Here is a 144,179-nt window from a genome sequence, read left to right on the forward strand (position 1 = left end):
TATGGTCGTCTGACGTGACCTGAAGCAAGAGCTGTAATGTTTTTGACTAAACCGTCATAAGTTTCTGATTTGAATGCACCAGATGTTTTCATGGCCTGAGAGAGTGCTCTCACAAGAATGAGATGTGTATATGAATGTCACCGTGTTTTGCAGATAAATATCAATGTGACCTTTACCAATGACTGAAATATGTTCTGAAGGGGGTTTTTCCACCGATAAAGAAATGTATAAAAGGGAGCTGGTTTCACCATTTGTCAGCTTCGGCTCACCAGCTCTGTGTAAATATGTAGTGTTTAGCAATAAACACTGGACCCGGACTCAGCTGCCATCTGTCTGAATTTTTTGATCTTTGTCTGAGACTTTTTCTGCTTTTTAAGAACTTTGAATTTTTATAAAACTTAGCTTCAATTTTAAGTCGTCAAGAAGAGAATTATAGGACGACAGAGGTGAACAAATCCTGATTTATAAACCATATAGGTTAACAAATCTGGATTTATAAACCATACTGATGTACAAATTCTGATAAACCACAGAGGTGAACAAATCCTGATTTATAAACCATGGAAAAGCACAAATGCGGATTTACAAACCATGCTGATGCACAGATCTTGATTTATAAACCACTGAGGTGAACAAATCCGGATATATAAACCATAGAGGTGAACAAATTTGATTTATAAACCACTGAGGTGAACAAATCTGGATTTATAAACCATGCTAATGCACAAATTCTGATAAACCACGGAGGTAAACAAATCCTGATTTATAAACCATGGAAAAGCACAAATCCTGATTTATAAACAATGGAAAAGCACAAATCCTGATTTATAAACCATGCTGATGCACAGATCCTGATTTATAAAAAATTCTGACTCACAAATCCTGATTTATAAACCATGCTGATGCACAAATGTGGATTTATAAACCATGCTGATGCACAGGTCCTGATTTTTAAAGCACGGAGGTGAACAAATCCTGATTTATAAACCATGGAGGTGAATATGCCTAAATATGCCTTTATTTACCCCATCTAGACCTCAGTTTGGGTCCAAGGCTGCTCCTCACATCCAGCCATAAATAGTCCATCAAAGCAATGCATGAATGTTATTGGGTATATAAATGAGACAGCCGATCGTTGTTTTGTGGTTACTATGGCAACCACATCCAATTGGAGCAGAATAGGCTCGGTGTAACTGAGCTGTCGGTGTGAGTGATGTAAATGAAAGGAAGTATTATTAATGAGATCTTCAGAGTCTGATTGACAGAATGATCAGATTATCTCATCTCAGATTTATAAATTCACCCATAAATATTATCAATTCTCAGAATTATTTTCACTTCAGTAAATTAAAATAAGAAAAATACACTTATATACTTATAACAAATGACTAACTTAGTCATTTAAGTAAATAAGTGTCAGAAAATTTGGCAAGGGAATAAAATAAATAACATTTAATTTAAAGGCTTTAATCTACGCCATGAAGAGGGATGGTATAGTTCTAATGGGTCGGTCTGTCTGATACAGGACCACTGATCTCTAGTTATTCACTGGATTACTGATAGTAGTACGGGATGAAGTGAAGCCGCCATATTGGTACTCCCTAATTAGACCGGTTGCAATGTAAAAACTGCATGATGTTGAACATTGATGTCATTTTCAGGGGGATTTAAGACTTTTAAAATAAAGATAAATTCATCACTTTGACACTCTGGCTGTTTCATAGCATCAGTAGATTAATTTAACTTCACATTGCTTTGTCATTATGAAGTCAATTAAATCTCTAAATCATGTATTATAACATATTAAACAAATCCATCACAAGTAAATTAATGTATTAATGGAGCATAATAATAATACAGATGTTTCAAAAATGATAAACTGATGATGTACATGTAATATACATGTATTTATTACATTGTTATGGTAATTATATCTTACACATGATTTCAAGATTTTACATCAAGACTGAATTAAAAGCACATCTGTTAATTCTATAGTATTTTTACATTGGCAAATTATGCTTGTATGATGCCAGATACTTTATTGCTGAGTCTGTGCATTAGCCTTTAAAAATCTTTGAGTTTTTTTCATCAATATAAGATCCGATATATGACTTTTTCAAATGAGAAACACAACAAACTCTACAAAAACTACAGCATCACCCACTTAATAATGAATTAATACTTTGCCATTTCATGGTAAATTACTTTCTATTTATTCTACTTTCTATTTTCTAACATTAGACGCAATCTTGATGGCTAATTTAGTCAATATCTTCCAGTCAGTCAGAGATAGCCAGACTAATGTTACACTACATACTATACTATAGAATACATTGGTGTATATATTAATTTTCTTAGTAAGTTCATCCCCTGACTGTCTTCCCACAGGCGGTAAACTGCTTGTTTTTGCAGCCCAATGCTACACAGGAAGGCATTTTTACTGCAAAACTCTGTGAGAGTGGGGAGTACCAACATGGCAGCTGGTGGATTCACTTTTTTAGGCCAATCAGCAATCCAGTGAATAGAGATCAGTTTACTGGACCCGTTCAGCACACAGATCCAAAGCAAAGCTCTGTGGTTCCTGATCAGCTGAGAACTGCTCATCATCATGGCTCAGGAAACATGGATCATTCCTGATCATCTCCCCTTTCCATAATCTCATAATTACGAGATAAACTCGCATAACGAGATACTGATCTCGTACTTATGAGATAAGCTGTCTGATTTTATTTTCTTTGGTGAATGCAATACACTTCCGTACTTTATTGATGCTTTTTGCTTTATTTTGCATTTTCTTCTGGGAATGTTTTATATTTTTCAGGGTTCTCCTCAGAGGGTGCTTATTTTTATAAATGTTTTTTTATTGGTTCTTTACTCTAAAAATGATGTGTCAATAACATTTAATTAATGTCCATTACTGACAATAATGTTTCATTAAAGATGTATGTTCTGAAAAATAGAAGCTTTTTTTTTTTATTGAATTTAGAAATGTCCATTTTATTCAGAGTGTGATTTCTAAAAGAGGATCTGTAACATCTGGAAGTTCCCCTGCAGGCCAGCGATGCTCCTGCTGGGATTAATCCAGACGGGAAGAGATTTCTGGATCCAAAGAGCCGAGTGGGCCTGATAAGAACCAGAATTCCTGCAGGGACGCATGTTCTGAACAATCGGGACTTTTTATTCCTCCTCACGTCTTTTCTGATTTTTTTTTTTTTCCCAGTTGTTCCTGGAATTCGACCCAGATTAGGTTCTGAAAAACCGGTTGGATTTCTTCAGAGAAAACTGCCTGAGAGGCCTTTGTGTCTAAAAACAGCAGCGCCACACGTGGAAAAGGAGGAAGAGGTTCTTAAGGACCAGTTCCTGTCCCGCAGGATTTAAGGTGGACTCACAAGGTTTGGCTGGACCCTTCAGAACCTGAGAACCAAGCAAGTCCTGAATCCCCACACAGAAGGATTTTCTTAAGGACTGGTGTTGACATGTCCCCATCAATAATTTACACTTATTTCCATTTATGCTCATTTTCTTTAGCCAAAGGTAACAGAGTTGGGTGCAGCTATCTGTGTTCAGAGCGTTTGGAGTCTTTGTCTCTCCCTTTGCTCCTGTGTCCTGCCTCTCAGTGTAACATCATCAGATCTGTCGCTGTGAGACATCTGATTTGCGGTCGCATTTCACTGGCATACAGAGTCGTTACGTGGGGCGGTGAGGGCCGCCGAAGGCTACACCTGTTTGAATTTACAGCCAAAACTCTTCCAGTATCCTTTTTTGGCCTTCTAGATGAAATTTACCGGCGGAGAAACTGTTTTTAATGGGGACACAGAACAAAAATAATGACGATGAAAACCTGCTTGTATCTTAATATGGCTGAAGTTTTAATGTGATTGCATTTTTTTTTTAGTAAATTATAAACGCGAATCATTAAATTCACCAATTAGCAGCAGTTACATGCTGCAAAGATTTTCCATCTAATCAGAGTCTGGTTTGGAGATGGATACACTAAGCATATTATCATGTCTTATTTTGTATGACAAAGCAAAAAGTGATCTAAAATGTAAAAACTTGTTAAAATGAGCGGATAAATAAAATGATTTCCAAAGAAAATTAAATTTTAGCCGCAAAATAAGATGATTTTTTTTTATTAAATTGAAATCATCTTATTACATTAGGAAATGTCATACCTACCTGCTCAAATTGAGGCAAAATACATCCCTTTTCAAGAAAATACTTTTATTTTATTATTACATTTTTTTTTTTTTGTAGGTTTTAAATACAGGGGCCAGGATCCGTTCTCCGGGGGCTCTGGCCCCTGTTGGCCACGGCCTAGAACCGCCTATGGATACACGTTCGCAGAGGTTGTTCAAAATTTATTTTTTTTTGTAAAAAACTAAAAGGATAAACTAAAGAGATAAATGGGTATTGACTATGGGTATATTCATCTGACAGAGCACCTGTCTGGTCTCCGGAGGAAAATAAACTTTATTTCCGTATGCTTTTGCTTTACTTGAACTCTTAGGATCCGTAGCCGTTGGCTGGAGGTTGAAAGGTCCCCATTCAGTGATGATGAATTTAATATTTATTGGTTTTAAAATATGATTGTGCTCAGTTTGAATGATGGAAAAACTGCAGTTTAAATAGAACAACTCTGACCCCTGCTGGTGAAATGTGACCCTGCAGCATCCCTTAGGAGAAAGAGCAGCTGGTTTATTTCCAGCCACACATTTCAAGATGCCTCCAGCTTTTCAGATAGTTGAGCTGATTAACAGTTGGAACCAGGGGCGGATTTAGGAAATTTGGGGCCCTAGGCAAAGACAGGCAGGGGCCCCTCTGAACTGAGAAATCAATACATAAAACAGACCCATTATACAGATAGAGAAACTTTAATAGAATAGACATACATTATTTATTCTAGGTTTTGTCCCTCTCTTCTTGTCCATTTTCCTCTCTATGTTTTGTACTCAGCTGACTTTTCATGCTGTCTCTAAAGGAATGAAAGATTTTTTCCAAGCACTAAGCTCACTTAGCTGATTGCTCCTTCCTTTGTTTCCAAAAAGGCCAAAGTAAATAACCCAGTCCTTCTTTTCACTGTAGACAAGCCATGATCTGCTTCTCTGTTCTCCATTTTTCATTTGGATGAAATAATAGCTGCATAAATCATGACAGCAGACAAGATAGAGGAGAGCAGGAGGCGGGGTTACCAATCTACTCACTCTGGAGAGCAGAGTTCGCTGCTTTTAGATGTTGTCACCAAATTCTCCAGTAGCAGAAAAAAGTCGCTAGATTTGGCGCTAGGTGCTTTTTTGAAATAAAAGTGCTAGAGGGGTCTGAAAACTCCCTAAATATAGCAACAAAAAACCAGAAGAACAAAAGAGGATTGTCAATGAGGACAATCATGAGGGATCCCTCAGCATGATGCAGCCTCCCCCATGCCAGAGACTGGTTCACAGAATAAAGGACAATAAGTGGAAATCTTGAAGCAGTAAACTAGCAGCAGGAAAAGTCTGGTCAGCAAGGAATAATCAATGGATCATTATTTATACCTAAAACTAATACGTTTGCAGGACTCTGGGAGGAGCCATTTTTACCCAAATATAGTAACCCCTCCCTCCTGCCATCTTCCAGCAGTGACATCACGGTGCGGTAAGCCTAGCTCCATACTCCCCGCTTTACAAGCAAAATCAATGAGAACTACTAGACACATCTGCAATAAACAAATAGGGCACTGACATCATTTTGAGAGCCAAAGGTTTATTCGACTATTGTCACCATATTACATGTTTTTTCTCTGGCCAGAAGTTTGATAGCAAATCCTCCCTCTTCAAAGCCATGATGGCAATTATTTATATCCAAGCAGTAAGCAGATCTTCATATAAACACACACATCAATTTCAAACAGATGGTATCAGCCAATACTGAACAGCCAGGTATTGGGGCCAAAAAATGGCACTGGCGCACTGGATGCCGCCAGTGAAGCACATTCAAATGAAAATTACTCTTAATTAAAAACACATTTATTAAACAGTTTGTAATATTTTCATATTTAAAGTACTTTCAAAAGTTTGTATTCTGAATAAGACCAGACTTTTCCTCTAAAGCTCTGTCACCATCTGGACAGCGACTGTCAGCAACACGCCTGTTTGGACAGTGCCAGGTTCTGGAATGGAGATCACAAAAGTGAACTCAGTCTAGACCTAAAGTGGGCGGGGCTTGAAAGGTTTGGTTAGTTTTCTGTTAGGAGAAATGGGTCAAAACAATAACAACACATGTCTGTTTATGTCCTTAATCTTTAATGAACCCTTCAGTTTACTTTAAAACCAATAAATTCAGATAATTAATAGTAAACATTTTAGGGTCTGATCTGCTGGATGTGGGTTTAAAAGAGAGGCAGTTCAGAATCAAATGTTTGATTAACAATGATTTGAATTTGAACACAGGGGAGAAAAGTTAGGAAGGGCCCTTGATTGAGGTGGGCCCCAAAAGAAGAAGAAAAGATACATTACAATAGATATTTCAAATATAAAAATAAAATCCAGCAGTAAAATGAATAATATATGTGTTCTCCCTTATTTTTCAGCAGTAAACGGTGAAACAAAGGGTGGATAAACTGACCAAGTTTTTATCTACCGGTTTATGCACTTTAACGTTAATGTATATTTCACCTTTTCATGTTCTAAAAATTTTTCTTAGTAGAAATTTTACAATAAGGTGTAAATTTATCATATGGTGGAGGCCCATATGAATGTCGTTCATGGGGCCCCAAATTCCTGGGGGCGCCCCTGTTTTATTGTTAGCGTTTGACTGCTGATGAAGAGGAGGAGGAGGAGGAGGACCTGCGTGTCTGTGCAGCCTCCGGAGCGCAGGGCGGGGCGACGCCGCGCAGCAGCAGCTTCATCCCCGCAGACCAACATCGACCTCCTGCTCGTCTCCAGGCCGCGGGATGGATCCCGGAGCCCGGCCCGCTCCCCCTCTCTCCCAGCAGGTCCGGTCCGGGTGAAGCTGCGCAGGTAGAGGTGCGCGGCAGCCAATCTGCCGCAGAGTGAGTGCGAACAGAGCGCAGCGGAGCGTGGGCCGCTGCGGCAGAAACAGCGCCATTGTTTGGATGCGCAGCAGACCGAGAGGCTGCAGGCCGGGGTGAGAGCCGCTCACAGCCCGGCAGCCAGCATGCCCTCCCCGCTGATCCTCACCCTCCTGCTGGGCTCGGTCCAGGTAAGGAAGCGCTGTTTGGGTCGAATGAAGCCGTGCGCGTGTCTGTGGGTGGATGGTCTCCGTGCAGACAGCCAGCAGCTCGTTGTGTCCCGCAGAAAGTGGGTCAGTCGGCTGCAGCCTGACGGAGGTCTGCATGTCTGTCAGAATCACTTAGACACCATCTGAGGAGGATTCCTGCCTGCAGCTTCCAGGGAACATTTCCACCCCTGAAGAGCTCATGTGTCCCGCTGGGATGGAGGAGGGTAGCTGGATCCACAGGGGGGTTCCTGTCTCCTGGTTCTGGACCTGGATCCAGAGGGGGGGTTCCTGTCTCCTGGTTCTGGACCTGGATCCAGAGGGGGTTCCTGTCTCATGGTTCTGGTCCTGCTGGTTTAGAGGATGCTTCATTCTGGGAAGGTTCTGCTTGCTGGGATGGATGAAGGGATGAGCTCCCTCTCCGCTCTGGGTTTTATCTGATGGTTTGGTTTTAAATTTCCTGTCTCCTATCTCACCCATCTCAGCTGGTTTTCTATGATCCTGAATCAGTTCCAGCTGCTGAACATTCAGTCTCCCAGTTTTCCCCTTTTTTCTTGTTTATTCACTGGGATGAACATTTGTTGAAAACCAGAAGCTTTGGTCTGATCTGCTGGTCCGAAACCAGACCTGAAGCTCATTTTAAAGTCTTCAAATACCCCCTATTTCATCATTCTCCTTCATTCTATCTCTATTCTCCTATTCTGCAGAATCTGTTAGTTCAATTTCTAACGTTCTGCTCTCACTTACTGCTTTTTCTCATAGTAGCTTCATCTGGTCTGTTCTTGTTTGGCTGTGACTCCATCCTGGAGAGAAATATCAGCTGTGCTGCTGCCATCAACACCTTTGTTTATAGATGTTGGAGATCGGTCTGTTTTTCAGTGTAGTCCTGTTTCTCTGACTGTGACTAACTGGATGTGCTCTCTTCACCCTCTGACATGGGAGCTGGCTCGGAGCTCGTCTGCCTGGCTGTGTGTTTCCTGGATGGGGCCGCCTTTTACAGTTGCCTTTTGTATCTCTGCTTCTGTCTCCTTGAACCCCAGTCGGCCTCAGCAGATGGCCGCTCACACTGAGCCTGGTTCTGCTGGAAGTTTCTTTCTGTTAAAAGGGAGTTTTTCCTCTCCACTGTCGCTGCAAGCATGCTTAAGGGCTGGTTATCCTCCCGCAGCAGTGTGCCGCAGTGAGCTTGTTGCAGATATTTTTGATTTATGCCCAATATTGAAGCGTGGTCTGCGCTATGTTATTCCACGCCACAACGCAAGAAGGACGATCAGGAACTAGCTGTGGGTCTAGATCCGGCCGCGGCGGTGAGGAAGTTGGAGCAAGTTTGTGCAACAAAGGAGGGACATGAGGGTGAGAAAGAGCAGGGATCCAGGTGGAAAATGGGTCCCAGCGTTCTCACACACCTCGCTCTTCTAGCTGCTCCATCTTCCCGAGTTGTTTTCCACAATGGCGGTCATAGAAACAAAACAAGCCGGTAAGGTACCAAACAGCAAATACAGATAGAGCGGATGTATATTTGACCAATCAGAGGCCTCCTGTCTGCGGTCACCTACAATTTTGGAGAGGAGCAGCAGAGTGTCTGTGGAAGGGGCGGAGACACATTTGTGTTCATTGCGACACACGCAGACGACATGGTTTCTGAGTATAAATCAGCCTTTAGTGTGAGGGATTGCATTCGAGTCAATGAGTCGATGCAATCAACTGGTTTTCCTTAGATAGAAAACTTTGAATCAATCTGACTGGATGATCTGGTGAACTATAAAGTGCCTTGAGATGCCGTGTGTTGTGAATTGGCGCTATAGAAATAAACTGAATTGAAATTTGTAGAGATGAAGAAGTTAGTATCTGTTTGGGTTGGATTTGTATCTTCTCATGATTCGGAGTCAGAATTAAGTGGTAAATTTGAGGACAGACTGGGTCAGTCCAGCTAATAGACAATAGGGCTCTTTACCAAGGGTGTTGTTGTTTAGGGGCGACTTTAGACCTCAATGAAGAGAGCTGATCTCAAACAAACCTTCTATTGCTGGTAAGTTAGGGAGGCAGTGTGACTTTATCAATGCGGTGTTTTTTCCAAGATGATTTTTTTTCTCCCATAATGTTTACATTTGATAACAGCTGCACTTTAAGAAATGGAAATGTCATGAGAGCTGTACAAAATGAAATTTTGCTTTTTATACACTCTGTGTATACAAAATGACAATAAATGTTTTTACCCTTTTCAGGCCAATTCTCCAGTCATGCGAGAATGTTTCGATCGGGCCGTCTTTCAGCCTGATTGTGAGTCATGTAGTGTACAGCAGGTAACGAGGGGTGATCAGCCTCTCACGACCACCTCCCCATCAGGAATCATAAGCTCTGGAGAAAATTAAAGATGTTTGAAATTCAGTCGTCCGTCGTAAGGTTATATTGAGATGTAGCTGCGTGTAAAGATTGAATATATCGCACAGTGTGTGCCCAGATTAAGTGTCTCTAAGTGTCTAAGTCTAAGGCTTTCATGTAATAACCAGCCTGAGGTCTCAGAGGTCCAACAGTTCTACAGTTCTCCTCCATGAATGGCGTTTCCTCTTCTTCATCAGTGAAGTTGAGAGCAGCCGGTCTGACTGGTTGCTTGCAAATTCCTTTGGTCTCCTAGCAACCAGCACAGCTGGAGGCAGGGTTCTGTCCAGCAGGGGGCGAAGTGTAAACCATGTAACTGCAGAGATGAGCTCAGCTTCAGTTCTCCATCTTCATCCATCTCCGTGGATCTCTCGAATAATTGTCCACCAATCAAATGGAGGCTCCAGAGACCGTGATCTCAGGAGCCTCTGGAACATCTCACCATCTTGTTGGTGACCCATCCACCCCATGGCTGAGGTCACAGGACCACTGAGGGGTCTAAACTTGACCTATTGGGGCTGAGATGTTCTAATGTTTACAGGAAACTCTGTTTGCCGTCTGAGTTCTCCTGATCGCCTCTTCCTCCCTGAGCTTCCGTTAATAATGCACAGATCCAAAGTTGGAGCTCAGGTCACGGATTAAATTTACATTCTGCTAATCTGCCTGAAATGTTGCTATGAGTGTTTTAAAGGCTTCGAGACGTTCAGGGCTAAGCACTGCAGGATACTCAAGCCCACGCCAGTTAAATCCCCTTGCAGTGGGGATAGAAAATCTGATTATGGAGGCATCTATGCTCCTCCTCATCAGGGGAACCTTCGCGAACTACTTTAGATGTGAAGAAGAAGCTCCTCCATCTCTAAGGCAGAAGAATCCCATAGAATTACTTGGATCCTTGATCTGGTTCTGTTGGTCCTTACCATCCTCAGATTAGGAGGCAGATTAGGAGGCTACAGGAACCCGCTCCAGAACCCGCTCCATCCACCTTCATGCGGTGGAGGAGTTTGAAGCTCCCCTGGTGCTGATGATGCGTTGTTCTTTGGACCAAAGGGGAACCACAGGGGCCTGGAGTTAATCCAGGACTAGCCTGAAGCTACTGCAAACCTCCTCCTCATCTACCGTATGTGGAATGAGAGAGATCCAGCTCTGTACTGGTTTAATTTCCATGAACCGGTTCATGGCTCCATAAATGTCTCAGTTCTAAACCCTCCTCGCCAGTTCTGGTCGTTATCAGTGAGCAAGATGAAACCAGCCAGTCTCTGTCTGGTTGTTCCTGCAGCTTCATGGCGAAACGTGCCGAGATGCTCAATGAGCCGTTCAGAAGGATCCCAGTACAGCTCCGTTACAGCCCAGTTTAACCAGTTTAGATACGGGGAGGAGAAACACAGAGCATTCAGAGGGCTGCCAGGAAGAGGGTCACCGTATTTTACAGACATGACGGACTGATGAACCAGCCTGTGGATCTGTGGGTTCTGGTTCTGCTTTAGATTTACTGCGTCAGAACCAAGAACCAGAACCATTTAGTAAGTTCTGAAATGGTCTCATTAATTGGACCAGTTAATCTACTGTCCTTAAAAAAATGTATGTTTGGATCCTCAGAGGCCTGAAGACCCTTTATTCAGTCCAGTTTATGTATGAAGCACAAGGGCTCTTTATAGATCTAGTTCAGTCAGATCATCAAGCCAGATTAAAGGTTTGCTATCTAAGGTAAAACCAGCTGATTGCATCCAGTCACTGACTTTACAGACAGTAGCTATTAGGTTCACTTTACAGCAATCTTTCACAGAGGATGCAGCAGCAGTGGAGTGAAAACAGGAAGAAACCTCCAGCAGAACCAGAACCAGGCTCAGTGTGACCTTTAGAAACTAATTTTGTAGCCTTTGGAACCTTTCAGCATCCTGTAGAACCGTTAAAGGAATAGTACACCCAAAACATGATTAGCCTTCATTTTCTACTCACCCCCATGCTGAACAACACTCTGGAGTACTTTTTTGATATCTCAAATGCATCTGGAGATCTGGGAGGCTTCTTGCTGTCTGCTGACATTCAAATAATGGAGGTCTATGGTGCCCGAGGCAGAAAGGTCCATAAAAGTCAACAAAAAAACGTTTCAATATTCCTCCATACTGCTCGTCCAATGTATTCCAAGTGTCCTGAGTGGGTAGCATCCAGAATTTACTCGAAACAAAGTCATGTAGATTGTTTTTAGAGCATAAACAGTAGTGTATAGGATTTCCTGAAAGCGCGTTCACGAGTCTACGGAAACCGCAGCAGACCAAACCAGACGAAAGTGCGCATTCAGCTCGGCAAAGAACTCATGCTCTTCCTCAACACTGAAGTCCTCAGACATTTTTCTTTCGTTGTTTCTTTCTTTGCACAGGTAAACAGCACATTTCTTCTTCTACGCTTGCATTATTGGCAGAGCAGACGCTGAATGCGCACTTTCATCTGGTTTGGTCTGACGGCTTCCATAGCGTCATGAACGCGCAGGTGCGCGCTTTCAGGAAATCCTATACACTACTGTTTATGCTCAAAAATAATTCTAAATGACTTCGTTTCGAGTAAATTATGGATGCTACCCACTCAGGACACTTGGAATACATTGGACGAGCAGTATGGAGGAATATTGACACGTTTTTTGTTGACTTTTATGGACCTTTCTGCCTCGGGCACCATAGACCTCCATTATTTGAATGTCAGCAGACAGCAAGAAGCCTCCCAGATCTCCAGATGCATTTGAGATATCAAAAAAGTACTCCAGAGTGTTGTTCAGCATGGGGGTGAGTAGAAAATGAAGGCTAATCATGTTTTGGGCGTACTATTCCTTTAACAGCGGCCTGTAGAACCGTTATCAGCATCCTGTAGAACCGTTATCAGCATCCTGTAGAACCGTTATCAGCATCCTGTAGAACCGTTATCAGCATCCTGTAGAACCGTTATCAGCATCCTGTAGAACCGTTGTCAGCATCCCGTAGAACCGTTATCAGCGGCCTGTAGAACCGTTATCTGCATCCTGTAGAACCGTTATCAGTGGCCCGTAGAACCGTTATCAGCATCCTGTAGAACCGTTATCAGCATCCTGTAGAACCGTTATCAGCGGCCCGTAGAACCGTTATCAGCGGCCCGTAGAACTGTTATCAGCATCCTGTAGAACCGTTATTAGCATCCTGTAGAACCATTATCAGTGGCCCGTAGAACCGTTATCAGCATCCTGTAGAACCGTTATTAGCATCCTGTAGAACCATTATCAGTGGCCCGTAGAACCGTTATCAGCATCCTGTAGAACCATTATCAGTGGCCCGTAGAACTGTTATCAGCATCCTGTAGAACCGTTATGAGCATCCTGTAGAACCATTATCAGTGGCCCGTAGAACTGTTATCAGCATCCTGTAGAACCGTTATTAGCATCCTGTAGAACCGTTATCAGCATCCTGTAGAACCGTTATCAGCATCCTGTAGAACCGTTATCAGCATCCTGTAGAACCGTTATCAGCGGCCCGTAGATCTGTTATTAGCGGCCCGTAGATCTGTTATTAGCGGCCTGTAGAACCGTTATCAGCATCCTGTAGAACCGTTATCAGCATCCTGTAGAACCGTTATCAGCATCCTGTAGAACCGTTATCAGCATCCCGTAGAACTGTTATCAGCAGCCTGTAGAACCGTTATCAGCATCCTGTAGAACCGTTATCAGCGGCCTGTAGAACCGTTATCAGCGGCCCGTAGAACCGTTATCAGCATCCTGTAGAACCGTTATCAGCGGCCTGTAGAACCGTTATCAGCATCCTGTAGAACCGTTATCAGCGGCCTGTAGAACCGTTATCAGCATCCTGTAGAACCGTTATCAGCGGCCTGTAGAACCGTTATCAGCATCCTGTAGAACCGTTATCAGCATCCTGTAGAACCGTTATCAGCATCCTGTAGAACCGTTATCAGCATCCTGTAGAACCGTTATCAGCGGCCTGTAGAACCGTTATCAGCATCCTGTAGAACCGTTATCAGCATCCTGTAGAACCGTTATCAGCATCCTGTAGAACCGTTATTAGCATCCTGTAGAACCGTTATCAGCAGCCTGTAGAACCGTTATCAGCATCCTGTAGAACCGTTATCAGCATCCTGTAGAACCGTTATCAGCGGCCTGTAGAACCGTTATCAGCATCCTGTAGAACCGTTATCAGCGGCCTGTAGAACCGTTATCAGCGGCCTGTAGAACCGTTATCAGCATCCTGTAGAACCGTTATCAGCGGCCTGTAGAACCGTTATCAGCATCCTGTAGAACCGTTATCAGCATCCTGTAGAACCGTTATCAGCATCCTGTAGAACCGTTATCAGCGGCCTGTAGAACCGTTATCAGCATCCTGTAGAACCGTTATCAGCATCCTGTAGAACCGTTATCAGCGGCCTGTAGAACTGTTATCAGCGGCCCGTAGAACTGTTATCAGCGGCCTGTAGAACCGTTATCAGCATCCTGTAGAACCGTTATCAGCGGCCTATAGAACCGTTATCAGCGGCCTGTAGAACCGTTATCAGCATCCTGTAGAACCGTTATCAGCATCCTGTAGAACCGTTATCAGCGGCCTGTAGAACCGTTATTAGCATCCAGTAGAACCGTTATCAGCGGCCTGTAGAACCGTTATCAGCATCCTGTAGAACCATTATCAGCGGCCCGTAGAACCGTTATCAGCATCCTGTAGAACCGTTATCAGCATCCTGTAGAACCGTTATCAGCATCCAGTAGAACCGTTATCAGCATCCTGTAGAACCGTTATCAGCATCCAGTAGAACCGTTATCAGCAGCCTGTAGAACCGTTATCAGCATCCTGTAGAACCGTTATCAGCATCCTGTAGAACCGTTATCAGCATCCTGTAGAACCGTTATCAGCATCCTGTAGAACCGTTATCAGCGGCCCGTAGAACCGTTATCAGCGGCCTGTAGAACCGTTATCAGCATCCTGTAGAACCGTTATCAGCATCCTGTAGAACCGTTATCAGCATCCTGTAGAACCGTTATCAGCATCCTGTAGAACCTCACAGCCTATGGATCTTAACAGTATTTGTTCTTTTGATGTATATCTTTCTGTTCATCCCTTTTCCTGTTCGTTGATATCATTTGCTGCACTTTGCTTTAAGCTTTGCTGCTGGCGCATCGGATGTTGGAGAATAAGGGATATTTCTGTTTTGTTCCTGGATAAGAGATCCTGCTGTTCTAGTTTAGATCTTCTCTGATTAGTTGCTGATGTCGTTCACTTTTCTGTTGTTTTGTTTTTCTTTTGTGAGGGTCTCATATTTTCAAACGAACTGATTTATGGTTCCTCTCATGTAACAGAAGAGTCAAAGTTTTAATGAAGGAAGCAGAAGGCGATTAGTGAGCTGCTCTTCCTCCCCCTGCTGCTTTGGCCTTTAGGGAAGGTGACGGCCCCCAGTTTCTGCTACAATGGTTCTGATCCAACCCCCCCAAAGACAGGACAGTGTGTTAACCAATTCGTCAAGGTTTCCTCCATCAGGTGACAGTTTAGTAGGTCTGGAAGTGATGAGGAGGAGACGTTCTGAGGTCCATTCTTCATGTTTATCCATCCCTGGGGTCTGCAGCTTTTCTCCTCAGATTCCTCTGAGGAAGTTTGGACCCCCTCCCTCCCTTTAAGAGTGAAGGACCGTGGGCTCCCCCTCCTCCTCTTCCTCAGAGGGAGAAAACTGGAAGTTTGCATGATAATGTTGGCAGCTGGTGGGTCGCCACCTCCGGACCCAACCCCCACCCTGGGTCAGAGACTGGATCCATTCAGCCCAATGAAAAGCTCCTGTTGGCAGGGAGAGGGACGCTGCTTCCTTTATTCACGATTCTAGACAGTTTGAAATATTGTGGACTTAGCAGAGCAGAACGCAGGACTCCCCTTAAAGATCTTCAGGTCAGATGACCTCCAGAATACTTTTGGAGCTCTTCCTTTGGCTTTACAAGAACTGACTTATGAATCAATTCAGCCACAAAAAGCTTCAAAGCTCAAAGGATGAACCAAGAACCAGTTCTGGACTGGATCTGTCGGCCCGTTGTTCCCAGCAGCTCTGAGAGACGCTTGGTTCCTGTTTTGTTGGATTGATAAATCCTCACAAAGATAAGATGTAGAACAGGGTTTATGCTCTGGGTTAGCTTCAGAGGGCCAGCTGTTGAGGTCTTCAGCTGGAAATGAGACGACATACAGCTGCAACATTGATGGAGACTGTAGAGGGGTGAAGGCACAGAGGTCCAGATAGGAATAAATAATATAAGAGAAGAAAAATGTTAAAAAAATTTCAGATTAAAAGAAAAAAACAATGACAATTGTTCAATGAGCATCAGAGAGTTAAAAAAAACCTCACAGATGTTCTACTGGTGGATCAGAGATGGATGGATGGATGGATGGATGGATGGATGGATGGATGGATGGATGGATGGATGGATGGATGGATGGATGGATGGAATGAACGATGGATGGATGGATGGATGGATGGATGGATGGATGGATGGATGGATGGATGGATGGATGGATGGAGGATGGCTGGAAGGATGGAAGGGACGATGGATGGATGGATAAAGGTTGAATGGTTGGATGTATGGATGGATGGATGGATGGATGGATGGATGGATGGATGGATGGATGGATGGAAGGGACGATGGATGGATGGATGGATGGATGGAAGGATGGAAGAATGGATGGATGGATGATGGATGGATGGATGGATGGATGGATGGAATGAACGATGGATGGATGGATGGATGGAAAGAACGATGGATGGATGGATGGAAGGATGGAAGGATGGATGGATGGATGATGGATGGATGGATGGATGGAAGGATGGAAGGAACGATGGATGGAAGGATGGATGGATGGATGATGGATGGATGGATGGATGGATGGATGATGGATGGATGGATGGAATGAACGATGGATGGATGGATGGATGGATGGATGGAGGATGGATGATGAATGGAAGGGTGGATGGATGGATGGATGGATGGATGGATGGATGGATGAATGGAAGGATGGATGGATGGATGGATGGATGATGAATGGATGGATGGATGGATGGATGGATGGAGGGATGATGAATGGATGGATGGATGGATGGATGGATGGATGAATGGAAGGATGGATGGATGGATGGATGGATGGATGATGAATGTAAGGGTGGATGGATGGATGGATGGATGGATGGATGGATGGATGGATGGATGGAGGGATGATGAATGGATGGATGGATGGATGGATGGATGGATGAATGGAAGGATGGATGGATGGATGGATGGATGGATGGATGATGAATGGAAGGGTGGATGGATGGATGGATGGATGGATCTCCTGAATCAGATCTTTTCCTCTTTTCCTTCTTGGATCAGAACTGAAACATCAGAACCCGATCCTGTCACCAGCCCTCAGCTCCGGCTGCCCCCCGCTCTCCCATGTCTTCCGTTTCCATGGTAATCCCAGAATCAGACATAATGAGCATCCCCTTCTCCTCCTTTTATCTCTGTTGCCACGGTGACGGCCCAGCAGCCTCGACCTGAATGAATGTTTGTATTTTTTTCTCCCACTCAGTATGTTCCTGGTGGCTGAGACGATTGGATGGCGCACAGACTCTAAGCCTTTCACCTCCTTTAACCTGACTTTGGTATCAGAACCAGAACCTGTCAGGATTAAACTGATGAATGACCCAGCATCGGGTCCAGGATGTTGAGGCTCTCTGCTCGTCTGGCTCCAACTCCTTCAGAACTGCTAATGAGGTTCTGGTGTTTAAACCAGAACCTTCCCCTGTTAGCAGGGATTCTGCTAAATGTGAGTCTGTGATTAAAACAGCAGAGAAACAGGAAATGTGAAGCAGAACATGTTGTGCTGATAAATCCCATCGGGCCGCGCCGCAGCACATGCTCATTGATTCTGGGATTCACGCTCGGATCAGGAATGTGGGTCAGGATGGATAATCTGCCACTCGACTGGAAAGCAGCTGATTCTGACTCGGCTGCATCCTGATCCGCTGCAGAAAGAGAGAGGGAGGGGCTGCAGTGGTAGCGGGGAGGTTAGGTCTGCCAACAGAACCTCGGTTAGAGACAGATTCCTGCCGGTCCGGGCTGGATGCAGAAAGCAGCTCTTCATCCAGGCGGGTCGACAAGGAGCCGTTGTTCAGCCTTGTTGGATCTACAGTGGTCTGTTCAGCCCAGTAAAAGGCCCACTGTGGATCCCAGTGACACCCAGTCACCGTCACGGAGCTCCTTCACACTTCAGGAATCTGCTAAATATGGACCAGAACCAGAATAAATTAGGGCTGGGCGATAAGACGATACGTATCGTACGGACCCTTACTTGGTGCTAAGTCTATTCTATCGTTTCTATCGTTTCTAACACACTTGTATCTCGTATTCATGCAAATATTTCCCATGGTAGACTACGACAATCGTATTAGTGTAGCCACGTAGCCTACACACAGCTTATAAGTGATAAACAAGATTTTTTTTTTATCCACAAAGAAGCGGCGTCCTGTGGTTTGTGCAACATGACGCTTCTTTACGGGTTTTTGACTCACACGCGGGTTTGCGACATGCTTTACGTTACTTAACTCATGAGAGATGGAGACGCAGGAGGCTGAAGTATTAAACCCGTGGTCGCAACAAACAGAGACAGCTACGCAGGCAACCCAAGATAAAGAAATTTTACCAAAAAGAGGGGGCACATCTGTGATTTGGTTACATTTTGGATTTAGCAAGTCCAACAAGGAGCAGACAACATTTGCAAACTATGCTACAAGACTGTTCCCTTACCCGACGGAAACACAACAAACCTCTTCTAATACCTAAGGAAGAACCACAGTAATTTAATTTAAATACCCGTAGGATTTGAAAAAATTTGAAGGATACTGTAGCCATACTTCCACCTCATCTTATGCATATATATTGTTGCACTAAAATTTTTTTTTCAAATTTGTGACAGTTCTATAAATGTCACTTCAAAATAAAGTTGAAAAAGTAAGCAATTATATTATTTTGTCACATTTTTCAGAGATTTGCGAAAATGTACTTAATTGGGGCATATTGCGATATATATCATTATTGTGATATAAAATAGTCCATATCATGATATATGATTTTTTCCATATCGCCCAGCACTAGAATAAATGAATATATAGATAAACATTGCAGCCCGTTATGTCTGTACCTTGAGGATGTTTGCATGCAGGTGCATCAAAAGCATTAGTTGATGGAGTCCTGACTGCCACGATTCCTTGCTGTGGTTTCCTAGAGTCTCTGTGGGGCTTAAACCCTTTGGATCCAAATCATTAGAACTGTTTCAGTGCTGCCATGAGTTCTGAAAACTGAACTCTTCAATCTAGAGATAAAGAATGACATTCAGTTCAGTCTGGGATTTCTTCAGAGCTGGGAATCTTTTTGGAAGTTGGAAAAAAGTGTGGAATTCGTTCAGTTAAGAATCTAATAACCTCTAATTTGCTCTTCGAATCCAAACCACAAATCCATTCACTCTGAAATCATTTGGTCAGGACTTTAGGCTCCTCAGAACCAGAGTACGGACTCGTGTCCTCGCCAAGGATGTTCTTGAGGAGAACTCAGGAAAGTCTGGACTCAGGGAGAACAGGAACTTAATAAATATGGGTGAATTGGAACAGAAGCGTACTGATGACATCACCACATGCTCAGCTCGTCTGGAGCTGCATTTCACCTCCTGTTATTAATAGCCTCTAGTTGATAATAAATTCTTACCTTTTTAATTTATTGGTGGAATAATAATGAACACAGTCAGATAAACACAAATCAAATGAACATTTTACCAAATAAAACAAAAAACTCTCCATTAGAGCCAGCGGTACTTCACACACGGCTATGCAGAGAGAGGGCTGCTATAGACCGGCTAACGTTAGCCCTGGCTGCTGTTAGCATTGGAGTGCTGCTGGTTGCTATGATCCTCTCAACTTCTGATTTTTATTTTTTTATTACGCACTAAAACAGTAAATGGGCCATATAGTGACGTTTAAAGGTAAAATATTCTCGCCTCAAATTATCTTAAAACATACTTTTATTGAATAATGGCTCTGTGAGCTCTCCATTGAAAGCTGCTGCTGCAGTGCATGCTGGGACAGCTGTCAATCTCAAGAACGGACAAGTCTGCTCTGATGCATGCTGGGTAAATAGGGAGGGGTGAGGACAACATCCAGGGACTTTGTCAGTTCTCTGTCTTCTTATTCTTGTGAACTGGAACAGTTCTAGGGCTGAGACTGATGACGGTTCAGTTAGTACACGAGCACATGAGAACCAACAAGTGCACATATTGAGAAACAGCCTCTGGCTCAGACTATCAGCATCAGGGAGGTTGTGTCATGATGAGACGTCTCATGGGATGTCTTACCTGATGCAAAGTTTTGTGGGGAAAGTAGTTTTTCTGTTGAAAAATCTAATTATCTGCATGACAGCGGTTTCAGTGACCTCTGTGGTCATTCTGGGTCGTCTCTTCAGATTATTGGAGCGATGAAGGAGTTGGCAGCAGGAGCTGATCACAGGAGTCGACTCTCCTGCTGAGAGATTTAATGAAACTGCAGCATCTGTGTCTTCAGTGGTAGAAGGTCACTCACCGCTGATATTTACTCCTGTTCAGAGGCAGGTTTCACTCAGCCGCGCTGTTAGGAAAGGATTCAAAAACCTGGGGACTAAATCAGGGAGCGGTTTAGATTGGCCTAAACAGATAATCTGAATAACATAATAGCAGAATTAGAGACGCAGCATCATTCTTTAATGGATCATTGATGTTTGAGCTTTAGCTTCAGAGTCCTGGAGAAATCTGACATCATAAAAACAGCAAATTATGCTCTAGCCTCCCTGCACTGAAGCGGCCATTAAAACTTTTCCTCAGAAGTGGAGAATATTGCCAGGTTAACTAGAGCATGAGTTTCCCAGCCTAACTGAAACACTGGTTTCCTTGTTTTCATGTAAAACAGAAATCCCCCCTTTCAATCTGGGTTCTCCAAAAAGCTTCCAGAACCAGCGTGCCCAAAGAGGCAGGCACTGGAACGGCAAAGGAATGAGTCACCAATAATCAATGGATCATAATCTATACCGAAAACTAATACGTTCACTCTGAATTTAGAATTAATCAGTAAGAATAATAATTTTCATTGCAATCACTGAGTCTGAGAGCAGCCATTTTTGCAGAAATATGGTAACAACTCACTCCCGACATCTTCTGGTAGTGACGTCACGGTGCGGTAAGCCTAGCGCCATTCTCCCAGAGCTATAGTGAAACTGACAATGCCCACATGCATGGCAGCTGGATGTTGGAATATATCGGGTAAAAGTGAAAAAAAAATTGAGTTATTCCACCTTTCTGATTCCTGATCCTCCACAGACGGGTTGGTCGTTGGATTGCCAACTTGAAGAGGGAGGATTTGCCATCGAACTTCTTGCCAGAGAAAAAACACGTAATATGTAGCCACATTTGGAAGAAGAATGTTTTCAAGATGACTTGGATAACAGCGCTTTGTGACAAACACCAGATACAGCACTGGGACTTGATCAACAGCCGATACCGCACCGTGACGTCACAAACCAGTAGGTGGCAGTAGTGTTCTTTGACAAACATGGATGCCTCCAGTAAAGCACATTTAAATGAAAATTACTCTTCATTTAAAACACTTATCATTTATTGAATAGTAAGTAATTTTTTCATATTTAAAGTACTTTCAGAAGTTTGAATTCTGAATATGACCAGACTTTTCCTGTTAAAAGGGAGTTTTTCCTCTCCACTGTCGCTACAAGCATGCTTAGTATGAGGAATTCCCTTTGAGTCAATGATGCAATCAGCTGGTTTTCCTTAGATAGAAAACTGTGAACCTCGTTGAATTGTCTCTGTAAAGTACATTGAGATCACGTGTAGTAAATTGACAGTATAAAAATTAATTGAAGTATTATTACTAGTTCCTATAAAACAAATGTATTTAAACCGGGCCAAAGTCCGGTATCTGAACCGGATCACAGCGGTGATGAACCCCCAACCAGGACCCTGGAACGGTACCCTGACCAGTTCTAACTGCTGGTACCACCATCTTCTATCCGGACACTGAAGTAGTTCTCTTGCATTGTAAATGCCAGTCCATCCCAGGAAGAAGAGAGAATCTGACATAGAGCAGCACATTCAAGTAAAGAAGGAAAAAAAGGAAGAGATCGAAATGAAGACAAAATAGCTTCAGTTTGATATAATCCAGTCTGTGAATAGTTCCTTCTGAATGAGTAAGAATAGTTGTTTTAATGGTTATAGAGTCAGATATGTGGTGGTAATGTTTGATTTATCTAAAGGTTTTTATCTGTTACTGTGTAAATGAGTTTGGCTGTAATTTAAGGACAGATTCTAATATATCTGCAGTGTGGGAACTATAAATCTGATAGGATTTAAATTTTTTTATTGCTATTTTGCATAATTTGCTTAACTAAGTATTTTTTGTTGTTGAATATAAGAGATATGGCAGACATATTTTTTATAAATACACTGTTTAGATTTACTTATATCTTTCTAACCCTTTTATAAATTTTAATAGAAAATCTCTTTCATGTCCAACAATGGGAAAATTTACAGCAGAAAAAAGATTATTAAAAAAAATGGATGTTTGTGGACCATAGAAAAATGTTTAAGAATAACATAATAGTAAAGAGTTAAAATATAAACAATAAAATACTGTAAAGTGTTTTAATAATATCAAACTGTGCACCTGGAGAATAAATAACCAATATGCAGCTATGGACATTTTTACAGTAATGGATATTTGAAAATAGCAGCAACATCAGAGATGTGCAAAATGACAGCAGCATGATATTTAACTGACTAAGGTTTATATAATTATATTAGCTTTTATTAGTTCCTGCTCCCGGTGGTTGGAACCTTTATTCCTCTCTGGATTCTCACGAGTGTAGTCTTTGTTTACTTTACTATAAAGAAAAGAAAAAAAGATGAAAAAGAAGCAGTTTTGAAAAGTTTGATATTCATTCATTCACGGTTGCTAAGCGACAGGGCAGGCCGGCAGCCAAAACTCTTCCAGTCTCCTTATTTTCAAGGACTTTGAAGGATCCAGTCCAGGTAGACCGCCTCCTTGGAAGACGCAGCCCATGAAATCGAACAGAGCCGCCAACTAGGAGATGGGCTTTAATCTGCCTGCATTTTAATCAGCACATGTTGGAACACTACTGCCCCTAGAGCTGATCTGTTGCTACTACATGACATTATTTGTTAAAGCCAACTGGGCCAACTGAAACCCCACGGCCTTGGACCCATAGAGTGGACCTTAATCAGTTCAGCCTTCCTATTATCTTCCTGAAGTCTCACTCTCTATGAAAATTTGACATGTTGTAGAAAATTGTTTTCCTTTTATCTTCCTTTGATGCTATTTACTGCTGCGTAGCCTGGTAGCTCTTGGTCTGGTGCTTTTACTGTCCGGCTACAAGATTGGATTTTTTAATATCTAACTGGCTAGGTATCAGTAAGGGCAAAACAAGCTAAAAGCTAGTTCATCTAGTCGCTTGCAGATTGCAGAAACCTTTCTTACTATTAGGTATTAGGAGTATTAGGTTGTGACTTGACCCCTGGATGGAAACTGCAAAAAGTCTGAATCTAATGTTTTAAACCTTCCCTGTTGTGTCACAAGAAACTCACAAGAGAAGCTGATTTGGAGCACAAAGCTTAGGAGTGTTTTAGCAGTCATTGTCTTGGTTTGTTTGGAACTTGTTGAGGTCTCTGTTGTTGTGCATTTAAATGCTGCTGTGACTTATGTCATTTCATCGAATAACTTTGGGACGGTCATTTGTTGTCTATAAACACACTGTGTTAGGACAACCGATTCCAGCTTTAATCAAACAGATAAATCTGCTCACATATGGAATAAATTCACCAACTTATACTGAAAATATAAGAGATAATAAATGAAAATCATTTAATTCCAAGTCAAACATATTTCCATAGAAACTATTGACTAAACCAGGGGTCCTCAATGTTTTCCAGGCCAGGACCCTCAAACTGATGTCCAGATGGAGCGGGACCCGCTAATTATATATATTGTAGGAAATAGTGTTCTATCAAACTGGTCCTATTGTCACTCTATTATTGATGTAGTAATGTAACTAAAGTAATTTCTCCCTGGGATTATTAAATTATTTCTGATTCTGATTCCTGGTTGATGGGACAGGTGTTGTGAATGAAACGGTGCCCAGCTTGAAAGAGCTCCTGTGTGTCGCTGAATGTGTGCATTGATGACTGAAAGACATCTTCTGCCTCCATTTATCTGATTACTACAGTGTGTTGAATTCATGTTAATGTGGATTTAAAGACATTTTAATTAGTGGAAATAATCGCAGGGTGGAATATTAAAAAAAGTCTAATCAACCAAAACTTCCGCAACCCCCATGCAGTACCTCTCCGGACCCCCTAGGGGTCGCGGATCCCCTGTTGAAGTCCTCTGGACTAAACTGGTGGACCTCAACTAAACTATAAGTTGGAAATGTTTGTATTTGTATGACAGAAAGGTTTTAAGGAATATTTTTCAGGTGGAACCACTATTTTAAATGTCACCTTGTCAGATTTATAGGTGATACAATGAAAGATATTTAGCCTCATCAAATTTTTTTTTCAAAATAAACACTGCAAAACACCATGAAGCCCCATTTGAAACTCTAGATGAACCCTCAGACTTTATAGATTCTTTTGTTGTGCATTTTGTTAGCTTGTCTGTCATATTAACCCATATGATGTGTTGAACTAGATCTGCTATTTTTACCGCTTTTTTTATAAAGTAGAGCATTAATTCATAGAAAAGTGCACAGCAGCAATCTATACCCAACAATTGTAGTATCTAGGCTACAGCTGTCAGTCTGGTAAATAATCTGGTTATTTGAAATTATAAAGGTTAACTTTATTTTATAACATGAAACTGACTAAAACGTTTCAGTACCCAGGCGGACCCAGTAAGCTGATTCACTTTTTTTTCTTTTTTCAGGTTTTGTCAGCGTTCCAGGTTTCCACGAACCAGGAAGGATTGATCGTGGCGACACTTGAGCCTGAGGACCTTCAGGAGAACATCACAGCTTACGCGGTACAGATCTCAGGAGAACCTCGCCTGGTCTTGGTTCCTTTCGTCAACACCAGTGAGCCTTTGCTGTTCAACGCTTCGTTCCATGGCCTCTGCTACACAGTGGGGCTGGTGGTCAAACTGGGACAGAGCTGGTCCAGGCCCACAAAGAGTGTTCCTATCCTTACAAGTAAGACAAATCGGGAGGGCTTTTCCTTTAACCTTTAAATTCAATTCCGTTTATTTCTATAGCACCAATTTACAACACATCATCTCAAGGCACTTTACAATTCACCAGATCATAAATCAAATTGATTCAAAGTTTTCTATTTAAGGAAAACCAGTTAATTGCATTGACTCATTGACTTGAAGGCAATCCCTCACACTAAGCATGCTTGTAGCGACAGTGGAGAGGAAAAACTCCCTTTTAACAGGAAGAAACCTCCAGCAGAACCAGGCTCAGTGTGAGCGGCAATCTGCTGAGGCCGACTGGGGTTCAAGGAGACAGAAGCAGAGATACAGAAGGCAACTGTAAAAGGCGCCCAGGAAAGCTCCAAGCCAGCTCCCATGTCAGAGGATGAAGAGAGCACATCCAGTTAGTCACAGTAAGAGAAACAGGAATACACTGAAAAACAGGCCAATCTCTAACTTCTATAAACAAAGGTGTTGATGGCAGCAGCACAGCTGATATTTCTCTCCAGGATGGAGTCACAGCCAAACAGGAACAGACCAGATGAAGCTACTATGAGAAAAAGCAGAGAGAGCAGAACGTTAGAGATTGAATTAACAGATTCTGCAGAGTGGGAGAATATGAAATAGGGGTCCCTATGTCCTCCAGCAGTCTAAGCCTATAGCAGCATAACCATAGAGTGGCTCAGGTTACCCTGACTATAAACTTTATCAAAAAGGAAAGTTTTAAGCCTAGTCTTGAAAGTAGACAGGGTGTCTGCCTCACGGACTAAAACTGGTAGTTGGTTCCACAGGAGAGGAGCCTGATAACTAAAAGATCTGCCTCCCATTCTACTTTTAGAAATTCTAGGAACCACTAGTAAACTGAATTACCATGTTAGGAGTACCTCAGAGGTCTAAAATAACTCGGGATGTTTCCCAGAGTGTAAAAGTCATGAAATCTTTTTTAGAATTTCTGACCATCTTCCTGCTGTTTCGATTGCCTCAGAACCACTTCCTGTCCGCGCTGCTTACATATCGGACTACAAGGAGGCTCCAGAGACTGGCGTGGTGTTCGACATCGACCCGCCGATCAGAACGGTCTTCAGCCGAGTGAACATCAGCTACACTGAAGGACAGGAACGTCGCTACATGCTCTATAAAGGTGAACCTGCATCAGCTTACTGGTTCTTAAAGATGATAAGGGTTGTCTGCTTTAAGAAAATCTAAATTGGGTTAAAAAAATGAATCTGTGTTGTAATTTCCTATCTAACCAGATGATGGCAGTGCTGTCCACTCCCCAGCTCACAGAAACTTGAAGTTTAATTAGCAATAATAGGATATTTACCTGTTGTATGACATCGAGGTAAAAGAGAAGAGACCGTAGAGTCATCCGTGAGGAACTCCGGACTCAGTTGGGTCTATAGTCTGGCCGTTTGCCCAATCTGTTAGGAAATGTTCTGAGATTCATGAAAGTAACAGGAATTAGCTTCCTCATGACCAAACAGCTAAGCTTTTTGGTGCAGTGTTGCTTCAGCTGGTAGTTTTTGTTTATAAAGATAATAGTTATTTTCCTTCAGGTTATTTGAAGTAGTACGGAAATAAGAGATTGATGAATTCAGGACCTCTCCATGTTTCCTGCTTATATATTCTGCTTGATGCAGATTTCTACAAAGGGAAGACGGTGTTCAAACACTGGTTACCGGGAATGTGTTACCGGAACATCACCTTCCAGCTCATCTCTGAGGCCACCGTGTTCCAGACAGCGCTGGTCACCCACAGCGACATCACTCACACACCACTGCATCACCGCACAGGTAAGAAACAGCCATCGGACCCGACCCTGACCCGGTCCCAGGCCAGGACTTATCTGGGTGTTTGTTCGCTGCGAAAAACACGTCCAGAGTCTGCTCCCTCAGAATCACAGCCCTTCTCCTGCTCAGGAAGGGGATCTGCTGCAGACTGATGTGCTGTTAAAGGTCATCGTCTCAGAAACACATTAATGAGGTCGCTCCATCAGGCTCCTCCTGCATTATTGATCTCCTGTAATCACATCAATGCTGCCGCTCCTCATTAGAGAGCAACAGGACTCACATTCTGGAAGATGAGTTTCACCGACCTGCAGTCACAGTTTCCAGGTTGTTTCCTGATTGTTCCCTGACTGTTTCCAGGCTGTTTCATGACTGTTTCCAGGCTGTTTCCTGACTGTTTCCAGGTTGTTTCCTGATTGTTCCCTGACTGTTTCCAGGCTGTTTCATGACTGTTTCCAGGTTGTTTCCTCACTGTTTCCAGGTTGTTTCATGACTGTTTCCAGGCTGTTTCCTGACTGTTTCCAGATTGTTTTCTGACTGTTTCCAGGATTTTTCCTGACTGTTTCTAAGCTGTTTTTCCAGGCAGTTTCTTGACTGTTTCCTGACAGTTTCCAGCATGGGCGTAGGTTTGCATAGGGACCATAGGGACATGTCCCTACCAAAATTTTGAACCGACCTAATTGTCCCTACCAATAATTGGATGTGAGCAACATGTTTATAATTTACAGCAGTAGTTGTTGCAGCAGTGGCTTCTTTTCCTCTCGCAGCTCCTCTGCCTGGTCTCTCCTGTCCCTTTCACGCAGCAGCGCATGGAACTGTGCTGCGCTGTCTAACTCCACTCTCATTGGTTGTTCTGCCTTAGGTCCCGCCTTCTCTCTCTTTAATAGGCTGTTTTCTAGTCCGCCTGTGCTTGGAGCACAAAATTGAAAATGTATTCACACTAGAATGCCGCGGTTACTGCAAGTAATATTAGGCTGCAAAACTAGTCCCAATTAAAAAAAAGGAATATCATGTACACTAAAAAACATTTTTAAAACGAAATATTCTGAGTCAGCCAGGAGTTCTGAAGACTGCTGGAAAGATGGGCAAATAAAGGCTGTAAGCCATCAACATTTCTGATTCTTAGCCACAGCCAACTAAAAAAGAAAATGTGAGGGTTTCCTTTTTACCGATATTTAGTTGCTATTACTGTTTTCATTTTTTGATGACTCTTTCAGGTATAATTATTAGCAGGTGTTATTTCTTTTATAGAGTAGCCTATAACAACAAGAAATGGCGCCTAAACATCTGCTATTTTTTGTTTGAAAAGCATAATTAGGGTTCCACATAATAATAATAATTTAATTGACTACCGTATTTTCACGACCATAAGGCGCACCGGACTAAAAGGCGCACTCTTAGTTATGTGTCCCATTTCTGTATTTAACACACACATAAGGCGCACCGGACTATAGGGCGCGTTTTTTATATACAGGTACATGTCCTCTCAGGTGGATTTTCTCACTTAAAAACATATTAAAACTACTTTATTCCCACTGATCACAGCAAATATAGCTGCAAGATTTAGATTATTTAGATGAAAAAACACCTGCCAGCCACCGCGGTGAAGAGGAGGAGACCCGCCCAGAGGCTGCTGTTGAATTAAGTTTTCAGGTAGAAAAATAGAGCGGGAGCAAAACTGAGTATGATTGTGCTTTATTCAAGTATTTATTACAGAGTATTAATCAAACCCCTCAAAGTCCTCATCCTCTGTTTCTGAATTAAACAGCTGCGCTAAATCCGACATGCCAGTTTCCCCTTCTTCTTCGTTTATTGACGCATAAATTAACTTAAAACATAGGCAGGATAATAATCTGGATGAACTGACTGCAATGATTAAATTTTCAGGTGGGCTTTCTCACTTAAAAAGATTTAGATTATTTAGATGAAAAAACACCTGCGGAGGTGAGTCCGTATGCGCCGTGGACCAGAGCCTGCTGTTGAATTAAGTTTTCAGGTAGAAAAATAGAGCGGGAGCAAAACTGAGTATGATTGTGCTTTATTCATGTATTTATTACAAAGTATTAATCAAACCCCTCAAAGTCCTCATCCTCTGTTTCTGAATTAAACAGCTGCGCTAAATCCGACATGCCAGTTTCCCCTTCTTCTTCGTTTATTGACGCATAAATTAACTTAAAACATAGGCAGGATAATAATCTGGATGAACTGACTGCAATGATTAAATTTTCAGGTGGGCTTTCTCACTTAAAAAGATTTAGATTATTTAGATGAAAAAACACCTGCGGAGGTGAGTCCGTATGCGCCGTGGACCAGAGCCTGCTGTTGAATTAAGTTTTCAGGTAGAAAAATAGAGCGGGAGCAAAACTGAGTATGATTGTGCTTTATTCATGTATTTATTACAAAGTATTAATCAAACCCCTCAAAGTCATCATCCTCTGTTTCTGAATTAAACAGCTGCGCTAAATCCGACATGCCAGTTTCACCTTCTTCTTCGTTTATTGACGCATAAATTAACTTAAAACATAGGCAGGATAATAATCTGGATGAACTGACTGCAATGATTAAATTTTCAGGTGGGCTTTCTCACTTAAAAAGATTTAGATTATTTAGATGAAAAAACACCTGCGGAGGTGAGTCCGTATGCGCCGTGGACCAGAGCCTGCTGTTGAATTAAGTTTTCAGGTAGAAAAATAGAGCGGGAGCAAAACTGAGTATGATTGTGCTTTATTCATGTATTTATTACAAAGTATTAATCAAACCCCTCAAAGTCCTCATCCTCTGTTTCTGAATTAAACAGCTGCGCTAAATCCGACATGCCAGTTTCCCCTTCTTCTTCGTTTATTGACGCATAAATTAACTTAAAACATAGGCAGGATAATAATCTGGATGAACTGACTGCAATGATTAAATTTTCAGGTGGGCTTTCTCACTTAAAAAGATTTAGATTATTTAGATGAAAAAACACCTGCGGAGGTGAGTCCGTATGCGCCGTGGACCAGAGCCTGCTGTTGAATTAAGTTTTCAGGTAGAAAAATAGAGCGGGAGCAAAACTGAGTATGATTGTGCTTTATTCATGTATTTATTACAAAGTATTAATCAAACCCCTCAAAGTCATCATCCTCTGTTTCTGAATTAAACAGCTGCGCTAAATCCGACATGCCAGTTTCACCTTCTTCTTCGTTTATTGACGCATAAATTAACTTAAAACATAGGCAGGATAATAATCTGGATGAACTGACTGCAATGATTAAATTTTCAGGTGGGCTTTCTCACTTAAAAAGATTTAGATTATTTAGATGAAAAAACACCTGCGGAGGTGAGTCCGTATGCGCCGTGGACCAGAGCCTGCTGTTGAATTAAGTTTTCAGGTAGAAAAATAGAGCGGGAGCAAAACTGAGTATGATTGTGCTTTATTCATGTATTTATTACAAAGTATTAATCAAACCCCTCAAAGTCCTCATCCTCTGTTTCTGAATTAAACAGCTGCGCTAAATCAGACATGCCAGTTTCCCCTTCTTCTTCGTTTATTGACGCATAAATTAACTTAAAACATAGGCAGGATAATAATCTGGATGAGCTGACTGCAATGATTAAATTTTCAGGTGGACTTTCTCACTTAAAAAGATTTAGATTATTTAGATGAAAAAACACCTGCGGAGGTGAGTCCCGATGCGCCGCGGCCCACAGGCAGCTGTTGAATTAAGTTTTCAGGTAGAAAAATAGAGCGGGAGCAAAACTGAGTATGATTGTGCTTTATTCATGTATTTATTACAAAGTATTAATCAAACCCCTCAAAGTCCTCATCCTCTGTTTCTGAATTAAACAGCTGCGCTAAATCAGACATGCCAGTTTCCCCTTCTGCGCTGTCAGAGTCACTTTCCGTGCAGCGCGGCTCCTCAGAAATAATGCCTGCTTTTGCAAAAGCTTGAAGAACAGAGCCAGCAGACACGTTATTCCTCGCTGCTTCTGCTGCACCTGCTGGGTCCGGTTCACACCGATGTCGAGCGGTTGAACAGCGAGCACAGGGTTAATTTGTTTCCCCATGTTTTTCACATCAGCTGTGAGATGGGCACGCATGGAGTTACATATTAATGGTGATGAGTGGAAAAAAAACAGCTGGTCTCCTTACATTCAGCCACTCTTTCATCATCTCCTCAATGAGGTGGTCTCAAAAGTCGCAGTTACAACACACATAGGGCGCACCGCACCATAGGGCGCACCGCACATTTTGAGGGGGAAAAAAGACGTTTAAGTGCGCCTTATAGTCGTGAAAATACGGTATTTATACTTCTAGAAATAGGATAAAGACAAGAACAAACAGAGGAAGAATATTAACATTGATTTGATCTTACATAGATTTCCAACAGTCTATAAGTAAACTAGTACAAACATTAATGTCTGGTAAAAATGCTTGAATCTGACTGTTTATTTTGGATATTATTACATTACAGATAAGATAGTGTTATATTGTCTTTTATAATTGTTAAAAGTGATTTTATATTTTAATACACTTAGGCTCATGCTCAGTGTTGTGTAAGCAATATAGGACAATGATAAAAGGTTGTGTTACATTTAATCCTTTACTATTAAAAATGCACTTATACATTATATGATTATAGGAAACACAGATAGCCAGTAATAATGATGCAGGGCAGCTTTTAGGTGAAGCAGCTGGCCCTTCAGTGCTTCAGGTGATGTCTAAATAAACCAGGTGATACTAAAATATTTCCTCTTGATGAGTTCTGGATGAAGAATTTTGACAGACAAAAACATTTTTTTAATCTTATATACTATATATATATATGTTGTATTTTTAAAATTTTCGTATAATTACTGATCTAAGTGGGTTGCTCTGTCGGAGAAAGGCATATTTTAAATTTTTATTATGTTTTAGAGTCTCTATTCTCCAGTTAATGATGAATCACTCACTAAATTAGTTGACGATTATTGAAATAATCAATTAATACGATTAATCTTTTTCAGTCCCAGATAAAATACATGAAATGGGCTACACAGAGTAACTACAGCCCAGATGTTCCACTTTTATAGTGAAGTTAATATTTTAATGAATGTATTATTTTGCTTGATACAGAGAGAGCATAGTAGGTAAAAATATAAGAGTGGGGTTTAACTCTGCACAATTCTATATCTTCAGAAGAAAATACTGTATTTGCCTTCTCTCTTAGTCGTTCAAATGAAACCATTTTCAAAGTGGAAAACAGTCCTAATTCCACATTGATCAGAGCCGCTGATACTTCAAACATTAATAAACAGCATCTAATGAGTGTAGTGCTTATACAATTTTTATTAATGTAGCAAAATGATGCTTTTCTCTTTTAACAATGAATTCCTCTTATCAGTACGGATGCTCACACCGTGCATAAAAAAGGGCATGCATATTGCATAGCACCAATGACAAGCGACTGATAGTGTCCCTACCAAAGTTCAAATCAAACCTACGCCCTTGGTTTCCAGGCTGTTTCTAGACTATCCCCAGACTGTTTCCAGACTGTTTCCAGGTTGTTTCCTGACTGTTTCCAGGCTGTTTCCTGACTGTTTCCAGGTTGTTTCCTGATTGTTCCCTGACTGTTTCCAGGTTGTTTCCTGATTGTTCCCTGACTGTTTCCAGGCTGTTTCCTGACTGTTTCCAGGTTGTTTCCTGATTGTTCCCTGACTGTTTCCAGGCTGTTTCCTGACTGTTTCCAGGTTGTTTCCTAATTGTTCCCTGACTGTTTCCAGGCTGTTTCCAAGCTGTTCCAGGCTTTTTCTTGACTGTTTCCTGACAGTTTCCAGACTGTTTCCAGGTTGTTTCTTGACTGTTTCCTAATTGTTTTCTGACTGTTTCCAGGCTTTTCCCTGACTGTTTCCAGGCTGTTTCTTCACTGTTTCCAAACATTTTCCAGGCTGCTCCCAAGATGTTTTCAGACCTTTTTCAAGATGTTTCCAGGCTGTTTCCAGCCTCTTTTCCCTGTTTGTTTTCAAATTACGACGTATGGTTTCTCTGTTATGACAGCAGATGAGGAATCTGCACACGCTCACCCTCCTCTGTCTCCCCAACAGTGCCCAATCCCCCCCTCAACATCTCCCATAGGATCATCGCCCTGAGCCAGAGGACCTCAGATCAGGTTGGTCACATGGACAGAGGCCAGAGGTCCTCTCGCCAGGCCCGGGACGTCCCGCTGCTGGAGGAGCACCAGGAACTGCTTTTAGAGGAAGAGGAAACAACATCTCAAGTTCCTACCAACACAACTCAAAACCTGGGAGAAAGTGAGCCTGTCAACGTAAACGCGAACCTGACAGAGGAGGCGGAGTCTCCGAGTTACTGGCTCGACCCAACGGAGATATCACCATCTGACAGGGATGAGGAATTCGTTAACGCGGTGGTGTCTGAGTACGAGGACTCCAACGAGCCAGGGTCAGCCATGGCGGTCCCTGTCGAGGTCCCCGTTCTGCCCACCAAGTTGCCTCCCATCTTGCTCGAGCTACGTTGGCTTCCTCCCAGACCTCCAACCTCCTTTGATGGCTTCTTCATCTACATCTACAAAGATGGTAGGAACACAGTAAGGAGGGGTTCTGGATGACACAACGATGGACAAGCTGTTCTTACAGTCGACTGCCACACTGCCTGCTGTCAGATCCTCACCTTCTGGTCTTGTCTCCAGGGAACTCCACAGAGACGGCGTCTGTGGACGAGAACACGCATGAGTTCTTCACCGAGCTGACGGAACCAGGAACGTACCGTGTGCAGGTCACCACGCTGAGTAATTCTGGAGACTGTGAGGCCCGGGAGAGCAGCACCGACACCGGCTTCACCTTCTACCTCAGTGAGTCCTTTGGGAAGTTAAAGGAGGATGTTGTGATTCTAAAATGCCTCGATTGTTCAGTAAAACATCTCCAGGTGATTCACCGGACCATTATTAGCATGTTTAGCTGTGAGCTTTCCTCCTGTGTCATCACAGAGACGTTTAATGTGGCAAAGAATCTGTTTAGATCCTCATTATTTTTTCTGTTTCTATCACTCTATTTAAATCCATTCAGGTCCCAGCGGCGAGTTGCTGGAGGAGCTGCAGGAACGTCCTCAGGGTGTCAGCGTCAGACTGCTGGACTCCAGCACCGCCGCCGTCTCCTGGTCTCCATCCTCTGAGAACCATAATGGCAGCCTGGTGTCAGTGGTTTCAACCACCTGCCTGAAACCCAGCCTCAGCCAGAGGATGGAGAATGCCTACTGCAGCGAGGTACAGATGACATCTAGATGTCGTTCAGAAAGAGTATCGGAGCAGGAGCAAAGATGTTAAGCCTAGTTCATCTTCAGAAACCAGGTCGTCTAAGTATGGCGTCTGGTACCCAAAGCCAAAACACGCAGCGCCACAGCCAGTCTTTCTGGAACAGTCACGGGTGAACTGTGTGTCCGACGTTGGATGAGGGGTTATAGATGGTGAACAAGCTCGTCAAACCGACACACGGATACCAACAGTCCTAGCTGGTTCGCGATTGTCCCTCTCGCTTCAAAGTTGGGAATAAATCAAAAAATACCTGCATCATACCCGCAACAAGCTCACTGCGACACACCGCTGCAGGAGTATAAACAGCTTTTTAGTCACAACCTTTCTGTCTTTTTTCAGCCTAATTCTGGACGGAGGCTGAGGAACCAACCTCAGTCCAGTTAATAGAAAAGAGGCATTTAGCTTTAACAAAGCCTTTCCAACCAACACGTTGTACACTAGAAAACCAACGTTCCTACTCACCTAAAAGCAGCAGAGGAAAGCCTTCACCATGAGCCTGAACCGTTGGTTAGAACAACTGACTGCTGCGTCAGAGAACTGTGATTCTGTGTTTCTTTAAAATCATCTGTTCTAATTGGATTGATTGGCTAGTTCTGAATCAGCAGTGGAACCGGTTTGGTTTGTATTGAATTAGGTGTGAAACCAGTAAAACTGGTTTGGTTGTTATAAATTAGGATATAAGCTGGCTTGCTTGTTCTGTAAAGGAAGTAATACCAGTTTGGTTTGTATTAAATTAAAAGTAAAATAATTTTGGTGTTTGAATCAAAACTAAAACCAGTTTGGAGTCAGAAATGAATCCAGTTCTGTTTGTATTAAATCATGGGTGAAACTGGTTAGGTGTTTATGTATCTAAAGAAAAACCTGCTTGGTTGGCGTTGAATTAGGATTGAAACCGGTTTGGTTGTTCAGAGTCAGAAGTCAAACCAGTTTAGTTTACATTAGGTAAGAATTAAAAGTTGCTTGGTTATTCAGAATTAAGAGAGAAACTGGTTTAGTTGTTCAGTATTAGAAATGAACCCAGCTTCGTTATTCAAAAACTGTAGAGGAACCAGTGTGGTAGGTCATGTCTTCAGGTCGATGATATTTCAGACTTTCAGTTAAACCTTGGCGGTTCTAACTACGGATTTGTTCAACCTTTCTGTTTTCTCAGGAAAACACAACTAGTGACATCATCAGCAACCTGACACCTGGTGCTCAGTACAGAGTGGTCGTTTATCACACCAACGGTCCTCTGATCAGTCCTCCATCCGAACCCGTCATCATCGACATCGGTAAGCATCCCTCACGTCTCCCGGGTCAGATTGAGAGTAAGGAATAGGAGGACTTATTCAGGTGTGTTTTTTGTGTCAGAGCCCACAGGTGTACGAGAGCTGACCGTTTATCCTTTGAGTCCAACAGCTGTGATCCTCAGCTGGCAGCGCCCATACCATGTGGCCTTCAGAAAGTACATCCTGCAGACCTTCTTTTTTAATCCTGTCACACTGGCATCTGAGTGGACAACGTACTACGAGATTGCTGCTACTGCTTCTGTGATCGCCACCGTGGTAACGTGGTGTTTATGGGACCTCAGTCAGGACCTCAGGACACTGGGGACTCCTCAGCTCACTTCGGTTCTCTGTTTGTTCTCAGAGGGTCAGTGACCTGCTGCCCGCCTGGTATTATAACTTCAGAGTCTCCATGGTAACATGGGGGGATCCTCCGCTCACCTGCTGCGATGGCTCAACAGTCAACTTTGTGACAGGTACCACATGGGATCCAGTTTGACCGGTTTTATTCAGAAACATAAGACTCACAGCTTGGTGGTTCAGGATTGCATGTACAGGCTAATGTGCATCTGTTCAAATATGTTAGATCAATGCCAATTCAGACTGCCACCAGTCAGTGTAAACAGAACCAGGAGTGAAATGAGTTAGTGTTAACAGAACCAGGAGCAAAAAGCTGTTTGTGTAAACAGAAACAGGAGCGATACATGTATGTGTAAATAGAACCAGGAATGAAAACTATTTGTGTAAACAGAACCACGGTAAAACTGGTTAATGCAAACAGAACCAGGAGTGAAACTGGTTAGTGTAAACAGATCCAGGAGTAAAACCAGTCAGTGTAAACAGAACCAGGAGTGACACTGGTTAATGCAAACAGAACTAGGATTTAAACAGGCTAGTGTAAACGGAACCAGGAATGAAACCTGTTAGTGTAAACAGAACCAGAAGTAAAAACTGTTTGTGGAAATTAACCAGGAGTGAAACCAGTTAAGATAAACTGAACCATGAGTGAAACCTATTGGTGTAAACAGAACCAGGAGTGAAACATGTTGGTTTAAACACAACCAGGGTGAAACTGGTTAATGCAAACAGAACCAGGATGAAACGAGTTAGTTTAAACTGAACCAGGAATGAAACTGTTTTGTGTAAACAGAACCGGAATTGATACCTGTTTGTGTAAATTGAACTCATTATGAGCAGTCCTTCTCTTTTTGGAACTGCACCAATGACCTGCATGGTCCGATTTTTTAAACCTATATCCATCCATCAGCCACAAAGCTCAGAACGGAGCATTTTCATTGTGTGATTTTTGTCCAACACTGCTTTATCTTTATTTTATTTTTATTTTTTTTGTCGCTTCATCAGAAAACTGGCTAAACAACAGAGGCAAAGCTAATTGCCTGATGATGTCATACCCTGCGCACTGCTCTAACACTGATCAGCACTAATTAAACCAAATGCAGGGCTTTTTCTCTCGAAAATGTAAATTCGCCTTCACACCAGCATGCGTGTTTTGAAAATCGCCTGATAATTTAAAAAATCCTGTCTAAACCAACTGGTCTTTCTACTTTACAGGCGGCATCCTTTCTAGGAAAATAGCGTCCTTCTCAGGTGTGTGATGCTTTATGTAACCTGTCGTTCCTCCTCCAGCTCCTGAAGCTCCTCACATCTCCTCAGTGGATTACCATCAGGGGGTTCTGTTCGTCCGCTGGACGTACGGCGAGCTCTTCATCGACCTGTCTCACTCCAGGATGCTGCACTGGCAGGTGGTGGCTGTGGGAAAGAAGGGACCTGAGAAGATCTACTCTGTGGATGTAATTTCTCCAGTTCGTCTCTGTCTAAGTTCCACCTGTTCAAGTTCCACCAGGAGTGAAACATATTAGTGTAAACAGAACCGGGAGTAAAAACCAGGAGTAAAACCTGTTTGTGTAAATACAACCAGGGTGAAACTGGTTAATGCAAAAAGAACCAGGGGTGAAAATGGTTAGTTTAAACTGAACCAGGAATGAAACTGGTTAGTATAAACAGAACCAGAAGAGAAACATGTTTGTGTAAACAGAACCAGGAGTGAAAGATGTTTGTGTAAACACAACCAGGGTGAAACTGGTTAATGCAAACAGAACCAGGTGTGAAACTAGTTAGTTTAAACTGAACCAGAAATGAAACTGGTTAGTGTCAACAGAACCAGAAGAGAAATATGTTTGTGTAAATTGAACTAGGAGTGAAACCGGTTAATATAAACAGAACCAGGGGTGAAACTGGTTAGTTTAAACTGAACCAAGAATGAAACTGGTTAGTGTAAACAGAACCAGAAGAGAGATATGTTTGTGTAAATTGAACTAGGAGTGAAACCGGTTAATATAAACAGAACCAGGAGTGAAACTGGTTAATTTAAACTGAACCAAGAATGAAACTGGTTAGTGTAAACAGAACCAGAAGAGAAATATGTTTGTGTAAATTGAACTAGGAGTGAAACCGGTTAATATAAACAGAACCAGGAGTGAAACTGGTTAGTTTAAACTGAACAAGAAGAGAAACATGTTTGTGTAAATTGAACCAGGAGTGAAACCTATTGGTGTAAAAAGAACCAGGAGTGAAAGATGTTTGTGTAAACACAACCTGGGTGAAACTGGTTAATGCAAACAAAACCAGCAGTGAAACCACTTGGTGTAAACACAGCCAGGGTGAAACTGGTTAATGCAAACAAAACCAGGAGTGAAACCACTTGGTGTAAACACAGCCAGGAGTGAAACTGGTGACCCAAATCAAATTCCATAGATGCTATGATCTTTAATTTCAAGCATGGCGGCAGCAGTTGATGGTTTTCAGATTCAGCAGGATGTCTCAGGATGAGGCGTCAGATGTTAGATATGCAGGCGCCACTAACAGGACGGAGCTATTCTCAGCTGTCTGCACAGATAACAATGTTTTAGGGCAGCACCTGGGATGGTGATGCCACCTGAAGAAATAGATGCAAAATCTCTAGAAGTTCATGAAATGATGTTGTTTTTTCCACAGTTCCAAGTTAGGGATGCAGTTCTGTTCCTGATTATTATCCTATGTATATCTTAGTTGGATTTTCCATAATGGGATGCTGTCGCTCAGCTGGTTTACACTTAGAACTCAGAAAACCCGCAGGAAGTTTAATTCTTGCAGGTGTTGTAGAAAAACATCCGAATTTGTGCAAAAATATTCTTCTCTGTGGAAAACTCCTCTTAGTTTGGACTTCTGGGCTCCTGTAGCATCTCTCTCTGAACCCAGGTCTGTTTTTTGTCACAGGTGACCCGTAACGCCATGCGGGCCAGCCTCCCGCTGCCTCCAGGAGACATCTACAACCTGACGGTGACGGCGTGCACAGAGCGGAGCAGGAACACGTCTGTTCCTAACATCATCAAGCTGGGTCAGAACTTTGTGCTCTTTTGTCCATTTAATCTATATCCAGCTCTGAATGTTCGGAGAGGAAACACAAACTCTTCGAACTGATCGATGATTTGTCTTTAGAAACTAAGCATGACCATGACTCGTAGAAATAAAAACCAGTGAATCCATAAGGTTCAATCTGAATCACATTCCCCATAGAACCACATTCCTCAAAGAAATTTCCACCATCGATCCGCTGCATTCCTCAAAGAACTTTCCCCCATAGAACCACATTCCTCAAAGAACATCATCGATAGAACCACATTCCTCAAAGAACTCTCCCCCCTAGAACCAAATTCCTCAAAGAACTTTTCCCATAGAACCACATTCCTCAAAGAACATAATCGATAGAACCACATTCCTCAAAGAACTCTCCCCCATAGAACCAAATTCCTCAAAGAACTTTTCCCATAGAACCAAATTCCTCAAAGAACATAATCGATAGAACCACATTCCTCAAAGAACTTTCCCTCATAGAGCCGCATTCCTCAAATAACTTTTCCCATAGAACCACATTCATCAAAGAACTTTCCCAACAGAATGTCAATGCTCAGAGAACATTCCAGATAGAACCATATTCCTCAAAGAACTTTTCCCATAGAGTTGCATTACTCAAAGAACTTTCCATTGAACCGCATTACTCAAAGAACTTTCCCAACAGAACTGTATCTTTCAAAGACCTTTTCTCATAGAACCACATTACTCAAAGAACTTTTTCCATAGCACCACATTCCTCAAAGAACTTTTCCCATAGAACCACATTACACAAATAACTTTTCCCATAAAGCAGGGTTTCCTCAAAGAACTTTCCCCCATAGGACCACATTCCTCAAAGAAGTTTTCCCATAGAACCACATTCCTCAAAGAACGTTCCCAACATAACGTCATTCCTCAGAGAACATTCCAGATAGAGCCATATTCCTCAAAGAACTTTTCCCATAGAACCACATTCCTCAAAGAACTTTTTCCATAGAACAATATTCCTCACAGAACTTTTTACATAGAACATTACAAAAAGAACTTTTCCCATAGAACCGCATTCGTCAAAGAACTTTTCCAACAGAATTTCAGTGCTCAGAGAACATTCCAGATATAACTTTTCCCATTGAGACGCATGACTTAAAGAACTTTCCCAACAGAACTGTATCCCTCAAGGACCTTTTCCCATAGAACCACATTCCTCAAAGAACTTTTTCCATAGAACCACATTCCTCAAATAACTTTTCTCATAGAACCACATTACGCAATGAACTTTTGCCATAGAGCCGATTCCTCAAAGAACTATCCTCCATAGAACCACATTCCTCAAAGAAGTTTTCCCATAGAACCACATTCCTCAAAGAACGTTCCCAACATAACGTCATTCCTCAGAGAACATTCCAGATAGAACTCTTTCCTCAAAGAACTTTTCCCATAGAACCATATTCCTCAAAGAACTTTTCCCATAGAACCATATTCCTCAAAGAACTTTTCCCATGGAACCATATTCCTCAAAGAACTTTTCCCATAGAACCACATTCCTCAAATAACTTTTCCCATAGAACCACATTCCTCAAAGAACTTTCCCAATAGAACATAATTCCTCTGAGAATATGCCAGATAGAAGCATATTCCTCAAAGAACCTTTCCCATAGAACCACATTCCTCAAAGAACTTTCCCAATAGAACATAATTCCTCTGAGAATATGCCAGATAGAAGCATATTCCTCAAAGAAGTTTTCCCATAGAACCACATTCCTCAAAGAACGTTCCCAACATAACGTCATTCCTCAGAGAACATTCCAGATAGAGCCATATTCCTCAAAGAACTTTTCCCATAGAGCCATATTCCTCAAAGAACTTTCTCAACACAATGTCAATGCTCAGAGAACATTCCAGATAGAACCATATTCCTCAAAGAACTTTTCCCATAGAGTTGCATTACTCAAAGAACTTTCCATTGAACCGCATTACTCAAAGAACTTTCCCAACAGAACTGTATCTTTCAAAGACCTTTTCTCATAGAACCACATTACACAAATAACTTTTCCCATAAAGCAGGGTTTCCTCAAAGAACTTTCCCCCATAGGACCACATTCCTCAAAGAAGTTTTCCCATAGAACCACATTCCTCAAAGAACGTTCCCAACATAACGTCATTCCTCAGAGAACATTCCAGATAGAGCCATATTCCTCAAAGAACTTTTCCCATAGAACCATATTCCTCAAAGAACTTTTCCCATAGAACAATATTCCTCACAGAACTTTTTACATAGAACATTACACAAAGAACTTTTCCCATAGAACCGCATTCGTCAAAGAACTTTTCCAACAGAATTTCAGTGCTCAGAGAACATTCCAGATATAACTTTTCCCATTGAGACGCATGACTTAAAGAACTTTCCCAACAGAACTGTATCCCTCAAGGACCTTTTCCCATAGAACCACATTCCTCAAAGAACTTTTTCCATAGAACCACATTCCTCAAAGAACTTTTTCCATAGAACCACATTCCTCAAATAACTTTTCTCATAGAACCACATTACGCAATGCCTTTTGCCATAGAGCTGGATTCCTCAAAGAACTATCCCCCATAGAACCACATTCCTCAAAGAAGTTTTCCCATAGAACCACTTTCCTCAAAGAACTTTTCCCATAGAACCATATTCCTCAAAGAACTTTTCCCATAGAACCATATTCCTCAAAGAACTTTTCCCATAGAACCATATTCCTCAAAGAACTTTTCCCATGGAACCATATTCCTCAAAGAACTTTTCCCATAGAACCACATTCCTCAAATAACTTTTCCCATAGAACCACATTCCTCAAAGAACTTTCCCAATAGAACATAATTCCTCTGAGAATATGCCAGATAGAAGCATATTCCTCAAAGAACTTTTCCCATAGAACCACATTCCTCAAAGAACTTTCCCAATAGAACATCATTCCTCTGAGAATATGCCAGATAGAAGCATATTCCTCAAAGAAGTTTTCCCATAGAACAATATTCCTCACAGAACTTTTTACATAGAACATTACACAAAGAACTTTTCCCATAGAACCGCATTACTCAAAGAACTTTTCCAACAGAATTTCAGTGCTCAGAGAACATTCCAGATATAACTTTTCCCATTGAGACGCATTACTTAAAGAACTTTCCCAACAGAACTGTATCCCTCAAAGACATTTTCCCATAGAACCACATTCTTCAAAGAACTTGTTCCATAGAACCACATTCCTCAAATAACTTTTCTCATAGAACCACATTATGCAATGAACTTTTGCCATAGAGCCAGATTCCTCAAAGAACTATCCCCCATATAACCACATTCCTCAAAGAAGTTTTCCCATAGAACCACATTCCTCAAAGAACGTTCCCAACATAACGTCATTCCTCAGAGAACATTCCAGATAGAACTCTTTCCTCAAAGAACTTTTCCCATAGAACCATATTCCTCAAAGAACTTTTCCCATGGAACCATATTCCTCAAAGAACTTTTCCCATAGAACCACATTCCTCAAATAACTTTTCCCATAGAACCACATTCCTCAAATAACTTTCCCAATAGAACATAATTCCTCTTAGAATATGCCAGATAGAAGCATATTCCTCAAAGAACTTTTCCCATAGAACCACATTCCTCAAAGAACTTTCCCAATAGAACATAATTCCTCTGAGAATATGCCAGATAGAAGCATATTCCTCGAGGAAGTTTTCCCATAGAACCACATTCCTCAAAGAACGTTCCCAACATAACGTCATTCCTCAGAGAACATTCCAGATAGAGCCATATTCCTCAAAGAACTTTTCCCATAGAACCATATTCCTCAAAGAACTTTTCCCATAGAACCATATTCCTCAAAGAACTTTTTCCATAGAACAATATTCCTCACAGAACTTTTTACATATAACATTACACAAATAACTTTTCCCATAGAACCGCATTCGTCAAAGAACTTTTCCAACAGAAATTCAGTGCTCAGAGAACATTCCAGATATAACTTTTCCCATTGAGACGCATTACTTAAAGAACTTTTCCAACAGAACTGTATCCCTCAAAGACCTTTTCCCATAGAACCACATTCCTCAAAGAACTTTTTCCATACAACCACATTCCTCAAAGAACTTTTTCCATAGAACCACATTCCTCAAATAACTTTTCTCATAGAACCACATTACGCAATGAACTTTTGCCATAGAGCCGGATTCCTCAAAGAACTATCCCCCATAGAACCACATTCCTCAAAGAACTTTTTCCATAGAACCACATTCCTCAAATAACTTTTCTCATAGAACCACATTACGCAATGAACTTTTGCCATAGAGCCGGATTCCTCAAAGAACTATCCCCCATAGAACCACATTCCTCAAAGAAGTTTTCCCATAGAACCACATTCCTCAAAGAACGTTCCCAACATAACGTCATTCCTCAGAGAACATTCCAGATAGAAATCTTTCCTCAAAGAACTTTCCCCATAGAACTATATTCCTCAAAGAACTTTTCCCATAGAACCATATTCCTCAAAGAACTTTTCCCATGGAACCATATTCCTCAAAGAACTTTTCCCATAGAACCACATTCCTCAAATAACTTTTCCCATAGAACCACATTCCTCAAAGAACTTTCCGAATAGAACATAATTCCTCTGAGAATATGCCAGATAGAAGCATATTCCTCAAATAACTTTTCCCATAGAACCACATTCCTCAAAGAACTTTCCCAATAGAACATCATTCCTCAAAGAATATGCCAGATAGAACCATATTCCCTTTTCCAAGAAAAAAACCACATTACGCAAAGAACATTCCCTATAGAACCGCATTCCTCACATTCCCAATTGAACCACATTCCTCAAAAAACTTTCTCGATACAAACAAATGCCTACAAGAAATACATTCTTTATAGTGTTATACTCCTTAAATAATTTCAATTTTCAAAAAAATTTGTATTCCTGATAGAATCGCATTCCTAAAAGGTTACTTATGTAACCATATTCCAGATAGAACTTGATTCTTGAAGCAAAAATCCTAAAAGAACCAAATTCCTAACAGAAACTGTCTGCTGCCAACTATGAATTCTCCAGCAGCAGAAACGGCTTCATTTGGACCTGTTTTGGCTCTGAAAGTGAAACTAAAACCTTGCGTGGAGAACTTCCTCTTCTGGACGTCTATAAGTGTTTCTGGCCCGTTCTCCTGTATGAGCTCACGTCAAGCCTTTGCTCCCCACAGAGCCGGCTCCTCCCCGCTCGCTGTTCGCCGTCAACGCCACACACTCGTCTGTGACTCTGCTGTGGACCGAGGAGGGGGTGGTGGACTACTACCAGGTTCTCTGCAGACCCAACGGCCCTGGCAAGGAGTTGAAGGTAAACTAGCCTCACATTTTAGCAAAGCTGCTTCTGAGAACTTTAGAGCTGCAGATAGGAGGATCCGATCAGACCGCTGATCGGACCTCTGACTGGACTGCTGATCGGACCTTCTTTACAGAAATTCAGTCTGGTTTCATTTATAGATGAAAATATTTTTATCTGACAGTTTTTATTAAGAATTTTTTTTATTTACGTTTTTGACTGGATTTTTTTACCCTTCTTATAGTTATGAACTTTTTATAACGTTTATTTTTTTTTATCTAGTTTCTTACGGTTAATATTTTTAAGAGAGGGCCTCCATACTGAAGCTGCTACCCAAGATAAGCAGAAGAGGATAGATGGGTTCTCTCCACTGAGCTTTAAACCATCTGATGCAGATTAATTTGATCCTCACCCAGTTGGTCGGGTACGCTGGGATTCGGGTTAATATTCTGGTTCTAGTTTCCACTGGATGGCAACTATTTAAAATTTCTTTTGTTCTGTGAGAAATATTTTCTGGGAGAAACATTAAGATGATGGAGTTACAAAAACCCAATGGCATTGCAGCCTTATGTCTGATCCAGTCCTGGTCCAAAACAGAAGGTTTTCCTTTTAAGAAAGGGGGATTGGAATTTGGTCTGATGAACGCTGCTCCTGCTTCTACGATCTGAGCAGACATGTTGTAGGAGGATTGTTGGCTCCAACTTATTTAAGGAGAACCTGGAACCTGGATCCAGGGGGGACGATTTCTGAGAAGCCGGGAAGGGAACTGTCCTTCTCAGTCAGACAGCCCAGGTAGAGGACTATATTAATGACGGGCCAGAATATCAATCAGAATTCGGCGGTATTGATTCCCACCCAGAGGGTTGCTGCAATACAACCTGCAGGTCTTCAGAGAGGTTGCAGAGGTTCTGGTTCATAGTGGGTCTGTTCCAAAGTAGAAATCCTAAAGCAGTGGACCAGACGGTCCGTTCCTCTCTGATGGCTTCTCTGGTTTGTTCTCCAGGCCACCGAGCCGATCACGTCCACCTCTCACGTCCTGACGGTCTCTGGTCTGGTTCCGTCGTCCAGCTACAACTGCACCGTGACCAGCTTCAGCTACAGCACGCCGAGTCGCCCGGCTCGGATCACCGTCAGCACTGCGGGTAGGTGGAGACAGAGAGGCAGGAAGTCCACCCAAGGTCTGCGGGTTCCTGTCAGACTGGGAGATCGTCATCCCCCAGTCTGACCGGTTTAAATATCTCACTCCTTAAACCTTTTCTCCAGAGCTGAAAAAAAACCTCTGAAAAGTGCGGCAAGCTTTTGAATTCTGCTTCCTTTCCCTGGTGGCCCTAAATCTACAAGAATCTGCATCCAGAGGTCAACTGGTTCTTAAAACGACTCCAGCTGCCTGAACTGGACTAAATGACTACTTCCTGTCAAATCTTAGTAACTGATCCAATCAGATCACCTTCTGTCTAAACTTTATATTTATAAGGGCGGGGCCTCCTGTACATTTTTCAGATGATAACATCATTAGTTTTAATCTGTTGACTTCAAAGCCATCGTGATGCTTTTATTGTGAAATGTTGAGTAGGTTGGGATGTCTGATATAAAACCAAAGGTGAACAGAGACGATGGTTTGGGGGTAAAAGCAGGGCAGGCTCCGCCCCCAGGTGATGTAACATTGTCTGTTTGTGCGTCCGCAGCCAAAGAGATGAATCCGAGCATGGCGGCCATTTCGGCTCTGGCCATCCTCAGTATCCTCCTCATCAGCCTGCTGGTTCTCTTCCTTTTGGTCCTCCGCAAGAAGCACCTGCAGATGACCAGGTAACACCTGAGCACCGCCGCCGTACTGCTGGCCTGTAGCCATGGTAACTGATGCCCAGGAAGCTACAAGGTCTAAGTGAGCCGAGATGTGCAGCTGGAGATTGTTCCTCAAAGTTTATTCTGAGAACATCTTAAGAACTTCCTGCTTGCAGCAGCAGGAAGTTCCTCAATTCTATTCAGTTTATTTCTGTAGCGCCAATTCACAACTCGTCCTTTCAAGGCACTTTACAGTTTACCAGATCAAACTGATTCAAAGTTTGCTATTTAAGGAAAACCAGTTGATTGTGTTGACTCATTGACTCGAAGGCAATCCCTCACACCAAGCATGCTGGTAGCGACAGTGGAGAGAAAAACCTCCCTTTTAACAGGAAGAAACCTCCAGCAGAACCAGGCTCATAGAAAAAGAATGATCAAATGGGGTCCCTATGTCCTCCAGCAGTCTAAGCCTATAGCAGCATAACTATAGAGATAGCTCAGGATAACCTGAGCCACTCTAACTATAAGCTTTATCAAAAAGGAAAGTTTTAAGCCTAGCCTTAAAAGCAGACAGGGTGTCTGCCTCACAGACTAAAACTGGTAGTTTTTACCACAGGAGAGAAGCCTGATCATTATATCTGACATTACCATCTGATTCTGAGGTGATCTGAGCTTCTTAGTTTGCACCAGTTTTTTTTTTTTGTTTGTTTTAGTTTTTTACTAAGTTTTACAAACTCCTAACGATTTCCTAGGATTTCTTTCTGAACTGAATGGAGGAGACGTTTCAGGGCCAGGAGGTGGTTCTAATGGGGTCTTCAGCTGACCCGATTGTTGGACCGTTTTTAAAGGCTTAGCCACTTCTCTATTGCTAGGATTTAGCTTTGATTACACTATAATTTTATTTGAGTTTTTCAACCGTCTTTTTTTTTATCTTGTCGTGTTTTACTTCCCTTATTCAAATTTTCTCACTTCATGTTATGGCTTTAAACGAGTTGCGTAACCTGAGTAATTTATATCCAGCTCAGATAATTAGGCTGATTTTCTGTTATTTTTTGCCCACATCACTTCCTGTTTTTCCTGTAAACTCATCAAATATCAGTGACTTCCCCAATCCTCACACCCTGAACTGTTTGCTCTGTGTTGCAGAGACTGCGGCGCTGAGACCTTTGTTAACTTCGCGTCGTTTGAGCGAGATGGGAAGCTTCCCTACAACTGGTACGCTGCTCCTCTTCTTCTGCTCATGGGCGCTGCAGCAGCAGGCGGTTTGGTCTGTTTTCACCGTTGGTTTAGCATCACTTCCTTATTTCACAGCTGCACACACCCAACAGGAAGCAGATTAGTGCTTGGAGAGATTGATGAGGCAGATCAGGGTCTGAACAGGCAGCTCTGGTTTAAACTCTCTGGCCCTTTAAGAGTATGATGATGATATCAGAAGCTGTTTGTTGAATATGAACGCTCAGATTTAATCTGCTGCTTTGAGAACCAGCTGGCTTTTAAAAATCTCTGAAAGCAGAATTGAGAGCTGTCCTTTCAAAGTAAAAGAGCAGCGGCTGCTGCAGGTCTCTAAGACGGCGCCGCGGATGAAGGTTCTGGTTCTTGTGGTTAATATAAGAGCTGAAAGACGGTCAGTGAAGGCAGAATCCTCCATGTGCAGACCCCCCATCACTAAACGCACATTTCATCGCCTTATTGTTGCAGCGCAGCCGTGGTTCTGCTTTCTCGTGCTTCTGGCCCGGCTCGCCCTGTGGGTGTGATGAGGAGACCTGCTGACCGCTCTGAGGCAGGATGAAGATGTTAGGGTTTAGTTCCTGTTGAATCCTGGTCCTTTCAGAACTGCCGGAGGATCGGATAGGTTCTGTCAGGTTCAGACATGTCAAACCTTCGCTGGATCCAGTTTGAACAAACTTAACGTCCTGAATTGGGACAAAACTGTTCTGATCGACCCAGTGAACAAAGACTGGGGGTGTTTGAGAAACTGAAGAGCATTACTGTGCAGTTTAGGGTCAAACTGATGTTTATTGGACGACCTGGTAAAGAAGACTTAGTCCCACTAACATCCAAAAAATTATGCGTTTTAACCAGGGGTGGATTTAGGAAATTTGGGGCCCTCTGAATTGAGAATACAACAAATAAAACAGACCCATTATACCGATAGAGATATTTTATTAAAATAGGTATACAGTATTTGTTCTATCTTGTCCTTCTTGCTGTTTTCCTTTTGTCCCTTTTATTATTTTCATATTTGCAATGTGCTCAGCTGACTTTTCATGCTGTCTCTAAAGGAATGAAAGATTTTTTCCAAGCACTAAGCTCACTTAGCTGATTGCTCCTTCCTGTGTTTCCAAAAAGTAAATAACCCAGTCCTTCTTTTCACTGTAGACAAGCCATGATCTGCTTCTCTGTTCTCCATTTTTCATTTGGATGAAATAATAGCTGCATGAATCATGACAGCAGACAAGATAGAGGAGAGCAGGAGGCGGGGTTACCAATCTACTCGCTCTGGAGAGCAGAGTTCGCTGCTTTTAGATGTTGTCGCCAAAGTCTCCAGTAGCAGAAAGAAGTCTCTAGATTTGGCGCTAGGTGCTTTTTAGAAATCAAAGTGCTAGAGGGGTCTGAAAAGTCGCTAAATATAGCAACAAATGCGCTAAGTTGGCAACACTGCTCTTTGCATCGTTTGTTTTCAAATGGTTTGCTGCTGTCTGTTTGGACCTTTCTGATCATGTGCAGCAAATGGACTGATCCAATATGGTGGACATTGGGGGTGGGGTGGGCTGAGACACATTTAATATTGTGTGTCTCAGCCCACTATATTAATATTAAGTGTTCTGATGGCATTTTAGCGAAAGGATTTTTATCAAAAACATAATTAATGTGCAAAACTAAGTAATAGTTGTATTAACCATAGATGCAAACTGAGTTTTATGGGGCCCCCAGGAAGTTGAGGCCGTAGGCACCGCCTAGTTTTACCTAATCGTAAATCCGCTCCTGGTTTTAACAAATATTTAACATCTTTAATTGTTTAATCTAACGAAGCTTCAGGCTGATTCTGAAGGAAAAATCAATGCATCATCACTGATGGTGTCCATGAGGTAATCAGGGACGTGTCAGGAAACAGAAAGCAGTTGGAGTCCCGGCTGTGGGCGGAGCCAGGGCGATGCAATGATGTCACAGGTTGAGGCTGCAGGTTGTTCAGTGAGACGGGCTGCAGACAGACTCCTGTTGTCCTGCAGAGACAACGGGCGTCTCTGAGCGGCGGCTGCGTGATGCATTAACTCTGTGTTCTGCACTAATGTGAAGCTCTGTCCCTCTTTACTAACGGAGCTCCATGTTTTGTCCCCCACCCTGTTGCCCCCCCCATGGTGTCTGTTCTCTTTATTTTCTCTTTTTTTGTGTTTATTTGAACCCCTTCAGGCGAAGAAGCCTCTTTGCCTTCCTTACCCTCCTGCCATCCTGCCTTTGGACTGACTATCTTTTGGCTTTTTATATTAATCCGTGGTAAGTAAGCGCCTGCTGCACTTTAGGGGCATGTTTACGTAGCCGCCACAGTCCGCACCGCTCAGCAGAAACACTTCTAGTTCAAGTAGATCCAGAGCTGACAGATTCATCTGGTTGTTCTCTGCATTTTTCCACAAACATCTTTAAAAACGCATTTTCCTTCAAGACTCCGCCTCTTTGTTTCTATAAAAAAACACAGAAAAAAGTAAAAATCACCATGGTGGTTTCCCTCAACCCGCTGGTTTCGTCACATTAATATCTTGACACTTTGGCCACAAACTGTGGCTTTTATGCAGATCACCCAGCTGGGGGGAAATTTAGTGTTTTATGTTTAAGAAATAGAAAGAAATCCATTGTTTTATATAAATGTGATACTACAGCTTTTGACCATTTACAACACATTTTCAAAGCAACTAGTTTAAACCGTGGCTTAATTTTGCACATTAGAAGCTTCTAAAACAGCATTATAATTTTAATATCTAAAATGTGAATCCAACCAAAGGCAAAAACATTAAAAACTGGAATGGAAAATAAAAAAAATGACGCAAAAAAAACATATTATATTTGGCAGAAATCATACATGGGATCCTTTTTTTTTTCTTTAGCAGATGTCTGCAGTGATTTATTAAGCCTAAATGAAATAAGCAAAGAAGAGGAACATCAGAAACTAGATTTAAATTTTATCAGATAAAAATTCCTGCAGGGATGTGTTCCTGTCGACAAAGCGAATGCGTTTCTGATTGTTTGTGGATAAACAGACGACACCAGAATCTTTATTTTAGTTTATATTGTATCCCTCTTTCTGGAAGTCCTGGATCGACAGAAAGACTCCAGATTTCTGGTTGAACTGTGGCGGATCTCACTAACATGGCGGATGTACGACAGCCTGCACTGGAAAAACAATCTAGAAATTAGAAAAGTTCCTAAATTAAGAGTATTTAACCTTAATTTGAGTAGGTAAATGAGAATGGGATGAGTATTTTTACTCCAAAATTAAGATAATTAGATAAAATGCACTTGAAATAAGACAATGTAGTTGTGTTTTCTTATTTTAGGTGTAAATTGTCTTGCTCCATTGGAAAAATGTCTCTTTTACCTCCTCAATCCAAGAACAAATGCACTTATTTTAAGAAAAAAATGACTTATCTAGATGTTGATTTTTTCCAGTGATGATGCTAACTGTGCTTTGCTGCATGCCGTCAGTCACTCTGTAGCACTGTAGTCTCCGGTTCTGTAGATCTGCATGTTCCTGGTTAGCTGCTTCACATTTCCTCCCAACGATCAGAACAGATTGTGGGAAAAATCTGAGTCCCTTCAAAGCAAAAAAAGCTTGAAGAGTTTAGAGTAAAATCCAGAGTGAGGAAACTGGTGGAGCTCAGCTGTCTGCATGAAGTTGGTCTGATGTTTGGGTTCCTCTCTGGAGGCTGTGGCTGAAGAAACCGTATTTTTTCCTGTAACATGAGACCGAAGAAGAAGTGAAAGGACTATTTTATTTTCTGCAGACTTGAAATAATTGAAAACAAAAAAACTCCAATGATTTTCTTTCTGTAAATAGTTAAAACCAACCAAATCCAGCTTTTCTGGAAGATTTTTTTTTGTTTTTGTTGCATAAAAAAGCAAACGGATGGAAACTTTCAGCCACAGACGTCCAGGCTGGTTATTTGGGTTTAGGAGCTTCTGTTTCCCTCTGAGTCTGAGAAATGTGCTGCAGCACTGTGAGTTTTTATTATTCTTCCATCTGAATACCGTATTTCCTCAGCCAAAGCCTGATGGTAGCAGAACCTTCTGGTACCACTCTCTAGTTTGCTGCCGACCCAAAGAGATGCTGGAAGAATCAGAAAAGAACATAAAATGATGAGCCCTGTTCATTCATTTGATTCAATATTTTATTTGTATAGATTTATATTTATTTATTCTACGCTTTCTTCGGTTCATTATTTCTATTTCACATAAAATTATGAAATTTTGAAAGTGTTGATTTTGTAAAATATTATTTAACTTTGAGGAAATACGGTATTTAAGGCGTTTCTTCAGATGCTGTGACCCAATAGGTTCGTCTGCGCAGCTCCGCCTCCTGATTGGACCAGAACCATCTCACTGCTCATTAAATCATCATTTGTTCTGTAAAAAAAAAAAAAAAATCTGATGAATGATTCTTTACAAAAGTTGATGTGACTGCGAGCGACCAGCAGGGGGCAGTGCTGCTGCACAGACGGTCCTGGGCTGAAGCCGAGGATGATGAAGGTGAAGATCACGCTGTTTGTATTTTATAGGAGCAAGACGGCTTTAAAGAAACGGAAGCTAACAAGGTAACAGATCCAAGCGGCTTCTGGTCCGTTTGTGTTCGTTGCTCGTCGGCCGCAGAACCGAACCAGAACCGAACCAGAACCTTCAACCAACTGCTTCACCATCACACCCACACAGCTCCTCCCATCAGAGGCTCCAGTCGGAGTTCCTGACTTCATTTCTTACTGATCCATTCATCTGACAGGTCCAGAACCGGAATCCCTGGAAGGTTGAATGAGGTTCAGAGAATCTGGAATGTCTGATCCTTCAGAACCATCAGCTGATGGTTTAAACCTTCGGACCAGGGTTCTGGGGAACAGTTAGTGGTTCTGCTTTGCTTTTAGAACAGGACCGGATGAGGTCTAGATCAGCTTTAGGTGTTAGAAGAACGAGACGGCACAACTGGTTCTGTTGGAGCCGCGGAGCAGGAATGGTTCTGATGGTAGAACTTGTTTCTACTTCGATGTCCTGAACCGGACAAAGCTCAGGTTCTGCTCTGCTGATTGGTCAGTACCAATGTCCGGAAAGTCCACTTCCTGAAGCTGGAGATCCGGAACCAGAACCTTCAGTTGATGGTTGTCTGCCCGGCAGCAAGCTTTTTTCAGGCCCAAACCCGGTTCTAATCGTCTCAGACGTGAGCAGAACCGTCCTTCTTCTAGAACCACTGGTGCTGATCAGCCTGTGGTTCTGCTGACCTGTCATGTTAGGATCCGTTTAGTTTTTAGGATGTCAAACTGTCGGTTTGGCTGAACCTCTGGTTCCCAGTAAAGAGAACCCAGAGCCGGTTCTGACTCGGCAGATAGGAGTCCAGAACTTTCCTGCTGGCTCAGTGCGTCTCCATGAACATCAGTAGATCCCTGCATCACCTTTAGGTTCTGCTGCTGCTCCTTGATCCACATCCCTCCCAGATGTTTGTTGTCGTCTCCCCTCCCTGCAGCTGGATGATGATGATGATGATGAAGGTTTGTGTTTCAGCCCTGTGCAGCTGGACGACTTTGAGGCCTTCTACAAGGACATGAGCAAGGACTCGGCCTACAAGTTCTCTCTGCAGTTTGAGGTACGTCAGGAGGAGCTTAGAAACAGGGCGGTTCCGTTCGGACCAGAAGCAGCTCTCAGTCTGTTGGATGTTTTCCAGGAGCTGAAGAGCGTCGGCCTGGACGTGTCCCATGACGCTGCAGACCTGCCCATCAACCGGCCCAAGAACCGGTACACAAACATCCTGCCCTGTGAGTCCAGAAGCGGTTCCCGCTCAATTCTGACACCGTATGTTGCTCCTTAACTGACCTAACCTCTGATCTCAGATGACTTCAGCCGAGTGAAGCTGATCTCCATGCACAACGACGAAGGGGCTGACTACATCAACGCCAACTACATCCCAGTGAGTATCCGTTCAGAACCAGAAACCCCACAGCCTCGGTCCAGATACAGACCCATGGTGCTATTGGTTGATAAGGACTGATCCAGATCAAAGTTTTAAACAATGTTCAAAAAAGGAAAAGTCCGGTCAGCAAGGAATAATCAATGGATCATTATTTATACCTAAAACTACACATTACACTGTACATTTGTGGTGATTTAAAGATAATAAATAATATTTTTTGTCGCGATCAATGAGTCTGGGAGCGGCCATTTTTGCCCAAATATAGTAACCCCTCCCTCCTGCCATCTTCCAGCAGTGACGTCACGGTGCGGTAAGCCTAGCGCCATTCTCCCCGCTTTACAAGCAAAATCAATGGGAACTACTAGACACATCTGCAATCAGCAACAATTATTGAAGATTTCCAGAGGACTTCACCATTGAAATTCACCAGAGCTATAGTGAAACTGACAATGCCCACGTGCATGGCAGCTGGATGCTGGAATACATCCGTTAAAAGTGTAAAAGATTTGTTATTCCACCTTTCTGATTCCTGATCCTCCACGGACGGGTTGGTCGTTGGATTGCCAACTCAAGAGGGAGGATTTGCCATCGAACTTCTGGCCAGAGAAAAAACACGTAATATGTAGCCAACATTTGGAAGAAGAATGTTTTCAAGATGACTTGGATAATAGCGCGTTGTGACAAACACCAGATACAGCACTGGGACTTGATCAACAGCTGATACCGCACCGTGACGTCACAATCCAGTAGGTGGCAGTAGTGTTCTTTGGCAAACATGGATGCCTCCAGTAAAGCACATTCAGATGAAAATTACTCTGAATTAAAAACACTGATCAATTACATGTTCTTGCAGATGTTTGAATTCTGAATATGACCGGACTTTTCCTTTAAAAAAAATAAAAGATCAAAGAAATAAAATGAAAATAAAGGGAAAAATTCACATTTAAGATGACGAGCGATAGCAGGGACAGATTTAGGAAAATTGTGGCCCTAGGCAGAGACAGGCAGGGGGCCCTCTGAACTGAGAAGACAACACATCAAACAGACCATTTATACAGATAGAGAAATGTTAATAGAATAGACATCCATTATTAGTTCTAGGTTTTGTCCCTCTCTTCTTGTCCCTTTTCTTCTTGTTTTCCTTTCTATTTTTTGTACTCAGCTGACTTTTTATTCTGTCTCTAAATGAATGAAAGGTTTTTTCAAGCACTAAGCTCACTTAGCTGATTGCTCCTTCCTGTGTTTCCAAAAAGGCGACGGCTAAAGTAAATGCTGAAACACACTTGATATTATAAGCGTTCTGATGGCAAGGATTTTTATCAAAAAACATAGTTATTGTGCACAAATAAGGTATAGTTGTATTAACCATAAATGTAAAAGGATTTTTATGGGGCCCCCAGGAACTTGAGGCCCTAGGCAACTGCCTAGTTTTGCCTAATGATAAATCCGTCCCTTAGCGACAGACTAAAATAAGCAGCTCTGCTGTGATGATAAATGAGCTGAACATGAAGAGTCTGCTGAGCCTAAAGCTTATATAGATGAAAAAGAAAATGAAAATAAAACCTTGAAAGTTTCCCATCAAAACAATCAAACTTCAACCAAAAAATTTTCAAATATAAAGGAAATGAAACTTAAATTATTTCTGATTAAAGGAACCAGCAGTTTCTGAACATCTCAGGTTCTCAGGCAGAGAAACTCAACACTGCCTCCATTTCTGTGCTTCTGGTTCTGAAAGCACAGAGGAGACGGTTCTGTAAAGACCAGAGGGTTCTGGTTCCGACCCAACCATCGCCTCAAAAAGCCCAATAACTTCCTGTCTAAAGTCAATCCTTTCATGTTCAGGATTTTAGTCCTGGTTCTGCTGGGACCCATGTTCATGGTGCCGGTCCAGACTCTGACAGCAGAGTTCTGGATGATCCGTTCTATAGAGACCAGTAAAGACACTGGTCCTGTGATCCCAATCTACTGGGAGTGAAGGCAGGAAGCAGTGTTTCCTGTTTAGACAGGAAGTCCTCATTCTGCTGATTTATTACACTTTTAATTTAGGAGATGGCGTAAAAAACATAAGTCATCATGAAAGAAAAGCATCAGATAGCAACAGAAACAGGAAGTAGAAATATTTTTAGGTTTCAATAATCCGCCCAGCTGTACGTGAAACAAAGGCAGGGCCGGATTCACCATTAGGCAATACTAGGCGGTTGCCAAGGGCCCCAAGTTCCTGGGGGCCAACAAATATTAATTGTGCACATTAATTATGTTTTTAATAAAAATAATTTTGCTAAAATGCCATCAGTACACTTATATATTAGGCGTGTCTCTGCCTCACATCAACCAAAGCCAAATGACGCCTCTGAGGGAGGCTATTTGACCCGTTACGTTTGGGCTGATTCAGTCGTCCAGATTCCTACGGTTCTGAAATCATCCCTCTGGGTCTCCTGATGCTCAATGTATTTTCTCCTAATGAAGGTCTGTGTCGCATCACTCCTCTGAAGCCATTTCTGCTGTTGCAGGGATACCGACATTCCAAGGAGTACATCGCCACCCAGGGCCCGCTGCCCGAGACCCGCAACGACTTCTGGAAGATGGTTCTGCAGCAGAAATGCCCGATCATCGTCATGCTGACACAATGCAACGAGCGCCGAAGGGTGAGGAGCCGGTCTGGTGGCAATCCGAACGCCGCAAAGCAAAACGTTAAAGGAAATGTTTACTATTAAACACAGCGATTAAAGGTCGTTAGATCAGCTGTCACTGATCTAACGACCTTAACATCCTCACTTTTCTCTGAAATGATTTTCATCCATGGTTCTTTAAATGCTTCTGCTTTATGAACAAACTGAGATAATTCACGACAAAAAGGAGGCGTTATGAAATAATCTCTGAGAAACAGTCTGGCTTGTTATGAGAACCATTGTTTTTATCCCAAACACTTTCTAATGCCGTTTCTCAATATGTGTACTTGTGTGTTCTCGTGTAGTAGTGACACGTATTCACCCTCAGCCCTAGTACTGGTCCAATTCACAAGAACAGCAGACAGAGAACGGAGAAAGTCCCCAGATGTTGTTCTCTCCCCTCCCTATTTACCCAGCATGCATCAGAGCAGACTTGTCCATTCTTGAGATTGACAGCTGTCCCAGAATGCACTGCAGCAGCAGCAGCTTTCAATGGAGCGCTTACTGAGCTCAGAGTATCAAGTTAAAAGTTCTCTTTTCTGTTGCCATTCTTCAGTAAATGTAAGTTTTTAAGATCATATGAGGTGAGAACATTAAACTTTTAATTCAATTCTATTCAATTTATTTCTATAGCGCCAATTCACAACACATGTCATCTCAAGGCACTTTACAGTTCAACCAGATCATCCAGTCACATTGATTCAAAGTTTTCTATCTACTGAAAACCAGTTGACTCATTGACCCTCACACTAAGCATGCTTGTAGAGACAGTGGAGAGGAAAAACTCCTTTTTAACAGGAAGCAACCTCCAGTCTAAGGCTAACGGCAGCCAGGGCTAACGTTAGCCCGTCTGCAGCAGCACACTCTCTGCATAGCCGTGTGTGAAGGACCGCTGGCTATCATGGATAAGTTTTTGTTTTATTGGACAAAATGTTCATTTGATTTTTCTAAGCCTAGGTAGTCCTTTTTAGTAGTGGGATAATACACTTAGAGTCTGTGTTGCCATACAAGCCTTATGTAAGACTTTAACATTTTTGCGGCTCCGAATAGATTTGGTTTTTTTGTTTGTTTTTTTTTTAGTCCAATGTGGCTCTTTGAGCATTTTGGGTTGCCGACTGTAATAGGATAAACAGCTCCTCTGTCTTAGACTCCATGTGGTCTTGCAGCTCTGAGGCCTGGATGAATGAAACGCACTCATGAATCAATATATGGAAAGGTCATTAATAGCAGATTGATCTTTTTTCTGTCGTGTTTCCAGGTGAAATGCGATCATTACTGGCCGTTCACAGACGAGCCGGTGATGTACGGTGACATCAGCGTGGAGATGCTTTCTGAGGAAGGCTCTCCGGAGTGGATCATCCGGAAGTTTCGACTCGGATACGTGAGTTTTCTCCTCTGAAGGGACGTTTTTTTGGAAAACTTTAGATCGAGTCACCCATAGATATTTGTGCCTCCGTCAGGCGGACGAGACTCTGGACGTCCTCCATCTGAACTACACCTCGTGGCCGGATCACGGCGTTCCCACCGTCAACGCCATCGAGAGCATCCTGCAGTTTGTGCACATCGTACGGCAGCAGGCTAACAGGACCAAAGATCCAATAGTCGTCCATTGCAGGTCAGTCAGCGGCTGGTTCTGAAAGGTCCAGTTCTGGAGAGCAGCAGGGAGCTTTGTTCAGGGGCGTATTTAGGAAATTTGGGGCCCTAGGCAAAGACAGGTATTTGGGACCTCTGAATTGAAAAGACAACACATAAAACAGACCCATTATACAGATACAGAAATTTTAATAGCATAGACATCCATTATTTGTTCTAGGTTTGTCCCTTTTCTTGTTGTTTTCCTCTCTATGTTTTGTACTCAGCTGACTTTTCATGCTGTCTCAAAATGAGTGAAAGTGATTTTTTCCAATCACTAAGCTCACTGATTTTTATTTTATTTTTTTTTAGCTTTTATGGCACTAGTGGCTCGCTTTTTCTACAGCAGGCGGACAAGAAACGGGGTATGAAAGAGAGGGGGAGAGATGCGGGAAAGGACAAGCAGACAAGATACCAATCTACTCGCTCTGGAGAGCAGAGTTGCTGCTTTTAGATGTTGTCGCCAAAGTGTCCAGTAGCAGAAAGAAGTCGCTAGATTTGGCGCTAGGTGCTTTTTTGAAATAAAAGCCCTAGAGGGGTTTGAAAAGGCGCTAAATGTAGCGACAAAAGCGCTAATTTGACATCACTGCTCTTTGCATCGTTTGTTTTCAAATGGTTTGCTGCTGTCTGTTTGGACCTTTCTGAACATGTGCAACAAATGGACTGATCCAATATGGTGGACACTGAGGGGGGGGGGCTGAGACACTTAATATTATAAGTGTTCTGATTTTTATCCGAAACCTAATTAATTTGCACAAATGAGGAGTAGTTGTATTATTTATGCAGAGTTTTATGGTCCCCCCAGGAACTCATTTGCACTAGGTAACTGCCTTTTATTGCCCAGTGGTAAATCCCTCCCTGGCTGTGATTAAACAGAGTCTGGGTGAAGCAGAGAGGTCATTTCTTTGTTCATTAATCGTTGGACTTTCCAGAACCTGCCTGAAAAGTATTTAGATTGTCTGAATAATTAAGGAAACCTGATGAAAAGCTGGAGGTTCTGGAGCCAGAACCAAACTGTGAAGATTTGTGTCAATGAGCAGCGAGTCGTCTGATAAACAACCAAGATCCGATTTCTGTGTCTGTTTCAGCGCCGGCGTCGGCAGAACCGGGACCTTCATCGCTATGGATCGCCTCATGCAGCACATCCGAGAGCACGAGTTCGTGGACATCCTGGGCATGGTGTCAGAGATGAGATCCCATCGACTCTCCATGGTCCAGACTGAGGTGAGGAACCTGAGCTCCAGAAAAACACATGAAAAGCAGAAGCTGCTGGAGGAGGCTGCAGGTCTACTGAGACCTTCCCTGTTTGTCTCCAGGAGCAGTACGTCTTCATCCACCAGTGCGTCCTCCTGATGTGGCAGAAGAAGAAACAGCAGTCCATCACCTCTGATGTCATCTACGAAAATGCCAGCAAGACATAATGAGACGCCTCCAGACGTGAGTCTAAGGTTTCCCTTCAGAACCTTAATGATAGATGATCTGCAGTTACGGAATGTCTCCTTTTTTTCCTCCTGCTTTTAGAAAACTTGCTGTTTTTGCCAGTGTTGTATTGTAACGAAGTAAAAATACTTCACTACTGTACTTATGTATATTTTGGAGTACTTTATACTTTCCAAGAGTATACATTTTTTTTGAGAACTTTCACTTTTACTTCAATACATTTACGAACTTAATTGCATACTTTTACTCCGATACATTTTCAATGTTTGGTTTAGTTACTAAGTAAAAAAAATAAATAAAAAAAATCAATAAATACAATTAAAAAACCCACCTACTGACTACAAAGTCGGGTCTTGCCTGGGCTTGTTCATCAACACCAATAGGATACACCTGTTTCGCAACACTTGGTTGTTTATATTATTTTAAGTGAATTTAACCTTCAAAGTTTACCAAAATGTAAAAAAAAATGTTATTCAAACTGCACTACTTTTTACTTTTACTTTTCACTACATTACTTGAGTACATCTATTTTTACAGTAATTCTGATACTTAAGTACAAGCCATTTCAGATACTTTAAGACTTTTACTCAAGTAACATTTCCGTCAGTGACTTAGACTTTTACCAAAGTCATATTTTGGAGAGGTACTTATACTTTTACTTGACTCCGAGATTTCAGTACTTTATACAACACTGGTTTTTGCAGCTGAGCTTTTTCTCCAGAACCTCCCAGCAGACCGTTAGCATGCTACTGTTAGCAGACCTGAGCCTAAAGCCTGGTTTATGCTCAGAAGCCAGGTCGTCTGCATGTGTGTCGCGTTAACGCAGATATTCCTCCCGCCTTCCGCAGACATTCTACAACACCTCCCCAAAATTGTAGTTGACCGCAGACAGGAGGCCTCTGTTTGGTTAATTCTACATCCGCTCTACACTATGCGTATTTCCTGTTTGGTACCTAATGGCAGAAACTCTAGCCGTAGTGCCGTCCTCAACTCCTGGCACGCCTCGGGCGCTATCCCAGACACCGTTCAGGACGCTAGTTTGTAGCTCTGTGTGACAGTCTGTTGGTTTGCACCTGAAGCCAAAACACTCAGCGCTACGGCCAGTCTTTGGGAACACTCACTGGTGAACTGTGTGTCGTCTGCCGTTGGATGAGGGGTTGTAGACGGCGTACAAGCTCGTCAAACCGACAAACGAACACCCACAATCCTAGCTAGTTCGTGACTGTCCTAATTGGCTAAAGGGCTGGTTATATACCCTCTGCAGCAGTGTGTCGCAGATATTTTAGATTTATGCCCAATATTGAAGCGTGGTCTGCGCTGTTATTCCACGCCACAACGCCAGAGGGACAATCACGAACTAGTTGTAGGTCTAGATACGGCCGAGATGGTGAGGAAGTTGGAGCAACTTTTATGCGACAACGCAGGGACATGAAGGTGAAACAGTGCGGGGATCCAGGTGGAAAAAGAGTGCCAGCGTTCTTGCGCACCTCGCTCTTCTGCCGGGTCCAACTTCAATGGCGGTCATAAAAACAAAACAAGCCGGTTAGGTACCAAACAGGAAATACTCATAGTGTAGAGCGGATGTAGATTTGACCAATCAGAGTCCTCCTGTCTGTGGTCACCTACAATTTCGGAGAGGTGCAGCAGTGTCTGCAGAAGGGGCGGGGCATATTAACGTTCACTGAGACACACATGCAGACGACCTGGATTCTGAGTATAAATCGGCCTGTATACACTTAAGCTTTGCCCTGCTTGTTGTCTTGCAGGCTGTGAACTCTTCAGCACCGGCTGTGCTTCAGGCATCCATTCTCTGTAGAAGTCGACCCGCTTCATCATCAGAATCAGCAACACGACAGAGAAAACTTTTCATTTGAGTTGATGGAGTTCTGCCTTAAGGAGCTTTCACTGACTGACCTTCGATGTTGGACTGAAAACCCATCCAGGCTGTTCTGCAGCTACCACCAAACTCCTCTGTGGGTTTCAGGCCGGCGAGTTTTTCCATTAAATCTAGTTTTTTTTTTCTTTTTTCTTTTTTTCTCAGGATTTGCTGGAAAACCAGCGAGCACACTGACCTCTTTGCTTTGGTCCGATTTTGGTTCTGCTTCACTCACTGTTGGCAGAGAGCAGCTTATAGGACATAGAAGGTGTTGATTGTACACTGCCGTTAGAACTGATCCCAGAACCGACTGCCAGGCTCAACAGAACCGACCCGAACCAAGCAGTCAACCAGCAGGAGAACTCATTAGATCAAGCCCAGCCCAGAGATCTGGGCCAGAACCCCCAACAAAGGATCAGCTGTCTGGATGTTTGCTGGGAACTGGAAGGTACCAGTCTGGTTTGTTTCAGACGGTTCAGACGGACCACTGTGGTTTAAATTTGCCCTGAGGCCTCGGAGCGGCTGTTGGGAAGGACCGACACTGGGCCGGACGGCGAGACGCCGAACCAGATGGACATCAGGGAGGAGGAACGTCTGAAGATCAGCTGCTGAAACAACAAACATCCAGAACCACAGATCAGTCCATTTCATCGGAAGTGGCGCAGAAGCAGAAGCTGAAAGGGACGAAGGTTTGATGAGGAGCTGCTGTCGTTTAACAGACTAAAGGTTCAGTCCGGATCCTGCTGCTCCTTATTTACCTGAAAGGAACCGTCTGCCGGGTTTTCCACATCCTGGTTACATGAATTAAATCCCAGCACCAATTAACCGTTCCCTCTTTTAGTTCCACTTACCTGATTCAAATCTCCAAAAGTCATTGAACCTGAAAAAAAAGTCCAACTCAGTGATCGGCTGTTAGCTAACCACACTTCCTTCAACCTTTTTTTTTAGGAATTAGACCTAAAAACCTGTTTGCTCTTTACCACCTTAAGATTCCTGATTTAAGGTGGTCTAGAGGAAAACTTTATGAACATTTGTAGGATTGACGTCTTCAATCCAAAATCTCAAGCTGCTGTTGTCATCCTGAGATCTAGATGGCAGTAAAGGATTTAAATTTGGCTGCATTCATCACTGAAATGTTTGTCTTATAAATTTGCAAAACAAATCAGAAAAATATATATTTTTAAATTCATGGTATAAAAATGAACTTCTTTTTAGAGGATGGTTAAAATGAATGAGGCCCCCTGGTGGCCATTCTGTGAAGCGTCTGCTGCTTCATTCATATCAGCTCCTCTGAGTTTGGATTGTTTTTCTCAGTTGGAGCTGCAGTTTCGCTCCATGACGTTTTTCTGAAGCGCTGCGACCTGCTGAACCCAAAGTTTTACTCCAGAAATACACGGTGTCATCAAAATAAAAGCTCAGCTTCTCCTAGTGTTCATATTTAGGAGCATCAGGGCTTTTTTTAGTTTAAGTTTTATATTTTCTTTCTTAGGAAATTTGGCACCATTTCAACTTTTGTTTTGTTTAAAAAATCTGGATATAAAGGAAAGAGAAGTTGAACAATATCCCAGAGTTATTAATGAATAAAAAAACTAAAGTATTACATTTTAATTTCAGTATTTAACCCTTTTATCTGAGGTCTACCTGTTGATTATGAACCAAGTAGTGATGCCGTATTATCAGCTTCTTGTTGCTATGTAGGTTCTGTCAGTTGTTTAGGTACCAGATCAGTACTTTAACTGGATTTTATGATGTTTATGCATCAGTTTTTTCTGCAGAGCACCATCTAAAGCTTTTATTTTGGCGGGTATTTAACAAACAGAGTATTTTGAGGACACCGTGTGTTTTTGTTGCACGGCTTTTAGTGAATGTGAGCAACAAAAAGCCCAGTTTTTGTTAAACAGCTCGGTGTTGTGGCCTTGTGGTTCCGCATGTGAATCTTGAGACGTTCCTCTGAGCTTCAGTGTTTGGGTTCAGTCGCCTCCATCTAGTTTGGTTCCACTTCACTGTTAGGTATCGGATGTACTGTACATACTGCTGATGAACTGCTCGTCATTGCTGAGGACTTCTTGTGAAACTGTTGCTTTAGGTTTTTGTTTTTTTTCTAAGGTTGTAAATGTAAATCTGGATTCTGAGCCAGAACTGGTTGGGACTCGCCGTTTGAAGGGACAAACCCGCTGACGGTTCTCTGGACTCTCTGAAGACTTTCACGGTTCTTTCTCTTGCTTAGTGTGTCCAGTCGAAACTCGTACGTCATTGGTGCCATTTCTCTTGTGCATTGTGTCACTTAAAGTTTGACCTGAAACTGTCACCGAGTTTTAATGTGTTGGAACAAAGTAAAATGTTGCAGATATTTTTGTTGTCTAATTTTATTACATGTTCACTGAATTTAAAGCAGTTCTGAGGTTTTGCCTTTACTTTAATAATCAAACTCTTTGCAACAGGAAGATGTTTTAGGAGCTGAATCCCAGGAACCGTGTCAAGAAGGTAAATCTAGAAAATGTTGAGGTTTTTTAGATCAATAAAGATTTGTGATCTGTCCACCCACCATAACTTCACTAACACATTATGCTCTAAAGTGGGGGCGCCGGGGGGACTCGGATATATGGGAGAAAAATAAGGCCTTTTCTGTTTTGCTTTAACACACTGATGTGAAACTGACACTTATTTAGTTTTAAATAGAATGATTCTATAGGGTATCTGGTCCTTAAGGTCTCTAATAGGGTGTGTAACATTGGTTGGAAAGAAAATGGCATATTTGCAGTTCTATGAGCACTAATGTTAAAAGCCCTAGAATGAAACAACAGGTTTTCTTCCTTTTATGGTATGATCATGAATATTTAGATGAGCTGTGCTCTGATTGGTTGGTTAAAAACGAGCGAAGCTGCTGAGCAAAGACGCATCATAGCAACAAGCACTCACTCACTGAAACATCGAGATTGTTGATACGGTAGGGTGACCAGATGTCCTCTTTTTCCAGACATATCCTTCTTTTCATACCTAAAAAAATGTCCAGGGGAGGAATCTTAAAATCGTCCGGATTTTCGTGAAATAAAGTGCAGCTGGCCTGAACCAAACAAGGCACCATTCCAGAGTTTACACCAACGCTGTGCTTAATTTGGATTTGCCTGTTTTTTAATGGAAGTTTAGAATTGTGAGATTTGCATAGAAAGGAGGTGTTGATGGGGTTTGAGCTTCTCTGTACGTCCATTTCACCCACTGAACTATCGTTATTTATCTATGACAATGGAAACTCGGTTTTGCATTCTATGACCCCTTTAAAGATCGGACTTAGATGGGTCAGAACCAGATATTTGTGCGGTTCTTACCAGCCCAGCCCTCAGAACCACAATATAAATAGGGGCCGGCTAGCTCAAGTGGTAAGTCACCCATCCTGCAAACAGGAGACCTGGGTTGGTATCCCAGGTGGGGGGGAATGAGCTGTCAGTATGGATCCTTAAGCAAGACTGTTCACACTAGTGGGGCAGTGTGCCTGAGCAAAGACCCTTAAGACCCTTAACCTACATCTGCTCCCTGGTCCCTGTTTTTTTATTTTGACCAAAATCACCTGATATTTACGATAGAAGATTACGGCCACTGTAAAAGTAAAAAAAAAAAAAAAAAAAAAAAAAATGAACATGTTTTCTAAATATTATTTCAGTTAAATATAGGAAAAAAGTCAAAATTCTGACTTTAATCTCAAATTCTTTTTCCTCAGAATTCTGACTGAACCCTGACAGCTAACAAACATGTTAGCATCAAGCTGTAGCCATGTCTGTTTTAGAGACGAAACTAGCTCTGTTGTTTTAATCACCTTCTGCTCTTCCGTTAATGAAATAGCATCACCAGGGACGCCTTGGCCACTTAAAAAGTCGCCTAATTCCCTTATTTTCCACCAATGTGTTACTGGCCCTCCCAAACAACTCACATCTTTGTCAGTGAAGCTGAGTGCTCCACATCTCTTCCTTCATGGTGACCATCTACATTAAGATCCACAATTCTAAGATTAAAGTCAGAATTTTGACTTTTTTCCCCATATTAAACTGAAATAAAATTTAAAAATCAATTAACTTTTTGTATTCTTTCAGTGGCCCTAATCCTCTTCTGTAGATATTGTACCTTTTTGTTATTATTTTATCTTTTAGTCTGCTGTCCACACATCAGTTAGTATTTTACTTTAGACTTAGGCAACTTTTATTGTCATTAGTTATTTTTTTAAATGACAGCTGGTCTAATAAATCCTCTAATGAGGAATAAAGTTAGTACTTGATTTATTTTTTATTTTTCACACAGATACAGTTGTTTCCCCTCCTCACCGGCTGGTGGCGGTGGTGAGCCTTGTTAAACTTTCAGAAGGAGAAGCTATCGTTAGCTTAGCTTAGCTTAGCTGCGTAGTTTCTGGCGGCTGTCATGGCTTCGTTCCGGGACTGGAGGGCCTTCATCCGGCAGCGGCTGGCGGCGGCCGGTGACGAGGTTTTGTCGGCCTGTGAAGACACGGTGGTCCAGTGCGAGGAGGAGAACCGGCTGCAGAAGAAGATGATCGATGGGATGAAGTCCGAGATGGAGGAGCAGCGAGCAGGTAGGGACCCTGAATGCATCACAGCTGATGGTTCTGCCTCCTTCTGTCCCACATCATCCTGTGATTAATGTTTATTATTAACGCCTCATCATCATCTTTGACAATATTCTATTTTTAGGTGATTTGAACAATTAGAAAGAAAATCATCTATTAAAGAAAGAGCCACCAGGCTGCAGATGATGTTCCAATTTTAATCCTGGGAAATGAGGCCCAGTGTTCAGCATGTAGTTTAATCCTGTCAAACCGGTGGTGGCAGCTCATGCTGTGGGACAGGGGAGATGGGCGGAGCCTAATCCAGAAGCATCCTGGAAGAAAAAAGGGATGTGTTCTAATTCATGGGCTGCGTTCACTACCACATATACATCCAGGTGTCCATAAATAATGTAATTATGGTTCTAAAATTACTTATTTCTATCCTTGACTCACTAAATAATGCTAATAAACATCTTTGAAAAATGTTTTATGACTTGTGAGACAATTTTGATGCTTTTTACATTTTTTTTTGTGTGAAACTGCTTCTCTGATGTCCTCATTGGACATGCTCAGAGCAGTCCGACTAAATCTGATTAAACCATGTTTATCTGCATTTTAGTTGTTAAATCCAGAGCCGAAAAAGCTATTTCCCGGAAATAGCGTAGGATCCCATTTCCAGGGCAGATCGGGCACAGAGTGATAAAACAGAAAGGATTTTAAGGCATTTATTTTCTCGGGAAATACATTATTAACTTTTCAAACATATTTTAGTGCGTTTACTGTTTTTGGAGAAGGAAAAACCTTATTTATGTCTTTTTAACAAAATTAAATCGAGGGCGACCTGGATGTATATCTGAGTGCCCAAATGACCTGATGGCGCATGATGGATCATGCTTCCAGGACGGATCGGGTAGTGACAGGCACCCCCCTCTTGGATGTTATGGGCGCCGCCATGTTGATTTGCTTGTTTCCCTCTAGTGGGCAGTAGTACTGTTGGACAAAGCATGCTAGCAAGATATGTAAACAGTCGTAAGGGACCGAGGACAGCACGGTTAACTGATTCGAGCTCGGTCGGAACTCGGCACGGATCGGTTTCAGAGGGGTAGTGGAAATGGTGCTAATGTATCTCCATTTATTGTCAGCCATTGAGGCGAGAAAAACTTTTAACAAAAGCAAACAGCTAGCTTAACTTGACTGTAAACATTTTGATCTAACTGACCAATCAGAAAATTGTGACATTATGCTGAGCCCTCTAGCTTTTCCTGCAGGGCAAATCTGAAATCTGATTGGTTGAAGAAAACGTTCTTAACTAATATTTGCCTCTGGGCAGATTTGATTAGCATAGCAACAAGCTAAGGCTAAAACCTAATGCAGCATTTGTTCACCTGCAAGAAAATCCAGAGTTTAAAGATGTTTTTTTTATATGTCCCTGAATCCAGACCTCCTCCAACAACGTGACATAAAAGAAGAAGAACAGAAAGTTCTGCTTGATGAGCACCTTTCCAGCGAGGAGAGAAGTTCCACCCTGAGAGAGGAGGGTTTTGAGCCTCCTCAGATGAAGACGAAGGAGGAGGATCCAGAGGCGATGCTGATTAAAGAGGAAGAACAGGAGGAGCCCTGCACCAGCTCACAAGCAGAGAAGGTGCAGGAGAAAATGAAGGTTTCCTGTGAGGAAACATCCAGTGGAAGTGAGTCCGCTCCTGAGGTCAGCAGGTCCGCCTCCAGCCAGAGGAATCGCCGTAGGCCCAAAGCCAAACTCTGCGTTTGCGAAATTTGTGGCAAATCTCTCACACAGCAAGGCTTAGCGATCCACATGAGGATTCACACCGGCGAGAAGCCGTTCTCCTGCCAAAGCTGCGGGAAAAGTTTCCGTCACCTCCCCTCCTTGGATCTCCACATGAAAACCCACACCGACGAGAAGGCTCACGCCTGCAGGAAATGCGGGAAAACGTTCAGAAGAAGCGACAAACTCCTGCTGCACGAGAGAACGCACAGCGACCAGAAGCTCTACCTCTGCAACGTCTGCGGAAAGAGCGTCGCCGACCCGTCGGCTTTCAGGAGGCACCTGACCATCCACACGGACGAGAAACCGCACACCTGCAAAATCTGCGGCGAGAAGTTCAAACACAGCAACACCCTGCTGTGCCACAGGAGGGCGCACTCGGGCGAGCGGCCGTACGTCTGCAGGCTGTGCGGCAACAAATTCGTCAGCGCGTCAAAGCTGAAGAGGCACACGAAAACGCACACCGACGACAAACCTCACGTCTGCGAATACTGCGGGAAGAGATTCATCCGGCTCCACCGGCTGAGGGACCACGCCAGGACGCACACTGGCGAGCGGCCGTTCAGCTGCCACACCTGCGCCAAAGACTTCACCTGCCCCTCCTCCCTAAAGGCTCACCTGAAAACCCACACAGGTGAGCCATCTCAGACATAAACCAGCTCTGAAGATGTTTGCCCTCGATTGACGAGGATTCAAAGAACTGGTTCCTGTTTCAAATCTTGGAGTCGATGGCTGAACCCAACAGCCTCCATGTCGGTTCTGGAGGAAAATGATTTTCACGGTGCGTTCAAACTGAGCGCAGTGTCCGCAATGATTTCCTCACACCACCGCTCTGCATTTCATTGTTTACACCCCTGGATCGCATCATCAAACAGGAGGAGCTTCAGCTGTGTGAAGCTGAAGCAAATAGACTGAATGGTTCATTAGTCCAGGTTTGAGCATTTCAAATGGTCATTTTGTAAAAATGTAAATAAATGAACTAAAGAAAAGATCATGTGTGCTGCTGTTGTTTCAGAGATATTAAAGGTCACCCACAGGTCAACTATCTTATTATCTAGCCTACTTTTTCAGTGCTTCTTGATTTATGCAGGTAAAACTGCACTTTCAGCTGATGATGTCACCACCCCAGCATCTAATTTGGTAGTGTTTTTAACCAATCTATATTGGTACGAGGGCAAACCAATACAAATTAGTCACATTAGCCAAAACACTTGTGTTTAATCACAACTTTCAAAAGTCTGAGATGGGTCCTAAACCATCAACTACAGGAGTAGAAGTCCATCTCTAACAGCTGAAACCATTAACAAGATGACAGTTTTCAAGAAAGCAATACTAGTTAACAACCATTACACTTGTAAACAGTGGCTTGCTCAGATTTTGATCATTATATTGTTTAACAATGAAAAGTTGTCTAACCAAACTCATTTAAACCAACTAGATTGGTTGGAAATAAAACGAATCTATTTTTAGAATATCTCTAAACTCTATCCAACTCTCCTACAAACTTCCACATCTTGACTGTTTAAATGCCTGCTAAAGTTGATTATTTGGTTCATCTCATAACATCACTACCAAACAGGCTGCAGCAAACCATTTGAAAACAAACGGTGTGATGAGCAGTGTTGCCATCTTAGTGCTTTTGTCGCTTTATTTAGCGACTTTTCAAACCCCTCTAACACTTTTGTTTTAAAAAAGCACCTAGCTGCAAATCTAGCAACTTTTTTCTGCTACTGGAGACTTTGGAGACAACATCTAAAAGCAGCGAACTCTGCTCTCCAGAGCAAGTAGATTGGTAACCCCGCCTCCTGCTCTCCATGCCCGTCTTTGCCTAGGGCCCCAGATTTCCTAAATCCGCCCCTGCCATGAACAGTCTCAGATTCAGGAAATTTTGACGTGTTTTTCCTCAAACATATGAATAAAAAGTAAAATCTTTGTGCTCAGATGTTTCTGTCTGAGTGGAGGAAGAAGATGTTGAGCTAAGGACCAACCTTTAGCAGCTTTTCTATCGTAGATGGTGACCTTTGGTTCTACTGCATGGAACTGAGAGAACAAAGATAAAAGTGTGGCTTCATTAACCAGCAGACATCACAGCGCTAACCCATCATAACTGAAACACTGCAGCTGTTTGCCTTCATTTGCTTGTTTTTTTTTTTTTGTGATCGGGTTAAATAATTGTGGTTTACACATTTAGGTACTTATCATTCTTCAGTTCTCTTATTTGGGTTGCTAGTATCTTTATTATATTTTTGTTTTTTTTTAACTGCTCTTATCTCCATGAGCCCTGGAAATCTGCCCTGACAAAGATGGCAGCCAGGATTTCTGCTCTTCGGCTTTTTATATTTAAATTTTAATGTGTTTTAATTTCATTTCTTGATTAAGTTCAGTTTAACCCTTAATAGTGTTATTGGAATCCAGGACCAGACCTTATCACCTTTAACGTTAAGAAAAGATGGATATTTTGTTGATGTAATAACAAGAAACGCCAACTTGACCGAACATATTGAGAAATATAACAAAAGTGCTTCTATAAGAAATAAATGAAAAACACTGAGAGGGAAAGAGACACATTTTGTTTGGTACAACATAACCTTGAAGCCTTAATCCTGATAATCCACTTACATTTTTTAGTTTATAAACCTAAATATAATTGTTAACTAGGCTTATTAACTTTTTAACTTTTCAATTAGGTTTTTATCTTTTTTTCTTTACTTTTATCCAACTTAATTTACTGTAGGTAATATACGATTGAAGGGCTCATCTAATTGGTCAAATACCAAAATAAGATGTGCAGCCATGTAGCAGCATCTTTGCTGAATGGCTGGATATACATCTTGTGCTTCTAGATCTATGCAAGTGATGAAAAACGGTAACTTGCCCTATAAACGGCTAACGATTTGAACTGGTCTGAGTTACTGGACTGTCATAATTGGTCATAATGGTTCCACTCTAATGAATCTTTTGAGCAGTGATGCTTTGTTATGCAGTCTGTTGGTTTGGTCTCTTTCATAAACTTTAGCTTTTTTGTTAACTGAATTTTTTGGGGTCAAAATAAAAAGCTTCTTTCCTGTTTTACTGTGACTCTTTATGCCTTTTAACCCAAACTGTGTGAAATCACAGACCAGCGGTGTCAGAGTCGATGATGTTGAAAACGGAGAACATCTGAGTCAGACAGGCAGCTGCTATATATAGATAATAAATAAATCTTTCTAATTTTACGGATCATTTGATTAAAAAGATCCACAGTTCTGACCCACAGGGATAAACCCTGTTAGGCCCTGAGGTCCAGGTGAGTTAAAACTGGGTCCAACCTCCTCTGAAGTCTTTCCTAAATGATCACATCTTATCCAGATAGATTTTATTCTGTAAATACTTTAATAAAATCAGTTTTAGGTTTGAATAAATTGATCTGTAGTGTTATTTTTTGACCACAAGAGGGCGACATTGTGTCAGTATTATAAACAAAAACCAATCAGTGGAGCAGATCTAATCATATATGTCAAACTGTAGCTTTAACTCCTGAATCACTTTTACAGATTCATGAACATATATTTACAGATAGATATATACATGTAGAATGTTTGAAAGAGGAGAAATATCTAGTTTTTCACTAAAACTGTCCAGTTTTCTGGCTTGTTTCCATCTTCCAAAGTTTGTCCAACAAACACATCATTGTTTGCTTTAGTGAACCTCCTCCCTTGGATGTTGTTCTCCACTGAGGACAGGATGTGGATAGACGGGTCTATAGATCTGGATCACAGCTGACATTGAAAACTAAACTAAACAGGAGGAGCCAGAGAGGTTCATCCATTACCACTAAAAACTAGGTGGAGGTGACCTGATGAGTTTATCTGTTCACCTGCATGAGCCACTCTCAACCATTATCCATCCTATTCTTAAAAAATATTTTGTAAAAACGTTATTCAACAACATCTGAAATTAAATCGGTGTGTTAAAAGAATCAAAAATGTTAAGCTATCTGCAGATTTCTGGCATTTTAAAGAATTTAACAAAATAAGAATAAAAATGTAACGAAAAACAATCAATTACAGGCAGAAAAAAACATTTTTCCAAACCAATTTTCTTTATAACATAAATTATGGAACACAGGAGATGGAGGTTTGGTGCTTGGTGATGCTTTCAATTCTATTCAGTTTATTTCTATAGCGCACTTTACAGTTCACAGTTCATACGGTCTAATTGATTTAAAGTTTTCTATCTAAGGAAAACCAGTTGATTGCATTGACTTATTGACTCAAATGCAATCCGTCACACTAAGCATGCTTGTAGCGACAGTGGAGAGGAAAAACTCCCTTTTAACAGGAAGAAACCTCCAGCAGAACCAGGCTCAGTGTGAGCGGCCATTTGCTGAGGCCCACTGGGGTTCAAGGAGAAGCAGAGATACAAAAGGAAACTGTAAAAGGCGGCCATGTCCAGGAAACACACAGCCGGACAGATAAGCTCCAAGCGGAGGATAAAGAGAGCACATCTAGTCAGTCACGGTCAGAGAAACAGGACTACACTGAAAAACAGGCCGATCTCCAACATCTAGAAACAAAGGTGTTGATGGCAGCAGCACAGCTGATTATTCTCTCCAGGATGGAGTCACAGCCAAACAGGAACAGACCAGATGTTCCAAAAGCAGAAAGAGCAGAACGTTAGAGATTAAACTAACGCATTCTGCTGAGTGAGAGAATAGAGATAGAATGAAGCAGAATGAATGTCTATGTCCTCCAGCAGTCTAAGTCAATAGCAGCATAACTATAGAGATAGCTCTGATCTGACCTTTGGGAACGATGAACCAAAAATGACCCAAGAACAGAGCCCTGAGGAACCACGCCTGGTCTCTGCACACAGAGCTGAAATCAAACCTTTTCCAGTCCACAGATCAAACCAAGGAAAGTCTCTGGATTTGCTGAAAAAATACAGCCTTTGAACCAGGATCATGTAGTTGATCAACTTTTGTTAGAGATGTTCTTGATCTGGGATTTTTTATTATTTGGGAAAATTTTTGTCTTTTTGTTCGTATAGCTGATGCATCCTGTTTCTTTCATTGAAAGCCTAAGTGTTTCTTTGTTCTGTAGAACATAAGGAGAAAAAGAGGAACAATCTTCACTTCCTGCACCGACTGCTTTGATTAGAGGGGAGAGTGTTCTCACGATGGGAATTAAATGCTGAAAGCATAAACAAAAATGTTTACTGTAAATAAACTAATAGAAGTTCTGCTCCATTAGTCGGAATCAGGTCTCCGTGTGAAACATCTGAATGAAAAGCTTTTACGAGCATCCTCTCTCCATCACGTCCAATCAACAGTCTGGTGACATCAGGGTCAGAGGTGAGATCAGAACATCTGCTGGACTCCTCCTACTGAAGGCTGGAGTGTGAGGGGGGGTATTAGCTCAGACTGCAGAGACACGGTGTCAGGATTCCCTACTGGGACTCTAAGGAAAATGTCTTCATGTGAATAATTTGACTTTAAGAGTCGGGTTCTTTAGAGTGGACAGGAAATGATCGTGTCTTCGTGTGCTTGTAGAAGACGGAGGTCAACTTCTTCCCTTCTCTGCTCCTTGGGAAACACTATCAGATGGGAATCTCCTCTCGCACACATCCTCCCACCTCTGCCCTTCCTCTGGTTGGGCTGCAGCCTCTCAGCTGGGAGAAGGCGGGAAATGGAGTCCCAGGCTCTCCGTCCACAGTGGGTGACCTTTATCCAACATGTCCCTGCAGCGATACTCTGCTCTGCAAACCATAGGTCACTGAACCTGGAGGCGACACTAGAAGTTCAGAGGTTTATGAAATCACTCTTTGGAAAAGTGATTCAGTCCTCATCCACGGTTGTTAAGTTCTGCTATATCAGTTTCTTAGTCTATTCTTAGATTCTGGATAACTGTTGGATAGTTTCTTTGTGTCTGAGTTACAATAAGAAGCATGTTCCTTAAACCTATAAGGAGTGGCAATGAAGGTCTTGGAGAATCCAGCTTCTTGAATTTATAACTAAATATCAATATTCAGTGTAGCATAAAGCAAATCAGTTCAGTTTATTTCTATAGCGCCAATTCACAACACATGTCATCTCAAGGCACTTTACAGTTCACCAGATCATCCAGTCAGCTTGATTCAAAGTTTTATATCTAAGGAAAACCAGTTGATTGCATCGACTCATTGACTCAAAGGTAATCCCTCACGCTTGTAGTGACAGTGGAGAGGAAAAACTCCCTTTTAACAGGAAGAAACCTCCAGCAGAACCAGGCTCAGTGTGAGCGGCCATCTGCTGAGGCCGACTGGGGTTCAAGGAGACAGAAGCAGAGATACAAAAGGTAACTGTCAACCAGCTCCTCAGGCGGCGCTGCCCAAAAAACACACAGCCAAGCAGATGAACTCCAAGCCAGCTTCCATGTCAGAGGATAAAAGAGAGCACATACAGTTAGTCACAGTCAGAGAAACAGAACTACACTGAAAAACAGGCTGATCTCCAACATCTATAAACGAAGGTGTTGATGGCAGCAGCTCAGCTGATATTTCTCTCCAGGATGGAGTCACAGCCAAACAGGAACAGACCAGATGAAGCTACTATGAGAAAAAGCAGAGAGAGCAGAACGTTAGAGATTGAACTAATAGATTCTGCAGAGTGGGAGAATAGAGATAGAATGAAGCAGAATGATGAAAAAGGGGTCCCTATGTCCTCCAGAAGTCTAAGCCTATAGCAGCATATAGAGACAGATCAGGATAACCTGAGCTACTCTAACTATAAGCTTTATCAAAAAGGAAAGTTTTAAGCCTAGCCTTAAAAGTAGACAGGGTGTCTGCCTCACAGACTAAAACTGTAAAGGTATTTGACAGCAGATCAAGGACCATCAATACTCCGAACAATCAAAGGATAATATCACAGAAACAGAAGTATTGAAAAAAATGATAGATATATATATATTTATTTAATTTCGCTTGAGCCCCACTGTGGTGCTGTGTAGGAGCGCCCCTGCTGATCAGGTGTTGTTTCTTTGTTCTGCTATCATTTCTCCCAGAGCACCTGTCCCTGTAAAGGTGAACACAGCGGTGGATTCTAGTCTTTAGAACATGACGCTGATTCATCGAGCTTTAGTTTGACCCATTTCTTCAGAAGCTATGAATAATTCCATCTCATAAAACCCTTTAAAGCCTCAATCTGCGCGTCCTCCGCGCTGCCATTGCGCCATAACCGCATTTCAGAGAAGACAGGAGAGGAATTTCCTCCATGGAGGCATTTCCTGTCGCCGCACCTTCAAGATAAACCGCTTTTTGATTTTTAAAGAAACCGCAAACGGGACTGGAGGATCCTGGAGCGTCCTGGAGGATCCTGGAGCATCCTGGAGGACGGGGCGCTTTGACCCGCACCGTGCGTCAGAGGGTCGGATGTGTCTCCATCCTCTCGGTAGGTCAGCGACGCCTTCCATCAGAGAGGCGCCAGACTGCCTTTAGAAATATGACCTTTTTAAAAATAAAAATCTAATTTGGGTTCAAACTGCTACCGAAACACAGCCTAATTAAAATGACCTAAATAATTGAGGTTCGTTTTTCTATTCGGCATCCATAAAAAACATCATTTTCTCTCCATTCAGCAGAATAAGGGATAATTCTCACCTCCTCCGATGGTGAATGGAATGCTGGGAGTTATTTCCACAAATATTAACACTTTTTATGGGTTTTTATTTTATTAACGTCAAATAGATAATAAATGTGCTCACGTTTATAAAATAAAATACACAAATATACAAAAAAAAAGCTGTAATATGGATGCCCTGTGTATACTGTATATATCTCATGCACCTTTTTCTTTATTGAACACATTCTTCCTTGACTATTTGAGCTGATGTATTGAGTAAATATTTCAACTGTGAGATCAATAAAGACAATCAATCAATATAAATTTGATCGATGCAGAATTTAAGATGAAATAAAGATATATTTTTTTTATCAGCAGAGGAATGATGATGCGGGAGCTGCTGGATGAATCAGATGTTGATCTAATTTCTGCATGTTTCCACAGATCTCTATTCATTCACTGGATAGCTGCTGATTGCCTGTTGGTAGTATAGGGTTAAAGTGAAGCCACCGGCCGCCATATTGGTACTCCCTAGTTAGACCGATCTCAATGTAAACAATACAAGGATGATGTTCTCATTTTTAGGGGAACTTAAGACTTTTAAAATAAAGATAAATTCATCACTTTGACACACACTGACTGTTTCATAGATTACTTACTTATTATTACTTATTACTTTGATTATTTATCAGTAGACTACTTTAACTTCACATTCCATACTCATTATGAAGTCAAATAAATCTCAAAATCATGTAATATAACATATTATAAAATCCATCACAATTAAATTAATGTGTTAATGGAGCATAATAATACAGATGTACCAAAAGTGCCAAATTGATGATGTACAGGTAATATACATGTATTTATTACATTGTTATGGTAATTAAATCTTACTTATAATTTCAAGATTTTACATCAAGACTGAATTATAAGCACATGTCTGTTATTTCTATAGTATTTTTTTCTATTTGGTAATTATGCATGAAAGATGCCAGATACTTTAATGCTGTGTCGTTAAATTAGCCTTTAAAATCTTTGAGTTTTTTTTTAAATCAAGATAACATGCAATCTATTTAAGCACGTGACTTTTTCAAATGAGAAATACAACAAACACCATAAAAATGTAATAAAGAATTACTACATTGGCATTTCATAGTGAATTACTTTCTATTTACTTTCTATTTTCTAATGTTAGACACAATGTTGATGGCTAATTTAGTCAATGATTGTTCCCCTGATTGTGAAATCATCAGTGAAACTTCCTCCCACAGCCAGCAAACTGCTTGTTTCTGCAGCCAAATGCCACACAGGGAGGCATTTTTATGGTCTGTCTCTGTGGGAGTGGGGAGTACCAATATGGCGGCCGGTGGCTGCACTGTTTCCGTGCTTGATCGGTCCAGTGAATAAATAGAGATCAGTGGGCAGGTCCAGCATGCCACTGCTATCAAATGAGCCTCTTCTCAGATCTGCTGAGGAGAACATCTTCCTCCTCCTCCTGATGATGATGATGATTATTCTCCATAAATACTCACCTTAATGCACCCATAGTTAAAAACCAAATAACCTTTCCAACAAAAAGACATCAGATAATCAGATGTTTGATGCTCAGTATTATTATTATTATTATTATTTATTATTTTTTTTTGGAAAAAAAAGATAATATTTTCCGGCATGTAAATATATATTTCTATAATGTTTGTTTTTCTCCCAGGGTGTCAGCTGACCTTTCCTGAAGCCAATTTTAAACTCTGTTCTCACCTCCAAACTGGTACAAGTTTGGTAATCTGATATGAGGCAGCGCTCTAACCAAGTTAGCGGGAGTTACATGGACTCTAGCCGGAAATGCCGAAGTTCGCGCCTTCAAAATAAAACAATAGGCCAACGTGCAGACAAGCAACGTGACTAAAATTCGGGTAAAAATATGATATAAAGTCACAACTTTTTAAATAATTGCAAATCTACCACCAACAGTCTTCCAACCAACTGATGTCAAATTCTCTAAAAATATTATTGGAATTGTTTTGATGTTTAGATTTCTCCTTTTTTAAATTAAAAGTAGTGATTTAGGATTATTTTAGTCACAAGTTAAACCATAACTTTTCTATTTTTATTCACTTAAAGGGCAATATGGTAAAAAAAAAAAAAAAAATTATTGTTCTTGATCCAGATATTTATGTAGGAATTTAATTTTAAACAGTTTTTTTAACCCTTTCTGCTGCTACTTTCAGGAACTGTCAGTTATGAAGTTAATTCAACTTTTTATGATTATAGCATAAATTAAATGCATCCAATGTATGTAGATTAGTAAATCTGTAAAAAGAAAATTTATTTTCCCATCAGTGGACATATGTGATATTGTGGAGGAAGTCCTGAGCAGTGTGTTATCCTTTCTGCCTTTGGGATCAATGTTTTAGCTCTGATGGTTTCAGGATTCTGATCACTGAACTGAACTGGTTTCCTGTTTCTGGTTCAGTGGTGAACAGTGTGTGTTCATGTCAGCTAATGCCATCAGCAAATTCTGTAAGGAAAAACAAAAACAGATTCATTCCTGTATAGATTGAGTGAAATATAAATAAATAGATGAATGGCGTCTTACATTTACATGTACAGTTGAAGCCATTCATAATGGCAGTTTCCAGTCAAATGCCAGCCGAATGGCCGCTCACTTCCCTGCAGCTCCCAGCAAAATCCCCTCCAACTTCCAGCCACTGGCCTTCTCCTGGGTCTGCATATTTCTTCACTGACTTCAACCTTCCACTGAATTACAGGGTCTGACCAGGAGATGACGCTTCTCTTTAGGTCATGACAGAAAGAATATTTTAGTACAAAGATTGATGTTTAAAAAGGAATTGCAAGGACGATCAAAGAAAGTGGGGATATTATAAATGGCTACTACTGTAACTGTTTAGACTAGGGGTCTTCAATGTTTTCCAGACTAAGGACCCCCAAACTGTTGGCCAGATGCAGTGGGGACCCCCTAATTATATATATCGTATGAAATAGTGTTCTATCAAACTGGTCCTATAGTTACTCTATTACATATGGAGCCATGTAACGAAAGTAATTTCTCCCTGGAATTATTAAAGTGTTTATGATTCCTGGTTGATGGGACAGGTGTTGTGAATGAAACGGTGCCCAGCTTGAAAGAGCTCCTGTGTGTCGCTGAGTGTGTGCATTGATGACTGAAAGACATCTTCTGCCTCCAGTTATCTGTTTACTACAGTCTGTTGAATTCATGTTAATGTGGATTTAAAACATTTCAATTAGTGGAAAAAATTGCAGGGGGGAATATAAAAAAAGTCTTTTGCCCCTCCATGCAATACATCCATGCTTAGAGACTTTGTAGCTGAAAGAAGGAGATGGAACCAAAACTTTCGGAGCCTTAACCCCAAAACCCAATATGGCTGCCATACATTAAAAGTTGTAAAAAATAAAATCATGTTTATTGGTAGCTCTGAAGGCTTCCTGTAATTTCTGCCACACACTTCACTGAATATAATGTTTATGGAGATGGCCCTGATTAACTAATTTTAAATAAATTCAGTTTGGTAAACCTCACTGCTTTTTCTCTTTTTTAAATTGGAACAAGGCTATTTAAGGGATTAAGTAATACCTGAATGGGACTTCTAATGCAAAAACATCCATTTTCCATCACGCTTTATCCCAGCTGGGCTCTCCAGCTGTCTTCAGGCGAGAGGCGGGGTCCACCCTGGACACGTGTCCAGTCCATTGCAGGGCAACGCAGAGACAAACAGGATAAACAACCATTCACGCACACATTAACACCTAAGGAGGATTTAGAGAAGCCTATTAACCTAACAGTCATGTTTTTGGACTGTGGGAGGAAGCAGGAGTACCCGGAGAGAACCCACGCATTCTCAGAGACAACATGCAAACTCCATGCAGGAAGACAAAAGAAAAACATCTGATGGCTAATTTATCTCAAAATAAGACTAATTGGATTTTTAGCTCAGAGCTGGTGAAAAATTTATATTTCCCCGCAGACGCTGAGCCAGTTTATGGTGCTAAATTAAACATGAATGAATATTTAGTGTTTACACACCATCGGTGTCATGGGACAGGGGGTCTCCAGATGTGTTTGCTGGGGAGGGGATTGGAAGCTGGTTTGGTGGGTGAGTCAGATGAGAGAGAGGTTAGATGGGTGCCAAGGTGGCTGATAGGTGGTGGGGGACTGGGGTCACCTTGCGGGGGACAGAGTCCGGGAAAATAGCGTCGGCTGCGTCCTGTATTTTAGTACAGGACTGCACCTGTTAAAAAACTGTCCCTTTTGAAATAATAAAAAAATATATATATAGTTAATAATTCCACGTTGAGATCAAGTATCATAAAATATAGCTGGTTAGTTAGCAAGGCTACGGTTACCTTAGCTTTCAAACCAAGGGGATGGGTTAAATGCAGAGGGGAATTTCTCCAATGTGAGATTAATAAAGTTTAATTATTATTATTATTATAATTTTTATTACAAACATGTTGGGGCTAATGCTACTAGGGCCTGAAGTGGCGCGGCAGATGGCTGTTCACACTGAGCCTGGTTCTGGAGGTTTCTTCCTGTTAAAAGGAAGTTTTTCCTCCCCACTGTCGCTTCAAGCATGCTTAGTGTGAGGGATTGCCTTGGAGTCAATGAGTCGATGCAATCAACTGGTTTTCCTTAGATAGAAAACTTTGAGTCAATTTGACTGGATGATTTTATTTTGTTTTTATATTTGTATTTTTCATTGTAAAATTCTTCTGTTTTTAGGTAGACAATTTTAAGATCTGTCCAGGGACAACAGATGAAAAATAGCCTTTTGGCTAATTCTGGTGCATTTTTCAGGAATGCTTATTAATGTCACATAAAAAAAAAAAAAAAAATCTAAATCTGATCTGGGTGAACTGTAAAGTGCCTTGAGATTACATGTGTTGTGTTAAACGGGAGCTATAAAAATAAACAGAATTAAATCAAATTAAAAAAATCAAATAACTTCCATGTTGATATCAAATATCATAACGGGTTAGTTAGCAAGGCTATGCTAACTTTAGCTTCCAAACGTGTTTGGGACATAAAGTGGTTAATTGTTTATATATTTCTGTTTATGCACAGAAATATATTTATCTTATTGTTCTTTTCATTAACCGTTTTAATGTGTTTTATTTATTCATCCAAACATATTTCTCCCAAACTAAATGTTTGACTCTTTTATTGTGAAAAACCTAAGCGGCAGTCGTGTTTCTTATGAGCTGTAACTTGACGTCATCAGCAGAGATGGTTAAGTTGGAGCAGCTGATGTCGCTCTAAAAATAATCCCTCTGTCCTTTCCAACTCTCCCCTATTTAGTTTCTTTTCCTTTTCTTCTGTGTTTTCCAGTATTGGTGGAATGAGAAGGTTTCGGTGAGGAGACTTTGTCTGTTTGCAGGTAAGACACCTTTATTAATCTGATCTCTGTCTCAGGGATTACTGGAGTTTTTTTTTTTTTTATTAAATTGTGGAACTTTTTGTTTTAAAATTTGTCTGTAAATGAAAGTAAATGTTTTCCTGAAATAATTCAATTTTTTTCTATCTCTATACTTTGGTTTTTACTTATCTAAATAAGAGTTTATTTACTTATCTAAATATAGAGTTTATTCAGCTAAACTCTATATGTAAAAAAAAAAATACACAAAATAAAAGGCTAAAATTCCAATAAAAAAATGGTTTGATTTGAATAAAATAAACTGTCTAAAAAAATTAAATAAATGAGGCCACCCCTTTTTAACTACTTTATAATGACCTTTTTTTCTGGTTAGATTTGTTTTAGTTGATCTTTTTTCACATAAAGATGCTTCTTCAGGCCTCAGTAATGATGAAAATCCATCCATCGGCAGGAAACATGTTTAGATAGACTCCACCTTTAAATCAAAGCAGTAAAACAGAGAATATATGGTGCTAGAAGTCCAACATTTCCTAACAGCTCCTGTGTGTCATGGTTTTAAACCATAGAAGAAGAAAGCTGAGCCTGGAGGCCAAAGTGTGCCGGGATTGTCGGTCTGATTCCTGTTCTTCTCCCAGTCTGAGTTCAGGAGTGAGAGGAGCCGATGGCTGGAGGCCTGCCTTTGTCGTTTTGCGGTAACAACAAGGTTCCCAACGCCTACAGCGTGGAAAAGGGGGTGCTGAACAATGGCTGCCTCGTGGACGCTCTCAACCTGGTTCCTCACGTCTTCCTGCTCTTCATCACCTTCCCCATCCTCTTCATCGGTAGGTGGTGAAGCTGTCTGCTCCTATTTCCGTCGTCTCGGTGAAAAATGGCGGCCTTAGGAACTCGGATCCAGATGAATTCTGGAGCTGTCCAGCAGAGATGCTTCAGCGCTAAGTTCCACCTCTTAACTTCCTGTTTTCAAGCTTCCAGCAGCTTTCAGGTGGAGTTCAGCTGAAGGTCCAGGAGGATCTGAGACCCAGAGCTGATATGGAACCAGCTGCTGCTTCCTGGGAGGAAAAGGTCAAAGGTCGTGCCGTAAACGACCGTTGAATATTACCTCCTTGTTTTCTCAAATATTTCTGACGATCAAACTAGTTTTTTAGCATCCCGCAGAATAAATACAGGAAGTAGTTTTTAAATGATTAAAATTGTTTCAGTCCTTCATGGAAACTAATGATTTACCTCAGATTGATGGTAACATGAAGTAGGCTGAGCGATCCCAGAAAGAAACACATGATCTAAAGAAGTTAAAAAACAGATGAGGAACATCTATCACACTGGAAAACGATCTTGATATAAGTAAAAATGTCTTAACTTAGGTGTATTTACCCTTATTTTGAGTAGATAAATGACATAGTTTGCCAATGGAATGGAATTTTTACTCTTAAAATAATAACATGCATTTGAAATAAGACAAAGCAACTGTGTTTTCTTATTTTAGATGTAACTTGTCTTCTTCCATTATCAAAATTTCTCTTTTACCTCCTCAATCCAAGAACAAATGCACTTATTTTAAGAAAAAATGACTTATCTAGATTTAGATTTGTGTAACCCAGTGCAGCCTGGGTTACACAATGGAAAATTTAAATCTAAGTTTATTTTTCTTAAAGAAACAGCATTTTTTCTTCAATTAACTAGTTCAGTAATACACTTTGCCAATGGATTAAGGCAATTTACATATAAAATAAGAAAAAACAATTGCGTTGTCTTATTCCAAGTGGATCTTATCTAATTATCTACTTTTAAAAGTAAAAATACTCATTCCACTGGCAAATAATCTTATTTACCTGCTTAAATTAAGACTAAATAATACACTTATTTAGAACCAACAGAACCGTTCTTACATTGGAAAAACAATCTAGAAATAAGTAAAAATGTCTTAAATTAAATGTATTTACCCTTAATTTGAGTAGGTAAATGAGATAGTTTGCCAATGGAATGAGTATTTTTATTCTTAAAATAAGATAGATAATATGCATTGAAATAAAAAAATGCAGTTGCGTTTTCTTATTTTAAGTGTAAATTTTCTTGTTCCATTAGCAAAATTTCTCTTTTACCTCCTCAATCAAAGAAAAAATGCACTTATTTTAAGAATAAATGACTTAGATATAGATTTTTTCCAGTGTAAAGGTTTTGGACTCATAGAACCTCAGAGAGAAACCACGATGAGGTAGAAAGGCCGAGAACCGCCAGGTGCTGCTATGAACCAAACACCAGGAAGCTGCCTGTTCTTCCAGAACCACTGAAGGTTTTACTTTGGGTTTTTAAATGGTTCTGCAGCCGTCGTCCATCAAGGTATCTCATAAAGACCTGGTGATGTTCTAAGCCCAGTTAAACCTGTAGGAACCTTTAGAAAAACACCAGAACTCCCTAAAATCTGATCTGAAATTTACTAAAGCAGCATCAAACCTGATGTTGTTAATGAGATTAATAAGTTAAAGTGATAAAATTTAAGCCTCAAAGAGGGGAAAAAACTTCATCCAGTAAGCGCTGCAAAAACTATAAATTTAAGGCAAATTTTCCTTAAATAAGCCATTTTTCCTTGAATAAGTGAGAAACTTTGCCAATGGAATAAGACAATTTAAATAAAAAAATAAAAAAACACTATGTACACTCTTATTTCAAGGGCATAATATCTAATTATCTTATTTTAAGAGTAATAAAATCTCATTCCAGTGGATATTTTCTTATTTAGCTGCTCAAATTAAGGGTAAATTCACTTAATTTAAGATGTTTTTAATAATTTCCAGATTAATAACATAGATATTCCTGCTGAAGTCTTGAAATGCGTATCAGTCCGTATGCTGAGCAGAGTTTATGTTTCCTCAAACCGTGACGGATCAACAGATTCATTCCTGATAAGTCAGATATGAAAATCCATCAGATGGACATGCTGCAGACAATCACACATGCTCTGAAATAGTTGCTAAAGGCGCGTTTAACTGTAGAAGGACGCAGGCTTGGCTCTGCTGAGCGGGCAGAGAGCGCGCCGAGAACCTGCTGCTATGATGGATGGCTCACTGGCTGCTTTAGTCTCACAGACACACAGCAGCTCTGGGAGGAACCGTGCGTCAGCGGCGCCAGCTCAGCTTCTCACTGCGCTTCACACTGCAAAAACAATCTAGAAATAAGTCAAAATGTCTTAAATTAAGTGTATTTACCCTTAATTTGAGTAGGTAAAGGAGATAGTTTGCCAACAGAATTGGTATTTTTACTCTTAAAATAAGATAATTAGATAATATGCACTTGAAATAAGACAATGCAAATGTGTTTCCTTATTTTAAGTGTTCCTTTGGCAAAATGTCTCTTTTACCTCCTCCAATCCAAGAACAAATGCACTTATTTTAAGAAATAAACGACTTATCTAGATTTAGATTTTGTCCAGCGCACTCCTTGCAGTCGAGGAGCTAATCGACGGATCCTTATTTTAGAGTCACCCTATAGCAGCCATAGGGGAATACAGAGAGCTGTCATCTGAAGCCAGGAAGTATTCTGAGCTCTGACAGGACACTGGCTATGGGGGGAACTTTGGTCCAAGATTGTTTTTTATAAATGGAAATTTGGAAACATGCATTCCAAAACTTAAACTGTGAATTTTTATTTCATTTAAAAAAAAAATTTTTGCCAGTCTTTTTTTTTCATCTTTTAAAGTAGTAGGAAAGTGGCCGTTCCAACCGTTTAATTTCCAAATTCTCCCGAGTGGTGCCCGACTTTACAGTGGGAGTGAATAAAGTGAATGTGATTGGTCGTTTATTGTTGTGGCGGAAGGTTTGCAAGGAAGTTTGGTTGTTGCCGGTTTGTTGGAAGCATCTTGCTAACCAGTTAGCAACTTAGTGCTAGTAGGTTCCCAATGGGAAATTCCATTGGGACCAAGTAGCACTAAATTGGTGACTTAGAAACGACACTGTCAAGGAACGCTATGGACAGAGGAAACATGCAAGAGGAGGAGAGTTTAGTGTCGGAGGTCGTGGATGAGTCTCCTCCGTCATCCATTTTTTTTTAGAGGAGGAAAGCGGGATGAAGATGTTGTGGAAGAGGACGCCAGGGCGGCAGAAGCTTGGTTTGGTGTAGAAGGCTTACAGCCGTACATGTTTGAGCCCTTGCCTCGCAACGCTGCCAGTTCTGTTAGCTCTACGCCTGCTGAAGACACAGACGTTCATCCCCGTGAACACTGGGACGGAACTCAATGGGAAAGGCAAGGATTCTTATTTCTTATTTCAGTCGTTGCGTAAATTAGCTGCGACATATGAATCAAGATGCTATAAGCAAAAAAATTTGATTGACAGATGACCGTTGATATGTGATTGGCTGAATTTAGGTGTTCAGGCTGACGTAGAACTAACTGGCCTGCAGAAGATAAAGAGGAAAAAAAACTGATTTTAAGACAAGATTTTTTTTATTTTTATAGAAATTTTCTAACTTTTGGGACATTATCGTCTGATAAAGAGTACTTTATTTCTACATGTTAAAGTCAGAATGATTTGACATTTAAATATGACTCCCTACGACTTCAACAATTTCATATTTTGTTGGTTTATTTGTTCAAATTTGTGTTTTTCAGATTATTTTTTTTTTTATTACATTCATTTTATATTGCGTTTTCAATCCAAAGGCTCACTCTTAACCAATAAAGATGTTGCTAACATCCAGCAGACCGATAGAAATGCATCTTCGCTCCTCGCTCCAGAGGAAACCCGCCCAAAAGTGAAGAGACACTGATCTGGATAAGGCAATTTGAAAATAATTAATAATTAAATCCCAAAAAACAGAAATAATAAAAAAAATAGTAATAATTTTATATGAAATCTGTAAAATGAAAAATTCAATAAAAAAATCTATTTTTTAAATACAAAATCTAAGAAAATAGTTTTTTTCTGGATTGCATTTTTTTTTTTATCCGTTTATCAAAGTTAAAAAAAGTATTTTGTTAACAACAATAATGGAACAAACTTCCCTCGATAACTATCAGGGAAAAACAAACAGATTTAATTCAATAATCACTTCTAATGATCAATAATCACTTCTAATGATGAATTCTAATGATCCGGGAACATTCACATAACAGATGGACAGACCGGACTGTTTGGAATCAACAAAATCAGAGAAAAACCGTGAGGGGCTGATGTCTCCATAGGTTAATGATTGGCTGAGGTTTGTCTGATGCCCTGATAGCACTGTTGCCATGGTTACTTGAACCATAGAACTCTTTTTTTCTAGCTTATCGAAATCTAGAGAAGTATTTTCTTCTTAAATTAAGTGCATTTGTTCTTGAATTTAGGAGGTAAGTGAGACATCTTGCCAATGGAAGAAGACAATTTACATTTAAAATAAGAACAAACAATTGCATTGTCTTATTTCAAGTGCATTTTATCTAATTATCTTATTTTCAGAGTAAAAATACTAATTTCATTGGCAGATCATCTCATTTACCTACTCAAATTAAGGGTAAATACACTTGATTTAAGACATTTGTACTTATTTCTAGATTGTTTTTGCAGTGTAAAAGAAGTGCTGACCAAATTTTACACATCTGATTTTTTCTTTGTTATTGCAAACTTTCAATTCTTAGTTAAAGATCAAAACAATTAATTTTTCTTAAATAATCTCTCCACAGAGAGGAAGTACAAGAATAAAAGGATTCATTTTAGTGAGGTAAAAAAAAAAAAAAAAAATATATATATATATATATATATATATATATATATATATATATATATATATATATATATATATATATATATATATATATATATATATATATATATATATATATAAATAGGAATGCATGATGATGTCCTATTTTCTTCCATGGACCTGCTGACAGACACCAGGTAAATTTCTGCCTCCTGTCCTTTAAAAAATATCTACACCGCCAATATTTTTACTTCAGCGGACTGCAAATACTGCATAAACATATGCCTTAAAAAAATTCTTTGTATTTGTCCTCAATTTTGAGGACAAATCAATGAGATGATCTTTTAGTGGAATAAAATAAAATAAAATACAATTAGATATTAACACCCTGGAAAAAGATGATTAGGTTGTTTTTTCTTATTTTAAACAGAAATAATCCTACTTTATTAGCAAATTGTCTCAGTTACAGAGGAAAATACACCTCTTTGAATAAATATTAAATTACACATTAATTTTTGCAAAGCATCTGCTGAGGCCGACTAGGGTTCAAGGAGACAGAAGCAGAGATAGAAAAAGCAACTGTTAAAGGCGTCCCTTTTCAGGAAACACACAGCCAGGCAGAAGAGCTCAGAGCCAGCTCCCATGTCACACTGGAAAAAAATCAAAATCTAGATAAGTCAGTTTTTCTTAAAATAAGTGCATTTGTTCTTGGATTGAGGGGGTAAAAGAGACATCTTGCCAATGGAACAAGACAATTTACACTTTAAATAACAAAAAACACAATTACATTGTTTTATTTTAGGTGCATTTTATCTAATAATCTTATTTTAAGAGTAAAAATACTAATTCCATTGGCAAACTATCTAATTTACCTACTCAAATTAAGGGTAAATACACTGAATTTAAGAAATTGTTACTTATTTCTACATCTTTTTCCAGTGCAGAAGATGAAGAGAGAACATCCAGGCAGTCACAGTCAGAGAAACAGGACTACACTGAAAAACAAGCTAATCTCCAACATCCATAAACAAAGGTGTTGATGGCAGCAGCACAGCTGATATTTCTCTCCAGGATGGAGTCGCAGCCAAACAGGAACAGACCAGATGAAGCTACTATGAGAAAAAGCAGAGAAAGCAGAACGTTAGAGATTGAACTAACAGATTCTTCAGAGTAAGATAATAGAGATAGAATGAAGCAGAATGATGAAAAAGGGGTCCCTATGTCCTCCAGCATTCTAAGCCCATAGCAGCTATAACCAGAAGGCAAGACCTGTGTATCCTGGCTGAGGTACATCCAGATCTTTGAATCTGGTTGGTCCAAAACAAGATATTTGAAATCTGGGCCCTGAGGAAGGCAGCAGGAGGCTGTAGGTTCAGACGCCTTATTTAGTGTGTGACAGATTACTGAAGGGAGGTCTCCTCACATTTCCGTCACAAAGACACATTTTATCAGTGAATTCTATTGGTGTAACGGCTACTATGAGAAAAGAGAGAGCAGAACGTTAGAGATTGAATTCTGCAGAGTGGGAGAATAGAGATAGAATGAAGCAGAATGATGAAAAAGGGGTCCCTAGGTCCTCCAGCAGTCTAAGCCTATAGCAGCATAACTATAGAGATAGCACTGATCTGACATTTCGGAACGATGAACTAAAAGTCCCCCAAGAACAGAGCCCTGAGGAACCACGCTTGATCTCCGCACAGAGCTGAAATCAAACCTTATCAGTCTGCTGATCAAACACAAAGGAAAGTCTCTGGATTTGGCTGACGTATCGCTGATATAGTTCTGTGTAGCTGGAGCATCCATCCGGTCTGCTCACCAGTCTGTGTCTCTGTCCTCCAGGTTGGGGCAGTCAGAGCTCCAAGGTGCAGATCCATCACAACACCTGGCTTCATTTTCCGGGTCACAACATGAGGTGGATCCTCACCTTCCTGCTCCTCTTCGTCCACGTGTGCGAGTTCGCCGAGGGAATCGTCTCCAACACGTCAGTGTGCGGCAGGACTTCCTGCGCCAGAACCCTTCCTGACGCCGATGTTTGCAGCTGCTAGACGCTGATGCTGTTTGTTTCTGTAGGATGATGAGCACCAACCACCTCCACCTGTTCATGCCGGCCTTCATGGGTTTCATCGCAGCCACGACGTCCGTGGTTTACTACCACAACATCGAGACGTCCAACTTCCCCAAGCTGCTGCTGGGTAAGGCCCCAGAGAAAGACCCACTGAAGCTGAAGCTGATCTGCTAACGCTCCACCTTCTGCCTCTGCCCCCAGTCCTCTTCATCTACTGGGTCTTAGCGTTCATTACCAAGTCCATAAAGCTGTGGAAGTTTGCAGAGTTTGGGATCAGGTTCAAGTACCTGAGGTTCTGCATCACGGCGCTGTTGGTGGTTCTGTACGGACTCCTGATGGCCGTGGAGATCAATGTCATCAGAGTCAGGGTTGGTGGCCTCATCTCCTCCTGCTTCACCTCCATGATCCGGTTCACTAATTCAGCTCTGGTTGTCTTTTCTTTTTTGGTAGAAATACATGTTTTTCACCAACCCCCAGAAGGTGAAGCCCCCGGAGGACCTGCAGGACCTGGGGGTCCGCTTCCTGCAGCCGTTTGTCAACCTGCTCTCTAAGGTGCTTCTCTGATTCCCTCCTTCCATCCTGAACCCTGCGGTTCTTCCTAACTGTTGCCGTTCTGGATCCTTTTCTTGGTCTTTTTCTGCTTCCAGGCGACGTACTGGTGGATGAACCCGCTCATCATCGGGGCCCATAAGAGGCCCATTGAGCTGAAGAAGATCGGCAAGCTGCCCATCGCCATGAGAGCCCTGACCAACTACCTGAGGCTCAAAGACGCCTACGAGGATCAGAGGGTGAGCAGAGCCGCGCTCCAGACGCCGATCCGGTTCTTTTCCTGCTACATTTAAGGAAGAGGAATAATAAAAGGATCGTTATTTATACCTAAAACTAAAGATGTTTGCTGTGATTTAATGAATTTAGCGTTAATCAGTAACAAAATAAAAACAATAATTTTCCCAAATATAGTAACCCCTCCCTCCTGCCATCTTCCAGCAGTGACGTCATGGTGCGGTAAGCCTAGCGCCATTCTCCCCGCTTTACAAGCAAAATCAATGGGAACTACTAGACACATCTGCAATCAACAACAATTATTGAAGATTTCCAGATGACTTCACCATTGAAATTCACCAGAGCTATAGTGAAACTGACAATGCCCACGTGCATGGCAGCTGGATGTTGGAATACATCGGGGAAAAGTGAGAAAAAAAGGAGTCCGATTCCTGATCATCCGATTCATGCCATCGAACCTCTGGCCAGAGAAAAAACATGTAATATAATAATGATGCATTTTATTTAACAGCGCCTTTCTGGAAACTCAAGGTCATTTTACAGAAGATAAAAATGAAAATACAAAAAATCTAACACAGGAACGTAAAAACTGTTCTGGGGAGGGACAAGAGCAATGTATTTATAAATAAGCGAGCTGGAACAGAGTTTTGAGTCTAGTTTCGAATAAGGAGAGAGAGTCAATACTGCGGAGGTCAGGAGGGAGCTGGGGAGCAGAGCCTTCAGCCGCTCTGCTCCCCATGGTGACTAGTCCAGCTGGGGGTACAGTGAGGCGGATGGAGGAGGAGGATCTAAGGGAGCGGGAAGAGGTGGCGATGTGAAGGAGGTCTGACAGATATGAGGTTATGGATGGCTTTGAAATGAATTGAATTGAATATGTAGCCAACATTTGGAAGATGACTTGGATAATAGCGCGTTGTGACAAACACCAGATACAGCACTGGGACTTGATCAACAGCCGATACCGCAACGTGACGTCACAAACCAGTAGGTGGCAGTAGTGTTCTTTGACAAGCATGGATGCCTCCAGTAAAGCACATTGAAATGAAAATTACTCTTAATTAAAAACACTTATTTATTGAGCAGTATGTATAATTTCCTACTTAAAGTTCTTTCAGTAGTTTGAATTCTGAATATGACCGGACTTCCTTCCTTTAACCCTCCCCCTGTCCTCCCACAGACGGGTGAAGATCCGGACCGAGCTCCGTCCATCTGGCGCTCCATGTACAGAGCCTTTGGCCGGCCGATCCTGCTCAGCAGCACCTTCCGGTACCTGGCGGACCTGCTGGGCTTCGCCGGGCCTCTCTGCATCTACGGCATAGTCCGGAACCTGGAGGTGCCGAAAAACTTCACATCAACCGACAAGGAAGTGGTGAGCTCCGCTCCCTGCTGCTTGGCTTTAAAAGTCCTGGAACAGAACCGTTCAAATGGATCAGAACCAGAATCTGATCCTGTTCTGTTCATCTGTTTTGTTCCAATAAATGCAGCAATACTTTGATCTAAATTAATAGGTTTAATTCAAATATACGCCTGTATTAATAAACATATTAATTATATTTATTATAGAACTTTATTTATTTCTGTCTCCTTGAACCCCAGTCAGCTTTAGCAGATGGCCGCTCACTGAGCCTGGTTCTGCTGGAGGTTTCTTCCTGTTAAAAGGGAGTTTTTCCTCTCCACTGTCCCTACAAGCATGCGTAGTGTGAGGGATTGCTGAAGAGTCAATGAGGCGAGGCAATCAACTGGTTTTCCTTAGATAGAACACTTCAGATCAATTTGACTGGATGATCTGGTGAACTGTAAGGTGACCTGAGATGGCATTGGCGCTATAGAAATAAACTGAATTGAATGAATTAATTAGTGAAACATTGTTAATTGGCAGTCTGCCAGCCTCTTCACAGGGTCGGGGTGAGGTAACGGTAGAAGAAGAGCAGATGTTTCTGGGATGACGCCATGTTTTCACGCTCTGCGTCGCTCTGGCTGCCCCTGTCAGGTGGGTTCAAGTGGGCAACAAAGACAGAGAGCAGAGCCTGGCTGCATTTTTCAAAGCATGGAAAGTTCCCCACTCAGCCGTCTGTGGAACATCGCTGTGGGAAACTACCCCCACCTCTTTACTTTTTCAGCAAACAACAACTTTGTACAAATATGGCTTTCTGCTCTGAATTTCTCCAATTGTATCGTCAGATCATCTTTAAGATGGAATTTTGCTGGATGATCAGAAACATGAATAAATGTGATGCAGCAGCTTGAGGTTCTGTGTCTGAATGTTCTGTCTGTGCTTTCAGGATAACGATTTTGGTGTGTACTTCATGCACACCACCGAACTCATGGAAAACAGCTCTGTGTTGGCCGTTCTGCTCTTCCTGGCTCTGGTCCTGCAGAGAACCTTCCTTCAGGCCTCCTACTACGTCACCATTGAGACGGGCATCAACCTGAGGGGGGCTCTACTGGCGAGTTAACCTAATTAAATCGTTTTTAAAGCGTTTACAACTAACAAGTCAGAAAACAATTAAATTACACTGCAAAAAATGGAAATCTAAATAAGTAATTTCTGCTTAAATTAAGTGCATTTTTTCTTGAATTGAGCAGGTAAATGACACTTTGCCAATGGAAAAACGACAATTTAAATTTAAAATAAGAAAAAAACAATTGCATTGTCTTATTTCAAGTGCAGATTATCTAATTATCTTATTTGAGGAGTAAAAATACTAATTCCATTGGCAAATCATCTTATTTACCTACAAAATTAAGGGTAAATGCACTTAATTTAAGAACTTTACTTATTTCTAGATTGTTTTTGCACAGTGTACAACTGTAAAATGTGTACCAACATGTACATCTAAGACATTGTTAGAAAGCTTAGATTCTCCAAAATTCAACCACCTGGTTCATTTCATGCACACAGCGAGCAACAAAGCACAATTAACACAGATGTAACAGCATGGTGACATGTAAACATGACAAAGAAGCCACTATGGAAAAACAATCTAGAAATGAGCCAAAGATTTCTTAAATTAAGTTTATTTACCCTTAATCCGAGTAGGTAAATTACATTTTTACTCTTAAAATAAGATAATTGGATAATATGCACTTGAAGTAAGAGAATGCAAATGTGTTTTCTTATTTTAAATGTAAATCATCTTGTTTCATTGGCAAAATGTCTCTTTTACCTCCTCAATTCCAGAACAAATGCATTTATTTTAAGAGAGAATTAGTTATCCAGATTTTGATTTTTGTTTTTTCAGTGCACAACAAAATACATTTAAAGGCATCCAGAAGTCATATTATAAATCCAATCTTTAATTGTTTATACTCCATTTGTCCATACGGGTCCACAAATTAAAAGTAATCCAGAATAATTATCATAAAAACATTCCATGATGACAAAATCACTAAATAACGTCTGTTTTTTGACGTCAGAAAAGTTAGCTGGTCATAGCTAATGTTTAGCATCTTGCGAATAAGACTTCCTTAAATCTTTTTGTTTTTTTACATCGTCTTGCTACCTACAAAACAAAAGTGTCCAGATCTTTGCATGACTCGATTTGATTCAGGGACAGCCCAGGAAGTCTCAAAAGTGCTCCCTGACTGTCAGCCAATGATGTACCGAGTAGTTATTCACTAAATGAAACTTTTTATATTTTTTTGTATTATTCATCTATTTTTTATATAAATAGTTTTACAGTTCAAAAATTAGCTTTATTTTTTTTTCATAAAAAATTCAATGAATGAATTCCGCACAACTGGAACAGTTTGGCACAATCTGCACTGGAAAAATAATCTAGAAATAAGTGAAGATTTCTTGAATTAAGTGTATTTACCGTTAATTTGACTTTGTAAATCAGATAGTTTGCCAATGGAATGAGTATTTTTACTCTTAAAATAAGATAATTACATAAAATGCACTTGAAATAAGACAATGCAATTGTAATTTCTTTCTTGTTCCATTACCTCCTCAATCCAAGAACAAATGCATTTATTATAAGAAAAAAAAAAGACTTATTTAGATTTCGATTTTATCCAGTGTGGCACTGGCGCTGGTGACACCAGAAGTTTAAAGTCTCACAGCTCTGGAACTGTTATACCTAGATGTCTGAAAGTTCCTGCAGGTGTGGTTGACATCATGAAAGATGTAATAAAATGAGACATGCCTATTCTCAAGCATGTTCTCTATTACTGCTGTTCAAAAAGGTCCCTTATTTTCCCGAAGATAAAAAATTACTTGGAGTCATGTTTGATGCAGCTTAGGCTGTGTTTTACTCACACTATATTCATTTATATTTTCAAATGATGATCACAAATATAATTTGGGATTGCAGTTCCTCAGTTATTTGTTTTTCTATTTGGGTATGCAAAATAGGCAATGATTACCCCAAATTAGGTGGGTTTTTAAAGCAGCAAGTCCCACACTGACAGCAGGGAGGCCAGAAGAACCGTAACATTGTTAAACACATACTGGAAAGTTTTAATACTTTTAAATATTTCAAGGATTTTATAAGCTGTGTTTAATGGGAATAATGTTGAAGAGCTTCAGAAAGTTTGGAGGTTTTGTCCTTCAAAGCGACTCTGGTTTATTCTTTGATATTTCATCTCCAGGCGATGATCTACAACAAAATCCTTCGACTGTCCACCTCCAACATGTCGATGGGGGAGATGACTCTGGGTCAAATCAACAACCTGGTCGCCATCGAGACCAACCAGCTGATGTGGTTCCTCTTCCTCTGCCCCAACCTCTGGGCCATGCCTGTACAGGTGAGCTCTGCTTCAAAGAAAACTAAGCTCCAGATGTTCTGCTTTGGCTGTGGAGAACTTTCAGCTCTGCTCTTTATCTTAGATTGTGATGGGAGTGATTCTGCTCTACAACTTCTTGAGCTGGAGTGCTTTGGTGGGAGCATCGGTGATAGTTCTGTTGGCTCCGGTTCAGTACCTCATTGCTACAAAGCTGGCGGAGACACAGAAAAGCACCCTGGTAAGCAGTGAAGTCATGCATGTTGAACTCTGGAGTTGCGGTTGGGTCATCAAGATCCCAACAAGTTGTTTGGTTTGGGCACATCTCCCAGGGGTCCACCAATGCTCAATCTGGGCCCTGTTTGCTTTTACACCACCTCTCTGGGGTAGAACATCTGATCACATGCGTCTCCTAGCAATGGCGTAACAACACAACAATAGGCCTGTATGCATTATTATCTGGGTGGGCCCCATATGAAGTACAAAAAGTACCACTGTCTGCTTTGCTATTGGTGTCGTGTTTAAACGGCTCACCATCATGTTGAAATCTGCCATGTGTTGGGGTATAAATACGGTCCAGTCAGTTAATGTAGCATCATTACATCTGCAAAGAGACGTCCTAGTCCACAATTGTATAAGCTACTGCATACTCTGCTTACCGATAGTTACGTTTTTGTCTCCTAATAATGCCATTCCGACGATACGCAGATGATACCCAGATCTATCGCCATGATGATCACATGGTCTCAGAGGAAGGACGTCCTGACATGGATGAACCCCCATCACTTCCATTTAACCTTCTCTAAAACTAAACTGCTCTTCTTCCCAGCCAAACCAACCAGAACCAGGATATCTGCATCCAAACAAAATGTTTAAGAAGTGTCTTTATAAGGTAAAAATGCTGATATGCTGGTGAAGATTCTCATCCGGGTCATAGTCATTCCAAAAAAGTTTAAAAAAAATAGTCTACTGGACTTTGTTTCCAAGTTTGAAGACGTTTCCCTCACCATCCAGGATGCTTTTTCAATTCAAAATGTCAGAAATAGCGTTGAGTTCGCGGGATGATGGGCTACTGTTATAAAACCTTCTGACATTTTGAATTAACAAGCTTCCTGGATGGGAAACAAAACGTCTTACTTGGAAACAAAGTCCAGTGGATTGTTTTTTTTTACTTTTTTTGGAGTAAAAATGTTAGCTTATCAGGGGGAGTTGTTTTGATTATTTCTTATGATTTATCTCTGTGCTTGTTAAACCCTAATAATACCTGCCTGCTACATGTTAAAGCTCACGTTTTCCCAAGCAGGTTATATAATCGGGACAAGAATTGGAAATGAAATGGGAGCAAACAGACAGAGTGGATTATTTTTAACAGAGAATCTGTGTATTCAGAGTTTTCTTCATCTAGAAGACTGTGTTACCTGAATAGGGCTGGAGCCAGAGACATCTCCTCATTTATAAACATGTGTACGATGTGATGATGTGGCCCTGGAGGCGTATAAAATTCTTCTTTAACTGTTGATTATTCCCGATGAAGGAAGCTCAATGGTTAAGCGCTACCAGTAACCTGAGTCATCGCTCTGGTCTGAGTAACATTACAGTTCCTGTTAAATCTGTTCTCATGATTATATAATGTTATTTAAAACTTTATGATTTCTTCTCAGGAAACAATCAGGCATAGAAAGCTTAGAGATGTAACCACAGAGCTCTCCTTTATAGTCTGCTCCACCAAAGATTGCTGGAGACTGATAGCTGATCATCATACCTGATGGTGCCCCATACCTGACCCAACATACCACCGAGTCTATCTGCCACACTCTTATAACTCCTCTTCCAGCCTTTGCTGGGAAACCTCTGCAGATTATCCAGAACCTGAAGGTGTTTGGTTTTTCAGCCAGTCCAAAATAGAACACTTCATCCTTCTGTTTGTTGACCTCCACCGCCTCCCATCATGGCCCGTTTCCATTAGTACCAACTCTGCTTTTGGCTTAAACTCTTCCTGCTTTTTAGGCTTTTTTAATTGTAACTGTTATGTGGAGTGATGACCCTTTTGTCATTCCAATGGATGTGGTTCAAATCGTAATGAGTTGGGCTGAAGAAAAAGACTAAAATCAAGTTCCTGACAGTGCAAGCATGTTAGGGCGCCATCACACCTTGCCGATTTAGCCAGCGTATGCCTGACGTCCCAGAATTTCCTAAAACACTGGCATACTCTGAACTTTATATGTATTTTTTACATTTTGGGTGTATGCATAGCATATTCATAATGTCCAGAACTTATGTCCAAAAACAGCCTAACTTATGCATAACGTATAGCAGTGTACTGTTTATGAAAGTATGCACAAGCAGCCTTTCATAAACAGTACACTGCTGTACATGGGAATTCACTTGAAAAAAAAAGATTTTTTTTTTTCTTAAAATAAGTGCATTTGTTCTTGGATTGAGGAGGTAAGATAGACATTTTGCCAATGGAACAAGACAATTTACACTTAAAATAAGAAAACACAATTGCATTGTCTTGAAAAAGATAAAAATACTAATTCCATTTGCAAATCATCTTATTTACCTGCTCAAATTAAGGGTAAATACACTTAATTTAAGAAATATTTACTTATTTCTAGAATGTTTTTCTAGTGTATAAGAAAAAAAAACAAAGACTTTTTAAAATAATATTTTGGTAAGGGCACCACCATGTTGAACTACTCCAAAAGGTGATGGCACACTGCAAAAACGATCTAAATATGAGTAAAAATATCTTAAATTAAGTGTATTTGCCCTTAATTAGAGCGGGTAAATGAGATGATTTGCCAATGGAATTAGTATTTTTACTCTTTAAATAAGATAATTAGATAATATGCATTTGAAATAAGACAATATACTTGTTTTTTTCTTATTTTAAATGTAAATTCTCTGGATTCATTGGCAAAGTGTCTCCCTTACCTCCTTAATTCAAGAAAAAATTCACTTATTTTAAGAAAAAAATGACTTATTGAGATTTAAATTTTTTGCAGTGCAGGGGTTGGTCCATGTTTCATCTAGCAATTGAAAGCATTGGATATACTGGCAATACATCGCAACCATGAAACACCTAAAAAAATCTGATTACCGTAGATAAAAGATGAAGCTGAAAGGACACAGAAGTGTCTACATCCCTTTGATTTACTGTGTGACTCGTGCCATAGTAAGCAGAGAAGAGGCAGTTTTGAAGCCGGGGTTCTGACTATAAGTGCTACCATTATTAATAGGATTCGTGGAGAGTTCTGTGGCTGAAAGAACTCTCCCTGTCATACTTTAGCAGGAGTGAGAAAACTCAAACTGAAACACAAGAATATTGAATCTGTCGATGTCTTGATCCTGCTGTTCTCCAGGAACACTCCACAGATCGTCTGAAACAGACCACAGAGATCTTAAAGGGTATCAAGCTGCTGAAGCTGTACGCCTGGGAGGATATCTTCTGTGACAGCGTGGAGCAGACCAGAGGCAAAGAGCTCACCAGCCTGAGGACGTTTGCTTTCTACACATCCATGTCCAGTAAGATAAAGAGCACAAACATGAGCTTCAGTCATCTTTAGTCTTTTGAGTTCCTCAGCCATCTCCCTGTTTTCAACCCCTTAATGATGCAACTTTTAGAAAACCTTCTAACTGGCTCTTTGAGAGTTTGTCAGTTTCTCTTTAAGATTCAGTTTCTTTGAAACTCACAAAAAGACAGTTTGATGCCTTTTTTGTTTAAACCACCAAATATTTAAGAAGAATCCGACATAATGTTGGTTCATATGAGGAAACACACTTTATTTGAGGCCAGTGTGTTTTAACTGTGGCCTTCTTCAGGGTTACTGGTTTCTGAGTATAAATCAGCCTTAAGGCTCTGGCAATTAAATAATAATGGCTAACAAAAAGGCCTTCTTATATGAGAGCCACTTTAGGTCCCTTTTCACCAAGGGCTCATAAGGGGAACAGTACCAAAGGCAGATCCCAGTCAGGGAATCAAGGAGTGAGTGGTGGGCGCAACCTATGAGCACTGTGCAGAAAATAAGAGACCAGACCATGCCCCCCCACCGTACAGTCATCAGCAGGTGCATGATGACATGAGATTGCTGCCACATGTGCCTTAATCCCTTATCATGTAGGGACTAGAGAAACTCTAGAACAGAGGGCACTACGCAGGAAACTGGTTCCTCATTACGGGGGTACCACTAACAGTAGAGTACCACTAAGAAAATAGACACCATCCGACATTGTAATGCCCTCAAGTGGAGGGTGCCTGGCACTCAATATGGTGCGCCGAACAGAGTCTAAAAGTCAGTCAGCCTCCCAGTGGCCATACCCACAGCTGGAGCATTGAGGGTTGGGGGCGCCATATTCTTCCCCCCAACTAAAGTCCCATTTACATTACCCTCCATAAACCGATCCGTGCCGAGTTCCGACAGAGCTTGGATGAGTTGACTGGGCTTGGTTCCTTATGACTGTTTACAAATCACGCTAGCACCGTTCCTCGCCTCCTTGTGAGGATCTACGGTGCTACTGCTCTCTACAGAAAATCAACATGGCAGCGCCCATAACATTCAATAAGTTTGGTTATAATTGTAATATTTTGCTGTTTGTGAAGAGCCAGGAAAAGAAGGCAGCCTTTGGTGAATTTAATTAACAGAGTCGGCTTTTGGGAAGTGGATACGACAAATGGTCATCTAATCAGGCTTACAGATGCAGGAAACAACGGCAGACATTGAGTTTCATCCCACTGCTAAGCAGAATCATCACTGGAAATCGTGTGGCATGCTAATGAAGCTACTATTTTGTTAATGTCTTAAATGTCATGATTACAGAGGCTGACTGTTAGGAGATGACGCGCTACTCTAATGCGCTCTTTGTTATCTGAAATCCGAGCCAGAACTGAACCGCACCAAGGCCTACTGATGAACTAGTACCAGTTTAGCACGGTCGGTTGTGTCTCACACGGTCTGGTTCAGCATACAGGAGAACCCGGATGCACTAGCATCCTGGTCTAATGCACCCAATCCTAATTATTATTATCTAACTATTGCTTCTAATGTCCCTTCCGGAATATTGCAGAGGGTATTTAATTGACTCCTCTGTTGCAAACAGATCCACCTCTGCTCGACCAAAGCGGTTACATGCGCCACATTGCGGTGAAGGGACCACTCTCCCAGAGCAGGAGCCTAGTGAGAGAAAGAGTCTGCGATATGATTGTTCACCCAAAGTAAATACATTGCCCATAGGGTGGACAGGAGAAGATTAGCCCATTTCAGGTGATCTCGGGACACCTTCAGAAATCGTGCCAATGTGGTCCGTCCCTGATGGTTTATTTGGTAAACCAGAGAGCTGTTATCCATCCCAACCAGCACCTACTTTACTTCTAGGTAGAGCCATGTGCACGACAGCTTCAGAACATGTATATGCTCTCCCATTGAGGTGCCAACCAACCCATGCGACTGGCATCTGTGCTGACTACTTCCCCGCGGCACAACACTTTCCCCGCAGGGACATTCTGCCTTGTCTAGGGGCCAGAGTAGAGCTGTTGAGCCACCTTTAAAAAGGGTGCAGAAAGAGCAAAACCAAGGGCACAACACGAGTAACAGAAGTTTTGCCCAGAAGACATAAGGAAACTGCCTACCCAGCCATAATTTACTGACCAGCTTGAGTATGTCATCCACCCTATGAAAGTTGACCAAGTTGACACTGAGGCCCCACTGTGACACCTTACCTGAGGAAGTAGCGATGCTCTGTCGCAGTAGCCACCTGAAAGTAGGCGTCCCTCAGATCTATAAACCAGTCTACGTTTGCAGTGGCCTGAAGAACCTCTAATATCTGGAGCATGTGGAATGGAAGGGCCCCTCAGATCCAAAATGGGCTGAAAACCACTTGCTGTACATCAAGGGTAAAGAAACTACCAGGTCTTTCCCCAGTCTGAGGCTGCAGCCGAACACTGGAGCTAGCAGGATGCCTCGAACGCGAAGCGGTGAGCTGGAAGAGGAGGCGCGAATGCTGCCATCACCAACGTTCACATCACCTTCCTCGCAAGTCTAGGGGGTTTGCAACAGGGAAGGGAATATTACCCTAGCCTCGGTAACCATGGCCAGACACACCTGGTTTAATCAGTTCATCCAGAGTAATGAAAGACAGGACACAAAAAGCTCAGTAGTGGAGTTGCACATACTGTAGAGCCCATTGGTCTTCTGGATAGACCCCAGAACCATCTGTATGGATACAACTAGCTCTAAGCTAATGCTAGTAGAGCTGAATCTAGATGTTTCATCCTGTATGAAACTGTTTGCTGCATCATCAGTGACTTAAAACATGTTTTCTTTTTGCAGTTTTCATGAACGCTGCTATTCCCATCGCTGCCGTTCTTGCTGTAAGTGTCTTTATTTCCACACATCTGTTTATTTCAACCTTTTTCTCTGGTTTGATTCAGTCGTACTGTGATACTAACAGCAGTTTAGCTTACTTACCACAATGGTGAAACCTCAAACTCTTTCTTCATAGACGTTTGGGGTGCATCACTTCCTCACCAGCAGCATTCCCAGTCCTTCTCATGCCTTCGCAGCTCTGGCGCTTTTTCACATCCTGGTCACTCCACTCTTCCTGCTCTCTACTGTGGTCAGGTTTGCGGTGAAGGCCCTCGTCAGGTGAGTTTTCCAGAGACATTCCATTATTTTCGTTTTGGATGGGACCTAACATGTGGACAAAGTGGAGATCCGAAAAATGGCTGTGACATTGGGGAGGGGCAGCCTGGTGGTTTGGGCATTGAGCCCCACTCCCACAGACTGCCACTCTGGGTCCCTGAGCAAAAGACCTTTAACTCCACACTGCTCCCCAGGCGCCAGAAAATGGCAGCCCACTGCTCCCCAAGGGTTAATTTCGCTACTGGGTCCTTGTGACAGTGTAATGTAAATAAAAAGCTATGTTTTCGACCTTGTCTCATTGGTCGAAACGTTTGTCTGCTTTCCTGCAGCGTCCAGAAGCTCGGTGAGTTTCTTCAGAGTGATGAAATCGGAGATGACAGCTGGAGAAATGGAGACATATCCGTTTCCCTGGACGTTGGGAAGAAACACCTGGGAATGGTGAGAGCTGCTCATAACACGCCACTCATTAAAACCAGGAACTGCGATGCGAGCACAAATGGAGATGGCCTGTCAGTCAGAGTTTATTTTTATTAGTTTGGTCTTCACCTTTAAAATTAATTGTTTGAATTTATAAAAATATATATATAAAAATAGTTGATCAAACAGCTGAAAGGATTTAAACCTGTTCTTTCTTGTATGCACTGATCCTATAATGTTGGTACTCAAGGGCCCCTTTCCTGCAGGTTTTAGAGGTTTCTATGCTTAAAGCCGGGCATACACTGTGCAATTCTTTGCCCTATGTGGGCCGACTTTTCAGTCGTGTGAAAATTTTCAGATCAGCCCGAGTTTCAGCCTGATTGTGCGTAGTGTAGTGTACAGGGGCTAAAGAGGGGCAATCAGCCTCTCACCACCTCCCGATCAGGAATCGTGAAGTCGGTAGAAAATCAAACATGTTACATTTTCAGCCGACCGTGGTGGGCAAATCGCTCAGTGGGCAAACAAGGATTCTTCTTTTTCTTCTTCCTCTCAGATGCAAACACAGAAGCATGGCCGGGGTGCGAGTGAAATGGAGTTCTTTCTGTAAAATTGACAGACCGTAGTAGCCACGTTTGCTCAGCCATGTCTTTGACCAAATACGTCGTCTACTTTTCTTTTTAGGGCTTTCAGCACAAAATTGCACAAATTGCCAAGGAAGCGCGTTTCACTCGAGTGAGCTTCATATTCCTCTTCTACTCGTTTGGCTTCCGGATAAACGAGTCTGAGTAGCGCTATCTCACTACGGAGCTAAGTCCCATGTGGTTTATAGACGTACAGTGTGAGCAGGTAGATCGCATCAGAGCATCGTGCTGAACACACATTGTGAGCTGTGAACTCGTACGAAGAAACCCTGCGGTTTTGTCGTACATTGTGAGCTGTAGCTGTGTGCAATGATTAAAAAAAAAAAAAATTGCAAGTGTATGCCCGGCTTTAGTACAGCTAATTCTGATGTTTGCAGTTCAGGAAAAGCCTGTAAATCTACTATGAAGGTAAATCAGATGTGCTGGAGCAGGGAAACCTCTAAAACCTGCAGGACAGCGGCTCTCAAGGACCGACTTTAGGAATGCCTGCTGTAGAGGATCTTTTGTTTTTGGGGATGCCTAACGTTCCCCCCCCTCCATTATGATCCTACTGTCGTGTAAAGACCACAGCCATCAACAGGAAGGGGCCGAAGCGCTACCAGATGGACCACTACGAGCAGCCGAGCCGGCGCGCGATGAGACCCATGGAGACGGAGAACGTGGCAGTAAAGGTCAGGTTCAAAGTGCAGACGTTTTACAGCTTTGTTTGGTTTTCTAGACTCAATATGGATGTCAGCAAGGGACAGTGAGGGAGACTAGCTTCTGATCTACAGTTCTCAGGGCTTCAAAAGGGTCAAAAAAAGTTGATTGGAAGTAACCAAAAACAGCTATGAAACTTTAAAGCTGACTCTGTTACTTTCCATGACTTTGTAGTTTCTTCACAGAAACTTTCTCAGAACTTTCCGGAAAATTTTGATAGAAGTTTTCTGGAACTACCCAGTGTTGTGCTAGTTACTGAAAAGCAGTAACTAGTTTCTGTTACTAGTTACTTCATTTCAAAAGTAACTTAGTTACTAACTCAGTTACTTACACCATAAGGTAATGCGTTACTGTGAAAAGTAACTATTTAGTTACTTTTTTTTTTTTTAAAGGTTCACATTATGCCCTTATAGCCTTTATTTCAGAAATGTTATTGCACTGGAGAATAATACCATCTGTTGAAGAACTTGACATGCATTTGCAACATGAAACTCTGCTAAGCAATTCTATATACAAGCAACAAAGATACACTATATTGCCAAAAGTATTTGCTCACCCATCCAAATTATTGGAATCAGGTGTTCCAATCACTTCCATGGCCACAGGTGTATAAATTCAAGCACCTAGGCATGCACTGTTTTTACAAACATTTGTGAAAGAATGGGTCGCTCTCAGGAGCTCAGTGAATTCCAGCGTGGAACTGTGATAGGATGCCACCTGTGCAACAAATCCAGTCGTGAAATTTCCTCGCTCCTAAATATTCCACAGTCAACTGTCAGCTGTATTATAAGAAAATGGAAGTGTTTGGGAACGACAGCAACTCAGCCACGAAGTGGTAGGCCACGTAAACTGACGGAGCGGGGTCAGCGGATGCTGACGCGCATAGTGCGAAGAGGTCGCCAACTTTCTGCAGAGTCAATCACTACAGACCTCCAAACTTCATGTGGCCTTCAGATTAGCTCAAGAACAGTGCGCAGAGAGCTTCATGGAATGGGTTTCCATGGTCGAGCAGCTGCATCCAAGCCATACATCACCAAGTGCAATGCAAAGCGTCGGATGCGGTGGTGTAAAGCACGCCGCCACTGGACTCTAGAGCAGTGGAGACGCGTTCTCTGGAGTGACGAATCGCGCTTCTCCATCTGGCAATCTGATGGACGGGTCTGGGTTTGGCGGTTGCCAGGAGAACGGTACTTGTCTGACTGCATTGTGCCAAGTGTAAAGTTTGGTGGAGGGGGGATTATGGTGTGGGGTTGTTTTTCAGGAGCTGGGCTTGGCCCCTTAGTTCCAGTGAAAGGAACTCTGAATGCTTCAGCATCCCAAGACATTTTGGACAATTCCATGCTCCCAACTTTGTGGGAACAGTTTGGAGCTGGCCCCTTCCTCTTCCAACATGACTGTGCACCAGTGCACAAAGCAAGGTCCATAAAGACATGGATGACAGAGTCTGGTGTGGATGAACTTGACTGGCCTGCACAGAGTCCTGACCTCAACCCGATAGAACACCTTTGGGATGAATTAGAGCGGAGACTGAGAGCCAGGCCTTCTCGTCCAACATCAGTGTGCGACCTCACAAATGCGCTTCTGGAAGAATGGTCAAAAATTCCCATAAACACACTCCTAAACCTTGTGGACAGCCTTCCCAGAAGAGTTGAAGCTGTTCTAGCTGCAAAGGGTGGACCGATGTCATATTGAACCCTATGGATTAGGAACGGGATGTCACTTAAGCTCATATGTGAGTCAAGGCAGGTGAGCAAATACTTTTGGCAATATAGTGTATGTTTCAAAGGGCCAAGTTATTTCAGGGTAGAACAAACTGACAATGCTAGTTGCCTGCAAAATTGCACTTTACAGCAGGCGGCCTGCTATAATTTGTTCCCCCCTTATAACTTTAAGAAATAAAGGTCCATCACCTCCAAAGTTTCAGGAATAAATTGTCATCATAAAAGATGTTTATAAGCCAAAAATGAAAAAGCTGGGGCCTTTTTTGTCTCATTTAGACAGGGGGAACAGATTACGGCAGGTTTTATTTCATCCCATATTGCCAATTCTGGCAATATGGGATGAAATAAAACGGCTGATGTTAGAAGACAAACTGTTTATTAAGGATAGTACAACAGTGATAAATTGTAAGTTAATATAAAACACAAATATAGATTTAAGTACTAAATTTCAACCAGGAAAAATTTATTTTCTTCTGTATATAGTCTTTAATGATTACACGTGCACTTCATTTTGTATTTCATTTTTATTACAAGTATATGGTTTACAACAGTTTTCAATGGGATGAGAACATTTGGACACTGAAACAATGAGAGATTTTTTTAAGGAACGTGTGGAAAAGAACAAGGATCTGTTTGCTTTCAGAGGGAGGAGTAGACACTGCTGTCAGCTACCAGCTTTCAAGCAAACGTTTGTGTTTTATTATTAGTTTTAAATCAATATCACTGGCGATATTCTGCTATAACATGTGAAGTAAAGAATAAAACAGTAAAGCTCAACTTTCATACACGTTAAACCTTTCTAATTTCAAGTTCTGCGCGTTGGAATTGAGGCGGAGTTAAGTCGGGTTGTTCGTCCTACTCCGTGCGCGCTCCCGACGAGGGGATACAAATTTTCCCAGGGATAACTACCTTGGCACGACACCGGTAGCTTCTAGCTTCGTCGCAGCATGTTGCTTTTGTAGGTGTTTCAACAGATTACAGTTGCTGTTCTGGGCTGTAGATAGGATCAAAGATTCTAAGGCACAAATTGTAAATTAATGAGAATATCTCTAAGTGAAGAAACTCGACTTGGGCTCTGCAGCAGCCGCCATGATGACTAGTGTTGGTAAACACAAACACGCCCTCAGCATGTTTCCTTCCTGTCTCCCTCACTCTAACACAGGAAGACAATACTTCACTGCAGCTTTTAAGTCTCTAGCTGATCCCGAAACTAAAAAATAACGCAGTAACGCATCATGTAGTAATGTTAACGGAGTTACTGAATTTAAAAACTTAACGCGTTAGCGTACTAGTTAGTGAAAAAAATACCGCCGTTACAGTAACGCGTTAGTCCCAACACTGGAACTACCACATGTCTCTCAAGTACTTATACAGAAAACTTCTGAGTATTTTTGTAGAAAATACTGTTTATCATACAGCTTCCTTTAGTAATCTAATGTCTTTCATGAAAGTTACTGGATAGTTTTATCAATGCCAGTGTCAACACTTTTCTCAAACTGTACTTAGTTGAATTCTCCGTTTCAAGGATCCACTGGTTCAATTCTTAGAACATTACCAGAGCTTTATCTCTTCATAGTTGTTACTTTTTATTAATATTTTCATGAACTTTAATTAATGCAAATAGCCTTTATTGTCCCATGGGGAAGATTCTGCTGTCAGCAGCATAGCAAACGGGTAAATAAAATAATAAATGTTCACATAAGACCTAAAGAACAACAACCGCAGCAAAGTTTAGGTCATGGGTACTTTAAACTTTCTAGATATTTCCCTGGAACATTTGCAGACCTTAATAGTTGATTTTATTTAAATTTCTCTGGATTTATTTTAGAGAAAAAGAGTTTTCTGGAAATTATGTAGAACATTCTGCCTATTCTTTTAGAACTTTCCCAAATTTACTGGTACTTTCAGGAACTTACTTGGAATATATTGGTTCTTTTCTCCGAATGTTGCTCTGATTTACGGTTTGCTTTTATAGAACCTGCCCCAAACTTCTTATTCATGTCCCAGAACCTATTAGGGTTTGTTGTTTTTTTTCCCGGAAGTTGCTGATTACTTTCCAAAAACGTTTCCTTTTTAGATTGTTTTTTTTATTAGAGCACATCTTAATATTGACACATACAAATCAATACACTCAGCACAACACTAATGAAATATTGCACAAAAATAAAAATTCTAATAATACAATCCATTGTATTAGTCTTTTTCCTGCTTCACAAAGGTAGGCAGCAGCTTCACAAAGCCATGATGGCAATTATTTTACATCCAAGTAGTATGCAGTTCTTCATATATACACCTACACACATCAATTTCAAACAAATGGTATCGGTATCAGACGATACTGCACAGCCAGGTATAAGTGCCAAAAAGTGGCATCGGGGCAACACTACTTATAACCAACACAAAATTCAGCAACAGGCACCTTCAGTTGGGCAAAACTTCTAAGTTTGAAAAATAGTTAAAGCATTTCCAACTTCTGTGTAGACCAGAGATCACAGATTAGCGGACCGCAGTCCAGATCCGGATCCACCTGCTTGCTAATCTGGACCTAACCTGATTTAAAACATTTGACGACAGTGTCTAATTTCACTTGCGCTGCTTCTCCTGTTAATATGGTAAAGCCAGGCATGCTTTAGTGGTGCAGTGGTTAGCACACATGACCCATGTATGGAGGACTTAGTCCTCAACGCGGGCAAAGGTCCGGGTTCCAATCCAGCCTGTGGTCCTTTCCCGCATGTCTCTCCCCCTCTCTCATACCCCCTTTCCTGTCAGCCTACTGTCTATAAAAAAAAAACAAGCCGCTAGTGCCGTAAAAATGAAAAAACAAATACATATATATACATACATATATATATATATACATATACATATACATATATATACATACATATACTGTATATATACATATACATACATATACATACATATATACATATATACATATATACATATATACATATATACATATACATATATACATATATATATACATATACATATATATATACATATACATATATATATACATATACATATATATATACATATACATATATATATATATACATATATATATATATATATACATATACATATATATATATACATATACATATATATACATATATATATATATATATATACATATACATATATATATATACATATACATATATATACATATACATATATATATATACATATACATATATATACATATACATATATATACATATACATACATATATATATATATACATATACATATACATATATATACATATACATATATATATATATATATACACATACACTATATTGCCAAAAGTATTTGCTCACCTGCCTTGACTCACATATGAGCTTAAGTGACATCCCGTTCCTAATCCATAGGGTTCAATATGACGTCGGTCCACCCTTTGCAGCTAGAACAGCTTCAACTCTTCTGGGAAGGCTGTCCACAAGGTTTAGGAGTGTGTTTATGGGAATTTTTGACCATTCTTCCAGAAGCGCATTTGTGAGGTCGCACACTGATGTTGGACGAGAAGGCCTGGCTCTCAGTCTCCGCTCTAATTCATCCCAAAGGTGTTCTATCGGGTTGAGGTCAGGACTCTGTGCAGGCCAGTCAAGTTCATCCACACCAGACTCTGTCATCCATGTCTTTATGGACCTTGCTTTGTGCACTGGTGCACAGTCATGTTGGAAGAGGAAGGGGCCAGCTCCAAACTGTTCCCACAAAGTTGGGAGCATGGAATTGTCCAAAATGTCTTGGTATGCTGAAGCATTCAGAGTTCCTTTCACTGGAACTAAGGGGCCAAGCCCAGCTCCTGAAAAACAACCCCACACCATAATCCCCCCTCCACCAAATTTTACACTTGGCACAATGCAGTCAGACAAGTACCGTTCTCCTGGCAACCGCCAAACCCAGACCCGTCCATCAGATTGCCAGATGGAGAAGCGCGATTCGTCACTCCAGAGAACGCGTCTCCACTGCTCTAGAGTCCAGTGGCGGCGTGCTTTACACCACCGCATCCGACGCTTTGCATTGCACTTGGTGATGTATGGCTTGGATGCAGCTGCTCGACCATGGAAACCCATTCCATGAAGCTCTCTGCGCACTGTTCTTGAGCTAATCTGAAGGCCACATGAAGTTTGGAGGTCTGTAGTGATTGACTCTGCAGAAAGTTGGCGACCTCTTCGCACTATGCGCGTCAGCATCCGCTGACCCCGCTCCGTCAGTTTACGTGGCCTACCACTTCGTGGCTGAGTTGCTGTCGTTCCCAAACACTTCCATTTTCTTATAATACAGCTGACAGTTGACTGTGGAATATTTAGGAGCGAGGAAATTTCACGACTGGATTTGTTGCACAGGTGGCATCCTATCACAGTTCCACGCTGGAATTCACTGAGCTCCTGAGAGCGACCCATTCTTTCACAAATGTTTGTAAAAACAGTCTGCATGCCTAGGTGCTTGAATTTATACACCTGTGGCCATGGAAGTGATTGGAACACCTGATTCCAATAATTTGGATGGGTGAGCAAATACTTTTGGCAATATAGTGTATATATATACATATACATATATATATACATATATATATATATATATACATATACATATATATACACATATACATATATATACACATATACATATATATACATATACATATATATATACATATACATATATATATACATATACATATATATATACATATACATATATATATATATATATACATATATATACACAGACTGTGTATATATATATACATATATATACACAGTCTATTTTTTTATAGACATGTGTTAAAGCCCGTGATCCAAATGATCCAATGAGCTGCTGTCAGTCTGGGTTGCTGCTGCTGCTACTTTTAGACACAGCAGGCAAACCTGTGGCAAGATGAGCAGAGAAAGTGAGGACTGCTGGAAGAACTGTGGTGAACTGGTGAAAGAAAAGTGAAATGGTGCTCAAAGATGACCCTGAACATTTAGAGGATGTTTGGCTCAACCTGCTGCTGTGAAGCAGGATTCTCCACCATGAACAGAATCAAAAATAAAAATGAGCTAAGAATATGTGCTTTAGAATGGCTTAGTCTCCATTCAAACCCAGGTTTAAAGCCTTGCAGGGCAGCCTAAAGCCCACTGCCAACATTAAGACAGAAAAAAAGAAAGAAAAATAATCAGTTCAGGTCAGTTCAGATGTTTTATAAAATATGTGACTCAGGAAATTGTCAATTTACCAAACTGACAGATTGTTGCTCTCTACTTAAAAAACACTTTAGATTTTTTTTTAACAATTTATTTTATTTAAAAGTCAATGTATAACATGGATGCATAAAACCTAATTTTCTTTCAGTGTTACATTCTGTTTAAAGTGACTGATTATAATTAACTGGTTGATGATTTACTTTATTCGGACCCTGCTGATTTTAAATTGATCACCCCTGCTGTAGATCCTAGAAGGGTGTATTTTATTTTCTCAAGCAAAAAAACAAACAAACAAAAAAAAACATAATCTCCTTAACCCAGAGGGAGACTAAAGGACATTTATCAAACTTCCAGTGGAAATTTTAAGTATTAGCCAATCAAGATGTCAAAGCAAAAACCTCTTTTTGAGCAGAACTTAGCACTACAGTAGGGTTGAGGATACCAAATATGGCAACAAATGGACAAGGTTGCAGATCTATTTTCAGAACAAAACACATAAATCTTACAAAATCAAAAAATACTGAAAACTAGGGATACTCACAAGGAGGTAAAGAAACTATGACAAACCAGCCAAGAGTGACTGAACAGGAGAATAAATGGGAGAGAGAAACAAAGACCAGGCTAATTAGCAGATTGGGAGCAGGTGTGAACAGAGGAAGCAAGAAGGGAGCTAGGGAAAAGGACACTGACACAAGAAGGAAAACAAGAAATATCTAAGAACTCACATACAGTCAAAAATAACTAGAACACAAAAAGGAGATAAGAGCAAAGGAAACTCAGAGATAAAACTTGAACAGAATCAAAACCATGAATGCCTAAATTTAGGGAAATTAATCCTATAAACAACGTTAAATTAAATCAAACTAAGACGAGCAAAAGATGAGGAGGATGGACTTCTGTAAATGGCGTTATCCCAAAGATCTGAAATAATTATATGCAAAAATCTTTTTCCAGGGCTGTTCAGGAGGTATGGAAGGAACATTTTGGAAGCAATTAGAGGCAAAATTCAGAATTTGTAAATAACAAAATAAATGCATACCAGGTAAACTGTATCTGGAAAATATATTTGCTATCAAATACTCCTGATGCAGTGGAAAAATGATCTAGACATAAGTAAAAATGTATTAAATAAAGTGTATTTACCCTTAATTTGAGTAGGTAAAGAAGATAGTTTGCCAATGGAATGAGTATTTTTACTCTTAAAGCTACAGTGTGTAATAATTACAGCGATATATAGTCAGAAATGTAATATATTATACATAACTATGTTATTTTATCATCATCTACGAGCTCAGCCTCTTAACCTTAATATTTGCGTTGCCTTAGAATTCGTTATTTATAATTACATAGGAGCGGTCGCAGCCATGGAGGCAGACATCTTTGCGCTACGGCAGCGCAGAGCCAACAAACTAGCGATTGGTGTTCATGTTGCTGCGGTCTGCAGTCTGGACGTTAGATGTTGCTGAAAATTACACACTGTAGCTTTAAAATAAGAGTTAGATAATATGCACTTGAAATTTCTTATTTTAAGGGTAAATTGTCTTGCTCCATTTGCAAAATGTCTCTTTAACCTCCTCAATCCAGGAACAAACGCACCTATTTTAAGAAGAAATGACTTATCTAGATTCGATTTTTTCCAGTGTGCATATAGTTGTTTTAAACACCTATCATGCCAAATTGAAATTGGTTTGGTTTGGTCATAAACAGATGTAGGAAACAAACCAAAAGTGCCTTGTCTATCTAATCTCACCTTGGACGAAACACTGCCTGCCTATAAGTTGGTTTATAGCAACAAAAGCAGATCTTCACACTGAGTTTTTCTTTACATGAAATGTTCCAGTATGTTGACTTTTGGGATGGACAGAAGGCGTACTTTCTTTTCACCCCGACTCTCCGTGTGTTTTTGTTTGTACACGGCCTTTATGCCTTTGACAGGAAATGCATGATTCACATGAGAATTCGTTGCCCCCTGAAGGGTCTGTGAAAGTGTCCAGATTTTTCTCAGCTGCTTTGTAAACACTCCTCTTCCTGTCTCCTCCCTGTGGAGTGATGCTACTGTCCAGACTGGCCGCTAATTAAAGCCGAAGATGCTGTCGCTTTCCCACACCAGCATCTGTGTCCACTCTGGATGCTTCTGGTTATGATGTTTCTGGAGCTTTAGTTCAGGTTAGAGCTCAGTTTGCTTCATGACCTGAAGGGTTTATGCAGTGGCGGTTCTAGAACAAATGTAGCACAAATGTAGAACAAATGTGCTGGCCCCCAGGGGGCCAGCATGTTTACATGGGGGCACAGAAAAGCATGAAATAAAAAAAACAGAGCGAGGGATTCAAATATATTAAGATAACTGTCTATTGTCTATTCAATTAGGTATAATTAAGATTCGATGTCTTATTAGGGCCGATATACACTCATAATTTAGGATTTTTACCTATCTTTGACTCAATCTAAGTTAAAATTACAGTTTTCTATAAAATCTGAATTAGAACTCAAGAAAAACTGAAAAATTAAGCTGTAAAAATTTGAGTTTTTTTAAATTTGTTTTGAAAAAAACATTTAACAGATAACAGGCTTCAGTGGCTTCAATACGGCCTTATCACTTTATTGTTTTTAAACAATTGATTAAACAGAATAATAAAGAATGAAAATTAAATTGATCCTTGTCTCTAGTGGAGGATTTCAAGTGTGTCGGGGTAAGGCAAGGCAAAGGCAAGGCAAATTTATTTTTTATAGCACAATTCAGTACAAAGACAATGCAAAGTGCTTTACAAGATTAAAATATAGGAAAATAAAAAAGAATCAAAGCAAGTAGGAAAAAAATTAATAAAATAAAATAACAAAATGCAGAAACAAAAAAGAACATTAAAAAAAGTTGGACTAAAGAAAATAAAAAAAAAGTTGAACTAATGATGTTTCAGTTGAACTGTTTAACTAGAACAGTCGAAGGCAATCCTAAACAAATGTGTTTTTAGTCTTGACTTAAAGGAATTCAGGCTTTCCGCACTTTTACAGTTTTCTGGAAGTTTGTTCCAGATAAGTGGAGCATAGGAACTAAATGCTGCTTCTCCATGTTTACTTCTGGTTCTAGGTATGCAGAGCAGCCTGGAGCCAGAAGACCTGAGTGGTCTGGAGGGTTGATACACTGATAGCAAGTCTGTGATGTATTTAGCTGCTAAGCCATTCAGAGATTTATAGACTAACAGAAGTATTTTAAAGTCTATTCTCTGAGATACAGGGAGCCAGTGGAAGGACTTTAGAACTGGGGTGATGTGCTCTACTTTCTTAGTCTTAGTGAGGACACGGGCAGCAGCGTTCTGGATCAGCTGCAGCTGTCTGATCCACTTTTTAGGCAGACTTTTGAAAACACCGTTGCAGTAATCAATTCAACTAAAAATAAACGCATGGATTAGTTTTTCCAGTTCATGCTGAGACAGTAGTCGATGGGGTCTTGTTCACGAGTGAGGGACGGATGGACTGATCGGTGCGGAGTCAGCAGTGATGCGGTTGCTGTATCGGACTGTCGTGGTGGAGGGGGAGCTGAGTCGCGGGGCAAAGCTCCTGATTTACCGATCTATCTACGTTCCCACCCTTACTTATGGTCTTGAGATTTGGGTAATGACCGAGAGGATCGCGAATACAAGCAGCCGAAATGAGTTTCCTTCGCAGGATGGCTGGTCGCACCAAGTCGCTGCTCCTCCACATCGAGAGGAGCCAGCTGAGGTGGCTCAGGCATCTGCTTCAGATGCCTCCTTGTTGCCTCCCTCGGGAGGTGTTCCAGGCATGTCTCAATGGGAGGAGGCCTCGTGGGAGGCCCAGGACACGCTGGAGAGACTATGTCTCTGAGCTGGCCTGGTGTCGCCTCTGGGACCCCCCAGAGCAGCTGAAGGAGGTACGTTGGGGTATGGAATTCTGGGCATCTCTGCTTAGACGGCTTCCTCTGCAACCCAGCCAAAGAAAATGAATGGATGGACAAAAGACCTATCAGTAGGAGCCGATGTGACCGGCTGCTAGATGTGATCCAAAAACAAGCTGAAAAAGTCCAGAGCATCATGAAATCGCGCAGTTTTAAAAAAAACCCAGATGTTTCTGCCTGCTTTCCTCTAACCTGACAACAGCCAGATGCATGTCTCGCTCCGCCCAGCTCCACTCACATACATCTGGGAACCCGCTCATTGAAAGTGATTTCCCCAACCGAATTTATGGTCTGGCCAATCAGGACGCAGGGTGGGTGTGTCCTGGAGTGGAGAAGCGACCGTGAGATTCCAACAACAATGGCGGCTCGCATTGAGGAAGCAAGCGTTAGCATTGATGCTGCTATTTCTTCTGTGTTGTCCAATCTATCTGATATTGTTTCATTAAAAGAACATCAGAGAACGGCTTTGAAGGCTTTTGTTGGTGGAAACGATGTTTTCGCCTTCTCCTGACCGGATTTGGCAAGAGCTTGATCTACCAAATGGCTCCTCCTCTCACAGCGTCACGGGTTAGCCTCGGTGTGAGTGGTTGAAATAGCACGTCAATAAAGATGACAGACAAGTGGCTTATCCAATCATATGCAAGGAGTTTTGATAAGGCCCAGCCTTCAGTAAAGGCAATTCCTATGGCGGGTTCCCAGATGTATGTGAGCGGAGCTAGGCGGAGTGAGACATGCATCTGGTTGTTGTCAGGTTAGCTTTCCTCCCCTAAATAAGAAATGTATGACGGAGGAGACTCATCCATGACCTCCGACACTAAACTCTCCTGCTCTTGCATGTTTCCTCTGTCCATAGCGTTCCTTGACAGGTTCGTTTCTAAGGCACCAATTTAGTGCTACTTGGTCCCAATGGAATTTCCCATTAGGAACCTACTAGCACTAAGTTGCTAACTGGTTAGCAAGATGCTTCCGACAAACCAGCCACAACCAAACTTGCTTAGGAACCTTCCACCTCAGCAATCCCGCCCCCTTGATAAATGACCAATCACATTCACTTTATTCACTCGTGTAAAGTCGTGCACTATTCGGGAGAATTCGGAAATGCAACGATTGGAACAGCAGCTTCCCTACGACTTAAATGACACTTCAGTATTACGCTGCTGTGCGTTACGTTGGGCTGTCATTGGACATAAGTTCTGGACTCATTATAAATACTCTATGTATACGCCCAAAATTGAAAAAATACATAGAAAGTTCAGCGTATGCTGGGAGATCTTAGGAGATTCTGGGACGTCAGGTTAAATCAGCAAGGTGTGACAGCGCCCTTAGTGCTGATTTATGCAGTAAAATTGTTGTTTGTGATTCACTTTTGTTGTGATCCTGGCACCATTAGCAAACGTTTAAACTGAAGTTGTGCAGAGAAAGTGATTCGTAAAATGAAGTTTGTTAGAATGCAGTTTATAAAAACTTAATCTACAAAATGTAAATTTAAATAAATAATTTGAAAATATAAAATCTGTGAAAAAAAAAAGTTAATTGAAAGACAAAAATATAAATATAAAAAAAATATGAAAAATCCATTAAAAAAAGGAAATTTGAAAAAAAAAAAGTTTCAAAGTTTAATTTCTGGGTTGCAGTTTTTTTCAAACTTCTAAAAAATGTTTTTTTTCTTTTTCTAAAATATGTCTTTGGCTCACAAACATTGATGGAAAAAAAGTTCCCTCCCTTCTCCTAGTTCTGAAACCCTTCAGAAGGATTTTCTAAATCAGTGCTGTAATCTAGACCCACATTTTGTGTCTCTGCTCGTTGTTTATCTAAGTCCTCCCCTAAAACAAGCAGGACAACCTCTAAGAAGCTTTGAGGTCCTCTAGAGGTTTGTTCTCTGGATTCCTGTTGGGACCAGTAACATGTGCAGAGCGTAACTATGGAAGAAAATAAACTGGGGGAGTTGTTAGATAAAATAAACACTTAAAGCAACAGATTGGAGGAATGTAAACTGTGGGAGCAGGAAGAAGGGCTGCAATGATGACATGGAAGTTCCTCTGTTCTGATGGCTGTTTCAGCTCTGTTATCGTCCTGCAGCCGCCTAATGAAGCCAGCACAGATATATAGTCAATAGATGCAGTAATTAGGCGGATCTTTATGACCACTGGGAGGTGAACCCCTCCATCGATGGCTGGACAACCATAGAGCACAGGTGGTTATAATGTTCTGCCTCATCATTTACTTATCTACTTACAGCCCAGCTGGAAGCTGTGGGTTCAGTTCCAGCCTCTCGTCTCCTGCCCAGCACTGGTGCGCCCCTGAGCAAGGCACTAACCTATTTACTGTGCCTACAGGGTTTATACAGGAATGGGTAACTCTAATGCTGTTAGAAATAATTGTAATGCCATCAACAAGTACCCATTATTCACATACATATATATATATATATATGTATATGTATATATATAAATGTATATATATATATATATTTATACACATGTATGTATATATATATATATATATAATTATATACATATATATGTGTATATATAAATACATATATATATACATATATACATATACATATATACATATATATATGTATATATGTATGTGTGCATATATAATTATGTGTATATATATGTATGTATACGTATATGTGTATATATATGTATATGTATATATATTTATATATATATAAAAAAGATGACAAAATCCTTCATCATCTTTACCATCAACAGGCTGTAGCCATGTTCCGAATTCCTCGTTTTCCAGCCACTTTTGTTTAAATTAGCATTTTCCCATTCTCTAGCTTTTTTTTCCGCCTTCAGCTTCTTTTCCGAACAAACGGCTTTACGATAAACCGGAAGCAGTTCCGAGCAAACATGCAGAACCATTCATATCTGATATATCTGACAAAAATAAAGCATTTTAAATGCCACAATTTTTTATAGAGTAAAATTAATAATAATAATTTATTGAATTGTAATGATTTTTAATGACCCTGGTTTTAATGAGGAGAAAGTTCAGTCACGATTCAAACAGAAGAGCTGGTTCTGGTCCAGCTGTCCACATCTGTTTGGTTCCACCTCAGAACCCTGCTGCTGCTCATCCTCTCTGTCCTGGATTCATCGTCTGGTTTGCTGGACTTTAAATCAGTCTTTTCTATTGGGGGTTCCCAGTTGTGGGACCTGATTGACCCGAAAGTTAAATTTTTTGCTTACTATTTAAGCTGTTATATTTGTTTCCATCCAGCCAAAATAAATTATTTAAATATAAAGAAATACATTTTTGTCTTTTTTCTGCTTTTAATTTACATTTAAAGGTAGTCTTTTTTGTTAAAAATAGTTTTTTACATCCAGGATAAAGGCAGATTGACTTTAAAGACCCAAGCTTCATAACCAGGGACCATCTGTTTGGTTTCCCCCTCATGGAGAACTAGTACGTGTGATTTCTAGTGTGAAGCTGTTATCTAACCGCTCCAATGAACTCATCACAGGACTCCTTAAACTCTGGGTCGGGTCGCTGGCTTTGCTCTGGTGGGTCAGGGCGTAGCGGGGAATCTGCACGTCAGCCGGCGGAGACATCTGATGTAGCTGTGAAATGTCTCCAGAATGCTGCAGCCACAGCTTTAACTGATCCGTTTGTCTCTGTTCTGGTCCAGGTGAGCGGAGGATCCTTCACCTGGGGAAACAACCAGCTGACGCTGTCAGACATCAACATCCGGATCCCCACAGGTAGAGCTGCTGCCTCGAAGTCACCTCAGTCCATGAAAGGAAAGGATGCTCTTAGTTCTCGCCGTTTGACTGGATTCATGAACCGATTCATAAAAGCAGGAAGAATTCACACTTTCATTACGCAGATCATTTCTAAACTAAGCTGAATTCAACATCAGGGTCAGAACCTCCTGATGTCATAAAAACAACATCAACATTTCTGTCTTATTTATAAAATGAGTCTAAATCACTAAATGTTCCTTTAAATATCAGACTATTTCTATAATGTCCTGACAGATTAAAAGATTTTTTGTATACCGTATTTTAAACACTCATTTTTTTACACATGCCAATGCAATCGACACTCGTATGACCAGGTGGTCATGCACAGGAGTAGACAGGATCAGGTGCAGATGAGCAGGCTCAGTGGAAGACGGGACGTGGAACCAGAACTCGATGCAGGACTTTAAACTGGTCCCCTCCCTGGAGGCAGGCTTACTGGAATAAAAACTGAACCTCCCCACATATTGAGCCAAAAACCCAGAGGACTCCGCGGGGGAGGAACAGCGGTCAAGCAGCTTCTAGCCAATGAAATTAGCTCATTTGGTCACGTGACTCAACAGTTTGGCATAGCTTTGTTCCGGGCTGAATGAAGCTGAATGAGGAGTTTTTCTTGTTAAATCAGGGAGCTACTAATAGAAGGTCATTAGAGTTTATCTTCTAATTGGACTGGGTGAAACAACTGAGCCAGTCACAGCTAGTGCGGCCCCCCTTTCTGCCACGGCTCTTGGTTTGATCCGGAAGGAGCCATCTTTTTTTTTTTTTTTGGACCAAATGAGCTAATTTCATTGGCTAGAAGCTGCTCACCTGAGAGTAGATTGCTTTGACTGAAGTTCTACAAAAGGTCAAAACATTTGCAGGCAAATATTTTTGCAGGTGAATTTTTCAAAATGAATTATTTTGCAGCTAATTTTTTTTGCAGCTGAATTTTTTGCATGCAAATTTTTTTGCCGTTGAATTTCTTTGCAGGTGACTGTTTGGTATGCACTTTTTTGGCAGGTGAACTTTTTTGCAGGTCAATATTTTTTGCAGCTGAATTTCCACCCGATAAACATTTAGTGTAAGGAATTTAATATGTAAAAAAATTCAGTGTTTAAAATTCTGAGCTAAAAAAGTTCATGGTTTAGAATATGGTGAACAAAAAGCCAGATTCCAATTAGACAGTTTTTCTTCAATAGGGATGAAAACAGTAATTTATTGCTAAATTACTGTTTCCTGAAGCTTCTCATGTTTTAAAGATCCATCACTGTGTGAAATAAATGATTTCATTACTATGCATGAGAAGCTAAGATGGAGCCGTTCCACGAAGACACTGAGAGCAGAAAGACTTTTAACACCTCGGTTTTCATCTCCTGGGTAATTTGCTTCAATCCACCATGAAACAGGTCTGATTTCCATCTTTTTAAAGGTTTGCATGAGAGCTGAATAGGAACAGAGGTTGAGGCGACTTTCAGGCGGTGCTGTTCTTTAAATCAGACTGGGTCAACTTCAAATGTCCTTTCAGAATATTTCATTTCTGTTGCTTTTAGTATTTATTCAACACCCAACAGTGAGATGCAGATGGATGAGGAATTTGTTTTTATTTCTCTCATACTTCCACAATGACTTATTGGTTATATTGAATATTTATTTAAGTATTCCTTATGATTTATTGAAATTCAACTTAATACATTTATGTTTGGAAAAATACAAAATAAATATTGAAAAAAGGACAGAGAGTTAAGAGCTTTTTCAATTATATTTTTATGAGGAAATCAAACCTTTTTAGCCATTTTTGTTTAAAGTAGACGGTTTGTTAGATCATTCTGTGTTCGGGAGAGAAGCTGATTACATGTCCTAAAGCTTTGGATTAACCCTGAAATCAGATTATTTGAAATCAGATTATTTGTAAAAAAAAAAAAAAAGCTCAACATTGATGTCGGATCACTGCTTAAATCCCAGTTTAGAAATCCGGCTCGCCGTTACATCGAAAATAACAGTGACGCCGCTCACTTCTCGGTGAAATGCCAAGTGTCAGGGAGCTGGATGGCGGCTAGCAGCTGCATCATGCAGCACTTCGGCCCTCTGGGAGGCAAACAGTTCCAATCTTCTGCCAAGTGCTGGAGGGGAACTAACTGGACTTGTGAGGGATTATGCGTTTCGTATTTCAGACCTGGTCTCTGCCAGGCTGACTCAGAACGTGTGACCATGAGTGTAATTCTCCCCGACTTAATTACATGAGCCCCCCCTACATTTACACACAAATTGTGAGAAATGTCACCTAAGGAGCTTAGCAGGCGTGATACTAGCAGGTGGTTTATTTTCCATAACCCCCAAACACTCTGAATTGGTGGAGTTTAACTTATATTCTTCAATCAAATAACATTTTCCAAATATGATCTTGTGCTTTAAATGATCACTTTTAGTAATCTGCCTCCAAAATGATGCTTCATCTGTCATATTCAATGTGTTTCCATCCCAGGTCAGCTGACGATGATCGTGGGCCAGGTGGGTTGTGGGAAATCCTCCCTGCTGCTGGCCATGCTGGGAGAGATGCAGGCAATCGATGGGAGAGTTCACTGGAGCAAGTAAGTCAAAATTAGGATACGTCTAAGCATCATGGGATAAAAGACATTTCATCAATACTAGACGCTAAAAAAACTATTTCATGCCAACAAAAAATAAATTCATCTATAAAAAGAAGAAGCCATCTTACTGGATTTAGAACATTTTCTGTCTGTTTAACTTTGTAAACAGTTTTCCTGGTTATTGGTTTACGGTTTGCATATAAAAGCAAGGATGTGAAAGCTAAATGCTCCCATCTTCTCTAATTAGTACCTTTTAGTACTTTGCCAGCATGTAAAGGTACATATTCCAAATAACTGGCTACTCTGAGATGAAAAAAGCTTCTTCTTTTTCTCTGTTCTTATTTTATTATTTGATCATAGGGCTGGGCGATAATTCAATAACGATATATATCGATCGATAGACGTGTGGCGCAATAGAAAAAAAGAGTGTCGATAAAAGTTCGATAAAGAAACGCAGTTTTCCTTCCTTCTCATTGTAGCCTAGCATGTAGGTTTATGCTAGTCACTACTTCCTCCCAACCAATCACAATGGCGGACCCAGGCACGCCGTCACCAAGCGCCGCCCTCTCAAACCACAACACAGAGCACATGAAGATGTCGCAGCAAGGAGAAGCAGAGGAAATTGTTCCAAAGAAGGGTTTTTGTAGTTCGGCAGTCTGGCAGTATTTCGGTCATGGCAAGTCGGACAAAAAACAAACCACAGTCATCTGTAAAATGTGTCGGGAACCAGTGAAAACGAAGTCTGATAACACAACCAACTTTTTTTTTATCATCTCAGCCGCTCACAGCCGCAGGAGTACGAGCTGTGTAGGCCCCGGTGCGGCTCTGCATCGCCTACGAGGAATTTTCGGGAATTTCGGGAAAATATATATATAAAGTTCTGGGCAGTTTCCCACATAGTTCTAACAATTGAGAGAAAAATGCTGAGGGGCCAGCAACTTCAAAGTAATAACTCAGGTTAAAGCAGGAAACTAAGCTGAACCAGGTTCAGCTTAGAAGAATGGGGGCGGCGGTGGGGGGGCATTTATTTATTTGTTATATTTATTTTGGTCACTTTTCTGGTCACTTTAGTTTATTCTTTGTCAGTATTTAATAACATAACTCAGGTCTTTTAAGTTATTTTTCTTTAAAACAATTCTGTTATGGTTAAAAAAGGTCGTTAAATAAATATTTAATTGGAAGTCTGTGTTTGTGTTCTTTATTAAAATTAAATCATTTAGCAATATTATAAAAAGTCCAGGCCAAGCTGCACATAAAATATGGTTTCAAATCTTTTCAATAATTATCGATATCGATCAATATGCATTTTTTTTTATCGATAAGCTTTTTTTCTATATCGCCCAGCCCTATTTGATCATTTATATTAGACAGAAAATTTATTTATTTATTGCATTTTTCAGTCAATAATTAAGTGGACATAAAAAACTGGACCAAAAAAGTGCTCTTAACTATGACGGAGTGTTAGGGTAATTTTTTTAAATCTTGAGAATAAAGTTGTAATACTGCGAAAATTAAGTCATCATACCGCAACCAGTTTCTGAAAGAAAGCTTGCAGCTCTGGTCAGCAGATGATGGCCGACCAGCTCCACCAATCAGCAACCAGAGTCCACTTTGACATCCTGCCCAGTTTGATGCTGCTGCTAAAAGATTTCCTGATTTATTTAACCAGAGGCAAAGTATAACTTCACATGATGCTTCAAATTCTTTATTTTTAAGTGCTTCTTGTAGGACTTCTCATAAAATACAACTTTATTCTAGTTATTTTAAGACTTTATTCTCTTAATTTTATGACTATTCTCATTGTGACTTTATTCTCATGAATTTATGACTTTATTCTCGTACTGTTATGACTTTATTTTGTCGTTTTATGACTTTATTCTCATAGTTTTATGACTTTATTCTTGTAATTTTATTACTATTCTCATTGTGACTTTATTGACGTAATATTACGACTTTATTCTCGTTATATTACGACTTTATTCTCGTAATATTATGACTTTATTCCCATAATTTTATGACTTTATTCTTGTAATTTTATTACTATTCTCATTGTGACTTTATTGACGTAATAGTACAACTTTATTCTGATAATTTTTCGACTTTATTCTCATAATCTTGTGACTGTATTCTTGTAATGTTACGACTTTATTGTTATTACTTTATTCTCGTAATGTTGACTTTATTCTTGTAATTGTACGACTTTATTCTCGTAATTTTATGACTTTATTCTCATAATCTTTTGACTGTATTCTTGTAATGTTACGACTTTATTGTTACAACTTTATTCTCGTAATGTTATGACTTTATTCTCGTAATTCTACGACTTTATTCTTGTAATTTTACGACTTTATTCTCGTAATTTTAAGACTTTATTCTCATTGCGACTTTATTCTCGTAATTTTACGACTTTATTCTCATTGCGACTTTATTCTCGTAATTTTACGACTTTATTCTATTTGCGACTTTATTCTCATAATTCTACGACTTTATTCTCGTACTTTTAAGACTTTATTCTCATTGCGACTTTATTCTCATAATGCTACGACTTTATTCTCGTAATTTTAAGACTTTATTCTCATAGTGCTACGACTTTATTTTCGTAATTTTAAGACTTTATTCTCATTGCGACTTTATTCTCACAGTGCTACGACTTTATTCTTGTAATTTTAAGACTTTATTCTCATTGCGACTTTATTCTCATAATTCTACGTCTCTGTTCTCGTAATTTTATGACTTTATTCTTGAAAATCTGTATCCTCGCCCCAATACTCCGTCTAACTTAACAGTCACCTGCTATAAGGATACTTCTTTTCATAACTAATCGGTGCTAAATGCTAATGCTAACATTTGGAATGCCCTTCTTACTATTAAGTAAAAACATAAGAAACAGAATTTTTTTTAGTTATGAAAAATTGAACATTAATTACAAACCAGAAAAATCTTATTCTGTGTTATATGTTTACAGGAAAATGTTATTAAGCTAGCCAGTGTTGCTTATTATGTTTATATAAGAATAAATAGTGGATAAATAGCTATTTCCTCTGACTCCTCATATTATACGGTGACCAGACGTCCCAGATTTCCAGGTCGGTACCCATTTTAGACCACCTGTCCCCAGCTAAAGCTGTCCCCGTATTAATGAGGGGGGAAATGTTGTGTATAGAGTGTTATTATGGTAGAAAGCCTGGCTAAAACCGTAGCTCACCAACAAAAAAAGTCCACATGCGCAGAAAAAGACAGCTAACCGTGGACAAGCAAGTAGGATGGCTTTACGTAAACATATCACCAGAATGATTGACAGTCAGGTGATAGATGATCCACTCGCAAAAAGAAAATCCTCCACTATATCTTTAAACATAAAGTTAAAAAACAATGTATTTTTCCCGTTATGCCATAATAATGTCAACGTTTTGTTTGACTGATGCAAACATCGGCAGATGGAGTTTTATTGCTAATTTATCTGAAACACTCCAAGAGTTTGTAGCCATGTAGCTCATTATTAGAGCAACATACAAAACTCTAAATCTGGATAATGAAAAATTCTTATGGTTTCTAAGTCTGGCTGAGACACATCCTTGGTAAAAAAAAAAAAAAAAAAGATAAATTCAGCCTAGTTTTTTTTTTTTTTTTTTTTATCCAGCCAACCGTCCAACAAAGTAACAAATGCTATAAAAAAAATCACCTCCTTGGTGGGGATAGTCCCCAGCATAAAACTAAAAGCTAGCCGGTGTAGGTTCCAGATCTGCTCGGGCCCCGCCCCTTCTTATGACCTCAACGTATGGCAACTCCACTCGGACAAACTATATAGCACCCATTTCTTAAGGATCAAATGTCTTCTGGAGTCTCAACTTATTATTACCTATATTTGCTATTATTTTACATTTCATTGGCAATCTAAAGTAGCCGAAAGTAGGAAACAATCGTAAGTCTTGAAGGAAAGTTCTGCCTTCTAAGACAGACAGAGCTCTGCTATTTAACAAGGTGACAAAAAAGTCTCAGTTTATTTTTATTCTTTTTATTAAGATCTGAGGGAAGGAAGGACAAATGAAACATCTTAAAAAAGAGATTTTAGACAAATAAAAGAGTTATTCTACTTGTCGAAAACGAACGGTTGTTGTTGACACAAATTTAAAAGTAGTGTAGCTTAATATGGCTAACTGACCGAGCTAAAAGAGGCTAACCTGTTAGCAACTGAGCACAGCTAGCTACAGCGCTAACCAGCTCTGCCCCTTTATATCATGGTCTAACAGTTACTTTGTTCACCAGAAACAGATTTTTTTTCAGTTTTTGCTATCACGGTAACGCTACAGATGCTCTCAACACACAGATGCTGTGCAAAGTTAGTATCGTTGTCTGGGCAACCACAATGTTTTATATCATGTGGCAATGTTCAGCCAATCATGTAGCGTAACGCCACTAGCATGCGCAGGATCCGAGCAGATCTGGTACCCACACCGGTTTCGCTTGCTGCCAAACTTATTAGGCAAGAATAGATGGTTCAATATTAAAAACTCTCTAATGAATAAAAATTTTTAAAAATTTCCAAAAACTATGGAGACATATATTATTTTAAAGATCACACCAAGTAAATCACCAATAAAACTGTTTTTAATAAAGAAATTCCCACATTTAAAAGGTTTTATTTTTAGTGGGAGGACAAGTGACCAGAAGATTCACACGTCTGCTGCAGCTTATCAATTTTAACATCTGTTTTGAAAAGTATTTCCTTAAACCTTGATTTCTAACTCCAGTCTTGACGTTCCAGAGCCGTAAAATAACATTTCTGTCGATGTTTTGGCTGTGCTCTGTATCTGTGTTGTTGTGTTTTCACTGTATTTCCTGCCTTCATGCCACATCAGACTGCCTGATTGTGAGATGAGCCACGAAGGGAGCTTCAGGTACTTCATTTCTGTCCGTGGTGTGTTCATCCTGAAACAGTATGTCCACTAGATTCTGCTAATTTACCCTCCTCTATAGACACTGACCCCCCCCTCCCAATACTATTTGCTCAGTCATCATAGTGAATATAACCGCAGATATGAAGGGAAGAATCACTCATTGATCATTTTCCTTTAACATGCATCAAGGTAAAATCCCCCAGAAATACACTCTCTGATCGTGATCATCCACAACATCCCTGCTAGTGCTTCCCAACTCAATCAGCTTATAAATCTTTCTTGAATATTTATTTGTCTGATTATTTCTGTTGCTGTTTAAAATCCCAGAGGCCCAAAAATATGAGACCTCGTTGTCTAAGAAGCCAGAAAACCTAATTATCCCGGACAGACAGAATGACTGCATCACTCACCAGGCTCTCCTTTCCTGGGTGGGAAGGTTAATTTGATCATCAGCTGGCCGTCATCCCTGTCTGCTCTTTCACATCCGTCATGTCTTTTTAACATTGAGGCCCAAGCTGTTCTCCGTTGTCCCTACCCTGCTTTGTCTTGTTTTTTTTCTGCACATTTTTAAAGACAGAGAATTGGGTTTAAGGTCAATTCTGACTAAAATGCTGGTTTTGACAGCTGGTCAGAGATTGAGGACTCTGAGGAGGACGTCGGGAGGTACATCTTCATCTGATCGTCTCCTGCTTCTTGTTGTGGGGGCTCTAGTGACCTGTTTGACCCGTTGTTCGCCTCTGCTGCTTTCCTTCCATCAGTTCTAACCCTCCTTATGTTTGTGCCTCTTAATGCTGGTTCCAAGTTGCTCATGAGCACATACGCATGTGGGACATTAGTTTCTATATTTGTGGTTATGCAGCAGAATTGTCCATGTTTCTTTTTTTTTTTTGTGTTGAGGCATTTGTGGATCAAATGCATGATAAAAGAGAAAACATGCAGCTAAAGCAGAGTTACTGTCCTTGAGGGCTGTTTTCCTGCAACTTTTACATGTTTTTCCTTTTCAACACATCAGCATTGCTCTGAAGAAGAAGCAAGTTTCAGCAAGGAATTATCAACGGATCATTATTTGTACCTAAAACTAATACATTTGCGGTGATTATATGAATTTAGTGTTGATCAGTACAGGGCTGACAGACCCTGCAGCAGCAGAGGGGTCTGCGCCGATGGGTTAGGAGGGAACAGCACCTGCAGCTGCCAGGTGAGACACACACAGATCTGAGTTCTGCTATGTTTGCGAGGACTTTCTATTGACGTCCATTCATTTCTAACTCCACCCTGAGCCTACCCTTTACCAACACATACCTAACCCTCAACCCAAGAAGCTAAAGTTTCCATTAGTCGACTGGCCCCCATAAGAACCTGTAAGGCCTGAGAATGTCCTCATATTTCTGGGAAATTGATCGTACAGGTTCCGACAAAGCCCCACCACTGACCCATGAGGAGCCAATCTGGTACCAGCAACCTTAAAGGAAACTAAAACTAATATGGGATTTAATAAATTTAGCGTTAATCAGTAAAAAAATAAAAACAATCATTTTCGTTGCGATCACTGACTCTGGGAGTGGCCATTTTTGCCCAAATATAGTAACCCCTCCCTCCTGCCATCTTCCGGCAGTGACATCACGGTGCGGTAAGCCTAGCGCCATTCTCCCCGCTTTACAAGCAAAATCAATGGGAACTACTAGACACATCTGCAATCAACAACAATTATTGAAGATTTCCAGAGGACTTCACCATTGAAATTCACCAGAGCTATAGTGAAACTGACAATGCCCCCGTGAATGGCAGTTGGATGTTGGAATAAAAGTGAAAAAAAAAAAGTTATTTCACCATTCTGATTCCTGATCCTCCACGGACGGGTTCGTCGTTGGATCGCCAACTTGAAGAGGGAGGATTTGCCATCGAACTTCTGGCCAGAGAAAAGACACGTAATATGTAGCCAACATTTGGAAGAAGAATGTTTTCAAGATGACTTGGATAATAGCGCGTTGTGACAAACACCAGATACAGCACTGGGACTTGATCAACAGCCGATACCGCACCGTGACGTCACAAACCAGTAGGTGGCAGTAGTGTTCTTTGACAAAGCACATTCAGATGAAAATTACTCTTAATTAAAAACACTGATCATTTATTGAACAGGATGGAATAATTTCATATTTAACGTACTTTCAGCAGTGTGTATTCTGAATGTGACCGGACTTTTCCTTTAACACATTTTAACAAGAAAACAATTTAAAGTGCTTTATTTAATGAAACATGAGGAAAGCAAACCACTTTAAAAAGTATCTTATGGTGGAATAAACGAGGAAGGTAAAGAGAACTTGTACTACAGACTGAAATTAATAGATTTTTAGTTAATAGTTTAAAGTAAATAGTCAAAAACAGCTTTGAACAATCAAGATCAGTTTTAATTCTTAAAGGATTTTAAAGAAACAGTGAGCCAGAGGAATGACTTCAGAACTGGGCTGATGTTCTTCACTTTCTTAGTTCTAGTGAGGATGCAGGCAGCAGCATCCTGGATCAGCTGCAGCTGTCAGATCCAGTTTCTAGGCAGCATGTGAAGATACAACTCTACTAAAGAGGAACGAGGCAGGAAGTAACTTTTCCACATTAGTCCTTTAATTCTGGAGACGTCCTTCAGGGGATAGAAGGCCCACTTTGTTCCTGTCTTTATGAGCATCTGAATGTTCATGTCTGATACCATCACTACATCCAGATTTAGGTGCATGGAGATCTTGAATATGAGGGGCCCTAAATGGAGCCTTGGGGAACGCCTTGTGGGAGTTCTGTGGCTCTAATGGAAAGTTATTTACTGATGAAAAAAGAGAGGTTTTGGATAACAAAACATTAAAAAGTTGCAGGACAGCGACCATCGAGGACCAGAGTCTGTCTGTTCACATTTATTCCTTTGCACTGGAATATGAACAGTCCCGTCCTTCCAGCAGGTTCTGCTGCTTTCCGAGTGTTTGACCTGGTCAGTCTGCTGCTGGTGTCCCATTAGAGTGCCGTCTGATCCCAGAGTGGTTTGTGTTTTTAATGCTGGGAGTCCTCGCTCTGCTGAACAAACCTTTCACCGATATCTGACATGTGAAGCTGTTTTTATGCTTCATGATCCTCCAGCAGTCATGAAAGGTATGGCTGCTGTGGAAAACTATCATTAATGGCTACTGGAAATGCTTAGAAAACAAGATTATAGTTTTGGAATAAATATATTCAATTTGATCACGCAAACTCACATTACAATGAACCTTGACCACTGTATTAGCTCATCCCTCAGGGAAAAATGGGTTTGAACAGGGAACTTGCAGCCCTGTCAGAACACTGAGCACTGACCTCTAGAGCCCCACCCCTACCATCAAGCTCTGCTGCTAATTTTAAAAACATCTCCCCTTTGTTTGAGAACTCAGTTTTTCATTTTTGGAAATCAGCTTTCTGAGTGTTTTAGAAATGATTTATAGAATTTAAATGATCTTAAAACTTCACCTAGATCAGTAAGGTCTGCTGAATAGTGACTTCCTGTTGGTCCCTGAATAGCGTTGAGATGTGAAGGAACTGGCCTCCATCCTCTTCTACATTAATTCAATTCACTTAAATTCAATTCAGTTTATTTCTATAGCGCCAATTCACAACACATGTCATCTCAAGGCACTTTACAGTTCACCAGATCATACAGTCAGATTGATTAAAAGTTTTCTATCTAAGGAAAACCAGTTGATTTCATCGACTCATTGACTTAAAGGCAATCCCTCACACCAAGCATGCTTGTAGCGACAGGGGAGAAGAAAAACTCCCTTTTAACAGGAAGAAACCTCCAGCAGAACCAGGCTCAGTGTGAGCGGCCATCGGCTGAGGCCGACTGGGGTTCAAGGAGACAGAAGCAGAGATACTAAAGGAACTTGTCAACCAGCTCCACAGGCGGCCCCATCCAGGAAACACACAGCCAAGCAGACGAGCTCCGAGCCAGCTCCCATGTCAGAGGATGAAGAGAGCACATCCAGTTAGTCACAGTCAGAGAAACAGGACTACACTGAAAAACAGGCCGATCTCCAACATCTATAAATAAAGATGTTGATGGCAGCAGCACAGCTGATATTTCTCTCCAGGATGGAGTCACAGCCAAACAGGAACAGACCAGATGAAACTACTATGAGAAAAAGCAAAGAGAGCAGAACGTTAGAGATTGAACAAACAGATTCTGCAGAATAGGAGAATAGAGAGAGAATGAAGCAGAATGATGAAATGGGGGTCCCTATGTCCTCCAGCAGTCTAAGCCTATATTAGCATAACTATAGAGATAGCTCAGGATAACCTGAGCCACTCTAACTATAAGCTTTATCTAAAAGGAAAGTTTTAAGCCTAGCCTTAAAAGTAGACAGGGTGTCTGCCTCACGGACTAAAACTGGAAGTTGGTTCCACAGGTGGGGAGCCTGATAACTAAAAAATCTTCCTCCCATTCTACTTTTGGATTGAGATTGAGAGCGAAGTTACCCTATTATGAATATAAAACCTTTCCTTTTGTGATCCGATTGCCATAAACTCCACGTAGATCACTAAGGTCTGCTAAACAATGGCTTTCTGTTGGTCCCTGATGAGGGTTGAGATGTGAAGGAACTGGCCTCCATCCTTTTCTACATTCGATTTATAAACCTCACTTTTCTCCACTGCCCACTGTAAACTTGTGTTAATAGATGTCTTTCCTGTTAGACGTCATTCTTTAATCTCATGCTGAGGGTCCAGCTCTCCTTTATTAAACAAGCTTCACAAATAAATCAGCCTTTTTCATTATTATACACCGCAGAGACTTTGTTCAGTCCAATTACCTCTGCAGTAAGTTTATTTCATACCTTCCCTGGAGGAGGTAATCAACCTTTGGTGGTTGAACTATTTAAAAAGAATGTACCTAATTTATATTTAAAATATTGATTTGGCACCAATAAATGTTTAAGATGAACCTACCAGCTTTTAGAGTTATTGTCTCTTCAGCAGCTCCCAGGCGAGACTCCCAGCAGGGCGCCAGTGTTTTCATGTTCGTGTTGCTTTGTCTGGCGCTGCTCTTAAGTTTTCTTTTCCTGCAGGTCATCTTTAACCCTCTCCATCCTCCATATTTATCCCTCATATCTGGTGAACGGGTGTTTTCATGGTGTTGTGTAGGAGTTTGGCTGTTTTCCAAACATCACTGCCGTCGTCATCCTGCCGCCTTCATAAACTGCTGATCTGATGTACTGTTACTGATCGGTTTCTCTGTGTCGGGAAATGAAACAGCAGGCAGCAGAGAACTACGACCCACACAGATGTGTAGAAGTGTTTTCTGTTAACAATGACAGCAGAATCCTGCGTCTTTATATGGAGTCCTGGATTTTAAAGCATTTTAACCGCCTTTTGGTGTAACTCAGACCCCATCGGAGGATCGGTGGAGTGGACTTTACTTGCCTACTTGTCGATTTAACACTCAGATCTTTGAGAAATCCAGGCTAGAAGCTCAATTTTTCCCCCATCCATTAGTCCAGTCCTGGTTCTGATGTGCGTTTCGTTTTATTGTTCTGTAGAAAGCCCCACTAAATCCTGGTTTATGCTCAGAAACCAGGTCGTATTCATGTGTGTCGCAGTTAACTCTTGTGTACCTCCCCAAAATTGTAGGTGATCGCAGACAGGGCCGCAGATAGCGTCGCATGGAGGAAAGGAAGGATGCCTCTGATTGGTCAATTCTACATCCACTCTACACTATGCATATTTCCTGTTTGGTACCTAATGGCAGCAACTCTGGCTGTTGTGCCGTCCACAACGCCTGGCACACTTTGGGCACTATCCCAGACCCCGTGCAGGATGCTAGTTTGTAGCTCTGAGCGACAAACTATTGGTTTGTACCCAAAGCCAAAACACTCAGTGCCACGGCCAGTCTTTGGGGAACACTCACGGGTGGACTGTGTGTCGTCTACCGTTGGATGAGGGGTTATCAATGTGTCGTCAAACCGACACATTGACACCCGCAGTCCTAGCTAGTTCCTGATTGTCCCTCTTGCGTTGTGGCATGGAATAGCAGACCACGCTACAAAATTGGGCATAAATCAAAAATATCTGCATCATAATTGCGACACACTGATGCGGGAGTATACAATCAACTTCAACCATTTCAGGTCCATTTGAAGGACTCTGAGGCAGACTATGTTCTTCATCTTCCCTGAGCATTTCAACAGTATGACCAGTCCAAGCCATTTCTCACCTAGATATATTTTATTTGTTTTCTCCTGTTAGACTGAAATATAAGTGCCCAGTAAAAATGGTTGTTGTGGATTGGGCTGTACATCAGAGAAACTACGGTTGTTCAGAAATAGATCCAAAAGACTTTCCCAAATTGTCTAGATCTATGGTTCCTCTTGGATCTTCTTGGGCTCCATTGTTGATTAATCAGCTTAGAGCTTTTAAAACATATATTTTATGCTATCTACAAGCAGGATCCGTTCCCAGAACCTAAGGTGCCTAGGCTTAGATAGATGTGTGGGTGATTGCGCGTGTCAACGCGGAGAACCGCTCTTTACTGCGATGAGACCTGACTGTGACAGTACATCAGCAGTCCTCCTCTCTGAGTATGAATGCGTCATTCTCATTTCATGTTTTTTCTGCCTCCAGCAAGAACAGAAACTCAGTGGCCTACGCTGCCCAGAAGTCCTGGCTGCTCAACGCCACGGTGGAGGAAAACATCACCTTCGGCAGTCCCTTCAACAAACAGAGGTAAACAGCACGCTCCAGTACCGATAGGACCCTGGTTGCAGGTTCTGGGCCGTCTGTGATGGCTGTCTGGTTCGTTTTTTCTAGGTACAAAGCTGTAATCGATGCCTGCTCTCTTCAGCCGGACATCGACCTTCTGCCGTTTGGAGATCAAACTGAGATCGGGGAGAGGGTCGGTGTCTCTGTGTTCTGTTACTTAGGGCTGAATGTTCACCATCAAAACCTGGAGAGATCTCCTCTTATTTGGAGTCTGATCTGTCCTTCATTTCAGGGGATCAACCTAAGTGGAGGTCAGAGGCAGAGGATCTGTGTGGGCAGAGCTCTGTATCAAAACACCAACATCGTCTTTTTGGTGAGTCCGCATTTCTCATCAATGGTTAAAACATGTTTACCTCCAGAACAAAAGGTACGCAGCGATCGGACCGGTGTTCTGTCAGACCAGCATACCTATACTCAATACGCATGCGCAAGACGTCAGTTTGCATTTATCTCTTTAGTTTTGTATGAAAAATAGGCTTTAAATACCTCAACAGGGGTGTATCCCTTTAGTCTTAAAGACAATTTGTGGTCAGACAGTCATACATTTAAAAAAACAGCAAAAAGTAAGTAATTACATTTTTTTTTGTACATGACTAAAGAGATACAAGCCTGTTTAGGTAGTTAAAAGTGTATTTTCCATACAAAACTAAAGTATGCCCAATACCCAGTACCTATCAGAGCAGAGTTGTCCGTTCTTGAGATTGACAGCTGTCCCAGCATGCACTGTGGCAGCAGCGGCTCACAGAGCTCAGCTAAGAGTTCTCTTTTCTGTCGCCGTTGTTAAATAAAAGTATTTTTTAAGATAATTTGAGGCGAGAACATTATACTTTTAAGCATCACTATATGGCCCATTTAGTGATTTAATGTGTAATTTAACATGTCAGAAGTTGAGAGGATCGTGGTAACCAGCGGACCTCTGAGGCTAACAGCAGCCAGGGCTAACAGGCTAGTTGACCCATATTTATGCTGCATGCTCCCATCTCCAATCTAAACTTTCCTGTTTTCTTCTGAAGAACATACTTTGCGAGGACACGAGTCCGAACTTGCGTTCTTGTGAATTGAGAAACAGACCCTGTCTACTTTTAAGGCTAGGCTTAAAACGTTTCCTTTTTGATAAAGCTTATAGTTAGAGTGGCTCAGGTTATCCTGAGCTATCTCTATAGTTATGCTGCTATAGGCTTAGACTGCTGGAGGACATAGGGACCCCTTTTTCATCATTCCGCTTCATTCTATCTCTATTCTCCCACTCTGCAGAATCTGTTAGTTCAATCTCTAACGTTCTGCTCTCTGCTTTTTCTCATAGTAGCTTCATCTGGTCTGTCCCTGTTTGGCTGTGACTCCATCCTGGAGAGAAATATCAGCTGTGCTGCTGCCATCAACACCTTTGTTTATAGATTTTGGAGATGAGCCTTTTTTTTCAATGTAGTCCTGTTTCTCTGACTGTGACTAACTGGATGTTCTCTCTTCATCCTCTGACATGGGAGCTGGCTCGGAGCTCGTCTGCCTGGCTGTGTGTTTCCTTGTTTTGTATCTCTGCTTCTGTCTCCTTGAACCCCAGTCGGCCTCAGCAGATGGCCGCTCACACTGAGCCTGGTTCTGCTGGAGGTTTCTTCCTGTACAAAGGCAGTTTTTCCTCTCCACTGTCGCTACAAGCATGCTTAGTGTGAGGGATTGCCTTCAAGTCAGTGAGTTGAGGCAATCAACTGGTTTTCCTCAAATATAAAACTTTGAATCAATCTGACTGTATTATCTGGTGAACTGTAAAGTGCCTTGAGATGACATGTGTTGTGAATTGGCGCTATAGAAATAAACTGACTTGAATTGATAGCAAGAAGGGTTGTAGAAATTATGCAAGCTGCTGAGCTTTGGACCGCCTGAAGCTTGTTTAAGGATTTTTGAGGTAGACCAAAAAGAAGAGAACTACAGTCATCGATGCAGAAAGTGACAAAATACGTACAAGTGTCGAGGTTGAACCAAGACAGAGAGACGGGTGAAGACGATTGATATTACGTAAGTGAAATTAAGCAAGGTTGTTAATGTGAGAGGAAAAGAAAGAACATTGTACTATTAATGATAACACCCAGACTCTTGAACTGAGCTGAGGAGGGAGATTACAGAGTTGTCAAGTGAAAGGGGGAAACTGTCAGCTTTGGATAACGTAGATGCGGCTCCCACAAGGGTTTGTCATCTCCAAACGATGGCCCTCCTGCCTCCGTGGCTGAGGCTGGTCCTGATTCTGTCTGGACTCGAATGACCAAAGGATCTCGGCTCGTACCCCCTCTGCATGAACCTCATGGTTTCCTGTCATCAGGGGAACCACGATGTCAGAAGGTATCAGCAGAAGAATCTCTGAAGCATCTGTTCTCCTGCTGTGTTTGCCGCCACGTGTGAATCTCTCCCTAATTGAATTGTTTGATCTCCTGTTGCTCTCACCATGCATATATTCCACATTAACACCCGTCTCCGTCGTTCTGCCCCTCCTGACACATGGGAACGTCTGCAGCTGCTAAATCCGTCAAACCGTCCTGCGTCAGATGTTTTCTTTGACATCATTTGAAAATGACAGACCATATCTGATCTTGCATCATGGCCCCTCCTCATCACACCCGCACCCACCCATCCACACCACGTCTCTGTGTTTGGCAGATGTTCTCCTGGCGTGGCTGAAGCTTGAATTATCCAAACAGTGTTTGGCGCCAGGCGTGACATGAAACCAATGGGGAGGTGTTGACATATTATCCGTTCGCTCCAAGGATCACTGATTGTTTTGATCTGGTAACTTTAAATCTGTTTTTCACATCAAACAGGACGATCCGTTCTCAGCGCTGGACATCCACCTCAGCGATCACCTGATGCAGGAAGGAATCCTCAAGTTTCTGCAGGACGACAAGCGAACCGTGGTGCTCGTCACCCACAAACTGCAGTACCTGATACACGCAGACTGGGTAAGGCCTGAAAACACAACCACTGCTGTCCTGAGAGCAGGGGTGGATTTAAAAAATTTGGGGCCCTAGGCAAAGACAGGCAGGGGGCCCTCTGAACTGAGAAGACAACACATAAAACAGACCCATTATACAGATAGAGAAATGTTAATAGAATAGACATCCATTATTAGTTCTACATTTCACATCTCTATGTTTTGTACTCAGCTGACTTTTCATGCTGTCTCTAAAGGAATAAAAGATTTTTTCCAAGCACTAAGCTCACTTAGCTGATTGCTCCTTCCTGTGTTTCCTAAATGGCCAAAGTAAATAACCCAGTCCTTCTTTTCACTGTAGACAAGCCATGATCTGCTTCTCTGTTCTCCATTTTTCATTTGGATGAAATAATAGCTGCATGAATCATGACAGCAGACAAGATAGAGGAGAGCAGGAGGCGGGGTTACCAATCTACTCACTCTGGAGAGCAGAGTTCGCTGCTTTTAGATGTTGTCGCCAAAGTCTCCACTAGCAGAAAAAAGTGACTAGATTTGGCGCTAGGCGCTTTTTAGAAATAAAAGTGCTACAGGCGTGTGAAAAGTCAGTAAATATAGCGACCAAAGCACTAAATTGGCAACACTGCTCTTCGTACCGTTTTAAAAATGGTTCTCTGCTGTTTGTCTAGACCTTTCTGAACATGTGCAGCAATGGACTGATCCAATATGATGGAAACTGAAGGGGGGGCTGAGACACACTTGATATTATAAGCGTTCTGATGGCATTTTAGCGAAAGGATTTTTATCAAAAATAATGTGCATGTAAACAGAGTTTTATGGGGGCCCAGGAACTTGGGGCCCTAGGCAACTGCCTAGTATTGCCTAAGGGTAAATCCCTCCCTGCCTGAGACTTGAAAAACTATGATCTTCTGATCTAAAGAAAGTTGGTTGTAAAGAAGCTGAAGTAGAAAAGCTTTACTGTATGCAAAGTTCCTGCTTCATCAGAAACTGAAAAAACACAACCAGGTCATTTGATTAATCCCTAATCATCAGTTCTGGCAGTTCGCTGCTCTGGAATTTACATAGCGCCAGACTTGAAAGACTGCAGCAGTTAGCTTAGAGAAGAAGACTATGGCATTCATCATCGAGGAAGCGTTTAAAGGTCATTATAAAGCCAACCTGAAGTTCATCATCAGACGAAGTAAATAAATCCAGACATACTGTAGAAGCCATTATGTATAAGCTCTATAAAAGAGGGAAATGATGTGTGTATGGGCGTGTGTTTCACCGGAAAGGGCAAATCGGTTTGACCGCATGGCGGGGAAACGCTGTCAACTCACAGCTGGCTGTTGTATAATTTTGTTTTGTTTTGTAAGCAGCAAGAGTGGGAATAAATCAGCCTTTTAAACAGCAAGAACAGCGTCTGGACATTTCCTATTCACACCATCTAACCCCGGCAAAGCGCGTCAACCATAAGATTCCGGTTTAAAAACATTCCAGTGGCTTTAAGCGTGGCTTAGCCCCTACAAATAAAGTCAAACCGTGGCCCCAAGTCAAGCTTTGGTAAGGACATCGAGACATAGAAGAAGTGTCTCGTATTATTGGATCAAAGGATTCCTTCCTAATTATGCTGGTGTGGCTGGCTGTCACCTGTCGGCACCTGTGATGCGGGGAGAATGCGAGCGGCGGCTTGGGAGGAGAGAGAGGAGCGACGGCGCAGCGGAGGCAGCAGCGCGCAGAGGATGACCGGCATGCTGATCGACTGATTGGAGTGGTTGTGTGGGCAATAGGAGAGATGCCATCAGCGAGCGTGGGTCTGTCATCCATCAGTGGAGGAGCGAGCAGGAGGATCACCGTGTAAAGGAACCTGAGGAGCTTCAGCGGCTTGGTTGCGCAGGTGTGACACAAACGTGGATTTTCCACACATAGGTACGTGTAGCGCTACATTCAGGCCATGGCTATCTAAAATAACAATGCGTAATTCCAGTGCACTGGTTGCCATTTGAAAAAAAAAAAAAAAAAAAAAAAAAAACCGAGATAAGTAACTTCAGGAATAAACTATTTATTTTTTGTTTATTTATTTATTTCTTTGGCTGACATTAAAAATCCAGCTCAGACATGGAAAACTCTGATGCAAATAAAAACACTGACTTAACTGTAAAAGAAGATGTTCTTAAAGAACAAGAGGCTGGTAGCCTTGTGACTGAAACTCATTTGGGTAAACGGGTGGTTAAACTTACTGCCAAGGCCTTGGCTGAGAAGATTGAGAAATTGCAGAATATTAGAAAAGTCAAACTGAATAAGGCTAGTAAGTTAAGAGAAACTATTAAAGGTCTAATGGAAATGGGAAATGTTTGTGAAGTGAAAAATACTTTGAATGTTATGTCTGAGTTGTGTGATGAAATATATGGTGTTCACAATTCTATCATGGGTTTATTGCCACCAGAGGAAAAGGAAAAACATGAAACCTGGTTTAAAGCAAAAATGATGTTTAATACAGATGTTGTCAAAAATGCTCATCTTTGGGTGATACAAAAAGAAGCACATAATGTTGAAAATGAAGGGGTTGATGCAACAAAAGATTGTCATGATAACATATATCCTAATGATAGTATTTCCAATGTGGGGAAAAGTACAAACAGTGTGAGCAGTTCAAGAACAAGCACTTCCTCTGCAAGAATAAAAGCTGCTGCAGAAAAGGCAGCTCTTTTAGCTCGTATGGCAGCTTTGAAGGAGCGTCATGCATTGGAGGAACAAGAGCTGTTGTTAAAAAGGAAAAAAGAACAACTTCAAATGGAAACTGAGCTTGCTGCAGCCACAGCTAAACTGGACATTTTTCAGGCTATGGAGGATCAACGTTCAACTGCAAAATCCAATGGCATGAACTCTTATTTGGAAAGGGAAAGGAAGTCAATATCTCTCTCACTTAATCTTAAAGAAAAGGACTACAAACTACAATACAGGCAAGACGACCAAGATGCATATTGTTTGTCAGTGGAACCATTAAATACAGCTCAAAGAAAGGCAACAGACACTGCAGAAACCCAAGATCAAAAAAATGATCAAGCTTTATCAAGTAACATGTTCACCATCATGGAGAATAGGATAGAAACAGAATAGGATTATGGAAGCAGTTGTGCATCAGCAACGTTGTTTGACTCTTCCACCACGGGACATTCCTATTTTTGATGGAGATCCATTGCAGTATCACCATTTTATAAAAGCATTTGAACAAGGCGTTGAAGAGAAGGCCAGCAAAGCAGACTGTATTTATTATATGGAGCAATTTACCAGAGGACAGCCAAGGGAATTGGTCCGTAGTTGCCAGCATATGGCTCCTGAAAATGGATACAGTATGGCCAAGCAACTTCTAAAAGAACACTTTGGAAATGAGTATAAGCTTGCTAATGCTTATATTGAAAAAGTTTTGGCCTGGCATACAATAAAATCAGAGGATGGCAAATCACTTCAAGCATATGCTTTATATTTGCGGGGATGTTGCAATGTGATGCAGGAGCTTGAATATGTGGAAGAATTGAACATGCCAACAAATATAAAAATCATGGTCTCTAAATTACCATACAAGTTAAGGGAAGGATGGAGGACAAAGGCCCATGACATCATGGAACAACACAACCGAAGAGCTCACTTACATGACTTGGTGACATATTTAGAACGTCAAGTACGGATTCTTTTAAATCCCATTTATGGAGACATCGAGCATGCACAACGAAACAGTTCAAGGGTATCTATACAAAGGGCACAACGTTCTGGAGGAGTAAAGGGAAGCTTCGCCACTACTGTGAAACCAGTGAACTCTGACAACAAAGGTGTGTTGGATGGTTCTCAAATGGAGCTGTGTTGTTGCTGTTCGCACACTCATCGTCTAGACAACTGTAAACTGTTCAAAAGTAAAAAACACAGAGATAAAATCTCTTTTCTAAAAGAGAAAGGGGTTTGCTTTGGTTGCCTGTGCATAGGGCACATGAGTCGTAATTGTACTAATCGTCTGAGCTGTCAAACCTGTGGCCAGCAGCATCCAACTGTGCTTCATATTAGTCCAATCAAGGAACGAAATTCACTTGTTAATCTTGTTTCTACTCCTACACAAACATGTGGTCTTACAGGGGCCGGAAAAGACTGTCTTTTATCCATCGTTCCAGTTAATGTCAAGTCCACTACAGGAACTGAAGAGGTGCAGACTTATGCATTTCTCGATCCCAGTAGTTCTGCTACATTTTGCACGGAAGAGCTTATGAAAAAATTAAAGATTAAAGGAAGACAAACTCAGTTTTTGTTGACTACCATGGGACAGGAAAAGGTGGTTCCAGCACACCTGTTGTTTGGAATTGAAGTTGCAGGGATAAATTCAAACACTTTCCACCTGCTTCCAGAGGTTTTAACACAAAAGGAAATGCCAGTATTAAAGTCAAATATTGCTACACCTGCAGATCTGAAAAGATTTCCATATTTGTCAAAGATTTCTATTCCCAACATAGATGCTACTGTTGAGTTGTTGATAGGAACCAACGCACCCAAGCTATTGGAGCCCTGGGAAGTAATCAACAGCAGATCGGATGGCCCTTACGCTATAAGGACAGTATTGGGATGGGTCATCAATGGACCGACGCATGGAAACGAAATGAGCAGAACAGCAGTTGTGAACAGAATTTCTGTGACAAATCTGGAGCTAATGCTACAAAACCAGTACAATCATGACTTTAATGAAAAACCCTCAGCAGGTAAAGAGATGTCAAGGGAGGATTTGAAATTTATGGACACAATGGATTCTACTGCACATCTGAAGGAAGGCAGATATGTTCTTAACATACCCCTAAGAAATCCAGTTATGACATTACCCAATAACTTTTCTATGGCAAAGCAGAGGATTCTTAGCTTAAAGAAAAGGCTAGTGAGCAACCCGCAGCTTTGTCAAGAGTATGTGTCATACACAGTGACGTGCGGTGAGGTTCATAGCTGGTGAGGCACTGACGTCATCAGAATCAGATTTGCAAATAGATGCATAGATTGACAGCAGTTTACAGGTTATGTTTCACTTCTGCATCCTTACACATACAAACTGTAGCTCACAAAACACACATTTCCTTAAAAAACAAAACAAAATAAATGTTATTACTGTCTTACCTTTACTTATAAATGAATAGAAGTCCTCCTTATCTTCCTTCAGTTTTAAAAGTCTCTCTGTCTCAATGGAGATCACTGCCAGGGAAGAAAGCCTTCCTTGATCCGTCCTGTTCCTGCCTTATGTTTTCAGTCTCTTGAGCACCCCCTGCCATGAGGCAAGAGAACTGCCTGCCTCACCTCGAACTTGTTCTCTGCCGTTTATAATCGCTCACTACACGAAACACGTTACACAAACACAGTTGGTGACAAAAAGCTCTGTACATTATATACATAAGCCAAATTATTAGAAATAAGTTCACATATTACATTTGTTTAAACCATTTTATTGACGCCGTACAGCAACATGCTCTCTCCGCTTTGCAGCCAGCGCAGAGCCAGGGGTTGCGCAATCCAAGGTGAGGCAGAGCTCGCTGCTGCCTCACCGGCATCGCTTCCAAGCATTTGAATGGGAAAATAAGAAAATTCAGCGATTTTGAACAAATAAAAATCGAAATTGGTGAAGCTACATGAAAAATGAATATTTTTTAGTACAAACCACCGGATGAATATAACAATTTAAATTACTTTATGATTATATATTTTCTTTCTTTCCATGATGGCTGGTGAGGCACTGCCTCACCTGCCTCCCCTGACCGCACGTCACTGGTCATACATGCAAAATGTAATAAAGCTAGGGTATGCAGAAAAGGTGCCAGAGCAAGAGTTGGAAGGAAAATCAGGAAAAGTATGGTATATTCCACATCATGGTGTATACCATCCAAGAAAAGGAGCTCTGCGAGTGGTTTTTGACTGTGGAGCCATTTTCAAAGGAAGATCCCTCAATAAGGAGTTACTACAAGGTCCCAATCTCACCAGCTCTCTGCTTGGAGTCCTAATCAGGTTTAGACAGAGGCCAATAGCATGTATGGGCGATATACATGCTATGTTTCATCAAGTAAAGGTTGCAGAGCACCAGAGAGATCTTCTTCGTTTCCTCTGGTGGGAAGACGGAGATCTGAAGAAGGAAGTTCAAAACTTCAGGATGACTGTTCATTTATTTGGTGCTGTGTCATCACCTAGCTGTGCCAGCTATGCACTGAGAAAGACGGCTGATGACAACAAAGCTGATTTCTCTCATGATGTGGTGAAAGCGGTTAAACAAAATTTCTATGTGGATGACTGCTTAATCAGTTTTGGTTCAGAGAAAAAAGCCAAACAGGTGATAAAAGATCTAAGCATTCTCTGTGAGAAAGGAGGCTTTACTCTGGAAAAGTGGATCAGTAACAATCGAGAGGTTTTGCAAAGTATTCCAGAAGATCGGTGGGCAAAGGATCTAAAAGAGCTCAACCTAGATCGGGACAAACTTCCTATGGAGAGGGCTTTAGAGCTACCCTGGTGTGTGGAATCGGATGATTTCAAGTTCAAGATTGAAGTAAAACAGCAATGTCTCACTAGACGTGGTATGCTGTCAGTAACCAGCTCTGTGTATGATCCTTTGGGAATTCTTGCACCTGTCACTCTCTATGCCAAGATGTTGCAACAGGAACTCTGCAAAGGAAAATGTGGTTGGGATGAGGCTTTACCTCCAGATATTTTGAAAAAAATGGAATTCATGGACTCAAGAGCTTGCACTCTTGACATCATTTCAGATGAAACGATGCATTCTACCAAAAGACTTTGGGGAGTCTGTTTGTACAGAATTGCATCATTTTGCTGATGCCAGCAAAGATGGTTATGGCACTGTGTCATACATTCGGCAAAAGAACTCCCAGAATGACATCCACGTTGCTTTTCTATTAGGCAAGGCACGAGTTGCTCCACTGAAGACCATCACAATCCCACGAATGGAATTAACAGCTGCTGTCCTGGCTGCTCGGGTGGATACCCTGTTGAAAGCGGAGCTGCAACTATGGATTGATGATTCTGTGTTCTGGACCGACAGTATGTCAGTATTGAAGTACATCTACAATGAAGGCACACGATTTAAAGTGTTTGTGGCAAATAGAGTCTCTGCTATAAGAGAGGCTTCACATCCTTCTCAATGGAGACACATCTGCTCAGAGGGCAATCCAGCGGATGCCGCCTCAAGAGGAATGAGAATATCAGACTTTGTTGAACATCAAATCTGGCTTAAAGGGCCCAATTTTTTATGGAAATCTGACCAGGAATGGCCACAAGCTTCCTTTGATCCTGTGATAGAAGTTGATGATCCTGAGGTCCACAAAAGTGCAGCTGTGAATGTGTCTTCTTGTAATGAATTAAATCCTACTGATCGGCTCATCAGTTACTTTTCTGATTGGCAAAGGCTGAAAAAATCAGTCGCTTGGTGTTCCAAGCTAAAATCCATCCTACTCAAGCGTTGTAGAAGGAGAAAAACTACCAACAAAATTTCTCAAGATGAACTGAATGAGAAATCTGCTCTGAATTTAGAGGATCTGTCACAGGCAGAGTTTGACATCGTACGCTATTGTCAGCAACAGCAGTTCAAAGAGGAAATGGCAGGATTGGCTGAAAGGGGCGTGATCAGCAAACAAAGCTCCATCCATAGGCTGGACCCTATTTGGGAGGACAATCTTCTACGTGTTGGAGGAAGACTGCATAAAGGAGCCATGCCTATGGAAGAGAAACATCCCATCATTCTCGGAAAAAATCAGCACATAACCAAGCTCATCCTCAGACATACTCATGAAACACTAGGTCACAGTGGACGCAATCATACTCTGGCTGTTGTTAGGAGGAAATATTGGATTCTACATGGACACTCTGCAGTAAGAAAAGTGATTTCTGAATGCAAACTTTGCAGACGTCACAATGCAAGACCAGTAAACCAAAAGATGGCAGACCTTCCAAAGCAGAGAATTACTCCTGATTTACCTCCATTTACCAATGTCGGAGTTGATTATTTTGGACCCATTGAGGTGAAAAGAGGAAGAACAACAGAAAAATGCTATGGTGTCATTTTTACCTGTTTAACAAGTAGAGCTGTACATTTGGAAGTTGCAAATTCTTTAAGTACCGATGACTGTATAAATGCTTTACGTTGCTTCATCAGTAGAAGAGGTCAAGTAGTTCACATAAGATCAGACAATGGAACAAACTTTGTCGGTGCAGCAAGAGAACTGAAAGAAGCTTTGGATGCATTAAATCACGAGAAGATTCAAAAGACACTAATTTCATCTGGAGTAGAATGGAGTTTTAACCCACCTGCAGGACCCCATCATGGTGGCATCTGGGAGCGTATCATGCGCATGATAAAACGCATTCTAAGCTCAGTTTTACAAAAGCAATCATTGAATATGGATGGTCTTAACACAGTTATGTGTGAAATTGAAGCCATTCTTAATGATCGTCCAATCACAAAGCTCTCAGAAGACCCAAAGGATTTGGAACCACTCACACCTAATCATTTTCTGTTACTGAAAGGCAAACCAGCACTACCACCTGGACTTTTTGATACAGCGGATTTGTATGCAAAACGACGCTGGAAGCAGATTCAATACATCTCTGATCTGTTCTGGAGACGATGGGCCAGGGAATACTTATCATTGCTCCAAGAAAGGCAAAAATGGAACCAAACTAAAAGAAACTTGATTATTGGGGACATTGTTATAATCATTGACTCTTTAGCACCACGAGGTTCTTGGTGTTTGGGAAGAGTATTAGAGGTTTTGCCTGACAAAAGGGGTTTTGTTCGCACTGTAAAGTTGCAAACAAAGAGTGGTGTTTTTGAGCGGCCCATCACCAAATTGTGTCTTTTGCATGAAATGTAACTTATGGTCTTGATTTAAATATTCTTGGCTTGTAAAAATATGTACTGTGGAATTGTTATGTCTAACAATTAGGGGCCGGTATGTAGAAGCCATTATGTATAAGCTCTATAAAAGAGGGAAATGATGTGTGTATGGGCGTGTGTTTCACCGGAAAGGGCAAATCGGTTTGACCGCATGGCGGGGAAACGCTGTCAACTCACAGCTGGCTGTTGTATAATTTTGTTTTGTTTTGTAAGCAGCAAGAGTGGGAATAAATCAGCCTTTTAAACAGCAAGAACAGCGTCTGGACATTTCCTATTCACACCATCTAACCCCGGCAAAGCGCGTCAACCATAAGATTCCGGTTTAAAAACATTCCAGTGGCTTTAAGCGTGGCTTAGCCCCTACACATACTTTTTCCCATCATAGCCCACCAAAGACCATATGTACTGGGAGCACTGGGTTTAGCAGCCCCTTTTCTACTGTGTTCTGTCAGCTCATCATACCCCATCAGGCCAGCATACCCACAGTAATACCCATTACATAGAGTTTCCTGTCTCTGCTCTCCTTACAGCCAATCACGTTATTTTTTTTCAGATTTAGTCAGGTTTTTGTCGTAGTTTTGTGCTTAAAACAACAAAACAGTCCTTCACAATGTCCGTTACACACATTAGCTTTAAAAAAAATAAATAAATTGTATGTCCTTTTGATGAGGATCTCATTAAAGAATGATTGTCATTTTATTTTCCACAATGAATTAAATATTTATAGGGAGAGGATTCTACAACTCAGGTGACAAGATATGAGATTTATTTGCTTTTACTTTGTTTGATATCAGCAATGTGCGGATCATTTTATTTTTATTTGCACATGAAGAACTACTGAAATTATTTCAGATTACAACTAAAAAGATTAATTCATTCTGCGGGGGAAAAGGAATAACTTTAGGGTTAGGATTAGGATTCACTCGGTTATAACAACCTACTGAGCCTACTGGCACAATCTGAAGCCGTTCTATGGGACTGATAGCTGCTAATAACGAACATGCGTGTGCATGCGTATTAATAAGGGTATGCTGGCCTGACGCAGTATGCTGAGCTGACAGAACACCAGATTTAAAAACCCAGGGTTTGTATTACTCAGGTAATAGAATCCTGGCTAATTGCTCAGCTGGTTTCCCCATCAATCTGGAAGCCCAGAGACGATCAGCCTGAGTGGAACTACAATATATTCAATGTGTCCATCTGAGGACATTCAATGTGTCCATCTGAGGACATTCAATGTGTCCATCTGAGGGACATCAAATGTGTCCATCTAAAGGATGTCCTGGGGAGGATGTTTGGGCTCTGCAGAGCTGATAGCTGATCTTCTCCTGACCATAGACCTGTACCAGTCATGGAATGTCCACCTGATGATCCTCTCTGCAGATCTAAACATTAGTCAAAGTTTGAACCAAACCACACAGAGATGGACGGACTCCTCTGGAAGGCTGGACTTCCTGAGATCCTGTTGGAATTGATGACAGAAAGAGGCTTGACAAGTAAACCTGTTCATGAAGGACTAAAACGTTTCCGTCTAAAAACCTAAATTGGACTGCAGGACAAAACTCCAGCTGAGTTAACCAGAAAAGTTCTGGAGCAGATGAGACCATCCCACCCTGGTTTTTAAATTCAAAGCATCAGCTTTATGTTCATGTTTGTGTCCAGATCATAGCGATGAAAGACGGCTCCGTTCTCAGGGAGGGAACCTTGAAGGACATTCAGACTCACGACACGGAGCTCTACGATCACTGGAAAACTCTGATGAACAGGCAGGACCAGGAGCTGGAGAAGGTAGCTTCTAGATCTTTCAGTCTCTCTCACAGGTATGGACTCTGGGTTTTTATCTGTCCTGATGGATCTGCAGGACATTCAGCAGGACAGTCAGACGCTGCTGGAAAGGAAGACCCTGAGGAGAGCTTTCTACTCCAGGGAGCCCAAGAACCAGATGGATGATGAGGATGAAGGTGAGGAAGCTGCTGTGGAAAACCTGTCGCTTCCTTTTGATCCCTGTTTCTTTGTTTTTTCTTACAATCTGAAATCATTTTTCCAGAGGA

General features: G+C 41.1%; 3 protein-coding genes and 1 long non-coding RNA gene across 6 annotated transcripts in view; all 4 read left to right on the forward strand.

The window, feature by feature from the left end:
• The first annotated feature begins 448 nt into the window (after positions 1-448).
• LOC119786053 lies at positions 449-951 on the forward strand. Its single transcript, XR_005281137.1, has 2 exons — positions 449-628; positions 690-951. It is a non-coding gene; the product is annotated as an uncharacterized LOC119786053 (long non-coding RNA).
• Positions 952-6,843: 5,892 nt separating this feature from the next.
• Positions 6,844-60,955, forward strand: ptpro (protein tyrosine phosphatase receptor type O). 3 transcript variants are annotated; one of them, XM_038289135.1, is made up of 27 exons: positions 6,844-7,203; positions 24,595-24,856; positions 25,844-25,999; positions 26,499-26,651; positions 32,706-33,194; positions 33,308-33,469; positions 33,684-33,880; positions 35,079-35,199; positions 35,279-35,472; positions 35,558-35,669; positions 36,841-37,004; positions 38,470-38,590; positions 43,819-43,952; positions 44,941-45,079; positions 45,623-45,743; positions 46,866-46,934; positions 49,131-49,214; positions 51,488-51,523; positions 52,476-52,557; positions 52,636-52,726; positions 52,802-52,878; positions 55,392-55,526; positions 56,809-56,931; positions 57,011-57,165; positions 58,271-58,406; positions 58,499-58,619; positions 60,389-60,955. In XM_038289135.1, exons 1-26 carry the CDS (start codon positions 7,159-7,161, stop codon positions 58,601-58,603), a joined length of 3,663 nt encoding a protein of 1,220 aa, XP_038145063.1. In that variant the 5' UTR covers positions 6,844-7,158; the 3' UTR covers positions 58,604-58,619; positions 60,389-60,955. The 3 variants fall into 3 exon arrangements, with proteins under 3 accessions (XP_038145063.1, XP_038145064.1, XP_038145065.1); XM_038289136.1 differs by lacking the exon at positions 51,488-51,523; XM_038289137.1 differs by lacking the exons at positions 49,131-49,214; positions 51,488-51,523.
• A 3,877-nt stretch (positions 60,956-64,832) lies between these two features.
• Positions 64,833-67,875, forward strand: LOC119786059 (zinc finger protein 391-like). Its single transcript, XM_038289138.1, has 2 exons — positions 64,833-65,074; positions 66,487-67,875. The coding sequence occupies exons 1-2, from the start codon at positions 64,906-64,908 to the stop codon at positions 67,482-67,484; spliced, it is 1,167 nt and encodes a 388-aa protein (XP_038145066.1). The 5' UTR covers positions 64,833-64,905; the 3' UTR covers positions 67,485-67,875.
• Positions 67,876-79,655: 11,780 nt separating this feature from the next.
• The window catches only part of abcc9 (ATP-binding cassette, sub-family C (CFTR/MRP), member 9), a 101,943-nt gene continuing 37,419 nt past the window's right edge, over positions 79,656-144,179 (forward strand). The window contains exons 1-27 of the mRNA XM_038289075.1: positions 79,656-79,823; positions 80,456-80,641; positions 87,336-87,477; positions 87,567-87,688; positions 87,763-87,929; positions 88,012-88,113; positions 88,209-88,349; positions 89,522-89,713; positions 90,627-90,791; positions 92,938-93,093; positions 93,176-93,310; positions 96,435-96,597; positions 99,399-99,439; positions 99,571-99,713; positions 100,040-100,148; positions 101,332-101,439; positions 115,953-116,025; positions 118,526-118,631; positions 123,491-123,529; positions 124,154-124,192; positions 130,160-130,261; positions 130,346-130,430; positions 130,530-130,610; positions 133,105-133,242; positions 143,791-143,916; positions 143,990-144,089; positions 144,176-144,179. The exon at positions 144,176-144,179 is cut by the window's right edge and continues 70 nt beyond it. Of these exons, the coding sequence (XP_038145003.1) occupies positions 80,482-80,641; positions 87,336-87,477; positions 87,567-87,688; positions 87,763-87,929; positions 88,012-88,113; positions 88,209-88,349; positions 89,522-89,713; positions 90,627-90,791; positions 92,938-93,093; positions 93,176-93,310; positions 96,435-96,597; positions 99,399-99,439; positions 99,571-99,713; positions 100,040-100,148; positions 101,332-101,439; positions 115,953-116,025; positions 118,526-118,631; positions 123,491-123,529; positions 124,154-124,192; positions 130,160-130,261; positions 130,346-130,430; positions 130,530-130,610; positions 133,105-133,242; positions 143,791-143,916; positions 143,990-144,089; positions 144,176-144,179 (2,939 nt within the window). The 5' untranslated portion in view covers positions 79,656-79,823; positions 80,456-80,481. The remainder of the gene's footprint in view (positions 79,824-80,455; positions 80,642-87,335; positions 87,478-87,566; positions 87,689-87,762; positions 87,930-88,011; positions 88,114-88,208; positions 88,350-89,521; positions 89,714-90,626; positions 90,792-92,937; positions 93,094-93,175; positions 93,311-96,434; positions 96,598-99,398; positions 99,440-99,570; positions 99,714-100,039; positions 100,149-101,331; positions 101,440-115,952; positions 116,026-118,525; positions 118,632-123,490; positions 123,530-124,153; positions 124,193-130,159; positions 130,262-130,345; positions 130,431-130,529; positions 130,611-133,104; positions 133,243-143,790; positions 143,917-143,989; positions 144,090-144,175) is intronic.

Source organism: Cyprinodon tularosa, unplaced genomic scaffold, assembly GCF_016077235.1.
Source record: "Cyprinodon tularosa strain WSP-4 unplaced genomic scaffold, ASM1607723v1 ctg263, whole genome shotgun sequence".
Lineage (NCBI taxonomy): Eukaryota > Metazoa > Chordata > Actinopteri > Cyprinodontiformes > Cyprinodontidae > Cyprinodon > Cyprinodon tularosa.

Bases quoted from the DNA above. Each gene is read 5' to 3' on its own strand.
- LOC119786059 (XM_038289138.1), top strand. From the start codon at position 64,906: ATGGCTTCGTTCCGGGACTGGAGGGCCTTCATCCGGCAGCGGCTGGCG. The intron at 65,075-66,486 runs GTAGGGACCCTG...CCCTGAATCCAG, and splicing joins GATGGAGGAGCAGCGAGCAG to ACCTCCTCCAACAACGTGAC.
- ptpro (XM_038289135.1), top strand. From the start codon at position 7,159: ATGCCCTCCCCGCTGATCCTCACCCTCCTGCTGGGCTCGGTCCAG. The intron at 7,204-24,594 runs GTAAGGAAGCGC...TTCTTTTTTCAG, and splicing joins TCCTGCTGGGCTCGGTCCAG to GTTTTGTCAGCGTTCCAGGT. The intron at 55,527-56,808 runs GTGAGGAGCCGG...TCGTGTTTCCAG, and splicing joins AATGCAACGAGCGCCGAAGG to GTGAAATGCGATCATTACTG.